This window comes from Salvelinus namaycush, chromosome 36 (assembly GCF_016432855.1).
Source record: "Salvelinus namaycush isolate Seneca chromosome 36, SaNama_1.0, whole genome shotgun sequence".
Classification (NCBI taxonomy): domain Eukaryota; kingdom Metazoa; phylum Chordata; class Actinopteri; order Salmoniformes; family Salmonidae; genus Salvelinus; species Salvelinus namaycush.
This window is the reverse complement of record NC_052342.1, coordinates 17,078,641-17,222,819: the sequence shown is the minus strand read 5'-3', so window position 1 is coordinate 17,222,819 and position 144,179 is coordinate 17,078,641. Positions and strand designations below refer to the sequence as shown.

Genomic DNA, 144,179 nt, shown 5'->3' with positions numbered 1-144,179 from the left:
AAATAAGCACTGGAGTCAGTTTTCTGACATATGTAATTGTTAAATAGCAATCTAACAAATTACAGTAAGACAAGAACTTAACCACAGACACAATCTTATTGGGGTGCCAGATTCAAAAACTGTTACCACTATTCAATAGCATACAAATATACAACAAACGAGACAATGATTTCACAATATTGTCCACAATCTAGAAATAATATCAATAACAGACTTATACCAGAGTTGTCTGACAGGTCGGCTTCAAAATGACTGTTTTCATTGAAGAAGAAATCAGCGTTTTGACTAGATGGGATACAGCTTTGTCAGATTTGGCTTTTCGTGGCAGGTTAGAGAATTTACGCAGCAGGTTAGGAGAATTAGGTTAGGGTTAGGAAAAGGGTTATGCAGGGCATACACTACACAAGTTCTACAATCTTAACAACTTGGACTTGTCCCAAATCTGTCATTCTGTCCATCCTCAAGCCCAGGACATGGGTGCTCACTGTCACGACTTCAACCGAGGCAGGCTCTCCTTCCCGTTCGGGTGGCGCTCGGCGCTCGTCGTCACCGGCCTACTAGCTGCCACTGACTCTTTTTCCTCCCCCTCCTTATGTGTTTATTTGTATCACCTGGTTTGAGGGAATTGGTAATTAGTGTGGCTTTATTAGTCAGCCAGCCTGTCTGCTTCTTTGTGCGGGATTGTTCGTCTGTTGCTTTGGATTTCGGGAGTGGTTAGTGTATTATGTACTGGGTTTGTCTCCCGTGTTTGTAGACAGGTGTTTATGACACCCAGTAAGTCCGTGTTGGACATTTTGGTTTGCCGGTTGGGAATTAAAAATCACCGTATTGAAGCTCTGCTGTTCCTGCGTCTGATTTCACACCCCCCGACACCTAGGTCGTTACAGAATCCCGCACCCAACAAATGGAGTCAGCAGGAGCAGCAGCTAACCCTCTCCCATCGATGGAGGAACGGGTTCTCCACCACACCACCGTCCTCCATCGGATCGGATCAGCCATGGACCAAATGATGGAGAGAATGGAGCGATGGGAGAGGAGTGGGCTCCTCTCTCCACCTTCGGCTCCCCCCCCCCAGGACTCTCCATCCCCCGGCTCCAGCGCGCTCCGTCTTACGCTCCCGAGGGATTATGATGGAACAGCGGCAGGTTGTCAGGGGTTTTTACTCCAACTGGAGCTATACCTGGCCACTGTTCGCCCCACTCCCTCGGGAGCGGAGAGGGTGAGTGTCCTCGTCTCCTGCCTAACGGGTCGTGCTCTGGAGTGGGCCAACGCAGTCTGGAATGGCCCGGACTCCGCGAAGGAGCACTACCCGGAGTTTACCCGTCGTTTTCGTGCCGTGTTTGACCACCCCACAGACGGCCGAGCGGCGGGTGAGAGACTATTTCATCTCAGGCAGGAGAAGAGGAGCGCACAGGATTTCGCGCTGGAGTTCCGGACCTTGGCCGCGGGATCAGGGTGGAACGACAGGGCCCTTATTGACCACTACCGGTGTAGTCTCCGGGAGGACGTCCGCAGGGAGCTAGCGTGTCGGGACATCGCGCTTTCTCTAGATGAGCTTATTGACATGTCCATCCGACTGGATAATCTGCTGGCTGCCCGCGGGCGTTCGGAGAGGGTCCTGTGCGTTCCACCACCCAGCGCCCCGGCTCCCATCCCGATGGAGTTGGGAGGGGCCGCGCCTAGGGGTACCGGAGGAGGAGGCCCCCCCTGCACCAGCTGTGGTCGGAGAGGACACACGGTCGATCGGTGCTGGGGGGGTCTGTCTGGGAGTCGAGATGTCAGGCGGAACGCTTCTCGATCACCCCAGGTGAGTCAGCACCAAACTCACTCAGAACCCCCTGTTGGTCACATGTTTGTCTCAATTTTTTTCCTTTATTTTTTCCCCTCTTCCCAGCATAGGGCACTAGTCGATTCAGGTGCAGCTGGGAACTTTATGGATCGCGGACTCGCCCTTAAGTTGGGCGTTCCGCTTGTGCCGATAGATTCTCCCTTTCCCGTTCACTCCCTAGATAGCCGGCCATTAGGGTCAGGGGTGGTCAGGGAGGCCACAGTTCCCCTGGACATGGTGACGCAGGGGAATCATAGGGAACGTATCAGTCTATACATTATTGATTCGCCTGCGTTTCCAGTGGTGCTGGGTATTCCCTGGTTGGCCCGGCACAATCCCAATATTTCGTGGAGACAGGGGGTTCTCCAGGGGTGGTCAGAGGAGTGTTCTGGAAGGTGTCTGGGAGTTTCCATTGGTGCCACGTCGGTGGAGAGTCCAGACCAGGGTTCCACGGTGCGCATTCCCCCCGAGTATGCCGATTTGGCAATCGCTTTCTGTAAAAAGAAAGCGACGAAATTACCACCACATCGACCGGGTAGGGATTGTGCGATAGATCTCCAGGTTAACGCTGCGCTTCCTAAGAGTCACGTGTACCCTTTGTCCCAAGAGGAGACGTTGGCTATGGAGACATATGTCACGGAATCTCTGGGACAGGGGTACATTCGGCCCTCCATCTCACCCGTCTCCTCGAGTTTCTTTTTTGTGAAGAAAAAGGAGGGAGGTTTGCGTCCGTGTATTGATTATAGAGGTCTAAATGCCATCACGGTGGGGTTTAGTTACCCACTACCTCTCATCGCTTCGGCGGTGGAATCATTTCACGGAGCGCAGTTCTTTACAAAACTGGACCTCAGGAGCGCGTACAGTCTGGTGCGTATTCGGAAAGGAGACGAGTGGAAAACCGCATTTAGTACCACATCGGGCCACTATGAGTACTGCGTCATGCCGTATGGGTTAAAGAATGCTCCAGCCGTGTTCCAATCCTTTGTAGACGATATTCTCAGGGACCTGCACGGGCAGGGGGTAGTTGTGTATATCGATGACATTCTGATCTACTCAACTACTCACGCCGCGCATGTATCTCTGGTACGCAAAGTGCTTGGCAGACTGCTGGAGCATGACTTATACGTCAAGGCTGAGAAGTGTGTGTTTTCCAAACAAGCCGTCTCCTTCCTGGGTTATCGCATTTCCACCTCAGGGGTGGTGGTGGAGAGTGACCGCATAAAGGCCGTGCGTAATTGGCCGACTCCGACCACGGTAAAAGAGGTGCAGCGGTTTTTGGGTTTTGCCAACTACTACCGGAGATTTATCCGGGGTTTTGGCCAGGTAGCGGCTCCCATTACCTCACTGCTGAGGGGGGGTCCGGTGCGGTTGCGGTGGTCAGCGGCGGCGGACGGAGCTTTCAACAGGTTGAAGGCTCTGTTCACGGATGCTCCCGTGTTGGCGCATCCGGATCCCTCTTTAGCATTCATAGTGGAGGTGGACGCGTCCGAGGCTGGGGTGGGTGCCGTGCTATCACAGCGCTCGGGTACGCCACCAAAACTCCGCCCCTGCGCTTTCTTCTCTAGTAAGCTCAGTGCATCGGAGAGTAACTATGATGTGGGGGATCGGGAGTTGTTAGCGGTGGTCAGGGCTCTGAAGGTGTGGAGACACTGGTTTGAGGGGGCTAAGCACCCTTTTCTCATCTGGACCGACCACCAGAATCTGGAGTATATTCGGGCAGCTCGGAGACTGAACCCACGTCAGGCAAGGTGGGCCATGTTTTTTACCCGGTTTCGGTTCACGTTGTCCTATAGACCCGGCTCCCAAAACGTAAAGGCAGACGCACTGTCCCGCCTTTACGACACGGAGGATAGGACCACTGAACCCACTCCCATCATCCCCGCCTCGAGGCTGATCGCGCCAGTGGTATGGGAGGTGGACTCGGACATCGAGCGGGCGCTACGGGCGGAACCCGCGCCTCCTCAGTGTCCGGCGGGCCGTAAGTACGTACCGCTTGGTGTTCGGGACCGACTGATTCGGTGGGCTCATGTCCTACCCTCCTCGGGTCACCCTGGGGTGACGAGGACAGTGGGGAGCCTTCGGGGGAGGTATTGGTGGCCTACCTTAGCTCGAGACGTTAGGGTTTATGTCTCCTCCTGTTCGGTATGCGCTCAGAGTAAGGCTCCTAGGCACCTTCCTCGAGGGAAGTTGCAACCCCTCCCCGTTCCACAACGGCCATGGTCTCATCTGTCTGTAGACTTCCTGACCGATCTTCCCCCCTCTCAGGGAAACACTACGGTTCTGGTAATTGTGGATCGGTTTTCTAAGTCCTGCCGTCTCCTCCCGTTGCCCGGTATCCCTACTGCCCTACAGACTGCGGAGGCCTTATTCACCCACGTCTTCCGGCACTACGGGGTGCCGGAGGACATCGTTTCTGATCGGGGCCCCCAGTTCACGTCCCGAGTGTGGAGGGCGTTCATGGAACGTCTGGGGGTCACGGTCAGCCTGACTTCCGGTTATCACCCCGAGAGTAATGGGCAGGTGGAGAGAGTGAACCAGGAGGTGGGTAGGTTTCTGCGGTCGTATTGCCAGGACCGGCCAGGGGAGTGGGCGAGATACATTCCCTGGGCTGAGATGGCCCAGAACTCACTACGCCACTCCTCTACTAATGTGTCCCCCTTTCAGTGTGTGTTGGGGTACCAGCCGGTCCTGGCACCATGGCATCCGAGCCAGACCGAGGCTCCTGCGGTGGAGGAGTGGGTACAGCGCTCCAAGGAGACCTGGAGGGCCGTCCAGGAGTCCCTTCAACAAGCTACTAGAAGGCAGAAGAGGAGCGCTGACCGCCACCGCAGTGAGGCCCCCGTGTTTGTACCGGGGGAAAGGGTCTGGCTCTCGACCCGAAACCTACCCCTCCGCTTGCCCTGCCGGAAGCTGGGGCCGCAGTGTGTAGGGCCCTTCAAAGTCCTGAGGAGAATAAACGAGGTGTGTTATCGATTAAAACTCCCTTCCTATTATCGTATTAACCCCTCGTTTCATGTGTCTCTCCTCAGGCCGGTGGTAGCTGGTCCCCTGCAGGACGGTGAGGTACCGGAGGTCCCTCCTCCCCCTCTGGACATCGAGGGGTCCCCGGCGTACACGATACGGGCCATTCTGGACTCGAGACGCCGGGTGAGGGGCCTGCAGTACCTCGTGGACTGGGAGGGGTACGGTCCGGAGGAGAGGTGCTGGGTACCGGTGGAGGACATTTTGGATCCATCTATGTTAAGGGATTTCCATCGCCTCCATCCGGATCGCCCTGCGCCTCGTCCTCCGGGTCGACCTCGAGGCCGGTGTCGGCGCGCTGCGGGAGCCGCGCGTCAGAGGGGGGGTACTGTCACGACTTCAACCGAGGCAGGCTCTCCTTCCCGTTCGGGTGGCGCTCGGCGCTCGTCGTCACCGGCCTACTAGCTGCCACTGACTCTTTTTCCTCCCCCTCCTTATGTGTTTATTTGTATCACCTGGTTTGAGGGAATTGGTAATTAGTGTGGCTTTATTAGTCAGCCAGCCTGTCTGCTTCTTTGTGCGGGATTGTTCGTCTGTTGCTTTGGATTTCGGGAGTGGTTAGTGTATTATGTACTGGGTTTGTCTCCCGTGTTTGTAGACAGGTGTTTATGACACCCAGTAAGTCCGTGTTGGACATTTTGGTTTGCCGGTTGGGAATTAAAAATCACCGTATTGAAGCTCTGCTGTTCCTGCGTCTGATTTCACACCCCCCGACACCTAGGTCGTTACACTCACCAGTGGCGGTCAGTGCCGTTTAAGATGAGGGAGGATGTTCTTTTTTTTTTTCATGACCTTATCTCTATTACAGCATATTAGATGACTGTCATTCATATTCCATTCACCCAGTTCAATGTAACATCTGTATGTTTAGGCTACTACATGATACTCATATTTTCTCTATACCCATCATGAGGTTGCTACAACCTAGCCTATGAATGGCTGCGCTTGGGTAAAGCGCACTGGGTAAACCTGCCAGGTAAGTATTCTGAACAAAAATATAAACGCAACATGCAACAAACAATTTCAAAGATTTGACTGAGTTACAGTTCATATAAGGAAATCAGTCAATTGAGGCCCTAATCTATGGATTTTATATGACTGGGTTTCAAGATATGCATCTGTTGGTCATAGATACCTTTAAAAAAGGTAGGGGTGGATCAGAAAACCAGTCAGTATCTGGTGTGACCACACGTCTCCTTCGTTGTTGTACACGTCAATCCAGAGCATCCCAAACGTGCTCAATTGGTGACATGTCTGGTGAGTATGCGGGCCATGGAAGAACTGGGGTATTTTCTGCTTCCAGGAATTGTGCACAGACCCTTGCGATGTGGGGCCGTACATTATCATGCTGAAACATGAGGTGATGGCGAGGGATGAATGGCACGACAATGGGCCTCAGTATCTCATCACGAGATATATCTATATCTCATATCTTTGTGCATTCAAATTGCCATCGATAGAATGCAATTGTATTCATTGTCGGTAGCTTATGCCTGCCCATACCATAACCCCACCATGGGGCACTCTGTTCACAATGTTGACATCTGCCAACCGCCTGCCCACACACCATACACGTGGTCTCCATTTCCATGAAACATGGAACCAACACTTTACATGTTGTGTTTATATTTTTGTTCAGTATGTTTTGGGTTCCATGTAGAACCCTTTCCAAAAAGGATTCTACATGGAACCCAAAACGGTTCTACATGGAACCCAAAATGGTTCTACCTGGAATCAAAAATGGTTGTACCTGGAACCAAAAAGGGTTCTCCAATGGGTACAGTCGAAGAACCATTTTGGAACTATTTTTTTAAGAGGGTAGTGTAAGTAGATCCAATTGAAATATCACCACCTTTAATAATATAAAATTGTAAAGCAAATCAAATCCTATTTTAACTCGCCCTTGTGCCCTGATTCAACAGAACTGATCCCAGCCATGGAAGTTGCCAGAGCGAGGGGGGACATTGCTTACATCCCCTATGACAGGCTCATTATCCACCCTCCCTCCCAGAAGCCTGGAAGGGATGAGAGAGCCAAGCCTATGGGTCCGTAGCTTCAACCCCGCAGCACACACACCAATTGATTAATGGACTGCTGAATGCATATTTGTTTTACTTGCTTTGTTTGCTCTTTTCCATATTATGTCTATCTCTGATAAGCTACCCAGGAAAGGGCTGAAAATAGCCCATATTAATGTAGCCTTAGAAATAAGGTTCATGAAATCAATAACTTGCTAACATCAGATAACATTCATATATTAGCCTTTTCTGAGACTCGCTTAGATAATTCATTTGATGATACATCAGTAGCAATACAAGGATATAACATTTAAAGAAGAGACAGAAATGCTTATGGGGGAGGTGTTGCTGTATATATTCAGAGCCATATCCCTGTAATGCTTAGAGAAGATCTTATGTCAAGTGTTATTGAAGTGTTGTGGTTGCAGGTTCACTTGAGACATTTAAAGCCTTTTCTTTTGGGGTGTTGCAATAGGCCACCAAGTGCCAACAGTCAGTATCTAAATAATATGTGTAAAATGCTTGATAGTGTATGTGATGTAAACACAGAGGTCTACTTTCTTGGGGACTTGAATATTGACTGGTTTTCATCAAGCTGTCTGCTCAAGAGGATGCTTCTCACTGTAACTATTGCCTGTAATCTGGTTCAGGTTATTAATCAACCTACCAGGGTGTTTACAAACACTACAGGAACAAGATCATCCACATGTAGCAATATATTTTTACTAATGCTGTAGAACTTTGTTCTAAAGCTGTATACGTACCCATTGGATGCAGTGATCACAATATAGTGGCTATATCCAGGAAAGCCAAAGTTCCAACAGCTGGGCCTAAAATAATGTATAAGAGATCATACAAAACATTTTGCTGTGACTCGTATGTGGATGATGTTAAAAATATGTGTTGGTCTGATGTGATTAATGAGGAGCATCCAGACGCTGCACTTGATGAATTTATGAAATTGCTTCTTCCAGTTATTGATAAATATGCACCTGTTAAGAAACTGACTGATAGAACTGTTACAGCGCCATGGATTGATGAGGAATTGAAAAACTGTATGGTTGAAAGAGATGGGGCAAAAGGAGTGGCTAATAAGTCTGGCTACACATCTGACTGGCTGACATACTGCAAATTGAGAAATGATGTGACTAAACTCAACAAATAGAAGAAGAAACTGTATTATGAAGCCAAGATTAATGATATAAGGAATGATGGAAAAAAAACTTTGGAGTACTTTAAATGAAATTATGGGCAGAAAGACAAACTGAACATCTTTCATTGAATCAGATGGCTTATTCATCACAAAACCATTTGATGTTGCCAATTATTTTAATGATTACTTCATTGGCAAAGTGGGCAAACTTAGGCAGGAAATGCCAACAACGAACAGCGAGCCATCGTATTCATGCATTAAAAAAAAAAAAATTAAAAAAGCATTGCAAGTTTGAATTTTGTAAAGTTAGTGTGGGAGAGGTGGGAAAATGATTGTTAGCGATCAATAATGACAAACCTCCTGTCATTGACAACTTAGATGGAAAGCTACTGAGGATGGTAGCTGACTCAATAGCCACTCATGTCTGTCATATCTTTAACCTGAGCCTAGAGGAAAGTCTTTGTCCTCAGTCCTGGAGGGAAGCCAAAGTAATTCCGCTACCCAAGAGTGGTAAAGCGGCCTTTACTGGTTCTAACAGCAGACCTATAAGCTTGCTGCAAGCTTTCAGCAAACTGTTGGAAAAAATTGTCTTTGACCAAATATAATGCTATTGCTCTGTAACCAAATTAACAACAGACTTTCAGCATGCTTATAGAGAAGGAGGGCACTCAACATTCTCGGCACTGACACAAATGACTGATGATTGGTTGAAATAAATTGATAAGAAGATTGTGGGAGCTGTACTGTTCGATTTCAGTACAGCCTTTGACATTACTGACCATAACCTGTTGTTGAAGAAACGTACACTACCGTTCAAAAGTTTGGGGTCACTTAGAAATGTACTTGTTGTTGAAAGAAAAGCACATTTTTTATAATGAGTTCTAATATTCAAATATTTTACCTGTAATGGATCATATGGTAGCAATTTGACAGGAGTTTGAGAGGAACATGACAATGACCAAATCAGGACAAAAGGATAGGCCTTCATGATACTTTTTAGGCCAAACCGTTCAGATCGTTTTTTGGGATGTCTCATGGTCTGACAAACACCGCTCTAGCTCTGCCACCTTTCACCCCAGATGCGGAAGGGCGATATCAGCATATGTGGTGGATTGAGACGCAGCCCATACAAAAAAATATATATCTTTAGCTTAAACACGGATTTTAATGGGAATTTCTTTATTATGTTAATTAGATAAATTGTAGGCTTAGGGGTTAAAAGGATAATAAACATTTTTATAAAAACATACACATAGCCTATACAAAGGGAACTCATAATAAACCTCAGTGTATATCAAATATTTACAAAATACAATTGAAAATACAATTATACATATATATAAAAATACATTTACAATGAAAGGCATATCCCTTTCCATATACATTTTACACATATGATGCCCCACTTATCTAATTCGAATTGCATTTTTTTCCTTCCATTTCTTGTTTCATAAATTGAACCAATCTCGTCGGTGACCACTTGATGGTGTCATTGACCGCGCTACATATGGCCTCTCAAAGTTTTGCCTTGATAAGGGATACTAGTTACTAATTGTAATAGTTTTCCAAATGTTTTAGTTCTAATTTGGCTACCTCTTCATAATCTTTTTTTTATTTATATATCACAAATCTCTTTTTATTTTCTTGTTAACTAATGGGCTAAAGAAAATTCCCATAAAACATAGGGCATTGTTTCAATTGCAAAACCATTGTCCCTGGGACAAAATGTATTCAGGGCCAAATTATGATTTTATAATGTTGAACGAACTCAAAGACGTCTGTGTAAAACAAGCGAATTAAAATAGTTCAGTCTGTTGTCTAAACATTTTAATTGTATCAGTAGCAATTTAACATACAGCATTCTGTGGTTGATGACATGTTCTTTTACTATGCAGACAAGCGTTTTCTCTGCCCATTCAACTTTTTTCTTAAAATGTAAAGGGATAATTTCAGTTTTTGGCATACTACTATCCCACTCCACCATGACCCTTAACCGTAAACACATAGGCAAGGTGAAGTAATGAAGGCAGAATGTCCGCTAAGATAGTCGCCTCACTTTATTTCCACAGTCCCAATCTTTTTTTATCATAAAAAAAAAAAAAAACGAAATTGTTCAGAACTCTACATAAAACGAATGGTTTACCTTGTCAAAAGCCTTTTCATGGTCCACATTTACAGTAATAGCTGGCAGGTGCATCTCGGATGTGTGTTCCTAAATTCAATCTGGAGTGCCAGAGTGCGCTCTGGACGTTCGTAAATTCAGAACATTGTCAGATTGTCTGTTCATATATTCAGACAGTTTCGCTCTCGGAGGTTCCGAGCCACACTGGACGCTCTGGCCGAGGAGTAGGGTTGACCCAACGTTCTGACCGCACAACGGCAAACACCCAAGCTAACTGGCTAAATTTGGCTAGCTACTTCCAGACACAAATGAGAGAACACCTCACTCTAACCATTTTACTCGCCCTAGCAGAGCTCGTTAGGCTGTTGTCATGATATCTAGATCCTTGGTGACTGTAACTGTGCTGCTGGTGTAAGAAATTGTAATAGAGACTGGAAACTAGTAATAACAACATTTCAACATAAGCCATATTTTATACAAAATACACATACTCCTCATTTCTCTTGGACATATGCTGGACTTATTAAGACACCAACTACAGACACACACAATTCCCCTCCCCCATGATAACCACAGACACACACAACACAAGGTTGGAGCTCAAGACAAAGAACTACCTCAGGAACCAATGGAACGTTGACACCAGGCCTGTTCAGGACTACCCAAGACCCAGATCGACCAATCGGAAGGCCAGACTTCCAGATCAACCTACTTTGCTTGTTGTCTATATAAAACTGTACAACTGCTTAAACTACGCTCTCTTCCGACGATTCTATACGAATCAGACAGAAGGAGCCGTGCGGCACGATTTGCCAGATATCCTCACACTGAATAAAACTGTCTTACTAAATACTGTTCCACCCTGTCCAGCCTATTGACTTGGTCTCATTTCTCTAGTAACGAATCATCAACAAAACTTGGTAAGCAGAGGATGGATTAGACACCTTTGAATTCGGTCCATAGAAAGTTGATGAGAGAAAAGACAAGTTTAAAACAGATTCCAGAAGGACGGGTGACCTGGCCATAGGAGATATCGGAGATTCAACTCACCCAGGAAACTGATCTAAGAGCTCGAAAACTATAAGGTGAGCAGAGCCGGTTTAATCAAAATCTGTATATTGTATTATAGCCAATATCTAAATTGAGATCAGAAGTACTGGCGTGTGTATGATTTTCTGTTTAAATTTGTAATAATAAAAAATAAAAAAATATACGTTAAAACAAAGGCATGGTGTGAGGATATCTGCGTTAAAAATCCCATTCCAAGTAGTCTGATAACAGTGAGGAATTAAATGGATTTTGTTTGAATGTATTCCAAGTAGTCTGATAACAGTGAGGAATTAAATGAATTTTGTCTGAATGTATTCCAAGTAGTCTGATAACAGTGAGGAATTAAATGGATTTTGTTTGAATGTATTCCAAGTAGTCTGATACCAGTGAGGAATTAAATGAATTTTGTCTGAAATGTATTCCAAGTAGTCTGATATACCAGTGAGGAATTGATGAAATTATGTGAAATGATTTAAGGTGATATTGTGTGATCAAGTTGGTAATAGCGAACCTGAGCCTACTGGAGTTGGCATTCCAGTAGACAGAAGGCTATGCGTGTTATTCTGAATGTATTCCAAATAGTCTGATGTACCAGTGAGGAATTGATGAAATAAGTTGCATGAGCAGAACCGAGACTAGTCGATAACTAATTTTCGATTAGGAGCGTTGGTAAGAAGTTATTGCTTGAACTAGGTGTATAGGAATTAAACCCAAACTCGCCAAATCAATGTGAGTGATTGAACGTTCCACGAGGCCGATTGCTACTAATTACTGATATCCTAAATTGAGGCTGTGTTGGAAGTGACCGCCGAGAAAATAAGTTTAGGTCGTGGTCCAGTCGCCGCGCTGAAAGTTGACCTGATTTTTCCCTCTCGTGCTGTTGGTAAATCCTTAAGGGTTAGAATTAATTTGACAATTATTTTAGAAGCGCTTGAATTCATTAGTATATTGTTCCCAAAGGAAACTTCTGAAATATTTTGCCAAAGTATTTAATTAATTGAATAAGCGAAAAGCAATAATATTTTTTAATATAAGTACCTAAAATTGTCATTCCAATTATATCAGGAGCGCGTGAATATATTCGTATATTGTTTCAAAAAGATATAGCTGAAATATTGTTGGAAAATGAAAATAATTCATCGAATACACGGTAATAAAATTCTTTGTGCACGCGGGTCGGACACGAGATTGGTGTGTGTTAGAGAGAAAAAATACATCGCTGGTTTCGATCAGTGACGGGCTAAAGTATACAAAGATAATAATAGACCCAGACATAGCTTAACGACAAAATGACCACGACTATCGTCCCCAAACACAAATTCAACGAATATTTAGATCAGAGAATGAAAGACAGAGCAGGCGGGAGATTACATTACAAACCCGTTAAAAGAATTTGGCAAGAAGTGAGGCTAAAATGGGCGCAAGCAGGTTTCCTTAGTGGAGTCGCCCCATCAAAAGGGCAACTCCTCACTATGGAGAAAGAATTGGAGGAAGCAGTGAAGCAAGGGATAGAATGTGAAGTTGATAAGAATAAGAGTCACTTATTTAAAAAGGAAGGAACAAAGCAAAGGGAAAAGGCAGAGGCTGAGATGAAAATAGGATTGTGGGCGATTGAAGAGATCAGAAGGGCACTCCCCTACAGAAAACCTGACATGATGGGGGTGGTCACTGGAGCACCAACTGACACCAAAGAGGGCAGGCCCAACAATAATGATGCCCCACCTACCACCACAGCAACCCCATCGGCCCCCACCCATCTATACCCAGAACTGCCACAGGGAGAGAAAATAACACCACCTCCCTATTCTCAAAATCCAGTCACTCACCTCCCTCAAAACCCTTTTTTGACCCCTGCTGTGGTACAGGCACCGGTGTTTGTGGTGCATGAAGGTCACCTAAAAGGAAGCATGACTTTGGGGATCCAAGAAGGGCAACTCGTGTGTGAAGAGAGGCCTGATCATCGAGACAGGGAGGAAAGGGATAGAGCATACACACAGGGACGTGGGGGGGGTTCGAACTCCGCCTCACTACAGGGACACGGTGAGCCTCTACCAACCTACCCACAAGGACGGGGTGGTGGGTCTCAACCAGGCCCTTTGAAGAGAGAAGACAGAGAGCTGATTCAGTTTTCTTCCACTCCAAACCCAGACTGGTTCAGAAACAGAACACGGGGGGATAGTCAAATAGTCTCTGAAGGGTCATGGTCGCCACCAGGACAATGTTCCTCTGGGGCCTCATTAAGAGGGAACCACAGCAAGGACGATGAAGGTGAGAACAGAACAGGACAAGATGAAGAGGAGGAGGAGCGAGACCTCAGGGAATCAGTGACACTGGCCAAATCTATGATAGAAGGTGCTGAACGTGGAGGGAGCTCGTACCATATAGAAGGGGTAATGATGGGGAAGGTGACGGATTTGGTCGAACCTATTAGACAGTCTGTACGTCTCAGGGAACAGAACAGCAGGGGTGTCTCGTCCAGGGCAGACTGGGATCCCCAACATGGAGGACGGGGAGGGTCGGAGATGCAGATGCCGTTGAGGCCCACTCCAGACGGAGGGCATGAAGAATACCAACCCTGGAAAATAACAGACCTTACCATTTTGATGGAACAATTACCCAGCCTGCATGGGGGTGCCTCTGCATGGCTCCTTCAACTGCAAACACTGACGTCAGGCCTACGGCTCTGTCTAGGTGACATGAGGGCCCTTCTGGCTAGAGCAACAGACCATACCACCATGAGTGCTCTGATAAGAGAGGCAGATCTTGCCACAGCCCCGGCTGCACTGGCCCAGGAAGACTTCCGAGCGGAATTGTGGGCAGTGTTGAGAAGGGCATATCCCACAGAACGAAACCATGCAACCCTTTCATCATTCACCATCAATCCAGGGGAACAACCGGCAGCCTACCTTGACAGAGCAAAAACCACATGGAGAACTGTCCACGAAGAACCATATGACCACACAGCCACCACGGTCAGCATGTGGAAGGAGATGGTGGTGAGCGGAGCTCCAAACGAGGTCTGTACTAAACTCAGGGGCACTGTGGGGTTAATGGCACTTCCCCAGGCTCAGTTCAACTCCCATGTACATCACCACATCACCCAATACAACAAGGATAAGGGAGGGGCTGAAACACAAGTCCAGTCCCTACAGGTACAACTTTTGAAACTGCAACTGAAAGAGGCTCAGAAGGGGGAGAAACCCAAGAAACAGATGGTGGCTGTAGACCAACAAGAAATCTCACAAATTATTGAAAAAACTGTTTCCCAAATGATACAGCAACAACAACTACCCATCTTCACCCAGCAGGGACCACCTATACACCCACCCCAGGAGCAGCCATTCCAACTGCCGTATGCCTACCCGCTTCAGCCATACCCTTCGTCGGAACCACCACTACAACCCTACTACCCACTACCACAATCAAACCATTCACCCACATGGGGACAGCCCCAGAGGTACTCTGGATCTTATGGAAGCTGTCATAATTGTAAACAAGCTGGGCACATGGTGCGACAGTGTCCGCACCCAATAACCCCGGCCCAAAGCCAGTTTCTGGCCAATAGGGGACGAGGATACGCCCCTAGACCAAGAGGGGGAGTCAGGCCAATGATGTATCAACCACGTGCGGCCCTTCAACCCGCATACAATCACCCAAACCCAGACCCTAACCAACAGCCGCCTCCTCCTTTCCAGGGCATGTCAGACGCATATGCCCCATGGTCCTGAAGCTGCCCACCACCACAGAACGAGAATGGGGGTCAGCGTTTTCCACTCCACACCGAACCAACTGTCATGTGTGAGGTGGAGGAAGTGACCCACCAAATGGACCACCGAAGCGTCAAAGGCTCTTGCACTCCTGAAAACAGATCTCTCAGTGGCAGCAGCCTTGACATCACCTGACTACAAAAACAAAATTCCATCTGGATGTTTCTGAAAAGGAAGGATTCACATCATCCATTTTTTTCAGAAACAAGAGGGGGAGAGAAGAGTGTTGATGTATCACTCCTCCAAATTGGACCACATTGAAGTAGGACAAATCACATGCTCCAGGTATGTGGCTGCAGTGGAAAAAGTTATTGAAAAAACAGCCCACCTGGTAATGTGCCATCCATTGGAAATCCACACCCACCATGGGGTTGCAGCATATCTGATGAGCAAAGAATTCACGTTCAGCGCTGAAAGGAAAACGAAAATCCAGAATAAATGCACACAATCACACATCACATTTGTCAACACTGACAAAAACATGGCAGACGCACTCAATGCTGAAGGTCTACCCCACTCCTGTGCAGAAAGAGCTGCACAAGAACTGAAACTGAGACCTGACCTGGGGAACGAACCACTCACCAACCCTGACCTATGGTTATACACAGATGGATGCTGCTATAGAGGAGAAGAAGGGAACATAGCAGCATACACAGTGGTGCAGCAGCTTCCGAATGGATCACACGTGACTTTGGAATCTGCTACCATCCCACAACCTGCATCAGCCCAATTAGCTGAAATCATAGGTTTGACACAAGTACTGGAAAGAGCTGAAGGGAAGACTGAACATCTACACCGACTCAGCTTATGCTCATGGAGCAGTCCATACGAATGGATCACAATGGCTGAGACGCAACTTCACCACCACAGGAAACCTTCCAATCAAACACAAGACACAGATGAAAAAACTGATTAAATCGGTCTCACTACCTGAGAAGGTGGCCATCATGAAGTGTAAAGGACACCAACAACTGAAAAACAGAGTCGGCGAGGGAAATGATGCAGCTGATAAAGCAGCCAAGAAAGCTGGCGGATACACCCCGAGACAAATGGTACTACGGACCCAACCAGCTCGGACTGAGCTCACAAAGCAACACATAAAAGAACTCCAGGCCACAGCAGGACCCTATGAACACTCAGTATGGGGACAGAAAGGGGCCACCAAGGGACCTGATGAACTGTGGAGATGCCATGATGACAGACTAGTGGCCCCAGCAAACCTATGTCCAGAACTAATACGAGAAGCTCATGGGCCCACACACGAAGGCAAACTAAAGACTTTACAGAAGGTGTCCCACATCTGGTGGCACCCCCACATGAAAGACATGACAGATTTGTTTTGTGACGAGTGTAGCATTTGTGGTAGCCACAATCCAAAGAAACCATATCAAACGCCCATGGGTTCATACCCAGTCCCAAATGCTTGTTTTCAGGACATCAGCATAGATTACACAAATATGGGGCAAGACAATGTGACAAATGGAATAAGGTACCTGTTGGTTATGGTAGACAGGTTCTCTAAATGGGTTGAGGCAATACCAACAGCAAGGGAGGATGCAAAATCGGTCATTAAGTGGCTGCAAACCGAACTCATACTAAGGTATGGAGTTCCAAGGCAAATTTGATCCGACAAACGGGTCCCGTTTCAGTAACCAACACCTGAGACAGGTGGAGGAAAGATTGGATATTGTGCACAAGTTTGGGTTAGTGTACAGGCCACAATCTCATAAGTCTCGTGGAACGCGCCAATCAAAGGTATGTGCATGCTGGGTTCACCAAGGGAGGGAGGTCATATGCCCGCCCTTGATGTACAACAAATTGTAATGTCTGATAATTGACGGAACTTTCTGCAGCTCTCTCCACACAGATTCACAAGGTCCAACGGGGAAGCTGACGGGAGATCCGGCACCACTGAAGGTAAAAATTGGTGACTGGGTGGGGTTAAAGTCCACAAGAGAAAGTGGCTAGAACCCAGGTGGACTGGACTGTACGAAGTGAGGGAGGTTACTTCACACTCAGTCCAGGTCAAAGGTAAATCAGGCGCACCTTGGCACCACCTCACACATTGCACTCCAGCCCCAATCCCTTCTAGAACACTGACAGAAGTCAGAGCTGATTTAAACAGCTTAAATTCGATTCCAAATGAAGACATTCCTGACTCAGGTGATGCGGCATCAAACTCCGCCTCCCCTGATAAAGGAACCTCGCCCAGTTAGAGGGATATTTCTCCCTCCCTGGGCAAGGCTAGGGATATCTGGCCCCTTATTTGTGATATTCCTACTGATATTTGGGGTGTCCCTGGGCACTTTCACATGGTTAATAGAATAACTAGAAGGTGAATCACTCGACCTGGGGGCATATCGCACTTGGAGGGTGAGACACACTGACACTGCCGAATGATCACAGAGTTAAGGAGAAGAACCGTTGCTAATAGAGCTCGGGGATCAACTCCTTAATGAAGAATCCCTGACCCCGACCTCTCAACACTGTGTACGTTCATAGAAGTGAAAGAGTTGTTTGATCTCTGGCTGATGATGTGTTCTCTGGGAGAGGGTGGGGTTTTACAGGACTGCTTGTAGTCCTGAGCTGTCTGATTAGGATACGATGGGGATGTTACCTTCGCAGTGCTGCCAGAACCACCACCAGTTCCAACGGACCAGGGTTCAGCCGGCCTCCTCCACCACTTCAAGACCAAGTCCCACGCCATCACCTAAGCTCTCCAATCTGGTACAGATAATAAATATAAAAGACATCTCCGGATGGGAGCATTTCAAAAGCTCTGAGTGGGTTGGCAAGGTTATCAGTGGAGATGAAGGGTCTTGCAGGTGTGGAGGAGAGTGGACTGTTCCCCTGGCTGGGTGGTTGTTTTGGTAAGTACACTGCAATGATGATTACTGGATTTCCGACACTAGTTGTTGTTTTTCATTTCTGTGTTGCTTGTATCATACCTTGTTTGAAGAAGTTTGTTACAGATGTGTAAGGGGCCTCTGGTATGATGCCGTTGCTTGATGCTCCAGTTGGAGAGGCTGATACGAAAACAAGCTTCCGCAGGAGAGTGGGCTGACAGAGGAGGACCCTTGGTTTGCTGTAGATGATGTTGTTGAATGAATAAAAAGTGATGTTTGTCCTCCCTGATGTGAAGGTTTGAAGTTCCCGGGTGGCGACGAGCCCACCTGGTACAGGTTGTATAGAGGGATTGACCTGAGGGTTTAACATATACTCGTTTTTTGGTTTACTAATGAGTGGTTGGCCACTCCAGGTGTAGTTATTGGAGTGGTCTCCTTTTTGGTCCTTGCTCATTTACGACTCAACTTACATTGATGCTATTGGTGTCCCTAGGGGGTGCCAGATGAATATAAACTGGTGGACCAAGTGACAGCTGGGTTTGAATCTTCTGTCTGTTGGTGGTGTACAGTTAGTAAAAATGTGGACAGAATTAATTACATTCATTTTAATGTCCAGAAACTGGGCAATTGGACTCAACAAGGCTTCGAGGCGGTCCATGGACAATTGGCAGCTACGTCCCTGATGGCATTTCAAAATAGAATCGCGGTTGATATGTTATTGGCTGAACGGGGGGGGGTCTGTGCAATGTTTGGTGAACAGTGTTGTACTTTCATTCCCAATAACACAGCTACGGATGGGAGTCTGACTGTAGCATTGGAGGGACTTCGTACCCTTAATGGTAAGATGAAACAGCATTCTGGAGTGGACACTTCTATGTGGGACTCATGGATGGATGCTTTTGGTAAATATAAGACGCTGGTTTCCTCCATCCTAGTATCAATTTCCGTTTTTGCGGCCATTCTTGTACTTTGTGGATGCTGTTGCATTCCATGTGCGCGCACGCTTGCAAGCCGTGTTATAACTGCCGCCATAGACCCTAATCAGGAAAGGGCCCAAATGTTCCCATTGCTTGATGATGGGGAAGCTGGACCTGTCTATCTATTTGAGGACTAAGATACTTTTATGTCACGTCTCTTGTGAGACGTGAAGAGAGGGAATTAAAATTTGTCTTCTGACAAATTTTATCCCTTAGCTTTGTCTTTTTTATACTTTTATGTCACGTCTCTTGTGAGACGTGAAGAGAGGGAATTAAAAATTTGTCTTCTGACAAATTTTATCCTTTAGCTTTGTCTTTTTATATACTTTTATGTCACGTCTCTTGTGAGACGTGAAGAGAGGGATTTGTAAGAAATTGTAATAGAGACTGGAAACTAGTAATAACAACATTTCAACATAAGCCATATTTTATACAAAATATACATACTCCTCATTTCTCTTGGACATATGCTGGACTTATTAAGACACCAACTACAGACACACACAATTCCCCTCCCCCATGATAACCACAGACACACACAACACAAGGTTGGAGCTCAAGACAAAGAACTACCTCAGGAACCAATGGAACGTTGACACCAGGCCTGTTCAGGACTACCCAAGACCCAGATCGACCAATCGGAAGGCCAGACTTCCAGATCAACCTACTTTGCTTGTTGTCTATATAAAACTGTACAACTGCTTAAACTACGCTCTCTTCCGACGATTCTATACGAATCAGACAGAAGGAGCCGTGCGGCACGATTTGCCAGATATCCTCACACTGAATAAAACTGTCTTACTAAATACTGTTCCACCCTGTCCAGCCTATTGACTTGGTCTCATTTCTCTAGTAACGAATCATCAACACTGGCAACAATTTCATTACTTTTTTTGCCGACGTTTACTGACGTAAGGCTCTCCAGAGGGTAGTGAGGTCTGCACAACGCATCACTGGGGGCAAACTGCCTGCCCTCCAGGACACCTACACCACCCGATTTCACAGGAAGGCCATAAAGATCATCAAGAACAACAACCACCCGAGCCACTGCCTGTACTGACCCCGCTATCATCCAGAAGGCGAGGTCAGTACAGGTGCATCAAAGCAGGGACCGAGAGACTGAAAAACAGCTTCTATCTCAAGGCCATCAGACTGTTAAACAGCCATCACTAACACAGAGAGGCTGCTGCCTACATGACTCAACTCCAGCCACTTTAATAATGAAAAATTGAATGTGATAAATGTATCACTAGCCACTTTAAACAATGCCATTTTATATAATGTTTACATACCCTACATTACTCATCTCATATGTATATACTGTACTCTATACCATCTTGCCTATGCCTTTCGGCCATCGCTCATCCATATATTTATGTACATATGTTCCCAAAAGTGTAAATACAATTGTACAGAAAGACCATCTGTTCCAGGTGCTTTGCCTTTCTTCATAGATTTAAGAGCATTTCTAATCTAATATCTACTATTAAAAAACGAATCTTCCCATATGGACGTGAAGTCATCAGAAATCATTGGAGCATGAGCATGGACATGTTTCATAAAAAGCTCATATTCAATCCCATTCAAATTAGATTTATACACATTTTCATAGAAAGAATACACAAAGTTAGAGATTAATTCAGGGTCTTTACACAAGGTATTGTTATTATTTAAGGCAGAAAGAGAGACAGGCAACTGTGGTCATTATAGAAGACCGGAGTGACGCGTGCAGAGTCCACACCTGACAAACACAATCTATGCGGCTCCTCTCGCCCCTGCGGTTTCCCCAGGTGAACCCGGGATAATTTGCATGCGCCACTATATAAATATCAACCAAATTGTATTTCCCTCCCAGATTACCCACGGTCATCTCCCCCATAAAAACCTGTCTGTTTATCATAAAAATAGCATTTAGTTGGTAAGCGTTTCCCTCCTTTCTTTGGGTGTCGATGGTGCAAGTACAATAATTATTCGAAGAAATGTACCTCTCCAATCGATATCTACTATTAAAACCCTGCCCCGTACTGCCGAAAGACTTCCCACTATTTTTAAATCCCTATTCCCCTACAGAATACCAATCCCAGTAGAATGCACCCCGCCAACACCACCTTAACTCTCCCATCAAGAGCATCCTGACTGGTTACATCACAGCTTGGTATGGCAACTGCTCTGCATCCGATTGTAAGACCCTACAGAGGGTAGTGCATACCACAGGAGGTTGGTGGAACCTTGGCTGGAGCTGAATAATGTGTTTGATGCCATTCCATTCCATTAGCTCCATTCCAGACAATATTATGAGCCGTCCTCCCCTCAACAGCCTCCACTGGACTGCGTACGTCCCAGTACATCACTGGGGCCAAGCTTCCTGGCATCCAGGATCTCTATACCAGGCGGTGTCAGAGGAAGGCCCTAAAAATTGTCAAAGACTCCAGCCAAGTCATAGACTGTTCTCTCTGCTAGTGCACGGAAAGCAGTATCGGAGTGCCAAGTTTAGGTCCAAAAGGGTCCTTAACAGCTTCTATCCCCAAACCATACACCTGCTAAAAAGTGAATTAATCAAATGGCTACCCGGACTATTTGCATTGACCCCCGTTTTTACACTGCTGCTACTCACTGTTTATTTACTATGCATAGTCACTTTACACCTACCTACAGTTGAAGTCGGAAGTTTACATACACTTTAGCCAAATACATTAAAACTCAGTTTTTCACAATTTCTGACATTTAATCCCGGTAAGATTCCCTGTTTTAGGTCAGTTAGGATCACCACTTTATTTTAAGAATGTGAAATGTCAGAATAATAGAAGAGTGATTATTTATTTCAGTTTTTATTTCTTTCATCACATTCCCAGTGGGTCAGAAGTTTACATACACTCAATTAGTATTTGGTAACATTGCCTTTAAATTGTTTAACTTGGGTCAAACGTTTCGGGTATCCTTCCACAAGCTTCCCACAATAAGTTGGGTGAATTTTGTCCCATTCCTCCTGACAGAGCTTGTGTAACTGAGTCAGGTTTATAGGCCTCCTTGCTCGCACACACTTTTTCAGTTCTCACACATTTTCTATGGGATTGAGGTCAGGGCTTTGTGATGGCCACTCCAATACCTTGACTTTGTTGTCCTTAAGCCATTTTGCCACAACTTTGGAAGTATGCTTGGGGTCATTGTCCATTTGGAAGACCCATTTGCGACTAAGCTTTAACTTCCTGACTGATGTCTTCAGATGTTGCTTCAATATATCCACATAACTTTCCTGCCTCATGTTGCCATCTATTTTGTGAAGTGCACCAGTCCCTCCTGCAGAAAAACACCCCCAAATCATGATGCTGCCACCCCTGTGCTTCACGGTTGGGATGGTGATCTTCGGCTTGCAAGCTTCCCCTTTTTCCTCCAAACATAACAATGGTTGTTATGGCCAAACAGTTCTATTTTTGTTTCATCAGACCAGAGGACATTTCTACAAAAAGTACGATCTTTGTCCCCATGTGCAGTAACAAACCGTAGTCTGGCTTTTTTATGGCGGTTTTGGAGTAGTGACTTCTTCCTTGATGAGCGGCCTTTCAGGTTATGTCGTTTTACTGTGGATATAGCTCATTTTGTACCTGTTTCCTCCAGCATCTTCACAAGGTCCTTTGCTGTTGTTCTGGGATTGATTTGCACTTTTCGCACCAAAGTACGTTCATCTCTAGGAGACAGAACGCGTCTCCTTCCTGAGCGGTATGACAGCTGCGTGGTTCCATGTTGTTTATACTTGCGTACTATTGTTTGTACAGATGAACGTGGTACCTTCAGGCGTTTGGAAATTGCTCCCAAGGATGAACCAGACTTGTGTAGGTCTAGAATCTTTTGATTTTCCCATGATGTTTGAAGGTAGGCCTTGAAATACATCCACAGGTACACCTCCAATTGACTCAAATGATGTCAATTAGCCTATCAGAAGCTTCTAAAGCCATGACATAATTTCTGGAATTTTCCAATCTGTTTAAAGGCACAGTCAACTTAGTGTATGTACACTTCTGACCCACTGAAACTGTGAAACAGTGAATTATAAGTGAAATAATCTGTCTGTAAACAATTGTTGGAAAAATTACTTGTGTCATGCACAAAGTAGATGTCCTAACAGACTTGCCAAAACTAGAGTTTGTTAACAAGACATTTGTGGAGTGGTTGAAAAATGAGTTTTAATGACTCCAACCTAAGTGTATGTAAACTTCCGACTTCAACTGTACATATTACCTCGACTAACCTGTACCCCAGCACATTGTCTCAGTACTGGTACCCCTGTATATAGCTTCGTTGTTGTTATTGTTAGCTAGAGCCAGTGACACCGGTAGATAGTGTCCTTTGCTAACGCCGGGCGAACACCTGCCCTCACCATCGTTAATAGAACTACGGGAAATTAGAAATGCGCACACTCCACTGGCTTCCAGTTGAAGCTCGCATCCACTACAAGACCATGGTGCTTACCTGCAGAGCAGGAAGAGGAACTGTCCTCCCCACCTTCAGGCTATGCTCAAACCCTACATCCCAAGCTGAGCACTCTGTTCTGCCACCTCGGGTCTCTTGGCCCTGCCACCCCTACGGGAGGACACCTCCCGCTCAGCCCAGTCCAAGCTCTTCTCTGTCCTGGCACCCCAATGGTGGAACCAGCTTCCCCCTGAAGCTAGGACAGCAGAATCCCTGCCCATCTTTCGAAAACATCTGAAACCCTACCTCTTCAGTATCTTAAATAATCCTCCTCCTCACCTCGAACCCCCCCCCCCCCCCCCACTTAACCAGCACTTGCACTTTCTATGCCTGTGATATGTGGTTGTCCCACCTAGTTATCTTAAGATGAATGCACTAACTGTAAGTTGCTCTGGATAAGAGCATCTGCTAAATTACTCAAATGTAAATGTACTCAAGTAGTATTTTACTGGGTGACTTTCACTTTTACATTTTCTTTGAAGGTATCTTTACTTTTACTCAAGTATGACAATTGGGTACTTTTCCCACCATTGCTAAAAAGTGACACTACACATACTAAAGAGGTGTACGGTTAAGGAGAACTCAACATCCAAGGTCCTACTACCACTTCACTGCAAACCGGGCCTAGCCCAATGAAACGCAATTGTACAAACATGCAAATTCACTGCTCACAGGGTCATAATACACGGTTGATCACAGTAGGTTTTAGCCTGATTAATTAACACTCCATTTAGTATGATATGTTACATTTCATATGGTATGTATGAATTTGTGCATGTCCATCACCAATTTCATAGGATATGTTACGAATTGCAATTTGTATTATATGTTACCAATTTGCAAAACGTGCAAAATATGTTATGAATTTTAGCTAGGTGGCTAAGTGGCTAACGTTAGCTAGCTGGCAAATGTTAGCTAAGATCTGCCTTGTGTCAGTTTCTTAAGCAATTAGTTCATGATTTGGTGACTTCCTCCCTCAGCTGTCCCACGGCTTCACCACCGTATTCATCCTGTACTGTTTGTGATTTTAACATGCCTGCACTCACACCTGTCTGATGTCCACTGTCATTCACTGTAACATCACTGTAATATACAGTGAATGTCAGAGAAGGTCAGTGTATTGGATATCCCATATAGGGGCCACACTCAAGACAGCCTTTCCAGCTAAAGGAGAGCTCCCTGGTCCAGACCACAGCTGGATGTAAGTAGAAAGAGTCTCAACATGTGAGAAATGGTCGGCGTTATTATTACCCTGCACTATGACACTCAGTAATAAAGCCATACCACTATCACATCACTGAGAACACTAATCAAACACGTCAATTGATACAACAACCATAAAATGAAAATTCTAAAGGTGACTAGTTTCCATTGATGATGTAACCTGTCAGGCAGATTAAGTTAGTTGGATTCTAGTATTTTAATGTGAATTTTGCTATCTTCTCCTCTGTGTCGTCGTTAGTGTGCTTGTGCTTTCCCCTACACATCCCTGTGAGATTAATCAGCCTCCGTTCAGTGAGGGAGAGACAGAATCCCCCGGCCAGTCCACCAACTCCCCTCTCTGTGTTAACAAACCATAAATGTCACTGATACCAACAGCCAGAGTACACACATGGGCAGGTATCAAAGGGCAATTCTAGAATTGACTCCTGATTTAGTTCTGTTCTGTTTAGTTCCATTCCACAGGCCGGCAAGGGACCTGTGTTCCGCTTCCAGTGGTCTACACCAAGAACTGAAGGGCTGAAGAGAAAGAGACGATTTATTGTCCAGCACAGTGGAATATACTGGACACAGTGGCTCCTGAGACCAACAACAGCCCCGTCATCTCAGCCTCTTCTTCCCTTCTTCCTCCTGCTGTGTGTGTCAGTCTGTCTTGATCGTGAAGTCTTTTCCCCTCCTCTTTTCTATCTACCATCTCTTCTTCAGTCTGGGTCTACTTTCCACTGTCTCTGTCATACCCTACCTGCAGTATCACTGAGCTATCTGGTGACGGAGTAAAGACAGTATGTGTTGCACGGGGAAGTGTTCTCGTCTGGTGGGCCTGATCCTGTTGCCCTCGGCGTTCGCCTGCATCATCTCCAACATCCTCCTGTTCTTCCCCGACGGAAAGCAGCAGGACAGCAGTCATGTCTCCCTGCAGGTCTGGCTCATGGGTGGCCTCATCGGAGGGGGAATATTCGTGAGTATATTGACTGAGCATAGATGGACACCTTGTACTACTCATTCACCTGTACGCTCATGGAGTAAAAAAGGTTCTACAGAGGGTTCGTTCTACATGGGACCCAAAAGGGTTTGACCTGGAATCCAAAAGGGTTCTTCAATGGGTTCTCACATTGGGACAGCCGACGAACACGTTTGGAACCCTTTTTTCTGAGAGTGTACAAAGACGACAGGGCTATAGCTGTCGTCTTGGGACAGGTCTCCCTTGTAAAAGACATGGAAACACCTGTGTAATAATGTATACATCTTTGGCTGGATCAAGGCATTTCCAGAATGTTTATATTCAGTAATAGAAGTACAATTTTGGAAGGATTTGGTATGAATAAAGATGAAAGATTATGGCAGAAAAGGAGGAAGAGGTTCCCGTTTCTACTGTATTATCACCAATGGAGAGTAACTGATTAATGGTTGACTAATTACAGTGGGGAACCTATTGTACTTCCCCCACTCTATTTGTCCTCCACTCCCAGGATGCATTCATTGTGATATCAAAAGCATACCTCTCTCAAACACTACACTGAACAGAGCCACACTTGCACCAGTTCGGCAAAGGGAAGTACATGCCAGTAGTGGGAAACAGATAGATAGTCAGTTTCCATCATCACTTTTGATATGCCATGGCCAACAAATCTTTGGTCAGGATACTACCATGTTGCAGCTATCAGAATATCCACTTTGATAGCCTTGTCAGTGGAAACTATGCAATCTGTTTTATGTACCCTGTGATATAATAGTGATGATGTGATGATAAGGACGTTTCGGGGCCGATAACAGGGTGTGTCTTTATTAACAGTGTATTCATTATTACCTGGAGGAAATGTGAACAGCTCTAGTGGTTCAAGCCAACCCACTGCTGTTCTGTACAGTATGTTAGCACTCCCCCTTACTCCCAGTCCCATCCATCCCAGTCAGTTCTGCCCTTTGGAACGAGAGAAGGAAAATGGATACAGGATTGACAAATATTTGCGTAGAAGATAAGAGGACTCGCGTGCACTACATTCACAAACACAAATATGCACGCGCATTCACGACACGCACACGTGCACACACTCACACACATACTGGAACGTGAGCAAAGAGCTCAAGAACTACCCATACAATCAAGTGTTTTTTTTCACAGCAATATTTTCTCTGTGTTTTAGTGCATGTTGTGATAGTTGAAGTATGATGATGATATACAGCTTAGTAGAGTTCAAGTTATTCTGTCTGTCTGTGTTCTTTTCAGATGCTGTGCCCCAGCTGTTCGGCTATCAGGGCCGGGGGTAAGGGTTGCTGCGGAAATGGTTGCTGCGGAAACCGTTGCAGAGTGAGTAGGGTTTCCAATAGATAGCACAGCCACAAAGTCAAATTGGCTATATTGTCAAATTTCATGATTTTTTGGGATTGCTTTTTGGTCTTAATTTAAGGTTAGGGTTACGCATAAGGTTATCAGTGTGGAGCAGCTCGGAAGAAGAAAAAAAAGTGAAACTCAGGAAATTGATGTGAGTGAAGGAGAGGTAGAAAAGGAGGATATTAAGTATGTGTGTGTGTCTCCAACAGATGCTGAACTCTGTCTTCTCGGCTGCTTTTGGTTTGGTCGGAGCGATCTACTGCACCAGTGTCTCTTCAGCGGGACTGGCCATTGGACCTAAATGTCAGGTTGCTAGTGGAAAATGGGAATACCCCTTTGAGGACCTACCAGGGTGAGTCTCTTTCTTTCGCTCTCTCCCTCCCTCCATCCCTCTCTTAAAGTGGGTATTAACTGCAATATTGACAACAGCCAGTTGATAGCAGAATAGACTAGTGGGTAAGTAGCAGACACCTCAACCCTCAACCCAGATCAAAATCAAATCAAATTGTATTGGTCACATACACATGTTTAGCAGATGTTATTGTGGGTGTAGTGACAGCAGTGACGGTTCTAGCCTGTATGGCTCCCTTGGCGAACCCCCCTTTAGCATTTCGTAGTGTGACTGATTTTACTAATTGCATTAGTACTGTACAAAGTTAGAGGTGCGCTATTTGATAGATTCCCCCACTCCCTCTACCTCGGGCTTCCAGTGGGGAGACCTGAAGTCAACCTACCCCTACCCCCCTCCCCATCTCGTACTTCTGAGTGGAAGACGTTCCCAGGCAGTAGCCTGCCTAGCTCACAAACTAGAATCAGGGCGCCCACTCCGACAAGGTTAATTGACCCACAGTTTTGGTGTCGCCTATACCTAAATCCGCCACTGAGTGACAGAGCATTTACCCCAAGACCAATGCAGTGAGATCATTGTAAAGCTTTTGGACATGTTTCAAGTGTTTGCAGAAGGGAGGAGCCGAGATGTCCAAGTTGTGGGAAAGATCATATTATGTGCTATAAAAGTGATGAAAATGTGGCATGTTGCAATTGTGGTGGGAACCATGAAGCCACGTCTTTCGAATGCCCCACATTGGATTTTCTTTTCACCTTGTTTTGGTTTCAACCCGTCCAGTTGGTGGCGGCAATACATCTTTTTGGGATGTAGCCGTCATAAAACCCACAGAAGAAGAAGAACTTCCTGTTTGAGTTTCTGCCTATAGCTAGGGAGGATCAAAATGGAATCGTGGTCAGATTTGCAGAGGGAGTGTAACGGCTTTCCTCCTCCTCTTCATCCGAAGAGGAGGAGCAGGGATTGAACCAAAATGCAGCGTTGTGTGATGACATATTATTTATTAAACAAAACAGAAAACACGACGAACACGAAACACTTGAGAATTTACAAAATAACAAACGCAGTCAACAGACCTGGACACGAACTTACATATAACGTGAAGAACGCAATAACAGGAAAACTGACTACATAAAACGAACGAACAAACAAAACCGAAAACAGTCCCGTGTGGCATAACATACACTTACACAGACACAGGAGACAACCACCCACAACAAACAGTGTGAAAACACCTACCTTAATATGACTCTGAATCAGAGGAAATGAAAACCACCTGCCTCTAATTGAGAGCCATATCAGGTCACCCTTTAAACCAACATAGAAACAGAAAACATAGACTGCCCACCCAAACTCACGTCCTGACCAACTAACACATACAAAAACTAACAGAAAACAGGTCAGGAACGTGACAGGGAGAGAGGAAAAATCTGAGTAGCAGTGGTCTAATGTTTTCGTAGAGCGAATGCTACAGTCAAGGTCTTGGTAGAACTTCGGTAGCGTTTTCCTCAAATTTGCTTTGTTAAAATCCCCAGCTACAATAAATGCAGCCTCAGGATATGTGGTTTCCAGTTTGCATACAGTCCAGTGAAGTTCTTTGAGGGCCGTCGTGGTATTGGCTTGAGGGGGAGTATACACAGCTGTGACTATAACCTAAGAGAATTCTCTTGGGAGGTAATACGGTCGGCATTTGATTGTGAGGTATTCTAGGTCGGGTGAACAAAAGGACATGAGTTCCTGTATGTTATCACAATCACACCATGAGTAGTTAATCATGAAACATACACATCCACCTTGCTTATTCCCGGAGAGTTCTTTATTCGTGTCTGCGCAATGTACTGAGAACCCAGCTGGCTGCATGGACAAAGACAGTATATCCCAGGAAAGCCATGTTTCCGTGAAACAGAGTATGATACAATCCCTGATGTCTCTCAGGAAGGAGATTCTCGCCCTGAGCTTTTCTACTTTATTATCCAGAGACTGAACATTAGTGAGTAATATACTCGGAAGCGGGGGATGATGTGCGCGCCTCCTGAGTCGGACTAGAAGTCCACTCCGAATACTTCTTCTCCGCAGGCATGTTTTGGATCAGCCTCTGGAATCAGTTCAATTGCCCTGGAGGGTACGAACAAAGGATCCATATCAGGAAAGTCATATTCCCGGTCGTAATGCTGGTGAGTTACCGCCGCTTTGATATCCAAAAGTTATTTCTGGCAATATTTAAAAACACAACATTTGCTGGGCTAATAATGTAAGAAATAACACACAAAAAAAACAAAATACTGCAAAGTTGCTTAGGAGCTAGAAGCAGAGCTGCCCTATCTGTCGGCGCCATCTTGCCCTCACCCAGCGTGATGGAGAAGAGGACCAGGTGCCACAGGGCCACATTGACAGGGGTCACACACAGGTCTCACAGGGAGTGGTCAAACAGAGTCAGTCGGGGAGCACTAGGGCTCTGAATGTTTCTTGACCACCTCAACTAAACCAGGCCCAGGCCCGTCGTTTGTCCTGGTCAGGTCACATAGTTAATAACATATCAAACAGCTAAATGGCATCATGACAGAGTTGCAACACGTTTATGGTAGAAATAATAAACAGAAGGATGTTGGCGTTTCTGTGGTGTACATGCACGGTCAGTCAGAGTCAAAGATAATGCTGTGGTTGAAGGGAATCACGTTTGACAGCTGATTACTGAATACATGATAATGACAGATGTCTGCATTGTTTTAATTAACCTGTCCTCCCTTTTGCTACTTACTGAATAATATCTCTCTTCTCTGGCCATCTTTTCAACTTCTCCTCTCTTCACTGAACCTGCCTCTTAATCTTTACTTTCCCTCAATACTTTACTTTCTCCCCTCTGTTCATAATGTATCTATGTAAAACACATTGGACTACATCATTGCTCTAACCTTCCTTTGCATTTCCTCTCTACTCTCCCTCTCTTCCCTCTTATCCCTAAACCACTCTCATCCATCCCTGTCCCTTTTCACCCCTTCCTTCCTCCCTCCCCCCATCCCCCTCTCCCCCTTCCCCCTCCTCTATAGTGGGAACAGCAGTTACCTGTTTGACCACTCCCTGTGGGACCTGTGTGTGATCCCTGCCAATGCGGCCCTGTGGCACCTGGTCCTCTTCTCCATCACGCTGGGCCTGGGGGGCCTGCAACTCATCCTCTGTGGCATCCAGGTCAGAGAATTGAATAGAACACATAGGCTATGTCCCAAATGGTACCCTATTCCCTATATACTAGTGCACTACTTTTGACCAGAACTCTATGGGCCCTGGTCACAAGTAGTGCACTATAAAGGGAATAAGGTGCATTTTGGGGCATAGACATACTGTCATAATGATGCATGTAATTTTTGCTCCTTTGCACCCCAGCATCTCTACTCGTACACTCACCTTCTGCACATCTATCACTCCAGTGTTTAACTGTTATATTTAATTATTTTGCCACTATGGCCTATTTATTGCCTTACCTCCGGTGTTCTACCTCATTTGCACACACTGTATATAGACTTTTTTTCGACTGTATTATTGACTGTATGTTTGTTTATTCCATGTGTAACTCTGTGTTGTTGTTTGTGCATCACTGCTTTGCTTTATCTTGGCCAGGTCGCAGTTGTAAATGAGAACTTGTTCTCAACTAGCCTACCTGGTTAAATAAAGGTGAAATAAATAAAATAAAATAAAAAATGTAATGTATCACTGTGGCGTGGTCAACTCCAGGTGGTCAACGGCTGCATTGGCTGCTTCTGTGGGGACTGCCGTGATGACAAGGAGGTAATTCAACAAATTCATCTGATTATCAATTGATTTGAAATGATTGTTGATTCATTAGAAGTAATTATATTATATGGCTGACCCAGTGTTTCTGCAGAAGTAATAATGCTGCTGTAACATTTGACAGTTAAGTAGAGGAGTGTTGAGTTTTTGTTCTGAAGTAAAATAATGCCATTTATAAGAAATGTAACATTTACAGTATAGCACAACATGTCTGAATAGTTGGGTAAGGGTCATGTGAAAACATTACACAGAAACCACTCTAACAAGCATACATGAAAGGTTACTATTACCTGAGTAGCATCTGATGACCCAACATAGGTAGCCTAGTGGTTAGAGCGTTGGGCCAGTAAATGAAAGGTTGCTAGATCAAATCCCAGAGCTGACAAGGTAAAAATCTATCATTCTGCCTCTGAACAAGGCAGTTAACCCACTGTTCCTAGGCTTTCATTGTAAATAAGAATGTGTTCTTAACTGACTTGCCTAGTTAAATAAAGATAAAAAATAAGCCTAATTTGATTGAAATCCAGGCTAAAATGAATAAATCAATGGGTGGTTCAAGATTAAGCTGAGATGTAGTTGCTGAGTGAACATACAGTAAGAGTAGGCCCTGTACGTGATCGTGTTGTGTACCTTTATTCACTCACCTCCCTCTCCCTTGCATCCCAAATGGCTCCCTATTCCTTATATAGTGCACTATTTTTGACCAGAGTCTATGGCGCCCTAGGGAATAGGATGCCATTTCGGACACTTGCATATATATTCATATCCGTTGACTCGTGTTGAATCACTGTGTCAAATCAGTGATGTATAAAATATCAAACATTAACGATGATAACAAGATCTGAATGACTCTTCTTCCAGAAACCATAAAACCCTGAATCTGAGGTTGCCTTTTTAAGAAGGGATTATGAACACATGCATAATTGTTTCTGTTTTATTTTTGCAGGATGATGGTGGATTGTGAGATGGAGAGAGAGAAGAAGTAGAGAGGACTGCCCTGCAATGCCACAGCCTATGTTCATGACAACTAGTGCTGAGCGATTAGTGCTTTTTCAGGTCGGTTCAGTTTCGGTTCGATTATAAAAAATGATCACGTTTTTTGATTTTGCGTTCGATTATACAATACACTATACGTTATGTGTGTTGAACAACACAGAATCAAACAATGAATAGAAGTCCCATGATGGTAGTGACTGTCCATTACTGCTTATCACTTATTAACTATAATTTATTCACTTTAATAAAATATTTCAGTTGTTGTGTATATTACATTTGTTTTATTGATGACTTTATTATTTCATTCCAAGTCATCGTCTCTGTAGAGCTGCTGCCTGTGCTGTCTGACAAAATCACTATTTGAGTAGTTCTTCAAAGTAAAGAAGGCATACTTTTATGACTGCTGAATACCAACTATCATACTTAGATCATGTATTTTCAGGCTCGCGAAGCAACTGCTTTCTATCCCTCTCGATAGCACGCACGTTCTCTTCTTTGTCTCCCAGTCTTCGTGTCTTGCTCCGCACAGACCGGACAAGTTTAAGCAGGCACGCAATGGATTATGGTCATTGTAATTAATTAAGACGTTTTCTGCGCTAAACTATGTAGAATATTGGCCTGTTGAAAACTACAACTCCCTACTACATCGCACAGTTCAGGCTTGATCTGATTTATCTCTACAGAAACTGCACATTGAGCTCACAGAAAAAACGCGAACTAAATGGAATTCAAATCATTTAACCGACGTCGTACTACTGATGACATACCAGCACCAGGACTGCCAATCACTTACTACACAACTTACTACACAACTACACAACTTTTTTATTTTTTACTTCCTATCTGCCAGAAGCTTTCCCTTTTGTGTTTGAAGCATATTGTCTACTTTTGATATGTTCAAATCAATCCAATGTGCCATATCAATCATAGTCATTGTAGTTCTTTAATCTCAAAACTGCCATGCCATAGTTGTAACTCTTGCTTCTGTTTCATGTGTTGCCCATGGAAACATCATACAGTAGTCAGTTTCTCAAGTTATTTTCCATTCTTTATTTAATTTCTTTTATTAAGCAACAATTTCTTTCACATGATATTTTGTATATTTTTTGTATAATCACATAAGTCAAAACAATACAAATAAGCAATAAAACTTTTGGGAAATTAGACATGTTTTTCTGTTATTGATCAAGTAGTCATTGGTCAAGTAGCCTATGAAGTCTTAATGATCTGGGTTCTGGTAATTCAATACTGGCCAACAGTTAATGAAGAAGGCAGACAACTGAGAAGTTCACATGTATCAAAGCCCTAACCCAACTTAACCCAGAGTTACATAATGGAAAGCAATGAAGAATCCCTTGATTAAGCACAAAAACTGTACATCCGGTAAACTCAATAGGAATGATTCACTTTAATAACTGTGATACGTAAGCAGAATCACTGGTCTGTTAAACCTGTAAATAACTGACATCAAGTTTTTGCAAGGCTGTCAGAAGCATAGGGAGAGGAAGAGACTGATAGATAGAGAGGAGGGATAAAGAGAGGAGATAGCTTTCATTAGTTGTGTTAGACACAGGCAGCCAGCTCAGAACTAACAGAAGTGTGCATCAGGGGCAGGTGAGAGGTCACAGTGAGCCCTGTGGTGACCGTAAGACATACAGATGGAAAACCTGATGTCTGGGGCTGGAGTGGACTGGAGTGAGTTGCTGCTTTCGTGTAGTAGTAGAACAAGATCAGTTTAAGCTCATAATCTTTTGTTGCCACCGAGCAGCTTTGTGGTAATTGTTACCTAACTTTCCAGATAAACACCCTTACTAGCACTAGAAGGGGATAAATATAGATTCTTTCCTCAAGAGGAAAACAAGCTGAAAACAAGCTGAAAGAGAGCGAGAAAAACAGAGAGGCTGTTGTATGACGGAGGAATACTGCACATAAGAAAAGTCCATTGGGATACCTAGTCAGTTGTACAACTGAAATGTGTCTTCCGCATTTAATCCAACCCCTCTGAATCAGAGAGGTGCGGGGGACTGCCATAATCGACATCCACGTCTTCGGCGACCGGGGAACAGTGGGTTAACTGCCTTGCTCAGGGGCAGAAGGACAGATCTTTACCTTGTCAGCTCAGGGATTCGATCCAGCAACCTTTCGGTTACTGGCCCAACGCTCTAAACACTAGGCTACCTGCCAGGCTCCTATGTCAGGTAGCTCTGTTATAAAATAAGACTAGGCAGGACAACGTGTGTGGGGGGGAGAGAATGAAGGGAAATGGAAAAACAGAGAAAGAGTTTACAGAGACAAAAAGGGAAAGAGAGATGGAAAGGGGCATTCTTTGACTGCCACTTCTCATGTGACTTACACACAAACAGAATGAGGCTGAATAAGAGAAAGCCAAGAAAGCTAAAAGAGGACACGAGCTGAAGATGAGAGGGCGAGAGAGGAAGATAGAGAGGAAATGGACAAACAATTAGAAGGCATTGGCCAGTTTGGTAAGTCGATTATGAAGCCAAGACTTCTTGTGATTTATACGCATGCAAGGAGCCCTTATTTACCCATTATTTGGCACTCAACCCCTTATGACCCGAAAACATCTGCCCTACTCCCCTTCTCAATCCCCCCACAGGGCCCTGACCCCGTCTGGCACAAAGAGGCAGACAGAGACATATCAGAACCAATTATTTCAACCAAAAAGGGTTATTCGGCTGTCCCCATAGGAGAACCCTTTGAAGAACCCCTTTTGATTCAAGGAATAACCTTTTTGGGTTCCATGTAGAACCCTCTCCACAGAAGGTTCTACATGGAACCCAAAATAGTTATACCTGGATCGAAAAGAGTTCACCTAGAACCAAAAAGGGTTCTCCTATGGGGACAACTGCAGAACCCTTTTGGAACCTTCTTCTCTAAGAGTGCACTCCCTCTAGACTCTGATTCCCCATCTGGACTGAGGAGACAGAATGGAACAGAGCAAAACAGAACACAACTGGTTTCAACTGGTCACAACAGCTTATACACAACTCAAAAGTTTTACAACACCTACTCATTCAAGGGTTTTTCTTTATTTTTACTATTTTCTACATCGTAGAATAATAGTGAAGACATCAAAACTATGAAATAACACAAGGAATCATGTAGTAACCAATAAAGTGTTAAACAAATGAAAATATATTTTATATTTGAGATTCCTCAAATAGCCACCCTTGCCTTGATGACAGCTTTGCACACTCTTGGCATTCTCTCAACCAGCTTTACCTGGAATGCTTTTCCAACAGTCTTGAAGGAGTTCCCACATGTGCTAAGCACTTGCTGGCTGCTTTTCCTTCACTCTGCGGTCTGACCCATCCCAAACCATCTCAATTTGGACGAGGTCGGGGGATTGTGGAGGCCAGGTCATCTGATGCAGCACTCCATCACTCTCCTTCTTGGTCAAATAGCCCTTACACAACCTGAAGGTGTGTTGGGTCATTGTCCTGTTGAAAAACAAATGATAGTCCCACTAAGCCTAAACCAGATGGGATGACGTATTGCTGCAGAATGCTGTGGTAGCCATGCTGGTTAAGTGGACCTTGAATTCTAAATAAATCACAGACAGTGTCACCAGCAAAGCACCCCACACCATAACACCTCCTCCTCCATGCTTTACGGTGGGAAATACACATGCAGAGATCATCCGTTCACCCACACCGTGTAACACAAAGACACGGCGGTTGGAACCAAAGATCTCAAATTTGGACTCCAGACCAAAGGACAGATTTCCACCGGTCTAATGTCCATTGCTCGTGTTTCTTGGCCCAAGTAAGTCTCTTCTTCTTATTGGTGTCCTTCAGTAGTGGTTTCTTTGCAGCAATTCTACCATGAAGTCCTGATTCACGCAGTCTCCTCTGAACAGTTGATGTTGAGATGTGTCTGTTATTTGAACTCCGTGAAGCATTTATTTGGGCTGCAATTTCTGAGGTCTTCCATTCCTGTGGCGGTCCTCATGAGAGCCAGTTTCATCATAGCGCTTGATGGTTTTTGCGACTGCACTTGAAACTTTCAAAGTTCTTGAAATTTTCCGTACTGACTGTCCTTCATGTCTTAAAGTAATGATGGACTATCGTTTCTCTTTGCTTATTTGAGCTGTTCTTGCTACAATATGGACTTGGTCTTTTACAAATAGGGCTATCTTCTGTATACCAACCCTACCATGTCACAACACAACTGATTGGCTCAAACACATTAAGAAGGAAAGAAATTCCACAAAATAACTTTTAAGAAGGCACACCTGTTAATTGAAATGCATTCCAAGTGACTACCTCATGAAGCTGGTTGAGAGAATGCCAAGAGTGTGCAAAGCTGTCATCAAGGAAAAGGGTGACTATTTGAAGAATCTCAAATATAAAATATATTTGATTTGTTTAACACTTTTTTGGTTACTATATGATTCCATATGTGTTATTTCATAGTTTTGATGTCTTCACTATTATTCTACAATGTAGAAAATAGTAAAAATAAAGAAAAACCCTTGAATGAGTAGGTGTTCTAAAACTTTTGACCGGTAGTGTACATAAATCCTACATAAATCATAGAGTGCATTCGGAAAGTATTCAGACATCTTCCCTTTTTCCACATTTTGTTAAGTTACAGCCTTATTCTAAAATGGATTAAATAAAACATTTTTCTCATCAATCTACACACAATACCCCATAATGACAAAGCAAAAACAGTTTTTTAGATTTTTTCCACATTTATTAAAATTAAAAAACAGAAATAACGTATTTACATAATTATTCAAACCATTTGCGATGAGACTCGAAATTGAGCTCAGGTGCATCCTGTTTCCATTGATCATCCTTGAGATGTTTCTACAACTTGATTGGAGTCCACCTGTGGTAAATTCAATTGGTTGGACATGATTTGGAAAGGCACAAACCTGTCTATATAAGGTCCCACAGTTGACAGTGCATCTCAGAGCAAAAACCAAACCATGAGGTCGAAGGAATTGTCCGTAGAGCTCCGGGACAGGATTGTGTTGAGGCACGGCACTGAGGAAGGGTACCAAAACATTTCTGTAGCATTGAAGGTCCCCAAGAAGAAAATGGAAGAAGTTTGGAACCACCAAGAACCCAATGGTCACTCTGACAGAGCTCCAGAGTTCCTCTGTGGAGATGGGAGAACCTTCCAGAACACAACCATCTCTGCACTCTACCAATCAGGCCTTTAGGGTAGAGTGGCCAGACGAAAGCGACTTCTCAGTAAGGCACATGATAACCCGCTTGGAGTTTGCCAAAAGGCACCTGAAGACTCTCAGACCATGAGAAACAAGATTATCTGGTCTGATGAAACCAAGATTGAACTCTTTGGCCTGAATGCCAAGCGTCACGTCTGGAGGAAACCTAGCACCATCCCTACTTTGAAGCATGGTGGTGGCAACATCATGCTGTGGGGATGTTTTTCAGCAGGAGGGGCTGGGAGACTAGTCAGGATCGAGGAAAGATGAATGGAGCAAAGTAAAGAGAGATCCTTGATGAAAACCTGCTTTAGAGTGCTCTGGACCTCAGAATGGGGCAAAGGTTCACCTTCCAACATGACAATGACCCTGAGCCCACAGCCAAGACAACGCAGGAGTGGCTTTGGGACAAGTCTCTGAATGTGCTTGAGTGGCCCTGCTAAAGCTTGGACTTAAACCCAATCGAACATCTCTGGAGAGACCTGAAAATAGCTGTGCAGCAATGCTCCCCATCCAACCTGACAGAGCTTGAGAGGATCTGTAGAGAAGAATGGGAGTAACTCTCCAAATACAGGTGTGCCAAGCGTGTAGCGTCATACCCAAGATGACTCGATGCTGTAATTACTGCCAAAGGTGCTTCAACTATGTACTGAGTAAAGGGTCTGAATACTTATCTAAATGTGATATTTCTGTTTTTTGTTTTAAATAAATAAACAGTTTTTTCTTTGTCATTATGGGGTATTGTGTGTATATGGATGAGGGAAAAAAATATTGAATCCATTTTAGAATAAGGCTGTAACGTAACATAATGTGGAAAAAGTCAAGGGGTCTGAATACTTTCCAAATGCACTGTGTATAGGCTATTCTTGTTCAGAATAACAGCAAATGACAGAATGTTATTCTGCTATTCTTTCAACTGTCTTCCTTTCCCTCGTTTCCTTTTTCCTTGTCTTCTTTCCTTCCCCAGGGATACTATGATGCCAGCAGTCAGCAGATCAGCCACCAAAGAGCTGGTTTGAAACAACAGACCTGGTGCCCAGACCACGTCTGCTGTGGGCTGCTGTACCCAGACACACTAACTCTGACTAAGCATTGACCACCTCTATAATTACATCCATATGATTACACAAACCAGTCCTGACCCATGCCAACCATAGGGTGCCAACCCACAGAGTAGACAAACAGACGGAGGAGAACATAGACACAATGGAGCGGGACGGGACAGCACAGGACAGACCAGGACAGAACAGGACAGGAAAGAGCAGGGCAGGACTGTGCTAACAGGTATTATAGTGTATTGTTTTGTGTATTTGTATGCCGACTTCACAAAAGGAATTTTCATTTAATGGACAATAAAGTATATCGTATCGTGCAGAGTATGTATTCTAGATGATTCAAATATGACACTTTGGCCAAAGACAACATTCACAGTATGACCATTGTACAGTACACATCTACTCTCTCTAATATGAAAATGTTCCATTACTTATGTATCTGGGTAGATGATCAAATTCATCCATAACAGATCCTAACATCAAGCTGTTTTGAAATAGAGAAGAGTCTAGATTACCTTTCAAAACGTGTCAATGTCCAAACCAACAAGACATTCTGCTTGCTTCTCAAGGATGGGCACCTGTTGTCACATTACTGTTACTATGACGACATCAGCCAAGCCTCCATATTCTAGACATGTTTGTTAGAGTATGTTGATGCACCATAAACAGAGTTTATACAACAGACATCACATTAGTTTCGCCCCCACAGCAGCTTCATCTAAATGGAGCTCTGAGTACAGAGGAATTTGTAAATAATAAGCAAAAAGCAACAAGAGAGAAAAAACATGTACGATATTGATCTTTGATATCATAGCTCTGGGAAGCATTTCAAGGAATAGGTATTTAGTTTTAGTAAATTGTTATTTGGTTTGCTGGTTGGTTTTTATCATCAACATGTATTTGTGGTGGCTGGTAGGATCCTATATGGAATGGTTGTCTAGTTCTTGTTTTCTGTTCTATTTGTTCCCATGCCACAAAGGAAGAGCGGCGAGGATACAAGAAGAGGGGAGAGAGAGTTGGGGACTCCTAAATGGGAAGAAAGAGGGAACAGGAGGGGAGGGAAGGAAGGGGACATCATGTCCTCAAGCTGCTGGACACAAGAACCAGCCGAGGGCGACGTCAACCGGCTTGTCCCCCAGGCCCCCTTATCCCGGCCCCTGCCAAAACCCACAAGAGCCTGGATGTGTGGGAAGTTGGGAACATCTTGAGGTCTGAAGGAGGAGGAGGAGGAGGGGGAGGAGGAGGAGGAGGGGGATGGGGAGAAGCGAGTGAGAAGAGTAAACACTTGTTCGGCACACAGGCCCAGACTTGATCTGACTGGTTTCGTATTTGAATTACTGACTTTGATTCAAATGTTGATAATTTGTTGATCATTGAATATTATTAGTCCCCCCATTGAGTATACTGCATTTGGTATACTGTGTAGATACATGAAAAGGCCCTTATCAGTCATGCAGTGGTGTTAAGTTTGTACAGCAGATGTATTGTAAGACAGCAGGTTGAAGATGCTTAGTTGGGACATCTCTCCATAGGGTGCTAACCCACAGAGTAGACAGACCTACGAGGAAAACAAAGACACTATGGAGCAGGACAGGACAGAACAGGACAGAACAGGACAGAACAGGACAGAACAGGACGGGACAGGACAGAACAGGACGGGACAGAACAGGACGGGACAGAACATGACAGGATGGAACAGGACAGGACAGGACAGAACTGGACGGGACAGAACAGGACAGAACAGGACAGAACAGGACAGAATAGGACGGGACAGGACAGAACAGGACGGGACAGAACAGGACGGGACAGAACATGACAGGATGGAACAGAACAGGACAGGACAGAACTGGACGGGACAGAACAGGACAGGACGGAACAGAACAGGACGGGACAGAACAGGACGGGACAGAACAGAACAGGACAGGACGGAACAGAACAGGACAGGACGGAACAGAACAGGACAGGACGGAACAGGACAGGACAGGACAGAACAGGACGGGACAGAACAGGACGGGACAGAACAGGACAGGACGGAACAGAACAGGACAGGACAGGACAGAACAGGACGGGACAGAACAGGACAGGACGGAACAGGACAGAACGGGACAGAACAGAACAGGACAGGACGGAACAGAACAGGACAGGACAGAACAGAACAGGACAGGACAGGACAGAACAGGACGGGACAGAACAGGACAGGACGGAACAGGACAGAACGGGACAGAACAGAACAGGACAGGACGGAACAGAACAGGACAGGACGGAACAGAACAGGACAGGACAGGACAGAACAGGACGGGACAGAACAGGACGGGACAGAACAGGACAGGACGGAACAGAACAGGACAGGACGGAACAGAACAGGACGGAACAGTACAGAACAGGACGCGACAGAACGGGACAGAACAGAACAGGACGGGACAGAACAGAACAGAACGGGACAGGACGGGACAGAACAGAAGGGACGGGACAGAACAGGACAGAACAGGAGAGGACGGGACAGAACAGAACAGGACAGGACAGAACAGGACAGGACGGGACAGAACAGGACGGAACAGAACAGGACAGGACGGAACAGAACAGGACGGGACAGAACAGGACGGGACAGAACAGGACAGAACAGAACAGGACGGGACAGGACAGGACGGGACAGAACAGGACGGAACAGAACAGGACAGGACGGAACAGAACAGGACGGGACAGAACAGGACGCAACAGAACAGGATGGGACAGAACAGGACGGAACAGAACAGGACGGGACAGAACAGGACGGGACAGAACAGGACGGGACAGAACAGGACAGGACGGAACAGAACAGGACGGGACAGAACAGGACGCGACAGAACAGGACGGGACAGAACAGGACGGGACAGAACAGGCGGGAACAGAACAGGATGGGACAGAACAGGACGGGACAGAACAGGACTGGACGGAACAGAACAGGACGGGACAGAACAGGACGCAACAGAACAGGACGGGACAGAACAGGACGGGACAGAACAGGTCGGGACAGAACAGGACGGGACAGGACAGGACGGAACAGAACAGGACGGGACAGAACAGGACGGGACAGAACAGGACGGGACAGGACAGGACAGGACGGAACAGAACTGGACGGGACAGAACAGGACGGGACAGAACAGGACGGGACAGAACAGGACGGGACAGAACAGGACGGGACAGAACAGGACAGGACAGAACAGGACGGAACAGAACAGGACGGGACAGAACAAGACGGGACAGAACAGGACAGGACGGGACAGAACAGGACGGGACAGAACAGGACAACGGAACAGAACAGGACGGGACAGAACAGAACAGGACAGAACAGAACAGGACAGGACAGAACAGGACAGGACGGAACAGAACAGGACGGAACAGAACAGGACAGAACAGAACAGAACGGGACAAGGACAGGACGGAACAGAACAGGACGGAACAGGACAGAACAGGACGGGACAGAACAGGACAGAACAGAACAGGACGGGACAGAACAGGACAGGACGGAACAGAACAGGACGGAACAGGACAGAACAGGACAGGACGGAACAGAACAGGACAGGACAGAACAGGACAGGACGGAACAGAACAGGACAGGACAGAACAGGACAGGACGGAACAGAACAGGACGGAACAGAACAGGACAGAACAGAACAGAACGGGACAGGACAGGACAGGACGGAACAGAACAGGACGGAACAGAACAGGACGGAACAGAACAGGACAGAACAGAACAGGACAGAACAGAACATTACAGAACGGGACAGAACAGAACAGGACGGGACAGAACAGGACAGGACGGAACAGAACAGGACGGAACAGAACAGAACGGGACAGGACGGAACAGGACAGAACAGGACGGGACAGAACGGGACAGAACAGAACAGGACGGGAGAGAACAGGACAGGACGGAACAGAACAGGACGGAACAGGACAGAACAGGACGGGACAGAACAGGACAGAACAGAACAGAACGGGACAGGACGGAACAGGACAGAACAGGACGGGACAGAACGGGACAGAACAGAACAGGACGGGACAGAACAGAACAGAACGGGACAGGACGGGACAGAACAGAAGGGACGGGACAGAACAGGACAGAACAGGACAGAACAGGAGAGGACGGGACAGAACAGAACAGAACAGGACAGGACAGAACAGGACAGGACGGGACAGAACAGGACGGAACAGGACAGAACAGGACGGAACAGAACAGGACAGGACAGGACGGGAAAGAACAGGACGGGACAGAACAGGACAGGACGGAACAGAACAGGACGGAACAGAACAGGACAGGACGGAACAGAACAGGACAGGACGGAACAGGACAGAACAGGACAGAACAGGACGGAACAGAACAGGACAGGACAGGACGGGACAGAACAGGACGGGACAGAACAGGACAGGACGAAACAGAACAGGACGGAACAGAACAGGACAGGACGGAACAGAACAGGACAGGACGGAACAGGACAGAACAGAACAGAACAGAACAGGACAGGACGGAACAGGACAGGACAGGACAGAACAGGACGGGACAGAACAGGACGGAACAGAACAGGACAGGACGGAACAGGACAGGACAGGACAGAACAGGACGGGACAGAACAGGACGGAACAGAACAGGACGGAACAGAACAGGACGGAACAGAACAGGACAGGACGGAACAGAACAGGACAGGACAGGACGGAACAGAACAGGACGGAACAGAACAGAACAGGACGGAACAGAACAGGACGGAACAGAACAGGACGGGACAGAACAGAACAGGACAGGACGGAACAGAACATGACAGAACGGAACAGAACAGGACAGGACGGAACAGAACAGGACAGGACGGAACAGAACAGGACAGGAAGGAACAGGACAGGACAGGACAGAACAGGACGGGACAGAACAGGACGGGACAGAACAGGACAGGACGGAACAGAACAGGACGGAACAGAACAGGACAGGACGGAACAGAACAGGACAGGACGGAACAGAACAGGACAGGACAGGACGGAACAGAACAGGACAGGACGGAACAGGACAGGACAGGACAGAACAGGACGGGACAGAACAGGACGGGACAGAACAGGACAGGACGGAACAGAACAGAACGGAACAGAACAGGACAGGACAGAACAGGACGGGACAGAACAGGACGGGACAGAACAAGACAGGACAGGACGGAACAGAACAGGACAGGACGGAACAGAACAGGACGGAACAGAACAGGACGGGACAGAACAGGACGGGACAGAACAGGACAGGACAGGACAGAACAGGACAGGACAGGACGGAACAGAACAGGACAGGACAGAACAGGATGGGACAGAACAGGACAGGAAGGAACAGGACAGAACAGGACGGGACAGAACAGAACAGAACAGGACAGGACGGAACAGAACAGGACAGGACGGAACAGAACAGGACAGGACGGAACAGAACAGGACGGGACAGAACAGGACGGGACAGAACAGGACAGGACAGAACAGGACAGGACGGAACAGAACAGGACGGAACAAAACAGGACGGGACGGAACAGAACAGGACGGGACAGAACAGGACGGGACAGAACAGGACGGGACGGAACAGAACAGGACGGAACAGAACAGGACGGAACAGAACAGGACGGAACAGAACAGAACAGGACAGGACGGAACAGAACAGGACGGAACAGAACAGGACGGAACAGAACAGGACGGAACAGAACAGGACGGAACAGAACAGGACAGGACAGGACAGGACAGAACAGGACGGGACAGAACAGGACGGGACAGAACAGGACAGGACGGAACAGAACAGGACGGAACAGAACAGGACAGGACAGAACAGGACAGGACGGAACAGAACAGGACGGAACAGGACAGGACAGAACAGGACAGGACGGAACAGAACAGGACGGAACAGAACAGGACAGGACGGAACAGAACAGGACGGGACAGAACAGGACAGGACGGAACAGAACAGGACGGAACAGAACAGGACAGGACAGAACAGGACAGGACGGAACAGATCAGGACAGGACAGAACAGGACAGGACGGAACAGAACAGGACGGAACAGAACAGGACAGGACGGAACAGAACAGGACGGGACAGAACAGGACAGGACGGAACAGAACAGGACGGAACAGAACAGGACGGAACAGAACAGGACAGGACAGGACGGGACAGAACAGGACGGGACAGAACAGGACAGGACGAAACAGAACAGGACGGAACAGAACAGGACAGGACGGAACAGAACAGGACAGGACGGAACAGGACAGAACAGAACAGAACAGAACAGGACAGGACGGAACAGGACAGGACAGGACAGAACAGGACGGGACAGAACAGGACGGAACAGAACAGGACAGGACGGAACAGGACAGGACAGGACAGAACAGGACGGGACAGAACAGGACGGAACAGAACAGGACGGAACAGAACAGGACAGGACGGAACAGAACAGGACAGGACAGGACGGAACAGAACAGGACGGAACAGAACAGAACAGGACGGAACAGAACAGGACGGAACAGAACAGGACGGGACAGAACAGAACAGGACAGGACGGAACAGAACATGACAGAACGGAACAGAACAGGACAGGACGGAACAGAACAGGACAGGACGGAACAGAACAGGACAGGACGGAACAGGACAGGACAGGACAGAACAGGACGGGACAGAACAGGACGGGACAGAACAGGACAGGACGGAACAGAACAGGACGGAACAGAACAGGACAGGACGGAACAGAACAGGACAGGACGGAACAGAACAGGACAGGACGGAACAGAACAGGACAGGACGGAACAGGACAGGACAGGACAGAACAGGACGGGACAGAACAGGACGGGACAGAACAGGACAGGACGGAAAAGAACAGAACGGAACAGAACAGGACAGGACAGAACAGGACGGGACAGAACAGGACGGGACAGAACAAGACAGGACAGGACGGAACAGAACAGGACAGGACGGAACAGAACAGGACGGAACAGAACAGGACGGGACAGAACAGGACGGGACAGAACAGGACAGGACAGGACAGAACAGGACAGGACAGGACGGAACAGAACAGGACAGGACAGAACAGGATGGGACAGAACAGGACAGGACGGAACAGGACAGAACAGGACGGGACAGAACAGAACAGAACAGGACAGGACGGAACAGAACAGGACAGGACGGAACAGAACAGGACAGGACGGAACAGAACAGAACAGGACGGGACAGAACAGGACAGGACAGAACAGGACAGGACGGAACAGAACAGGACGGAACAAAACAGGACGGGACGGAACAGAACAGGACGGGACAGAACAGGACGGGACAGAACAGGACGGGACGGAACAGAACAGGACGGAACAGAACAGGACGGAACAGAACAGGACGGAACAGAACAGGACGGAACAGAACAGGACGGAACAGGACAGGACGGAACAGAACAGGACGGAACAGAACAGGACGGAACAGAACAGGACGGAACAGAACAGGACGGAACAGAACAGGACAGGACAGGACAGGACAGGACGGAACAGAACAGGACGGGACAGAACAGGACGGGACGGAACAGGACAGGACGGAACAGAACAGGACGGAATAGAACAGGACAGGACAGAACAGGACAGGACGGAACAGAACAGGACGGAACAGGACAGGACAGAACAGGACAGGACGGAACAGAACAGGACGGAACAGAACAGGACAGGACGGAACAGAACAGGACGGGACAGAACAGGACAGGACGGAACAGAACAGGACGGAACAGAACAGGACAGGACAGAACAGGACAGGACGGAACAGATCAGGACAGGACAGAACAGGACAGGACGGAACAGAACAGGACGGAACAGAACAGGACAGGACGGAACAGAACAGGACGGGACAGAACAGGACAGGACGGAACAGAACAGGACGGAACAGAACAGGACAGGACAGAACAGAACAGGACAGGACATGACGGAACAGAACAGGACGGAACAGAACAGGACAGGACAGGACAGGACAGAACAGGACAGGACAGGACTGAACAGGACAGGACAGGACAGAACAGGACGGGACAGAACAGGACGGGACAGAACAGGACAGGACGGGACAGAACAGAACAGAACAGGACAGGACGGAACAGAACAGGACAGGACAGAACAGAACAGGACAGGACGGAACAGAACAGGACGGGACAGAACAGGACGGGACAGAACAGGACAGGACAGAACAGGACAGGACGGAACAGAACAGGACGGAACAAAACAGGACGGGACGGAACAGAACAGGACGGGACAGAACAGGACGGGACAGAACAGGACGGGACGGAACAGAACAGGACGGAACAGAACAGGACGGAACAGAACAGGACGGAACAGAACAGAACAGGACAGGACGGAACAGAACAGGACGGAACAGAACAGGACGGAACAGAACAGGACGGAACAGAACAGGACGGAACAGAACAGGACAGGACAGGACAGGACAGGACAGGACAGGACGGAACAGAACAGGACGGGACAGAACAGGACGGGACAGAACAGGACAGGACGGAACAGAACAGGACGGAACAGAACAGGACAGGGCAGAACAGAACAGGACAGGACAGGACGGAACAGAACAGGACGGAACAGAACAGGACAGGACAGGACAGAACAGGACAGGACAGGACTGAACAGGACAGGACAGGACAGAACAGGACGGGACAGAACAGGACGGGACAGAACAGGACAGGACGGAACAGAACAGGACGGAACAGAACAGGACAGGACGGAACAGAACAGGACGGGACAGAACAGGACGGGACAGAACAGGACAGGACAGAACAGGACAGGACAGGACGGAACAGAACAGGACAGGACAGGACAGAACAGGACGGGACAGAACAGGACAGGACGGAACAGGACAGAACAGGACGGGACAGAACAGAACAGGACAGGACGGAACAGAACAGGACAGGACAGGACAGGACAGAACAGGACAGGACAGGACAGGACAGGAAAGGACAGAACAGAACAGGACAGGACGGAACAGAACAGGACAGGACAGGACAGAACAGGACGGGACAGAACAGGACGGGACAGAACAGGACAGAACAGAACAGGACGAGACACAACAGGACAGAACAGAACAGAACATGACGGAACAGGACAGAACAGGACGGGACAGAACGGGACAGAACAGAACAGGACGGGACAGAACAGAACAGAACGGGACAGGACGGGACAGAACAGAAGGGACGGGACAGAACAGGACAGAACAGGACAGAACAGGAGAGGACGGGACAGAACAGAACAGGACGGGACAGAACAGGACGGAACAGAACAGGACAGGACGGAACAGAACAGGACGGGACGGTACAGAACAGGACGGGACAGAACAGGACGGGACAGGACAGGACGGGACAGAACAGGACGGGACAGAACAGGACGGGACAGAACAGGACAGGACAGAACAGGACGGGACAGAACAGGACGGGACAGAACAGGACGGAACAGAACAGGACGGGACAGAACAGGACAGGACAGAACAGGGCGGGACAGAACAGGACGGGACAGAACAGGACGGGACAGAACAGGACGGGACAGGACAGGACGGGACAGGACAGGACGGAACAGAACAGGACGGGACAGAACAGGACGGAACAGAACTGGACGGGACAGAACAGGACGGGACAGAACAGGACGGGACAGAACAGGACGGGACAGAACAGGACAGGACAGAACAGGACGGAACAGAACAGGATGGGACAGAACAGGACAGGACGGGACAGAACAGGACGGGACAGAACAGGACAACGGAACAGAACAGGACGGGACAGGACAGGACGCAACAGGACGGGACAGGACAGGACGGAACAGAACAGGACGGAACAGAACAGGACGGAACAGAACAGGACGGGACAGAACAGAACGGGACAGGACGGAACAGGACAGAACAGGACGGGACAGAACGGGACAGAACAGAACAGGACGGGACAGAACAGGACAGGACGGTAGAGAGCAGGACGGAACAGGACAGAACAGGACGGGACAGAACGGGACAGAACAGAACAGGACGGGACAGAACAGAACAGAACGGGACAGGACGGGACAGAACAGAAGGGACGGGACAGAACAGGACAGAACAGTACAGAACAGGAGAGGACGGGACAGAACAGAACAGGACAGGACAGAACAGGACAGGACGGGACAGAACAGGACAACGGAACAGAACAGGACGGGACAGGACAGGACGCAACAGGACGGGACAGGACAGGACGGAACAGAACAGGACAGGACAGGACGGAACAGAACAGGACGGGACAGGACGGGATAGAACAGAACAGGACGGGACTGGACAGAACAGGACGGGGACAGAACAGAACAGAACGGGAGGGACAGGATGGGACAGAACAGAACAGAACAGGACGGGACAGAACAGGACACAACAGGGCAGGGCAGGACGGGACAGAACAGAACAGGACAAGACAGAACAGGACGGGACAGGACGGGACAGAACAGAACAGAATGGGGAAGGACAGGACGGGACAGAACAGGACAGAACAAGACAGGACGGGACAGAACAGGACAGGATGGGACAGAACAGGACAGGACGGGACAGAACAGGACAGAACAGGACAGGGGGGGGACAGAACAGAACAGGACAGAACAGGACAGGACGGGACAGAACAGGACGGGACAGAACAGGACGGGACAGAACAGGACATGGCAGAACAGGACAGGACAGGACGGGACAGAACAGGACAGGATGGGACAGGACAGGACGGGACAGGACGGGACAGAACAGGACAGAATAGGACAGGATGGGACAGAACAGAACAGGACGGGACAGGACGGGACAGAACAGGACAGAATGGGTAATGGCCAGAACAGTATGGGACAGGACGGGACAGAACAGGACGGGACAGAACGGGACGGGACAGAACAGAACAGGACAGAACAGGACAGGATGGGAGAGAACAGGACAGAACAGGACGAGGCAGAACAGGACAGAACAGAACAGGACAGGACAGGACAGGACAGGACGGGACAGAACAGGACAGAACAGAACAGGACAGGACGGGACAGAACAGGACAGAACAGGACAGGACAGGACAGAACAGGACGGGACAGAACGGGACAGGACAGAACAAGACAGGACAGGATGGGACAGAACAGGACAGAACGGGGCAGGACAGAACAGGACAGAACAGGACAGGATGGGACAGACCAGGACAGACCAGGACAGAACAGGACAGGAAAGAGCAGGGCAGGACTGTGCTAACAGGTATTATAGTGTATTGTTTTGTGTATTTGTATGCCGACTTCACAAAAGGAATTTTCATTTAATGGACAATAAAGTATATCGTATCGTGCAGAGAGTACGTATTCTAGATTATTCAAATATGACACTTTGGCCACAGACAACATTCACAGTATGACCATTGTACAGTACACATCTACTCTCTCTAATATGAAAATGTTCCATTACTTATGTATCTGGGTAGATGATCAAATTCATCCATAACAGATCCTAACATCAAGCTGTTTTGAAATAGAGAAGAGTCTAGATTACCTTTCAAAACGTGTCAATGTCCAAACCAACAAGACATTCTGCTTGCTTCTCAAGGATGGGCACCTGTTTTCACCATTACTGTTACTATGACGACATCATGAGAGCTTGAGACTAAATGGTTCTATCTGCATTTTTATCAACATGTAGTTATTGACATTTAGTCTTGTTCTGTTCAATGTTCTCTACCTATATAGTACTCTAAATACCCCAATTCATGTTGTTAAGTTCAAAAGAATATTAGATGAAAATTGCTGACACCATTTAAACCAATGAGGGTTTGGAAATGTAAAGCCAATTATCCCAGAATCATCTTTTTTTCAGCTAGAACCTTAGAGTCCCAAGCTCTGGATTCAGCCGAGCCTCCACATTCTAGACATGTTTGTTAGAGTATGTTCATGCACCATAAATAGAGTTCATACAACAGACATCACATTAGCGTTGCCGCCACCACAGCTTCATCATTTAAATGGAGCTCTGAGTACAGAGGAATTTGAGCTATGTTGTAAATAATAAGCGAAAAGCGACAAGAGAGAAAAAACATGTACGATATTGATCTTTGACATCATAGTTCTAGGAAACAGTTCAAGGAATATGTACTTAGTTTTAGCAAATAGTTATTTGGTTTGCTGGTTGCTTAAAAAATAAAATACAATTGTATTGGTCACATGCACTGAATACAACAGGTGTAGAATGTACAGTGTAATGGCTACTAACGAGCAGAGTTAAAGAAATGAGAAATAGTAACAGAATAAAAACAATAACACGATTATCATCAACATGTATTTGTGGTGGCTGGTAGGATCCCATATGGAATGGTTGTCTAGTTCTTGTTTTCTGTTCTATTTGTTCCCATGCCACAAAGGAAGAGCGGCGAGGATACAAGAAGAGGTTAGAGAGAGTTGGGGACTCCTAAATGGGAAGAAAGAGGGAACAGGAGGGGAGGGAAGGAAGGGGGCATCATGTCCTCAAGCTGCTGGACACAAGAACCAGCCGAGGGCGACGTCAACCGGCTTGTCCCCCAGGCCCCCTTATCCCGGCCCCTGCCAAAACCCACAAGAGCCTGGATGTGTGGGAAGTTGGGAACATCTTGAGGTCTGAAGGAGGAGGAGGAGGAGGAGGAGGCGTGGAGAGGAAGAGCAGCAGGTGAGAAGAGTAAACACTTGTTAGACACACAGGCCCAGACTTGATCTGACTGGTTTCGTATTTGAATTACTGACTTTGATTCAAATGTTGATAATTTGTTGATCATTGAATAGTATTAGTCCCCCCATTTAGTATACTGCATTTGGTATACTGTGTAGATACATGAAAAAGCCCTTATCAAATCAAATTTTTCAAATCAAATTTATTCATATAGCCCTTCTTACATCAGCTGATATCTCAAAGTGCTGTACAGAAACCCAGCCTAAAACCCCAAACAGCAAGCAATGCAGGTGTAGAAGCACGGTGGCTAGGAAAAACTCCCTAGAAAGGCCAAAACCTAGGAAGAAACCTAGAGAGGAACCAGGCTATGAGGGGTGGCCAGTCCTCTTCTGGCTGTGCCGGGTGGAGATTATAACAGAACATGGCCAAGATGTTCAAATGTTCATAAATGACCAGCATGGTCAAATAATAATAATCACAGTAGTTGTCGAGGGTGCAGCAAGTCAGCACCTCAGGAGTAAATGTCAGTTGGCTTTTCATAGCCGATCATTAAGAGTATCTCTACCGCTCCTTATCAGTCATGCAGTGGTGTTGGGTATAAACAGCAGATGTATTGTAAGACAGCAGGTTGAAGTTGCTTAGTTGGGACATCTCTCTATTCCTTATATAGTGCACTACAGAATGAAGGGAATAGGGTGCCATTTGAGACAAGAACACACACACACACACACACACGCACGCACGCACGCACGCACGCACGCACGCACGCACGCACGCACGCACGCACGCACACACACACACACACACACACACACACACACACACACACACACACACACACACACATACACACACACACACACACACACACACACACACACACACACACACACACACACACACACACACAGAGTCTCACCTCATAAAGTCACTGTGTAAACCATTATAAAACTGTCCATAGCTTAGGTTCATAACCTCTCTATGGAAATGAATCCTGTGTCAAGTAGCACTGCCTTTGTCATTGGCTTGTAACATGTTACCCTCCCTTGTTGCTTTCTGTGCCACATATTTATGTTACAACAGTGCTATTCTTATCCTGACTGAGCGTAGTGGAATTATGATGCCAGTGCTGGCAGACGTGAAATAAATAGCTGAGGGGTCGAAGATTCACAGTGGATGATGTAAGTATTTTTATATCCGTTTTTCTTTTCTCCATCTGGCATCCGATATCTGATTGGTCGCCCAGCTGAGTGTATCTGATGTCACAATGAGACTCTGAGCCAATCGCGGTGTGGTTTGAGTGGAGTCCTCTTATCTCAGTTGTTGATATCTTGGATGTCATACACTAACTATAATGACTGCAGTTTGCCCGATACAGAACCTATTCTATTTCATAGATAGTGCACTAGTGTTGACCAGACTCTGTACAAAAGTAGTGCACTATATAGGGAATATGGTGTCATTTCGGACACTGCCGCTGTGATAACTTCAGATCAATGAAACTACCAATTTAAACAAAAAATAATCTTCTCCTTACAAGGAGAGGAACCTGCAGGGCCAAGGACTCAGTTTACATTTTACAAACGAAAGAGGAGGGGCTTTATTCCTGCACAGAACAATGTAATTCCGGGGAAACATTGCTTGGGGGTGTTTGGAGTTGAAGAGTCTTCAGCTACTGCTTGACTGCCAACTGCCACTCCCTTGTTTGCTTCCATGTGTTATGGTCTGTGTCTCAAATGGCACCCTACTGTATTCCCTACATTGATGCCATAGGGCTCTGGTAAAAAAGTAGTGCACTGTGTAGGGACTTGGGTACCGTTTGGGATGCAGTCCAAACACCATAAAGAGTCCATTTAATTTAGAATAAGAGCATTTTTACCTCATTCTATGATCAGCAAACAGAGTCTGACTTACTTAGGTGAGCTAATGATTGACTAGGAGCTGGCACTACCTGGAGACGATGGTCCACTTCACTGACGGCCGACTGCATCACACATACAGAGATAAAGAGGGAGGGAGGGAGGGAGGGAGGGAGGGAGGGAGAGAGAGAGAGAGAGAGAGAGAGAGAGAGAGAGAGAGAGAGAGAGAGAGAGAGAGAGAGAGAGAGAGAGAGAGAGAGAGAGAGAGAGAGCGAGAGAGAGAGACAGACAGATAGAGAGATAGAGATAGAGAGAAAGAGAGAGGGGGGAGGGGAGGGGAGGGGGAGGGGACTTGGAGTTGGTTATCTCTCTTTTGCTCCCTCATTCCACTCTTCTCTTTCATTCCCACTTTCTTTAATGTATCTCTCCAGTCATTCATTCACATGCAGATCACCAATTCACTCAATGCACTCATGATTATCTTCTCATCCTTATTTGTTAATTGCTTCAAATATATATAGATTTTTTTTAAATTACCTTTATTTAACTAGCCAAGTCAGTTAAGAACAAATTCTTATTTTCAATGATGGCCTAGGAACAGTGGGTTAACTACCTTGTTCAGAGGCAGAACGACAGATATCCACTTTGTAATCCCCAATTATCCCCTACTCCCCTAACCACTGCTCTGATTAGTCTAAGGGAGACAGAGAGAGAGAGAGAGAGAGAGAGAGAGAGAGAGAGAGAGAGAGAGAGAGAGAGAGAGAGAGAGAGAGAGAGAGAGAGAGAGAGAGACAGACAGACACAAAGAGAGACGGGGGGGGTGGCAGAGAGAGAGACAGAGAAAGAGAGAGAGATGAATGATGCTAAGGGTGTGCCATATACGGTAACGCTTCGAACACACCGACTGCGTCATTGCGTTTCGATACACCAGAAGTACATTCATTTCCAATGGAACGCTGCATTTGCCTTGCAGCATTGCGTTGCAGAGGCAGTTGCAGTGCGTTCTGTGTGGTGCATACGTTCGATAAATCGAACGTATGCATCAAATTGTATGAGGGGACTTGACAGAAAGTAGCAAAATATGAATGTAGATTTTTTTTGCACACATTCAGTAAAAATTTGGGATTACATAAAAACAGTTTGATTGCATAATTTCTTTACATTTTTTATTTATTTATTTGCCAAGTATATTATTTATTCGATGACATCCTCAAATTAATTGAGAGCCTATAATATAATTTCCCTCCAAAATGCAGTTTTGGAGCGAAATGCAATAATAAATAGTCAAGATAGGCAGAGTAGGCTCTTTCAACAATGAGACCAACCTTGAGGAAGGTGGTATGACTATTTCTTTCACACACACCTCATTGGCTAGGTTAGCTAGCTAACGCTAACTAGCCACATCTAGCACAAGCTCACTACTAAACTGACCTGGCAATCCTACTATCGTGGACACTTGTCTCCAAGCAGCATTTTTTGTGTTTATGTCCCTGTAGCTGTCAGCAGTTGTGTCAAAAAGACACGGTTTTGAGGATACTGCGAAAATGATTCTCTCCTCCATGTGTCCAACCGCATGCGACCATTTGCAAAAGGTACCTGCATCAGTATAGTTGCCTAGCTGCGCAAAATGTTATGCAGCAGTGATGCAATGACGCAGTCGGTGTGTTCGAAGCGTAAAGCCACTGTAAAATGTGCAACAGGTATAGATATTACCTCAATAGACAGTGTATTGCTGATCTCAATGTAACCCTGTCTTCCGCTCTATCTGTTGCCATATAAAATAGTCATAGAACTATAGTGTCACTCTGCATGTTGCCCAGGCTACTGCTGGTCACTCTGAATTCTAATCACTCTCCCTCCCTCTGTAGTTTGTCCCAGTAACTTTCCACCAGACGGGGTAAGTCCTTTGGCCATGTCCTCACACAATGAGACAGAAGCCCTGGCTGGATAAACTATAAGCCTGTTAAAGGTTTGCATGCAAAGCTAATAAACAAGCAATAACATAGAAATATCATCAGGTCACACATAGCTGAACAAAGACCATCTCAATGCATCAATACACTAGAGGTGATGTGGCGCCGTTCCTTTAAAGGTGCGTTTGGTTGAGCGTGACAACCCTTGGAAGATTGGCAACCATGCATCATCACATGTATGTTTTAAACTTTAGCAGCCTTTTAAGTCCCTGTTAGATAGCTGTGTGAGGGTCACGGTGAAAATACACAGCCTCCACTTCTGCATTCCTCCTCTCCTCCTCTCCACCACTCCTCCTCTTCTCCTTTGTTCCCCCTCTCCTCCACTCACTCATGCGCTCCAGAAAATGGAGTGTTTATACAATTCGTTCAGTTAGGTTTTGTTTTGACTTGATGTCCAAGTTTGTTTCCAAATAAACACTGTCACATCACGACAGGACGCCGCGGATCCAAAGGTACCGAGCTGGCTGAGAGAGAGAGATAGAGAGAAAGAGAGAGGGGGAGGGGAGGGGGGAGGGGACTTGGAGTTGGTTATCTCTCTTTTGCTCCCTCATTCCACTCTTCTCTTTCATTCCCACTTTCTTTAATGTATCTCTCCAGTCATTCATTCACATGCAGATCACCAATTCACTCAATGCACTCATGATTATCTTCTCATCCTTATTTGTTAATTGCTTCAAATATATATTGATTTTTTTTAAATTACCTTTATTTAACTAGCCACGTCAGTTAAGAACAAATTCTTATTGTCAATGATGGCCTAGGAACAGTGGGTTAACTACCTTGTTCAGAGGCAGAACGACAGATATCCACTTTGTAATCCCCAATTATTCCCTACTCCCCTAACCACTGCTCTGATTAGTCTATGTGAGTGGGACTTCATAAGTGCCATTTGAAAACCACCAATTATTTTTTCTTTCACTACATTTTGATATCATTTCATGGTCATACTCCATACCATGTCAATATATAGGCAGGCCTTATCAAAGACCTATGAAAGGGGAGGTGTGAAAGGAGAGGTGTGTTTGTTTACCTTCTGTTTACCTTCTGGGCTCTCTATAGGCTGTGGAAGACAGAGGAAAGGAGGTAGAAGGAGGGAGAGGGAGATTGGGGGAGCAAGGGAGTGAGGGAGGCGTGTCTCGTGGACGTGCTCCGGGGATTAGCTATTTAAAGTTCAGGCGCTCCATGCGCTCCACAAACCTTTCCATGTTGCCATCCAGTGCACGGACCAACAGCGCATTTGGAACAGAACGCTCGCTCCGCACAGAGTCTTGGGCAGTTCGCGACAGCTGGCCTTTGAACTGACATCAGATAGTCCACCAATCAAAGTTGCAAATGGTGAATTCACCATTGAATTGGAACCAGTAGTCCGATACGATTGTACAGGTAGCCTACTTGAAAATTGCACAGTGTTCTTCAAGATCTACAAAGTTGCAGCTACATCAGGTAGGTTATTGTGCTTCTCTTTCCGTTAAAAAGTGCGTTTTTCCAGACGTTCCTACTTTTATCATAAGCAACAATTTAAATCAACGAGAACAGTGTTATTACATTGTTATTTACTTCACTTTAGTGCACTGTTGAGGAGACATTTAATGAATTTACAGCAGAATATACAACACATAGTTAAAGACCAAAAACCAAATGTTGTTGAAAACGAACTTGCCTCTGAGAGAGAGGTAGCTGAGCTGCGGGCTGTGGGGCTATTTACTCTGCTGTAGTCGGTGTGTCTGGGTGGAAGCGTCCCATGAGAGCCGCAATAACGAGTCTGTGCGTTTGTCTGTATATAGCCTGTCTCTAATTGAGAACGGCAAGCATAAACCTTACTCAAGCTTCGGCATAGACTTACCAGTGCACATTGTTGTTCAGTGTTTTTGTTGACTTCAATATTTGTCTGCATCATTTGGCATTTAGACCCGGGTCCGTATTCATAAAGCTCTCAGAGGAGGATAATCTAAAAATACTGACCGTAGATAAGAACTCCTTCTCTGAGATGATTCATGAATACATGGAGTCTGCATGGATATCAGAAAATGCAATCTTAGTTAAAACTGACCCTTTCTACCCAACTCCAGATGACTCCGAACAATGTATTTTATGTACGACATGTTATTATTGAGACAGAGAATGATTTATGAATGAATAGACTTCCTGTCAGTAGTCTACTGCTTCTTCCACGGTGAAGTAAACACACCTACATTTATTATTTACATCCACACGCTCTCCTCTAGGCTTTCAGACAATCAAATTCTGGTACTGCCAGACCTGGGTTCAAATAATGTTTGAAGTATCTCAATCAATCAACCAATAAAATGTAATTATAAAGCTCTTCTTACATCAGCTGATGTCACAAAGTGCTGTACAGAAACCCAGCCTAAAACCCCAAACAGCAAGCATCTCATTAATTTCACATACATTTCGAAGTAACTATTCAGATATGTTTTATTTGAAAAGACAAGTAGTTAAATATTGGAATGTATTTGGAAATACAATTGGAAAGTATTGGCATGTACTTGAAAATACTCAAATACACAGATTAAAATACACTCCCATGCATTTAACCCAGGTATTTGAAAATAGTATTTGAAATAATTATTTGAAAATACTTTCAAATAGGCTATTTATAGGAAATTATTTGAAAATACTTTTAAATACTTCCAACAGAAGCAGCTGACTGAAAATAAGTATTTAAATAACACATAATCACATACACATGGTTACTGCTCAGTGCTCAGCAATCCAGTTGGGCATCTCGTTTTCCATCATGAGAGAGCGAAGTGGGGGGAGAGAGAGAGGTGGGGGGATAGAGAGAGGTGGTGGTAGAGAGAGAGGTGGGGGAGAGAGCGAGTTGAAGGGAGAGAGAGAAGTGGGGGGAGAGAGAGGGGTGGGGGAGAGAGAGAGGTGGGGGGAGAGAGAGGGGTGAGAGAGAGAGGGGGGAGAGAGGTGGGGGGAAGTTGGTGGGGAGAGAGAGAGGTGGGGGGAGAGAGAGAGAGTGGGTGAGAGAGAGGTGGGGGAGGAGAGAGAGGGGTGAGAGAGAGAGGGGGGAGAGAGGTGGGGGGAAGTTGGTGGGGAGAGAGAGAGGTGGGGGGAGAGAGAGAGAGTGGGGGGAGAGAGAGGTGGGGGAGAGAGAGAGGTGGGGGGAGAGAGAGGTGGGGGGAGAGAGAGAGAGAGGTGGGGGAAGAGAGAGAGGTGGGGGGAAGTTGGTGGGGAGAGAGAGAGGTGGGGGGAGAGAGAGTGGTGGGGGAGAGAGAGAGGTGGGGGGAGAGAGAGAGAGAGGTGGGGGGAGAGAGAGAGGTGGGGGGAGAGAGAGAGAGTGGGGGGAGAGAGAGAGAGTGGGGGGAGAGAGAGAGAGTGGGGGGAAGTTGGTGGGGAGAGAGAGAGGTGGGGGGAGAGAGAGTGGTGGGGGAGAGAGAGAGGTGGGGGGAGAGAGAGAGAGAGGTGGGGGGAGAGAGAGAGGTGGGGGGAAATTGGTGGGGAGAGAGAGGTGATGCACTGTTTAATTGAAAGCTTGGATTAGCCCGTCTGGTTCTGTTGTTCTGTCACTTCATTCAACCCTGTCACGTGCACGCGCATGGAGGCCCCCTCTCTATGGCATGCAAATAACGGGGCCCCTCTTCAAGGGTAAATTGCCATTGGCCTCCTGTTATTCAACATTGTGAATTGGCCAGAGGGACATTTTATAAAAAGATCTGACACAACTACAAGACGAGTTGTATTTTGAGTGAGATTGAGAAATGTAATTAGATTTGAAGAGTTGTTGTTATTTCTTTCCAATTTCCATTGCTGTTTTGGAGATGGGCAAGGGTTCTAATGTGAGTGGACAGGCTGGGCACCAATAGGCCTATATGTGCGTCATAGTCCATGGCAGGGAGGGACTGTATATGGGCTGGGGCCTGCTTCTTTCAGGGGCATTACAGACCCAGGCTCACTGCCACACATTCTAAGAATACGTCCCAAATAGCACCCTCTTCCCTACATAGTGCACTACTTTTGACCAGAGCCATATGGGCCCTGGTCAAAAGTAGTGCACTGCGTAGGGAATATGGTGTCATTTTGGACGGGCCTTAGTCTCCCATGGGGCTGAATACTTGGAATGGAGGTAGGAAAGGTTGGAAAACAGATCACCAGATTTCTGTAGAGTTTGCTCACATACTCCTTGACTTTCCTGGCTCTGTTAAATGCTGCTAACCATCAAACAAAACATTCCAGGCAGGAACACACATGAATAACCTGTTGTAAAAATGGTTTTGTTGTATACATTTCAGTTGTATGTAATCTGTCATATGTACAATATACATAATTAACTGTGGATGTGTTGAGAGTAAACTGTGGATAATCACATTGAACACACACACACACACTATGAAGAATCAGTGCACGATAAGACAAACCTATGTGTATTTGATTAACATTGAGAAATCACTCAGTAGCAGCCTGAACAAGTCACTGACCAGGCAGTGTGTGAGTAAAACTATGGTTCAGGGCTGCACGTCCCTCACGTCAACACAGTACTCTTCCTTGCCCTGGCCTGGCAGGATCCTGCACTTAGAGGGAACATACACAGGAAAAGGGGACCAAAAGCTAGCTCCAGCTTCCCCCTCTCTCTGTGGTTTAGGTGGCCACTGTTCTCCTTTCTCCCCTGCTCTCTCTCTCCCCCTCTCTCTTTCTCCATTTCTACCTTTCTCTCTCCCCATCTCCCTCTCTCCCTCCCCCACTGGACTGGGCTGGTTGTTTTCTGTTCTAGGCTCTGTGATTGCTGTTCTCTGCCAGAGACTTGCTGTACTATAGACAGTAATGACCAGGGCCCCAAATTCCTCACCACTGACCAGGCCATCTAGTCTCTGTGTGTGTGTGTGTGTGTGTGTGTGTGTGTGTGTGTGTGTGTGTGTGTGTGTGTGTGTGTGTGTGTGTGTGTGTGTGTGTGTGTGTGTGTGTGTGTGTGTGTGTGCATCTGTGTGAATGTATGTGTGTGTGAATGTGTATGTGTGCGTGTGTGCATGCGTTTGTGACCCAGAGAGAAAAGAAAGTGTGTTTGAGTGGTTTATTAATACACAAAGAATGTATTATCGCTGTGTGACTTTGGCTACACTGCAGGATTGTTATCTTTCCTGCCCAGCCTGCTCTCTTTCCCCCACTCTCCAATGTACACTACTACCCATACAATAACAAGCAAGGTTATGTTCCGTAGTCAGAGCCTCACCAATTACAGTGGTGCCCTAAACACCCATAGGAATTCCTAAGTGACTAAATTGATCAGTGACTGTCGATATGAAGAGCTGAGATTTAGGTGGGCATGGTCCAACTTCCTAAAGTTAGTGCTTGGCCAAGCAACGTGTGACTTAGTATAATGGATTCACTGTGTCTGTCTATGGGATAGGATTGCAGCCACACCTGAGAGAGAGGGAGAGATGAGAGAGAGAAGAAGAGAGAGAGAGATGAAAGAGAGAGGGGGGGGGGGTTGGGGAAAGGGAGAGAGAAAGAGAATAGAGAGAGTTGTTTTAAGAAAGCTATTTTCGCACATTGTGACTGACTCTTAACAGAGTGGAATGGGTGTCACACTGAAATGAGTCCTCCTTTGGCCTGACCCCTATGTGTCAAAGGGGCTAACAGAGTGTGTGAGAGAGGTATCACATCTTTATGAAATGACCTCATCCCTGTGAGTTTAGAGAAAGCTGTAGCAGCCAGGAAAACACACACACACACACACACACACACACACACACACACACACACACACACACACACACACACACACACACACACACACACACACACACACACACACACACACACACACACACACACACACACACACACACACACACTCCCTAACCAACAATAAGTGATAACCAGGTCAGAGGGTTTTAGCTACAGATTGCACGTCAGCACAGTACGGTGACAGGCTTCTGTGTGGGCAAGGGTTTGCAAGGAACGCATCAGTTTGTCAGCAGCCCCGTCACCCTCTCTTGATGTTACCTCAGATCACAGCTAAATGGAGCTCTGTGATGATGGAAGACCTTGTGAGAGGTTTTATAATAGAAAGTAATTTGCTTGTTTCCACAGAGAGTCATTACATTTCTCTGTTCTATTCGAGGGGCTCCTAACAGTAGGTCAGTGGAACACAGGGTAAATAGCAGGATAAAAGTGTCAGTCAAACAGGGTATTTATTTTGAGATCTCCTGAATGAATAGACAGCTATACACACGACACTCTGCTGAAAGGTTTTTACCAGACAGCTCTTCAGTCTCAGTTGAGTACCACCATTCTCTTTTATTTCTTTAACATTGTAATCAATTGCATATTTGTTCATTGCTGTGGACAGAGGGGCTCCCCGTTTATCTTATCTCCAAGGGCCACACAGGTAGAGTACTGACAAGACCTGAGGTTAGAATTTAATAGATGAACCATTGACCCAACAAACATTAATCTAATCAGACACACACACACACACAGTGATCAAAGAGCAGAGCTGTAGGCCAGAGCCGATCAAAGTAGGGTGTGCGTGCGTGCGTGCGTGCGTGTTTGACTTCAATGAGAGGTATAGTAGGGTGGGTAGTGTGCGCCAAGCCAAGATAGTCTGTCTATACATGCTAACCCTAAATATACATTGAATCTAAATACATTCAGAGTCATTGACAGACAGACTGCCAGGAGCATAGCCTCGACACATCCAAGGCATAGTCAATCTACTGCATTCAGTGGGCCTGCATACATCAATTGATGTTTGCATTTACTATGCAAATATAATTTATTGCATGAAATCCTTTCAGCGTCACTATAACTGCCTGGCTACATGACGAGAGGATGAGATCCATGGAGCTAAAGTTCTCTGACTTTCACATAGTATGCATCTTAATGCCAATTAGACATGACTTGGGTAACAGACTTGACATGACATGAGCATTATATCTCTCTATGCACATATAATCTCTCTAAGCACCTACGATGCTATATGGTATGATGGGCCAGGCATGTCTTATCCTGCCTGAGTTGTATGTGTCGTGTGACCTCTGTGTAATTCAAGCCAAGGCTTTTAATCAGCTACTCTATCCGTCTCCCATAGCCCATTGACTGGATTATGTGTGTGAATGCTCGCCTGCGTCTACTGACAAGCGACACAACAGAGATTAGCTAAGCCTCATCAGTCATCATCGTGTCATGTCATTGAACACTTTGTCCCCTCATAGACTGGACCAATTCCATTATTAATTCCACTAGCCTAGTGGACTGGACGGGACTAATTCCATTATGGTTTGACCCTGTGAGTGATGATGAGGTAAAGACCCATCAGACTCATCATCTCAGTAACATCTGGTTGATAGAGGTTCATTCAGTCGGTGGCCATATACGCTTTGTGGGAGTTAATGTGTGTTTGTTTTGTTGGGTAGTTGTTGTGTTAACTGTTATCAAGGCCAGGTTAAACAGTTGGTAGTCTCTCGAGACAACCTTAACAATCGACTAGCTGATTTGGCTCTTGTGATGAGGTTTTAATCAATTAGCTATGAATTTGCGGTTGTGGTTTAATATGTTGTGGTTTGATATGATATGCAGAAGTCAATCCAATCCACACAAACGTCTAGGGCTTGGCATTTGAGACAAATGATGTGTAAAAGCAATGGAACTACAAGTCAAGATAACAGAAACAGATAAACACACAAAAATCTACAGGAGAAGACTGTTTTCAATTTTTTTCTCCCCTCACATATTTCTCTGTCTCTCTCTCTCTCTCTCTCTCCCCCCCCCCCCCCCCCCCCCCCCCCCCCTCCTCAGTGGTCCTCAGCTCCAGACATGGGTGTGAAGGTGCTCCAGTGCTTCCCCTGGTACAGACGCTGTAAAGAGCGATGCAAGGCTAAACAGTGCCCCCCACCTGCAGGTGAGAGAACTACAGGCTGCCAGTTACATTACATAGTAGTGCATTACATATTAGAGTTGTACATGACATTACGTAGTTAGTTACATGCAATATCATTATCACTGTCAGCCGTTACGTAGTGAAAAGGGCAGACAGTGTCCCCTACCTGCAGGTGAGAGAACTACAACCTTCCACATATAGTACTTACAGTATTTTACACATTAGCATTCTCAATATGTCAGAACTCCCCAGCTCTTACATAGTTAATTACATACAGTATCATTATGTCAAAACCCCCCAGCCATTACATAGTTAATTACATACAGTATCATTATGTCAGAACCCCCCAGCCATTACATAGTTAATTACATACAGTATCATTATGTCAGAACCCCCCAGCCATTACAGTTAATTACATACAGTATCATTATGTCAGAACTCCCCAGCCATTACATAGTTAATTACATACAGTATCATTATGTCAGAACTCCCCAGCCATTACATAGTTAATTACATACAGTATCATTATGTCAGAACTCCCCAGCCATTACATAGTTAATTACATACAGTATCATTATGTCAGAACTCCCCAGCCATTACATAGTTAATTACATACAGTATCATTATGTCAGAACTCCCCAGCCATTACATAGTTAATTACATACAGTATCATTATGTCAGAACCCCCCAGCCATTACATAGTTAATTACATACAGTATCATTATGTCAGAACTCCTCGGGGCTGTCTGTGCAGTAATAATATGCTGCACACATAATCTATGATTATCAAAAACACACATATTTGGAAGACATGTTGAAACAAGTGCTATGATATAACCAGGTATGTCAGAGTTAGCTACAGTTAAGGTCTTGCTCCAGGCTCCGCTTATGAAAGTCAATAATGAGTTTTATGTCACTCTGTTCTTCTTTTCCTGTCCACTTCCCAGTATTATAACTGTCCGTCAATCATTTAGTCATTCTTTATTCGTTCATTCCACCTACACCTTTGTAATGAAGATCCTGCTCTATTAGATTTACATCATTCGAATGTCAACGAACTTGATATCATGTCACATTTAAGTTAGGAAAAGACACGAGGGATGACGCATACCATTATGTATTTTAAATAGCATGATCAAATCATCCCTCACTATGTAGACACGTAGAGACATGGCAACAACAACAACAACATCATGAAGAAAGATGCTACATTGTTGCGTGCTACTGGTTCAATAACTCCTCTCTCCCTCCATTCCTCCGTTCCTCCTCCCTTCCTCCCTCCAGTCCCCAGTGAGGAGATGAAGCCCCGCCTGTCATCCACAGTGTCGTGTGGTAGCGAGGGCGAGAGCAGCAGCAGTCTGAGTGGCTCTCAGATCTACTTCTCCACCAAGGCTCGCCTCTCCTTCAGACACCAGATGGACAGCAACTTCAACGCAGTGGACGCCACCTGCTGAATAGATCAGCCCCGACGTGCCAAGTAGTGTTCATTAGGCATCAAACGGAAGAAAAAGGACTGAAATAGGGAGGGAATACCTGGGCTTGTCTGATAAGAAACGCTCATTTTTGGTTTCCGTTGTGAAACATTTTTGCTACGGTGTACCCCAATGAATACGACCCTGGCTTACAGTGCTGGGAATGACACTTTAGTATCTACTGAGGCATCCCTCCTGTCATCATCACCATCGCCCAAAAATGAACTCTCGCCCCTCCACTATGACATCCATTATTATAGATCAACAGAACATAGAATGTAAAGGACTGAGACTTGATCTACTCAGTGGTACCTATATACTCGACGTTCGTTCTCAACTCCCCCTTCAGAAGTGACTGTGAAAGGATGAATATATCACAGTAGATTAAGTTCTTCACTAGAGAAATGCTGAATGCACTGCTGGTGTGGCTAGTAGAGATGGAAAAATGTTTACTCCATTACCAACCAAGTGCATCATTTTCCTTTTCTTTTTTGGGGGTGGGGGGGGGCAGGTAAAAGACAACTGCAAATTCAAGTCTTTAAAATACTAGCTGTTGAATACAACAAGTAAATGATGCACTCCCAACTTTAAATACAGGCTTTTTTGTTTTTATCCTAACACTATCCTAACTTGCTGAGAAAAACATGGTAACTCGATTTTGATTGGTTTGGCTGATGAAGATACTAATGAGTTTGTGCCTTTTTACCTTTTTTGAACATTTCCTCAATTAAATTCAGTTTGGTGCTGGCTGTCTTCTTCTAGTGCCCTTTTCAACTGACTGCTTGGAACACTTCTACACTGTATTCATATCTAGAAATGTTACCTGCAGCTCCTCCAGCTTACGTGCAGCTCTTACCTTTACTTCTGATGGCATCTTATGGGGAACAACAGTGAATGGAGGAGAAAGTCAACAGATTGTTCTGGAAGACATTTCAACAGTATTTTGGTGCTTTAGTTGGGTTCTACAACCCACCCTCTCTAACATTGAAATATTTTTCCTGCTTCACCTACTAGTTTAAGGATAATAAATACTCATGTTATTCCACTTCTTACTCTGTTTAATATATTTTTGTACAAATTGTGAAAATTATTGTACGAGAACGTAGTAGCATACATCTGGTGCTACTGTGGTAAGTTTGGAATGATGAGAAAAATGTATGTGATTCCTAATTACTGTGAAGAAAATATTGATACATTTCCAATGTTTTTCTTTTAATCAAAGTAAATGTAAATCAATCAAGATCCCCAAACTAGCCAGTCCTCGCTTTGTATACTGTAGTGCTGTTGTCATGGAAATGGACAAAATGTACTAACAAAGTAATACAAAAAAAAGTATATACTGAAATGTTTTTGGTGGATTCATTGTGCAGTATGTCTGATCCGCATCATAGAGATCCATAAATATTCCTTCAACCATATTTATTACAAAATGTTGTAATTGGTACAAAAAAAGACATAAAAAACAGAAGGCAGTCCATCAGACACTTACTGAGCATTGATCAGTGTTTTCCCTCGGCGTCGAAGTTCATAACGTGACATAACATGACATAACATGTTTATAACAGGACAAGGAGTTGACAACGATGACCCCATGGAAGGTTTTTACGACCACTCTCTACATGTTCTTGGGTTTGGAGATGACTCCATCTGGGTAACGTTTCTTGAAGCGAGCCACGACATCAGGGTCCAAGAGGTGAATGCCATCTAACTGATTACCAAGAGTTACCCTGAGAGAGAAAAAAGGCTTTAGAAAAAGAAAGAATATCCACATACCTCATTTACAAATTCAATGAATACACACACACACACACACACACACACACACACACACACACACACACACACACACACACACACACACACACACACACACACACACACACACACACACACACACACACCAGTTGGGTTGGACATTGTGAGGTCTGCCAAAGAGCTCAATCTTCCTGGTACCAGGTGAGAGCCTCTCAATCATTCCATAAATCTCATCTGGCTTGTGGCTGGTGGAACGCACCTGGAGAGAGAGAGGTGGTGAGGAGAGAAAGAGGTAGAGACAAAAGACAAGAATGAGAGAGAGCAGGAGAGGGAGAGAGAACAGATAGGGTTGAGTTAAAACATTCTAGGCTCTCATAGGATTGGAACATCAAATGGATTAATTGTGTTTGACCCCTGACCTCTGCCACGATGACATCACAGTCCAGCCCTCTGTTGAATCCCTGGGGCTGTCCCTTCACGCCCACCTGAGAAGCACATACACATCAATACAACTGTACACACACACACAACTATACCACAATAACAGTAAATATACACAACTGACCGCACTACACTGCCCAGAGCCCAGAGTCAGATAAGAGGTATGAGGACACACAACATCACACTCACCAAGCAGTGCTCCTTCCCATGATTGAGCCAGTGACCAGTCCTCCCGGTACGGATGATTCTCTGTAACTGGTTGGTCTTCACCCAAATGATCTCATCAACACGCTCATAGCTACGAGGGGGAAAAAGCATGGGTAAGACAGATTACGACAGTTGACTTACTTACTTATTGGTCCCAAAGGTTGATGAATAAAGACTTACCCCCAAAGACTCAGACATTCTCTACCCAACTCCATAGCCCTAAAAGAAATAGAGATAGAAATGAAGACTGAACAGCCTACTGAAAAAAGTGAAATATGTCAATCACAGCAACAATTAACGTAAACAAAAATCAAGAGTTTATGGCTTGTTATCATATAATTAACCTCTGTCAGACCCTGCATGTTCATTAGCATGCACTGTTCTTCTGGCAGCTGATTGGTCGAGTAGAAACACACTATTCCACTCATATCTGATTGGTGGAGGTACCTGCCAGTCACCCAGAGGAAGAGGAAGCCGTCGTCCTGGAGGACGGGGATGTGGAGCTTCCTCATCTCATCGTCCGTCAGAGTTCCGTAGGGCAGCTCCATGTGGATGTCCCAGGGAGGGTCGGCCATCACCACAGAGAACTTCCCCAGAATCGACACGTCCAGGACCCGGATGTCACAACAGATCCACTGTGACGGGGGACAAAATCAGATCAGACTGGATTGAACTGCAGCGTCAGTCTGACCACTTCTGGAGGTAACTGACATAACCTATGTAGACAGATTCATTTACCTAATTTCTCCCTTTGGGGAATTACACCATTAGAGACATGTACCAAAATAAAAGCCTAGTCTTCCTCCTCCTCCTTCCTTTTCATAGGCCTCCCCCTTTTCCCTTCATGTCCCTCTCCCTCCTCTCTCACTTTATTCCTTCTCTTCCTCACCTGAGAGGGGAACAGTTTCCCCACGTTGCTGTCTTCCTCCCCCTGGTGTAGTCCCACCTCCATGCCCCCAGCCTGGAGCCCCATCAGGCCCCCCTCTGCCTCTGGAGGGGCGTCGATCTCATAGTGCACGTATTTACAGGTGTCCATGTGGAAACAGGTGTTGAGGAAGGAGCAGTCTCCAAGACTCTCGTCTGTGTGCTTGTTGATGATGCGTCTGAGGGAGAGACGACAGGGCTCAGCCAAAACAGCGGGACCAGATAAGATGCTTCAGCCAATTAAAATAGACTGTAAGTGATTAAATGGAGACATACAGCCAATCACAAGGCTGCGGGGCCAGACGGATTACCAGGACGTGTACTCCGGGCATGTGCTGACCAACTGGCAGGTGTCTTCACTGACATTTTCAACATGTCCCTGATTGAGTCTGTAATACCAACATATTTCAAGCAGACCCCCATAGTCCCTGTGCCCAAGAACACAAAGGTAACCTACCTAAATGACTACAGACCCGTAACACTCACGTACGTAGATATGAAGTGCTTTGAAAGGCTGGTAATGGCTCACATCAACACCATTATCCCAGAAACCCTAGACCCACTCCAATTTGCATACCACCCAAACAGATCCACAGATGATGCAATCTCTATTGCACTCCACACTGCCCTTTCCCACCTGGACAAAACGAACATCTACGTGAGAATGCTATTCATTGACTACAGCTCAGCGTTCAACACCATAGTGCCCTCAAAGCTCATCACTAAGCTAAGGAACCTGGGACTAAACACCTCCCTCTGCAACTGGATCCTGGACTTCCTGACGGGCCGCCCCCAGGTGATGAGGGTAGTAGCAACACATCTGCCACGCTGATCCTCAACACTGGAGCCCCTCAGGGGTGCATGCTCAGTCCCCTCCTGTACTCCCTGTTCACCCACGACTGCATGGCCAGGCACAACTCCAACACCATCATTAAGTTTGCAGACGACACAACAGTGGTAGGCCTGATCACCGACGACGACGAGACAGCCTATAGGGAGGTCAGAAACCTGGCCGGGTGGTACCAGAATAACAACTTATCCCTCAACCTAACCAAGACTAAGGAGATGATTGTGGACTACAGGAAAAGGAGGACCGAGCACGCCCCCATTCTCATCGATGGGGCTGTAGTGGAGCAGGTTGAGAGCTTCAAGTTCCTTGGTGTCCACATCACCAACAAACTAGAATGGTCCAAACACACCAAGACAGTCGTGAAGAGGGCACGACAAGCCTATTCCCCCTCAGGAGACTGAAAAGATTTGGCATGGGTCCTGAGATCCTCAAAAGGTTCTATAGCTGCAACATCGAGAGAATCCTGACTGGTTGCATCACTGCCTGGAACGGCAACTGCTCATAGTGCGTACGGCCCAGTACATCATCGGGGCTAAGCTGCCTGCCATCCAGGACCTCAACACCAGGCGGTGTCAGAGGAAGGCCCTAAAAATGGTCAAAGACCCTAGCCAGACTGTTCTCTCTAATACCGCATGGCAAGAAATGGTTTTTATTTCTTTACTTATCGATTGTCACCTAATAACTTTTTTTTTACTTAAAAATTGCACTGTTGGTTAGAGCCTGTAAGTAAGCATTTCACTGTAAGGTTGTATTGGGAACATGTGACAAACTTTGATTTGATAAGGGATGTGATCAGCACAACAACAAAATCAGGAAAAAGGCGATTTGGGGTTAAATTAAATGATGCAAAAAAGTCAGCAGGAATACGCCTCCCAAGTGGCGCAGCGGTCTATGACACTGCATCACAGTGCTAGAGGCGTCACCACAGACCCGGGTTTGTTCCCGGGCTGTGTCACAACCGGCCGTGATCGGGAGTCTCATAGGGCGGCGCACAATTGGCTAAGCGCCGTCCGTGTTAGGGCAGGGTTTGGCCGGATGGGCTTTACACATCTCATCGCGCACTAGGGATTCAGGCGGAACGGACACCAGCAGGCTGACCTCGGTGGTCAGTTGAACAGTGTTTCCTCCGACACATTGGTGCGGCTGGCTTCCGGGTTAATCGGGCAGGTGTTAAGTGCGGTTTTGCTGGTCATGTTTCGGAAGACTCATGACTCGACCTTCGCCTCGTGAGCCCGTTGGGGAGTTGCAGCGATGAGACAAGATTGAAATTGGGAAGAAAAAGGGTGTAAAAAATAGTTATCAAGAATAAAACATATTTGGGAGTGTACTCTTATGGTTGTGTGTGGCAGTAGTACTGACCGGAAGTGCAGCTTGGTGCAGGGCTGGGGTGTGAACCCAGACCGCGTACACTCCTCTTTGGTCCCGTGGTCACAGAACTCCTGGACCTGAGCACGACCACGTGAGCGGAACTTCTCAACGATGGACTGCTCTTTAGCTGTGCTGGTGTTCAGAAGCTCCAGGATTTCTCTGCTCATCTATAACACACACACACACACACACACACCACACACACACACACACACACACACACACACACACACACACACACACACACACACACACACACACACACACACACACACACACACACACACTTTGATTTCGCCATTGACAGTGTGGTTGAAAAATGGTTTGAACATTGGGCAGTATAATAAGGTTTGTACTGATATGGTTCAAACTACCCCCAGGGTATCTCCATCTCTATCCCCTCCCTCTACCAAGGTGTGAATGTACCTTCTTGCTCTGCTGCTCCTTGGTGGACTGCTGGTTCAGGAGGCTCTCTATCTCCATGTCCAGGTGAGACGTCTGCCCTTTACTGGTCCTGCCCTGTTTATCTGCCCCGCCCCTTCCTCCTCCAGCCTTCCAATCAGAGGGCCCGGTCAGCTGGGAGGAGGAAGCCGGTGCCAGGGAGATGGAGGAAGTGGGCGGAGGGGAGGGCGGGCTCTGGAGAGCAGGGGAGGAACCTGGCGGACGTTTATGGTGGGCTTGGTCCTCTGCTTTCCTCTTCCTCTGGCCTAAGGCCCCGCCCCCAATCATGGCCCAGAGTTTTGTGTGGTCCACGGAGATGACGAGCGTTGAGGAAGAAGAGGGGGAGGTGGCCACGGATGGCTGCCGGACTTCGATGAGCTCCTGGGCAGAGAACTTGAGCAGCAGACTCTGGATGCAGCCATGGGTGACAGGCACTTCAGACTGTGGAGGAGAAAATAGAAGTGGAATGAGAGAGGAAGGTGAGGAAAGAGAAAGGATAGGAAAATGAATGTGATGCAGTTATGGGAACAGCGGCTTATGAGTGACAAAGTGATTATTCATATCCATAGTCTTCATAAAATTTGCAATAGCGGTCAGCACACACACATACACTATCCAGACTAGGTTCATATACTATTTTAGGCATTTCAATTACTTTTCAAAACAAGTATTCAGATAATGTTTTTTCAAATAAAGGTTTAGTTGAATATTGGAATGTAGCCTATTTGAAAATACTCAAATACACTCCCATGCATTTCACCCAGGTGTGAACCCAGACCGCGTACACTCCTCTTTGGTCCAGTGGCCCTAGGATTTTAACTAACTAGATGAAAATACTTTCAAATACTATTTGTTTTTTTACAAATAAACATTCAAATACTCAAATAAAAGTAGTTGTTTTGGGCTGTGTATTTGAAAAAACTCAAATAAATAAATAACAAATACTCAACTCAAATACACATGTATTTGAACCCTGGTCTGATTTTTTTTTTAGCAAATATTAGATCTTGGTCACAAGGATACACACTCACAGTATTGAGCTCATCAGTGATGGTCAAGGAGTCAGTGGGCAGTGAGAGGCTCAGGTCCGACAGATAACCCAGGAGTCTCTTCTCTAGTTCAGGGTCCGGGGGACGTTCAGCCTCCTCCTGTGGGGGACTCTGGAGGGCTGGTCCGGGACTCTCACTCCGCGCTGCAGCCCCTTCAGTACTGCTGCCTCCCACCTCTGCGATAAAAGAAAACCACCAGTTGTAAATCCCATTAGCAGTAACAGTGCTTATGCAGATTAAGAACTTTGGTCACTAGTTAACGTTATTCGTTAGTATCTGGACCATATAGCTAGGTGTCCACAGACAATGCACAAGCATTGACATTTGCTGAACTTTTTCAACTTTAACCATCAGCATAGAATCAAATACATCTGTGTGTTGAAATCCCTATTGTCTAATCTTATTTTCCCCATCCCGCCTTTCTAGCTAGCTAACGCGTTAGCATAAAGACACACCTGCAGCGAGTTGCGTGGGGTCTTTCCGTCGCCTCTGCAGTCTCTCTCGCAGCGAGTCCAGCTGCTTCTTGTGTGCCTGGATGTTGCTCCATGTATCCGACATTTAGAGTAGGAGCTACCGCGAAAATGAATCGAAAACGGGGCATGCAAGATCACTTAGTTTAGCGGGATAATGTGACTCCGCTCGCACTGTGTCGGACTAACAACAACAACGAATGACTGGTTCCCCCTTGTTGTTGGAGGAAACCACCAAGACAGACAAATCCAAAATCTAACAGCTAACTTTTCTATTACAAGTAGAATTTGTCAACTCTCAGAACTCGTTCAAATAAATGTTTTACATAATGTTAGGTCGTGACAACTTTAAAGCAATCGATATGTTAAAATGAGCACAAGACGGATGTTTTTTGAAAACGGACACATTTCCGGTTGAAAAAGATCTACTTCCGGTTCAGTCTGTTCAACAACAATATGACATTTGTTGTTAGTTCATTAGCTAGCAATATGCGGTAAAAAAAAATAAAAAAAATAAACTTGAGTTTATTACTTTAAGTAAATAAGAATGGTTTAGCAAATAATAGTTTAATATTATCTAGCTACTGCATACCCCTCCAGGCCAGCAGGTGCCGTGTTGTCAATGTACTCTTCTCGAATCTCTTCTCGAATTCTTCTTCCAACAACCACTGGAAAAGATGGCGGAAGTGGAGAAGGATGGTGATCCTGCGACTGACAAAGATGATTTACAGATTTTAAAAGTATTGCAAAATATTATATTATTATCACTGCATGGAATATATTGCCATAATTAAACTCGCAATTGTAATGGACGTCTTATTTAAACAGTTACATCCCACCTGTCCTTTGTTGCTAGCTAGCGCTCCAGACTCGTTACTATAACAACTGATACCAACTGTCATATTAATCGACCAAAATCTTGTGGTTGATTGTACTATCTTCTATCCGAGTTGGTTGTCTCTAAATCTGACGAGCCGTCAGCTGATTGTCGGTTAGTTAACTGTCTAACGTTAGCTTGGCTTGACTGACAGTGTCTCTCAATCTTGGCTAGCCAGCTAAATTGGCGCCTGAGACGTCTAGCCATATGCAGCGAAAGCTAGCTATCTTGCTGTGTCATCATCCCTCAATGCCAGTGAGCATGCATGCACTTATGCAAGGAAACCAACAGCATCAAGTGTATTTGCTGCATAGCAACACATTTCAAAATTACATTATTGTAACCTGATCTGGCTCATCATGATTGCATGCCACGCACCTAGCTAATGTCCTTAACAGGTATCAACAATGTATCTCTTTCTGGATCAGGAACGAGTGGATGAGTTGTATCATTTTCGGGATCATTACTTTGAGACTCACTGTGTGGAGGATGCAAAGAGGAAACCGAGTGATGTGGCACAGGAGATGGAGAAGACACTAAAGAAGCTGGAGGAGAAAGAAGGTGAGATAACAGAAAAGAAAGGTGTGTTCTGATTTGGTAACCACACATGTAAAAAATAATATACTGAGATTTTGCATGATAGCTTTGTATCCATTTGGAATGTTTTGTGTAGTTACAAATCTTTTACCACACGATTCAGTGCTCACAAAGCCTGCCTGACTAGAGAGTGATCTTTTTATGCATTATTTAATCATCAAAGACTTACATAACTAAGACTTATGGTGTCCCTCCATCTCTTCCAATCCAGAGTCATATAAGCACAGTTGTCGTCCACCAGCCTGCTGTCTCATGCGGTAGCAATTGAGCCTGGGGACGAGGTAACATAAGCACAGTGCTGACTGAGCTTAGCTTGGCATCTAACATGTGGGGTTACATCTTTAAACAAACAGCAAAAGTCAGTTGACCAAAGCAGTGGTTCCCGCTCCCTCCCAGGGGGCAGGGGTCACCCCCTCCCCCCAAAAACGACAGAAGTAACTCAATTTCTAAATTGGGTAGTGCATCATCTGTTTTTCTCTTGTCATGTTAGTCATTGCATACCTTACAGTGCTACTTATAACTTGTCAGAAATGTACAGATCAACTAGCCCATGTCAGATAATGTTTTTCAGCTCGGTTTTTTAGCCAATAGATTTTGTTGGAGTATTCGAGTCACTCAAATATCACATGAATACACATTAGACATGGGAAAATGTATGTTAAGCTTTAAAACTGCGACATTTTCTCTATGCCAACAAGAGGGATGTGAACCGTGCTTGTGCCCATAGAAATAGATGTTCTCCAATGCTGGAAGGGGGGCCTGAGTGAAAAAGTTTGGGAACCCCTAGACTAGAGAATCATCTTTGTCGTCCCTTCGTCTCCTCCAGAGTCGTATAAGCACAGTGCTGAGTTCCTGCTGCTGCGGGGCCGCTCCCTGGGGGTGGCTCCGGAGTTTAGCACCACCGCTGGGGAGTGCCTGTCCCGGGCCGTGAAGCTGGAGCCTGGACTAGTGGAGGGCTGGAACACACTGGGGGAGCAGTACTGGAAGAAAGGAGACCTGACCACCGCTAAGACCTGCTTCACTGGAGCCCTGCAGCAGGTTAGCAATAAGAACACAGTAATCGTGTGTTTTATTTGCATAGCTGGGCTTTTAATTCACAGACAGCATGAGTCACAAAGCTCTTCAGGTTAACTGGAGAGTGGTGCCGTGCTACTGTTGTTGTGTTGAGATCAAGGTATGCAGTAGAACCTTACTGATCAAGAACAGAATGCATGTAAAGTGTTCATCACTGGTTATAGCCCTAGTTATAGGCCTACATAAACAACAGCTGTTTATCACAACCTTTCAAGCCATAACTCTACCTCCCATTGTGTGCACCTTCATTTGTCTCTTTCTACCTTTATTTCTGTTTACTCTGGTCTGTTTTATTCTTTATTGCTACATCATTGAAATTGAACTACCCCCAAACCAATTTCCAATTATTATTATTTTTAATGAGTGGGGCATTCTCTGGCATACATGGTTGCTTTTCTCTCTCTGTCCCAGAGTAAGAACAAAGTATCTCTGCGTAGTCTGTCCATGGTGCTGAGGCAGCTGCCAGGAGGGGGCGGTGATGAGCAGGGGAAGAGGGTGCTGGAGAGCGTGGCCATGGCCAGGCAGGCTGTACAGCTAGACGTCACCGACGGCACCTCCTGGTGTGAGTATGATGGATAGTCTCATAACAGATTCATATTTTACAGTGGTTAGGAGTTCAGAGAATTAAAGTGTGGGGGACACGTCCGGGGTTAGTGGGGGTGCATATGCATACATATGTTGTGTGAATAGGTTTGGCTGTAATTCAGGATCTCCAAAGAGAGGATAAAAGAACGTACATGTTGGTATTAGAAAACGTCCTCTAGTACTGAATATGAGTGGATAGTGGATGATGTATTGATGTATGTTGACAGACATCCTGGGGAATGCCTACATCTCCCTGTTCTTCACCTGCAGACAGAATCCACAGATGTCTCAGCAGGCTCTGAGTGCCTATGCACAGGCTGTGAGTACACACACAAACCAAACTCAGTTGTATTTACAAAGCCTGACAGAATAGTATGAGTGGGTCAATTAGAACGTTGTGCAATAATCATTGTTAAGCACTATATAATTCCTTCCCTCCTCTGTTCTCTCTCTCAGGAGAAAGTGGACCGAACAGCAACCTCCAACCCCGATCTGCACTTCAATAGAGCCACGGTAAAACATTATTGTTGGCATGTTCTGATATGATTCTTATAATATGCGTGTGGTAAATTACTTCAATAATTCCATTACACAGAAAAATGCATATAAAAGTTAACTGAAGCTAATGATCCATGCCTGTGTCTAACCCCTCCAGCTGTTTCAGTATGAGGAGATGTTTGGGTCTGCCCTGGGCGGGTACAGTCGCGCTGCGGCCCTGGACCCTGCGTGGGAGGAGCCTCCAGAGAGGGAGAGGCAGCTACTGGAATACTTGGAGAAACTCACAGCACTCACAGAGAACAAGGTAGAAACAGGAGAACCCCACACATACACACACATACATTTACACACATTCATATAGATTAACTGGACAGGGCACATTAGTCTCCAATCTACATCTATCAGCAGTTCATGTGATCTGTATAGGATATAAACTTAATAAAATATACAAACACATTTCTTGTCAACTCCAGCACTAATGCAAATGTGTATCAGATATAATTATAAATCACCAGTAGGTGGCAGCAGAGTCCTATGCTTTTCCACTGATAAGTGTCCTACTCTTTTTCTTTCACCCCTTCAGGGGAAGGTGAAGGCCCGGCGCCTGCGAACGATGCTCTCCAACCTCAGCCCGTTGGCCCTGGGGCCGTGCTCCTCCCCTCAGTTCCGCTCCCCCGCAGGCCGCGTTGGGAGCCTGGAGCCCCGGACCCTGTCTGCCCTGACACACGGCCACAACGCTGGGGTGGCTGCCCTGGGAAAGGTGGTGTTCAGCCTGGCCTCAGAGGGACGCATGGCCTTGTGAGTTCCCCTTCCTCTAGTGTTAGACTACTATCTGTAATATGGAGTCTGCTGTGTACTTTATGCGTGTGGATCTCTGTGTGTGAGATGTACAGTTGAAGTCAGAAGTTTACATACACCTTTGCCAATTACATTTAAACTCAGTTTTTCACAATTACTGACATTTAATCCTAGTAAAAATTCCCTGTCTTAGGTCAGTAACTTTATTTTAAGAACGTGAAATGTCAGAATAATAGTAGAGAGAATTATTTATTTCAGCTTTTATTTCTTTCATCACATTCCCAGTGGGTCAGAAGTTTACATACACTCAATTAGTATTTGGTAGCATTGCCTTTAAATTGTTTAATTTGGGTCAAACGTTTCGGGTATCCTTCCACAAGCTTCCCACAATAAGTTGGGTGAATTTCGGCCCATTCCTCCTGACAGAGCTGGTGTAACTGAGTCGGGTTTGTAGGTCTCCTTGCTCGCACACGCTTTTTCAGTTCTGCCCACACATTTTCTACAGGATTGTGGTCAGGGCTTTGTGATGGCCACTCCAATACCTTGACTTTGTTGTCCTTAAGCCATTTTGCCACAAATTTGGAAGTATGCTTGGGGTCATTGTCCATTTGGAAGACCCATTTGCGACCAAGCTTTATCTTCCTGACTGATGTCTTGAGATGTTGCTTCAATATATCCACATCATTTTCCTGCCTCATGATGCCATCTGTTTTGTGAAGTGCACCAGTCCCTCCCGTAGCAAAGCACCCCCACAACATGATGCTGCCACCCCCGTGCTTCACGGTTGGGATGGTGTTCTTCGGCTTGCAAGCCTCCCCCTTTTTCCTCCAAACATAACGATGGTCATTATGGCCAAACTGTTCTATTTTTGTTTCATCAGACCAGAGGACATTTCTCCAAAAAGTACGATCTTTGTCCCCATGTGCAGTTGCAAACCGTAGTCTGGCTTTTTTATGGCGGTTTTGGAGCAGTGGCTTCTTCCTTGCTGAGCGGCCTTTCAGGTTATGTTGATATAGTACTCATTTTACTATGGATGTAGATACTTTTGTACCAGTTTCCTCCAGCATCTTCACAAGGTCCTTTGCTGTTCTGGGATTGATTTGCACTTTTCGCACCAAAGTACGTTCATCTCTAGGAGACAGAACGCGTCTCCTTCCTGAGCAGTATTTATTTATTTATTTCACCTTTATTTAACCAGGTAGGCTAGTTGAGAACAAGTTCTCATTTACAACTGCGACCTGGCCAAGATAAAGCAAAGCAGTGCGACATGAACAAGAACACAGAGTTACACTTGGAATAAACAAACATACAGTCAATAACACAATAGAAAAAAGTCTATATACTGTGCAAATGAGGTAAGATAAGGGAGTTAAGGCAATAAATAGGTCATAGTGGAGAAATAATTACAATTTAGCAATTAAACACTGGAGTGATAGATGTGCAGAAGTTGAATGTGCAAGTAGAGATACTGGGGTGCAAAGGAGCAAAAACATAAATAAGGGTATGGGGATGAGGTAGTAGGATGGGCTATGTGCAGTGGTCTGTGAGCTGCTTAAAGTTAGTGAGGGAAATATGAGTCTCCAGCTTCAGTGATTTTTGCAATTCGTTCCAGTCATTGGCAGCAGAGAACTTGAAGGAAAGCCGGCCAAAGGAGGAATTGGCTTTGGGGGTGACCAGTGAAATATACCTGCTGGAGCGCATGCTACGGGTGGGTGCTGCTATGGTGACCAGTGAGCTGAGATAAGGTGAGGCTTTACCTAGCAAAGACTTATGGATGACCTGGAGCCAGTGGGTTTGGCGACGAGTATGAAGCAAGGGCCAGCCAACGAGAGCATACAGGTCGCAATGGTGGGTAGTAAATGGGGCTTTGGTGACAAAACGGGTGGCACTGTGATAGACTGCATCCAATTTGCCAAGTAGAGTGTTGGAGTCTATTTTGTAAATGACATCGCCGAAGTCAAGGATCGGTTGGATAGGCAGTTTTACGAGGATATGTTTGGCAGCATGAGTGAAGGATGCTTTGTTGCGAAATAGGAAGCTGATTCTAGATTTAATTTTGGATTGGATATGCTTAATGTGAGTCTGGAAGGAGAGTTTACAGTCTAACGAGACACCTAGGAATTTGTAGATGTCCACATATTCTAAGTCGGAACCGTCCAGAGTAGTGATGCTGGACGGGCGGGCAGGTGCTGGTAGCGATCGGTTGAAGAGCATGCACTTAGTTTTACTTGCATTTAAGAGCAGTTGGAGGCCACGGAAGGAGAGTTGTATGGCATTGAAGCTCATCTGGAGGTTAGTTAACACAGTGTCCAAAGAAGGGCCAGAAGTATACAGAATGGTGTCGTCTGCGTAGAGGTGGATCAGCGAATCACCAGCAGCAAGAGCGACATCATTGATGTATACAGAGAAGAGAGTCGGTCCAAGAATTAAACCCTGTGGCACCCCCATAGAGACTGCCAGAGGTCCGGACAACAGGCCCTCCGATTTGACACACTAAACTCTGTCTGAGAAGTAGTTGGTGAACCAGGCGAGGCAATCATTTGAGAAACCAAGGCTGTTGAGTCTGCCGATAAGAATGTGGTGATTGACAGAGTCGAAAGCCGGTATGACGGATGCATGGTCCCATGGTGTTTATACTTGCGTACTGTTGTTTGTGCAGATGAACGTGGTACCTTCAGGAGTTTGGAAATTGCTCCTAAGGATGAACCAGACTTGTGGAGGTCAATTTTATTTCTGAGGTCTTGGCTGATTTCTTTTGATTTTCCCATGATGTCATGCAAAGAGGCACTGAGTTTGAAAGCAGGCCTTGAAATACATCCACAGGTACACCTCCAATTGACTCATGATGTCAATTAGCCTATCAGAAGCTTCTAAAGCCATGACATAATTTTCTGGAATTTTCCAAGCTGTTTAAAGGCACAGTCAACTTAGTGTATGTAAACTTCTGCCCACTGGAATTGTGATACAGTGAATTATAAGTGAAATAATCTGTCTGTAAACAATTGTTGGAAAATGTACTTGTGTCATGCACAAAGTAGATTTTCTAACTGACTTGCCAAAACTATAGTTTGTTAACAAGAAATTTGTGGAGTGGTTGAAAAACAAGTTTTAATGACTCCAACCTAAGTGTATGTACACTTCCGACTTCAACTGTACCTTTTTCTGCATGTTTGGGGTGATGGAAGTAAGTTGCTGTCTACATGCCCCTTTGTTTGAAGGTGTATGAACTGAAGGGCTATAATACTGTATGTTTTGCCTTGCTGGGGTACATTTGCTATGGTGGATAGACAGTGATATGATACTGTGTCTCTCTCTGTCTCCCAGTACGTTCGGCATGGTGGACAGTGAGGAAACATGCTGCGTGGTCATGGTCTATAACACAGCAGACAACTGGGGAGTTCTGATTGGAGACTCTGTGGTCATCCCGGAGCCACAGGTCAAACGCCACAGTGTAGCACACAACGACCAGGTTAGTGTGTCTTTCTCTACAGCTTACATGGATCTTTACACACTTTTTACTTACAGTGATTGTGATGTAATTCTATCTACTTTAGCTGAATGCACTGATTTTAGGTGTCTCTGAATCTGTTTGGCCTCCTTCCTCATAACTCGAATTAGATTTTTTTTAAATGGCATACAATGAGCTCTACTGTGATTTTGGCAGTGCATGGCCTGACGGTCTAAGTCTCAGGCCCTGGGAAGGAACATTTTAAAGGCCCATCTCCTGGCTTCGGAGGGGAAATGGGGAAGTTTAAGCTAATATCCTGTAATTCTACATATTTTGCCATGAGGCAGAGAGAAAACTTTGCAGTTTTAAAGCTTAAATGACTGTGCATTTAATTAATTTTTATTTTGGGGGGGCAATTCAAGAAGTACTGAGTTGAAAAATGTATAATTGGGGGAGTACTGTAGATACCAATATCCCTGTGAGCCTTCCAAGCCCGTGTTGGCCAGGGTTAAGAACGAAAATTGGAGATGAATAATATTACTTAATCTAAACTTATTCCAAGGATCCCTTGGCCAAAATGTTTAAACTGTTGTTTTTCATCATATTCATATTCATAAAATTAAAAAATAAATATATATATATAATGTGTGCATACATAGCCAAAGACAGACTCCCTCTGTTAGACTTAATTATCAAAACTGACATCACTTGAACTCCACCAAGGCTACTACAGATCTAGGTGGTCTCTTAATTTCTGATTTTCCAATCTCTCCTGGCCCTGCTGTAGACGTTTGACTTCCGCAGTATACGAGTGGACTCCCCTCTGCTCCTCATCGTCAACGGCAAGAGACAGAACGTCCAGGCTCAGACTGCAGCCTCAGTCAGCTACAAGCCCCAGAGTGAATGAGAGAAGGGGGGATGATAGAGGGGGGGGGGGGGGGGGTGCCTCTATCTAAAAAAAGGCCTGTGTGCCTTTTTTTTTTATCTTAGTTTTGTAAATAGTAGATCCTTGTTTGTTAAATAGTCTTTAGGAATACACTGTTTGTACATATTTATAAATATTTTTGTTTGTATTTTGTTAAAGTGGGAGGGAGGCTGGGGGATTTTGTAAATTACTGACTACTAATATGATAATTAATTGTGGTGAAGATGGTGTCAGACATGGGTTCAAGACATTAAAACAAACATGTCTCCAATGTGGACATGATTGAAACTTTTGCTTTATCATTAGCTTATGTAGTTGATCACCTTTCATTGTGATGTGCAAACATTAAGTTGTGAATCAAAGTAACTTCTGGTAACAAAAATGCAACCACTAAACTACAATATCAAACTGTTTTGTTGGATGCTGATTGGCCGTCACAGACACACCTATGCCTGCTAACATGATCACCTAATCTCCATAAGAATATCATGTTTATGTTGTTTTCCGAATCATCTCGTATTTATATCAACCCCCACACTATTTCCCCTTACTTCCAGCCTACTATTTAGAATGGTACAGCGGGGGTTAATATAAGCCTCGATGTCTGCCTATCTGAACTCGGAAACAACGTTTCACTTTTGAATGTCGATCTCTGTAGCTTGCCAGTACCATACGTAGTGAACGGTGCCCAGACGGGGCAACTTTTTCTGAGCCAGTCGAAATCACGAATCAACGTCATTATTATTATTTTTTATTTTATTTAACTGGACATACTGTATCATATCCAAGTAAATGCCAATAGAAAAAAGCTCAAACAAAGGAAAATGCAGCTATTGTACTGTCATTCCCGGTTTAATGTTTGACGTGACTGAGGTAGTTGAAGTTGGCTAGCTAGCTAGCAAGTGACAACAACGTTATCTAGCCTGCATAGCAACCATTTTCTTAAAAAATTAAGACCAGTCCTTTTGCATAGCAAATTTGCAAAAATAATTACATTTAAACGACTGGTTTGTGTCTGTCGCAATATGACCAACATAACTAACAACCACATTTTTGTCCGGACTATATCTCTTCTGCTGGAAGAATTACATTCTATGAATTGATTTACACCATTTACCTGTGACTGTATTCATGATACAGCACTGCTTCTTGTGCCTTATTGCTTAAATGCAGACAGGTACCAAACCAGCATTGTCTCAGTATTAGAATAAGAATGAGTCTATTCTATTAATTATAATCCTGGAATTCTAATTCAAGTCCCAGTAATTTTTGAGGAAGGTCCCTGTCTCTGACAGGAGAGCTTAACTGGAAGGTCAAACTTCCAGTTAAGAAACTTCCACTTCTCCCTGGAGCCAAGACTGGAAGGTCTTGGCTCCAGGGAGAAGAGGTGCATGTCTCCCTCGGGCTCATGCCCAAGAATGGAGGACTCCTCCGGGGAGAGGGCTTTCTGATCACCCCTGGGAAACAGGTGGGAGGTGGTGAACTGAAGCTATTTTTGTAAAGTTGATTTCCCCCTTTCATAGACAGTACACCAATTATGCCCTGTTTTGTCTCAAATACCTCCCAAAATGCTTTCTCTGTCTCTTACTCTTTGTATTGTGTACCCACTCTTCTCTATACATCCTCCACTATGTCTTCATTACAAATCCTAACTTGAGATCCGCTTGCACAAGTTTGGTCAACTCTTATAAGGACATCAGTGCCTGAATTCATGTGAAAGCCAGAGTATTTGTACATACTGGTTTCTAGTTATGTTTCAGGCCTATAGTATATCACTAGATCTCCCTCTTGATTCCCCCCCTCTCTAACCTGTGTTGAACTCTGTGGGTCTCTGTCCCCCACCACCATGTTACGCAGTCTCAGCGAGTCATTGAGCCCCTGTAGCTTCTGGTACAGCCTGTTCCTCTCCATCAGATGCTCTGACACCTCACTGTTCTTCCTCTTGTACTCCTCCATCACCTGGAAAAGACAAGGGAACTGAGGGATGCCAGGGAGGTGGAGGGAGGAGACTGCGTGAATCAGGCATTCGTGTTTGAATTGCTGCAAAGAAACCACTACTAAAAGGACACCAATAATAAGAGGAGACTTGCTTGGGCCAAGAAACACGAGCAATGGACATTAGAGCGGTGGAAATCTGTCATTTGGTCTGATGAGTCCAAATGTGAGATTTTTGGTTTCAACCGCTGTGGCTTTGTGAGACGCAGAGTAGGTGAACGGATGATCTCCAACGTGGAGGAGGAGGTGGGATGAGGTGCTTTGCTGGTGACACTGTGATTTGTTTAGAATTCAAGGCACACTTAACCAGCATGACTACCACAGCATTCTGCAGCGATGCGCCATCCCATCTGGTTTGCACTTAATTGGGACTATCATTTGTTTATCAACAGGACAATGACCCAAAACACACCTCCAGGCTGGGCCTCTCGAGTTGCGCAGCGGTCTAAGGCACTGCATCGCAGTGTTGGCGGCGTCACTACAGACCCGGGTTGTATCACAACCGGCCGTGATCGGGAGTCCCATAGGGCGGCGCACAATTGGCCCAGTGGCGTCTGGGTTAGGGAAGGGTTTGGCCGAGGTAGGTCATCATTGTAAATAAGAATTTGTTCTTAATTGACTGCAAATGTATTTATAAAGCCCTTCTTACATCAGCTGATATCTCAAAGTGCTGTACAGAAACCCAGCCTAAAACCCCAAACAGCAAGCAATGCAGGTGTAGAAGCACGGTGGCTAGGAAAAACTCCCTAGAAAGGCCAAAACCTAGGAAGAAACCTAGAGAGGAACCAGGCTATGAGGGGTGGCCAGTCCTCTTCTGGCTGTTCTGGGTGGAGATTATAACAGAACATGGCCAAGATGTTCAAATGTTCATAGATGACCAACAGGGTCAAATAATAATAATAATCACAGTGGTTGACGAGGGTGCAACAGGTCAGCACCTCAGGAGTAAATGTCTGTTGGCTTTTCGTAGCCGATCACGTTCAGAGTATCTCTACCGTTCCTGCTGTCTCTAGAGAGTTGAAAACAGCAGGTCTGGGACAGGTAGCACGTCCGGTGAACAGGTCAGTGTTCCATAGCCGCAGGCAGAACAGTTGAAACTGGAGCAGCAGCACGGCCACGTGGACTGGGGACAGAAGGGGTCACCAGGCCAGGTAGTCCTGAGGCATGGTCCTAGGGCTCAGGTCGAGAGAGTGAGAGAGAGAATACTTAAATTCACCCAGGACACCGGATAAGACAGGAGAAATACTCCAGATATAACAGACTGACCCTAGCCCCCCGACACATAAACTACTGCAGCATAAATACTGGAGGCTGAGACAGGAGGGGGTCGGGAGATACTGTGGCCCCATCCGACGATACCCCCGGACATGGCCAAACCGGCAGGATATAACCACACCCACTTTGCCAAAGCACAGCCCCCACACCACTAGAGGGATACCTCCAACCACCAACTTACCATCCTGAGATAAGGCCGAGCATAGCCCACAATGATCTCCACCACGGCTCAATCCAAGGGGGGGGGCACCAACCCAGACAGGAAGATCACGTCAGTGACTTGCCTAGTTTTACAAAAATAAAGGCTGTGTAAGGGCTATTTGAACAAGGAGAGTGATGGAGGGCTGCATCAGATGATCTGAACTCCACAATCACCCGACCTCAACCCATTTGAGATGGTTTGGGATGATTTTGACTGCAGAGTGAAGGAAAAGCAGCCAACAAGTGCTCAGCATATGTGGGAACTCCTTCAAGACTATTGGAAAAGCATTCCTCATGAAGCTGGTTGAGAGAATGCAAAGCTGTCATCAAGGCAAGGGTGGCTGCTTTGAAGAAAATATATTTTGGTTTGTTTTAACACTTTTTGGTTACTACATGATTCCGTATGCATTATTTCAAAGTTTTTATGTCTTCACTAGAAAAACCCTTGAATGAGTAAGTGTGTCCAAACTTTTGACTGGTACTGTATATACAGGGCCTAAGGAAAGTATTCAGACCCATTGACTTTTTCCACATTTTGTTATGTTACAGCCTCTGAAATGGATTAAATAGTTTTTTCCCCTCATCAATCTACACACAATAACCCCATAACGACAAACAAAAACAGGTTTCCAGACATGGGACATTACATAAGTATTCAAACCCTTTGCTCTGTACTTTGTTGAAGCACATTTGGCGGTGATTAAAGCATCGAGTATTCTTGGGTATGACGCTACAAGCTTGGCACACCTGTATTTGGGGAGTTTCTCCCTTTTTTCTCTGCATATCCTCTCAAGCTCTGTCTGGTTGGATGGGGAGCATCGCTGTACAGCTATTTTCAGGTCTCTCCAGAGATGTTCGTTCGAAGTTCAAGTCCACGTGTCCCGAAGCCACTCCTGCGTTGTCTTGGCTGTGTGCTCAGGGTCGTTGTTCTGTTGGAAGTTGAACCATCGCCACAGTCTGAGGTCCTGAGCACTCTGGAGCAGGTTTTCATCAATGATCTCTCTGTACTTTGATCCGTTCATCTTTCCCTCGATCCTGACGAGTCTCCTAGTCCCTGCCGCTAAAAACATCCCCACAGCATGATGCTGCCACCACCATGCTTCACTGTAGGGATGGTGCCAGGTCTCTTCCAGGCATTCATGCCAAAGAGATCAATCTTGGTTTCATCAAACCAGAGAATCTTGTTTCTCTTAGTCTGAGAGTCTTTCGGTGCTTTTTGGCAAACTCCAAGCAGGCTGTCATGTGCATTTTTACTGAGGAGTGGCTTCTGTCCGGCCACTCTATCATAAAGTCCTGATTGGTGGAGTGCTGAAGAGATGGGAGAAATTTCCAGAAGGACAACCATCTCCAAAGAGGAACTCTGGAGCTCAGTCAGAGTGACCATCGACCTTCTCCCCCGATTACTCAGTTTGACCGGGCGGCCAGCTCTAGGAAGAATCTTGGTGGTTCCAAACTTCTTCCATTTAAGAATGATTGAGGCCACTGTGTTCTGGGGGACCTTCAATTCTGCAGAAATGTTTTGGTACCCTTTCCCAGATCTGTGCCTCAACACAATTCTGTCTCTGAACTCTACGGACAATTCCTTTGAATTCATGGCTTGGTTTTTGCTCTGACATGCACTGTCAACTGTGGGACCTTTATATAGACAGGTGTGTGCCTTTCCAAATCATGTCCAATCAATTGAATTTACCACAGGTGGACTCCAATCAAGTTGTAGAAACATCTCAAGTATGATCAATGGAAACAGGATGCACCTGAGCTCAATTTCGAATCTCATAACAAAGCTTCTGAATGCTAATGTAAATAAGGTATTTCTGTGGGTTATTTTTATACATTTGCAAAAATTGATTTGTCATTATGTGGTATTGTGTATAGATTGATGATCATTTTTATTTTATTTAATCCATTTTAGAATAATGCTGTAATTTAACAAAATGTGGATTAAGTCAAGGGGGTCTGAATACTTTCTGAATGCACTGTATATATGGGGGATTGGAAATGATGCAGACAATTACATTTTTTTATTTTGTATTTTATTTAACCTTTATTTAACTAGGCAAGTCAGTTAAGAACCAATTCTTATTTACAATGACGGCCTACCAAAAGGCAAAAGGCCTTCTGTGGGACGGGGGCCTGGGGTTAAAAAATACTATATAAATATAGGACAAAACACACATCACAACAAGAGAGTCAACACAACACTACATAAAGAGAGACATAAGACAACAACATAGCAAGGCAGCAACACATAACAACACAGCATGGTAGCAACACAACATGATCAACAACATGGTAGCAGCACAAAACATGGTACAAACATTATTGGGCACAGTCAACAGCAAAACGGGCAACAAGGGAGAGACAACAATACATCACACAAAGCAGCCACAACTGTCAGTAAGAGTGTCCATGATTGAGTCTTTGAACGAAGAGATTGAGATAAAACTGTCCAGTTTGAGAGTTTGTTGCAGCTCGTTCAGGTCGCTAGCTGCAGCGAACTGAGAAGAGGAGCGACCCAGGGATGTGTGTGCTTTGGGGACCTTTAACAGAATGTTACTGGCAGAACGGGTGTTGTATGTGGAGGATGAGGGCTGCAGTAGATATATCAGATAAGGGGGAGTGAGGCCTAAGAGGGTTTTTATAAATAAACAACATTGATGGAAGCTACAAGCTATCTGCAGGATTAAAGCTGATCTACCCCGTAAAAAATAAATAAATAAAAAGCTACAACTCTATAAAACTCTCGTTGTGCACGGCAGTCAATGGGTTTAGCTATCTTACCTGTTTCAATGGCTGAAAGTCGGACCTTTGAGAAATGTTTTGTTGCTGAAAGTTTACTAGCTAGTTAGCTACATATCTTGCAATGGGCTTAATGAAAATTCTGATTGGCTAGCTAGTCATTTTAAGGGACCAGTCAAATAGGCCCTTTATATAAGAAAATACATATTTCTTTCATACAAAAGTTTTTTGACTTTTATGTAGTAGTACTAAATGAACAAAAAGCAATACCATTGTATTAATAATAAAAAGGATTAGCTTTGTGAAGGAACATGTTATGTTTGTGCTCTTCTAATAACCAATTCGACTGGGTTCATGCAAGTGACTGATTGATTGTGCTTCGGAGGAATCCTCACTCTCAGTATAAGCAATTTGGCAGTATGCCCAGAACATTGCTTTGAGAATAAATAGGGATATCTCAGTTTCAAGGTCTCAGCTTGGAGAGAACAAGCCTCATGAGGTATTGGTCGATCACATGCAGGAACCAAATGTTAATGATGAATTAATGATGAATAATGAATCATGTAAATCATGCTAATATAACTTGTCTGTGTAAGCAGTATATCAGAGAACTAATGGGACTGCCCCGGCAGAGCTCCCGACTGACATGTACTATGGTGCATTTAAGTTTGTTGGAACCTGTCCAGCTTGCTGATAATAAAGAATGATTAATTTAATATTGACTTCAGGTGTCCCTGGTGGTAATTTCCACGACAGTGTATTACAAGTTCAATGGTGTTATTGTTTTTTTTTGCATTCATTTTTACTAGTTGTATTTTTTTGGTAGATTTTTACACACTTAATTTATTTAATCGACAGGTGATACTACCCTTTTGGTGCATTGGTTTAATGCAGGCAAATCTTTGTGCACTCATTGTTTTAATGCAATTAATACAGGCAATCATTTTCTTTCCATTTAATTAACCATTTGCCTTTCTTTCCTGTCCTCATGCATTGAATAGGACATGTCATGTACAGTATGGGAGACACCTCCTTAATTGTTTTTCCTTTTCTCCCTCTCTGTCTCTTTTTGTATCCCTCCTCCACGTGTTACGGGACTAACATCAGGGGGTGGAAGAGGGGCATTGTGCCGGAGCAGCACTGGATCCAGGAGTTCAAATTGAGAGAGAAGAGATGCTCACTCAACTGTGTCCAGTGCGCCATTGTCGCAGATTCCCATCTCTGCTTTTTAAGTAGAGCTCTGCCTGCGCACAAGAACACTGGCAGAAGGATGGGTCAGTGTGTAGGATCACATGTAATGGAACACATGCATGTTCTGATGCGGAATGGATGGAAACGCCTCAACATTCTCACACCACCTCTTTGTTGATATTTAGCCATATGTAAATCAGTGTGCAAATGGGTCCCATTCATTCGGCAATGGTGGACATATAGACAGTCATGAACCCCCTTGCCCTCCATGTGAATATTTAGCATATAATGATCATATATATTGCAAGCAATGATAAGGCTATTATTATTTCCTTGTCTCTTGACCACTTGTTGAGTATTAAAGGATAAATTACCCAAAATAAAAATAGCAATTCATGTATGTAGGCCTATTTGTTTAATATTCAGAATTTGTTATTTATTAATTTATGCTAAACTTTTTTTCTATCACTTAATTCCCCAAATGGTATGCTTAAAATAATTCATTATCGGCAAAATCTCAGAAAGCTCGTCAACAAATTCTAGTTGAATGGGTTCAAACAGCATGTACCAAGTAAAGTCATATGCTACTTTGATTTATTCATGTGGATTTTAACACCCAGGATGATCTTTGATTGAGAGTTTAGTGATGGCGTGGAGAAAATACGCAAAACACAGAGAAAAGGGAGAACCAGGGAGTCTGTGTTCCGCGCCATTGAAATGCAAATATCAGTGAGGAACAAGAAGAGGTTGTGTGTCTGTGTGTCTCTGTTTGTGTGTGCCTGCGTAGGGGAGCGGGGGAGGTGTGGCGCAAGTTTTGGACAGCGAGAGAGACTACTTTAGGAAAACAGCCACACACGCACTCTCCGCAGCTCATATGACGGCGCATTTATAGGGATTTCTGCCCCTCTTTGATTTCTTCCATGCAAGGGACCAACGAGCTATACCGTTGTCTAGATGCCATTTAGAAATTCTAAATTTCCTGAAATGTGAGTTTGGATTCTGGAACGTGAAGCCTACAAGTGCGTAAAGTGGCCAGTGTTATTTATTCGGCGAATGCCCCCCTTCTCTCAGTCTCCTCGTGAATCATGTCACGCCGGAAGCAGAAACGACCGCAGCAGCTCGTTAACTCGTACCAGGGGGGCACGCGGATACTATCGCACGGTGAGAAAAGTTTATTATGCTTATTCTAAGGCATGCGTCTGTTTTTTTCCCATAGGATATTTCCCATAGTTCTATGAATGAATCAACAAGCAAAGTTACAGGTCGGAATTTACAACTATGATGGCGTTCAATAGGGTTATCAAGGTAACGTTATAAGATGGCTTTGTTTGCAGTAACTGCAGTTAAAATCCTGCTAGGTAGTAGGCCTTAAGTCAAAGTTAGTTTATTTTGTTACATTTTATATGTAAATACCTCAAATGTTTCCTTTCACATCTAAAAAGTAATTTTACTCAGGTGACCAATCATCAGCATATATTGATATGTGTATCTCTGTGCTTTGTTTGCATATTTTTTTTAATTGCAAAAAGTAATTTGCTCTTGCAATAAGTTCGTTTAGTGGACTGCAATCTGGTGTAGCTCTGCAATGGGCCCCGTAGTGGAGTCCCAGGTACTTGAGGGCTGGCCCTGTAAACTTTTCCCTGTGGCCTGGATGATAATATCCATCTGTGACCATTTTCCTGTGATGTTTAGTCCTCTAGGAAACTAACAGGCTGCTCAGGGCTGACAACTGGAGGTCTTTCATTACTTAGACGACAGTCTCCCTATTCATCAACAATAAGGCTGGATCAGTGGGGGGGGGGGGGGGGGGGGGGTACTTTTGGTAAAGATCTCTCATTCTCTCTGCTTCTATTCTCTTCTCTCTATGCTTTTCTCCCTCATGTTTCCTTTCCTCCTTGTTCTCCCCACTTTTCTACACTCTCAATGCTCACTGAATGCTTCCCCCTCTACCCCTCCTACTCTATTGACTTGATGTGTTAAATGCATTTTAGAGGGGGGATGCAGAATGTTTGCACCTTCACTTGCATATAACATTTTCCACACCTTAAATACAAATGACTTCTTAGAAGTTCTACAGGTACATTTCCATAGAGGTGAACTTGTTTTAAATAAACTTGTTTTGCACACTTTGATGTCTGTGAAGAGAACCAAGCTAGACTATTTAGCAGCAGCTACTAGTACAGTCATCGATTCCATCACCATGTCCCTCTGGGAGGGAACAGTTAGTCTTCCATTGTCCATACTCCCCTCCCCCTTCTTTTCTCTCGCTCACTCTGTGCTCAAGATTCTGAAAGAATTTGACCCCAGAGCTCTAAAGGTCAGATGAGTAGACCAATCACAAGCCTCTGGACAGTGCCCAGTACCCTTAGCATGTCCTGACCTCTGACCCCTGATGTGACGTCAGGGGGGGGAAGGGAGAATAGGTAGATGAAAGAAGTGAACTGCTGCAGTGAGGGGCGGGTTAAGAGGGGTTATGGGTTGTCTCGAAAATGGCCATTGTCCGTTTAAACATGTCATAGCAGCAAGGTGGTCTGCAAGCTTTTGTGTGGTAAGAATACATTTGGAGAGTTATGCTCAGGGAAGAGGATGTGGACAGAAGACAAGATAATATCATAAAGAGGGAAAGTATGTTTCTAGACTATTAATCAATATCTGCTAATGCATTGCTTTACAAGAGAAGACTGCAACTTTAAGCTTGGGATTTAAATATGAAACAATTGTTGTAATCAATGATTACAGTTAAAGGTTTGGACTTTGGGACTTACTTTGACCCACACTTCAATCCAATAGAGCATGTAGCCTTGCACCAAGCCTTTCATGGTTCTTATGGGGATTTAACATCAATGAATTTGATCATGAAACTGAACTTTCCATTTGGTGGAATAGAGTGATGAAGGGGCACTAGTCTTAATTCTTCTTTTTCTCTCTCTGTCCATAGATGACCAGCTGTTAGCCAAGTCACCTTCCACGTCTCTGGGCTCCGAACTGACCTTCTCTGGGTCCTCATCGTCGTCCCCCACCTCCCTCGAAGATCACCAGCCCCCCCTGGCCCCTCGGTCGTCACCTGGGGGTCTCCACGGACCCTCCCTCCCCAGTGAGAGCTCTTCGCCCCCCCACTGGCCCAGCCACATCGCCCCCTATACCACCACCTCCCTCCCCAACACCCATTCATCCCTCTCTCCAGACTTCCCTCACCCCTCCTTATCCTCGCAGACGCAATCCCTGCCACTCAACCTCAATCAGACATCGGGCCACTGCCTCTCCCATCAGGCCCACTCCCACGCCACTATGACCTCACCACAGATGGGCAGCTCTGCCACCACCACCACCACCACCACTACTTCCTCCTTGTCTTCCTCCCTCCCTCCCCGCCAGGAGAGCACCAGTCCTGGGCATCAGAATGGCTCCAGCCCACCGGTGCCGGGGCTAGGCCAGATCCAGGTGCCCCTGACCCTGGCTGTGGTCCTGGAGGAGCTGAGGGTGCTGCAGCAGAGGCAGATCCACCAGATGCAGATGACTGAGGAGATCTGTAGGCATGTTCTCCGGCTAGGAGGTGCCATCTATACCCAAGACACCTCCCAGGCTGGTAGTGGAGAGAACCACCAAAGATCCACAGCAGGATCCCCCTCCCCAACACACCATTCCTATTCAGTACCTGTCCCATCCTCGGCCTCCCCTCTCCTGGCCTGCCTCCCCTCCCTCCTCCCTCAGCCCACTGTCTCCAAGCCCAGCCTCTCCTCTCACAGTAATGGGACCAGAGCATCACAATCTACCTCGCCCTCCACCACTTGGAGCTCCTCGATAGCATCCTCCGTGCATCCTCTGTCCCTGGGTCTGCCCCCGCGCTACCTCCATGAGAAATCCTCCAACACCTCCCCGTTCGGCCACAGTAACGGGGTCAGCTTCCCCACCCCGCCCCTCCCCACCACCAGCCACTCCCAAGACCACCTGCTGCTGTCCAGCTCCTCCTCGGCTGGGTCCTCATCTGCAGTGCGTCCACAGCATGCTTGTAAGTTTTGTGGTAAGGTCCTGAGCAGTGATTCCTCGCTACAAATCCACCTACGCTCCCACACGGGGGAGAGGCCCTACCTTTGTCCCGTCTGCCTCAGCCGTTTTACCACCCGCGGGAACCTCAAGGCCCACTTCCTCCGCCACCGTGAACAGAACCCGGAACTGTCGCTCTCGCTGCTCCCTCCGGCTCTGGAGCAGCCCGCCCCCGTTGCCACCACCGCAGGCCAGAGACGCAGGAAGCGCCGGGCGGAAGACGAGGAACCGCCATTCGGTGGCGTGAAAGGAATGACAGAAGGAATGGCGCTCAGTTTCCTGTCCGGGGCGTCTCCTCGGCTTTCCCCTTCATCTATGCCTATGCCACCCAGTATGGACATGGCGCTGTTGTCCACGGCTCACTCCCTGCTACAGCTGAACAGGGCCTCCGCTGCAGCAGCCAGTGCCTCGAGTAGTGTGTTACCTTCATCATCATCCTCATCCTCCATGGGTGGCCAGTTCAAAGGGGTGAAGCAGCAGAGGTTTGATGAGAACACCCCTCCACACTCCACCATACATCCAGGCTCTCCCTACTCTCAGCTGGCCCACTTCCCCAAGATTCTCTTCCCCGGAGGACCCTCACCCCACCACCTCGCCCTCCTCTGTCCCCCAGGGTCCCACACCACTGCCTCTCATCTCACCTCCCCCCACACCCAGCTCCCCTACCCTCCCTACTCCAAACCCCAGACGTCCTCGTCCTCCACAACCTCCTTCACCCAAACCTCCGACACCTCAAAGTTGCAGCGGCTGGTCATGAAACTGGAGAAGCAGCACCAGGGAGGGGGCCAGTCGTCCTCCTTTGGCCCAGCAGACGGCTTTTTCTCAAACAGGGACACCCACGGCCACGACCTGACCACCAACTCCTACCGCAGGGAGATGATGGCAGCCCTGGGCCTCAACCCCAACCCTGGGGCCATGGTGAGCAGCAACAGCCAGGCACAGGATCTCCCTGGATCCACCAATCCCGCCCTGTCTCCTAATCAGTGTGGGGTGTGCCTGAGGGTGCTCTCCTGCCCCAGGGCCCTGAGTCTCCACCAGGCCACCCACCTGGGTGAACGCCCCTTCCCCTGTAAGCTGTGTGGACGCTCCTTCTCCACTAAGGGAAGCCTGAGGGCCCACCTCGCCACCCACCGCGCCCGCCCGGCCAACTCCCGCACCCAGAACTCCTGCCCTCTGTGCCCGCGCAAGTTCACCAACGCCCTGGTGCTGCAGCAACACATCCGCATGCACCTGGGGGGTCAGATACCCCCGGGGGGAGAGGGGGAGGAAGGTACAAATATGGCCCAAGAAGATCCTACCGATCTGAGCCAGATGACCACAGACTCTCGATCCAAACCCTGCCTCCACCCCCTGGCCTTAACAATGACCAGCTCCATCTCTAACCCACTGGTCAGCAACATGGACTCAGGAGGTCCAGCGACCAAGGAACCCCATGCAGCTGACCCGAGCCCCCATATAGAGGGGGAGTCTGAACCCTCCCCCTTCACAGCCAGCATTAGCCCACCTCTGACCCATAATCCCTCCCCAGAAGACCCCATGCTCCTGGGGGAAAGATCTGAGTCTGACGACGGCCCTGCTGGAGCCTCCATAGAAAACTCGCAAGACTCCCCAGCTGACCTCTCTAACACCAGCCCAAGTAGGCGACCATCCTTGACCAGCTCCCAGCCCGCCTCAGCGGTGGAGGGTGATGTAGAGGTGAAGGAAAACGTCCCTCTCGCCCTCTGTGTCCACAGACCGGGTGTGGATACTGATAGTAGTAGGTCAGGAAGGCTCACTAACAGCTCTAGGTCGACCACAGAGAACCAGACCAACTCTCCAGATGGACTCCTCCTCAGCCTTGAATCTGAATCCAGCCCGAACTCCCCTGCCACCCTCAACCCCTCCCCCACACTCACCCTCCCTGCCAGCCATAAAGCAGCCCAAGAGCCAGCCGCAGCCCAAGAGCCAGCCCCCCAGGCCTCCAGTATTACCCCACAGGAGCCCAATCCTGAAGGGGAAATGGCCCCATCTGAAGGGGAGAGCGAGGGCACAGCACCCAGTGATACCTCATCAGTAATGGTGCCTGAGAGTGAGAAAGTGACCCCTAGCTCCACAGAGGAGAGTGATAGGGAACCAGAGGCCTCCCAGCTAGCCACCCCAGCATCAACGCCCTCCAAACCCTACTCCTGCACTCTGTGTGGGAAGGCATACGCCAGCCGCAGTGGATTAAAGGTAATCATAAGAATAAGGATGGATCGTAATTAGAACCATACGTTCCAATGGATATACAGAACACTTGACGGAAGCTAAATTGTGATTCTTGAGCTTTGTCTATCCCTCATGTTTTACTGTGTTTTCATGCTAGCAAATGTATTCTAGTTAAAGTAATTGATCACTTAACCAATACCATTTTTCTGTGTTTCCATCAACAGGGACACATGAAGACACACCCTGTGTTGACCAACGTCCCCGCCGAGACTTCTCCTTCCGCCACCCTGACCAATGACACTGTGGAGGATCAGAGTTCTTTCTCAGCCAATGGGAACAGTGGGGAGCAGGATGAAAAGGAACAGCTGGCCAAATCTCCTGAGAAACTCGTTACCTTAGAAGATCAGCCAATCACTGCTGGTTCTGGGGAGGAAGCAGAGCAACCTGCGGACACTACTGAGTAAAACGGCATATGATTGGCTGCTGAATGGTGTCAGCCGATTTTTTTTTTTTAATTAAAGGCCCTGACAAGGGAATGTATTTTCATCACAGAATTAGAATTGATTCCATAAAGATTGATTCTTATTCTGTGTAATTTTGCTACTAGTCAGTTGGGTCTATTTTGTCTATAATAAAATGTTAGATTGTTGTGAAGTACTAATTCAGTCAGCATCTCGGCATGGTTACGATACCACCATCTCAAAGAACACGAAGAGGCCTTATTTGACGATACGATGTCACAGAATTCTCTTGTAGTGTAACGGCACACAATGAAGTTTGTGTGTTGGATCACAATAGAATAGATAAGCAGGGATGTATGTTTTAGAGAGCAGCTAGTTCTAGTCAAACATATGAATGAAATGTCTATTTGGAATGGGAAGGAAGTGAAGGAGAAATAGGTGAAATATCACTCTAGGATATATGGTACGAACGCCATACCAAGACAGGCTAGTGTAGTAGTGGCAGTTTTCTTGTATACTGAACAGAAATATAAATGCAACGTGTAAAGTGTTGGTCCCATCTTTCATGAGCTGAAATAAAATATCGCAGAAATGTTTCATATGCACAAAAAGCCTATTTCCCCAATTTTGTGCACAAATTCGTTTACATCCCTGTTAGTGAGCATTTCTCCTTTGCCAAGATAATTCATCCACTTGACAGGTGTGACATATCAAGAAGCTGATTAAACAGAATGATCATTACACAGGTGCACCTTGTGCTGGGGACAAAAGTCCACTTCAAAATGTGCAGTTTAGTCACAACACAATGCCACAGATATCTGAAGTTTTGAGGGAGCGTGCAATTGGTGTGCTGACTGCAGGAATGTCCACCAGATCTGTTGCCAGATAATTTAATGTTCATTTCTCTACCATACGTTGTTTTAGAGAATTTGGCAGTATGTCTAACCGCAGAACACGTGTAACCATGCCAGCCCAGGACCTCCACATCTGTCTTATTCACCTGTGGCATTGTCTGAGAACAGCCATCCGGGCAGCTGATTTAACAGGAGTATTTCTGTCTGTAACAAGCCCTTTTGTGGGGAAAAATAAATTCAAATTTGCTGGGCCTGGCTCCCAAGTGGGTGGGCCTATGCCCAGTCATGTGAAATCCATAGATTAGGGCCTAATTTATTTCAATTGACTGATTTCCTTATATGAACTGTAACTCCGTAAAATTGTTAGATGTTGTGTTTATATTTTTGTTCAGTATATATATTAACTGTGGTTGCTATGTGTATGTTTATTTACATTAATTTTTTTTTACAGACTTTTCACTTTTTAAACTGTCTTGCTGCTGGACTGTTTCAATGGAGTTGCACTGGCTTTGTACATTGCTGTCCATACATCCATTGAAACAGTGATGATGAAAATGTGGATGATACTGACGATGATTGTTACACTGACCAGTCTGTATATACAATGTATGTTGGCAATCCTGGTTCCTGCTGTTATGATTGACCATACAGCAGCAACTTTTAGACATGAACAACAATGCGCTATATTGGTGATTGTAATCGGTTTATCCATAATTGATTGGATGTCTCTGCACAGGGACGTATTGAAGTAGCCTGGAATTCAAACAGATGGTGCTATGCTTCACTGTTGTGAAGTTTGGGTACCAGGCTATAATAAACCAACTGAACCTCCCAAGGACCAGAATGAATTATGTCTGATAGATTTACATCCTCCCTCCATGTCTTTTGTCTCTTTCTACCTCTAACATCTTTTTCTCCCTCGCTCTCCTCCTTTTCCCTTTCTCCTTGTCTCTGTCCTCCACTTCCCTTTCTCTCCTCCTACCATCTCTCTCCCTCCCCTCTCTCCCTCTCTCAAAGCACTTGAGAGTTCAAGTTTTTGGCTGCGTCCTACATTAGATTGGTTTAGTTTTTGTACTTTTTTTTAGCCTTTGTATGGTTTTTCCCAACCATTGTTTTTGTAGTTATGATAACACGTGCTTCCCATTTTTTGATGTAAAAAATAATAAAATGATGGTGATGGTGGAAAGAATTGCTTTTTGGTTGTCAGTGTGTCTGGCTTTGTGTATTGTTTGTCACAGTCTGTCTGGTCTCAGTCCATTCATTGGTCTGTTTATGTATTCTGCTTCCATGTCAACATGTTCTGTATGTCTGAGTGTACTCTCGCTGTTTGCCTTGGTGCTCTGTGTCTGACTGTCTACCTCACAGATCCTTTGTCTGGGCGCTATAGCCGTCTACTTATTCTGCCTTTTTTTTGGCTTCACTTTCTTTTTATATGTACCAGTTCCTTGGTTCTGTGGTGTGTGTCTGTTTGCTTGCATGCATGCATGTGTGTGATATGGATAATCAGTGCTTGTGTGATTGAGAGTGCAGCTGTAGAGCCCCCACCCCACCCCACATCTTACTCTGTCATACTCGCTCTCTTTCATTTTCTCTTTCATTTTCCCTCTCTCTGTCCTCCCCCTCCTAGTGTAATAGTCCGACACACAGGAAGCTCTAATCCTCACACAATGATAGCCCTCATCCCCCCTATGCGACTGCGAGCGGGACAGGGGACAGCACACACAGAGACCTGGGCCAGCTGTCTCCAAAATGGCCGCCCTAATCCTCCAACCACCCTTCTCACTAGCTAGGGCTCCCAAAACCATGACAACCGGTAACCAAGGAGAAGAATTTGGGAGCAGAAAGGGGAAAGAGACAAAGGGCTGAAAAGCCATGCCATGTGTGAGAAGTTCATCCATGTGTTGGAGTGAGACAGAGACATCAAAAAAGGGTAGTTAGAAAGTGATGCAGGGATGATTGTTGGGTGGCTGGATTTGAGAGGGAAGGATGGGGGTGTATGGAGTGATTACAGGTGTGGATTGGGGTAGTGTACTTGATCATCAAGCTGTCGATGGCATACCTAAAGATATTCATCAGGTGCTTCATTAGTATCTTCACAGGAACGTCACAGTGTGTTAATGGAAGCCTTTAATATAATCCATTTACGATCAATGATCCTGAACAATGTGAAGTGTCAAAATTAAATGTTCCAAAACGAATGTTAATTGATTGATTGTCTAGATGCTGAAATTGGTAATTTAATTGTACGTTTAGAACAAACTCTGCCAATCAGGAACACTGAACACAAAAGCAAAATACCACAATAAGCATAATGACGTAATGAAGCGCTCAAACCGTTCATTTGCCAACGTTGGAGGCGTGAAGCAAATAATGACCACAGGAGGGGGCTGTGTAACCGATTTTGGGATTCCTCATCAATTCCAACTATTCAATGCAGAGATCTCCTTAAGTGTCGTAACTCATGAGGTACTCATACGTCAAGATTATTGACCATAACATGATATCATCGGTGTTTAAAAACAACTATATTATCAATAATAATACAACAATAACTTAGGATAGTGGTGCAATTCTAAGTGACTTCGAGTCCTCAAGATCCTTTAAATCATTTCTCAGTGATTAATCATGCATTCGAATCCCACTGTTTCCTTCCGCGCCAGATGATTAAACGAGGAGGAAGAAACATCATCAACAACAATGCCTAACATAATAGCCCAAAACTAAAGCAATCACCACCAACAACAGGTAGGCTAAAACAACAACCAAAGGACCATGTTGATTTGAATTGCCACAAAAGAAAGAATGTGTGAACTTGTGAATAGCCCAGCGTAAACGTGATCAGGCCTGTTAATGCATTCATCAAAGTGATAGGAAGCAATTCATTTGACAGCGAAACCCATTGTCAGAGCCCAGACAGTGGTATAAAGTCAGTCCACCCCTCTCTCCCTCTCTATCCCTCCTCCTCTTCCACCTGTCTCCTTGGTAGCTGCTGGGTCAAAAAGCAGAAGTTCATCAGCTGATCGGCCTGTGCACCTTCAGACTCCGACAGGAAGGCGAGCCATATCAGAGCAGAGAACGCGGCGTGACGGGCAGAGAGGGAAGGTCATCAGTGGAGAGCGACAACGCGCACAGAAAGCAATAGTGAGTAAAACAATGAGGGATGCGCAATTGACATGAACGTTCTATAAAAACCTGCGACTCAAAGGCTTTAGAGAAGAAGTGCAAGAAGACCCCCAAGGGAAGGAAGCTAAGTTCACCTATAGCGCATCTGGAGAAGGTAAGACCCCTGAATTAAATTGGCGTCTATCCTAACATACAGTAACAATGTGAGGTTTTACATTTGTATTATATATTTCAAATATAGAGACTGTCGTTTGGCTGTAGTAACTGTACATTTGACTCTCTGTTCAACATGTGTTTTTCTCTGAGGAGATAGGTCTTTACACTACAGATTAACTTCTAATGGCATTCCTGTGTACCCTTACTAGCCCCTAGTCATCAATAAAATGTGCTGTGTCAACTCTGCAGCTTTGCCAGCTTTGCAATGAATAAGCTCCGAGTTGGCCAAACGATTGCTGCCAGCTTGTCATATTCTGAGAGAGATAAAAACAGAGGGAGAAACAAAGAGGAAGGGATTTCAAATATGATACAGCAACCTTGAGTGGTATATGATAGTCAATTTGAGTAGCCTACCTATCTTACCATTCTTGGACCTTGTATCTGACTCCAACGCCTACTGCCCTGCCCTTTGTAATCACTTGCAGAAGGCTGTCCTTCGTAATCACTTCTTTTGAACAGAACTCACATGCCAGGGGTATCAATCTATCTGCACTACTTCTCCATCTCTCCCCTTCTCCCCCACCCGGCGTCTCACCCCTACTTTTGCAGCAACAATACTGGTCCTACATCTGTAGCCTACCTCTCTACTGTGTTCATCAGATCTCCCTCTTCCTGATCTTTCTGATATATCGTTGGTTGATTTGACTGGACCTGTGTTCACTTTCTGTGTCAGGATAGTGCTTTTCTCTCCCTGTGATATGACTGCCTATGATTGACTTGTTGATGCATTCTCATTGTATTGTGATGGATTTTCTCCAGAGTCACACAGATCTTGTGATAAACTGTAGACCCCTGCGCGGCCCTGTCCCCTCACTTAGTGCGATGTGTGTGTTGTTTTGTTCAGGTCCTGACTGAGCATGTGTGTGATATTCAGTATGGGCACTAAGACATCATGTGTCTAGTCATTCAAACTATTCTATATATGCTGCTGAAGGCAATGAAAAAAATCTGACGGTTCCGTTCAGCATGCTGCTGACTCCTAGCGAAGTGTCTCTGTGTGTCTGTGTGTCTGTGTTTCTGTGTCTCTGTGTGTCTCTGTGTGTCTGTGTTTCTGTGTTTCTGTGTCTCTCTGTGTCTGTGTCTCTGTGTGTCTGTGTTTCTGTGTCTCTCTGTGTCTGTGTCTCTGTGTGTCTGTGCCTCTGTGTCTGTGTGTCTGTCTCTTTGTGTGTCTCTGTGTGTCTGTGTCTGTGTGTCTGTCTCTTTGTGTGTCTGTCTCTCTGTGTGTATGTGTTTCTTTGTTTCTGTGTGTCTGACTGTCTCTGTGTTTCTGTGTGTCTGTGTGTCTGTCTCTGTGTGTCTCTGTGTGTCTGTCTCTGTGTGTCTCTGTGTGTCTGTGTGTCTGTGTCTCTGTGTGTCTGTCTGTCTATATGTGTCTCTGTGTGTCTGTCTCTCTATGTGTCTGTGTTTCTTTGTTTCTGTGTGTCTGTGTGTCTGTGTGTCTGTGTCTCTGTGTGTCTGTCTGTCTATATGTGTCTCTGTGTCTCTGTGTGTCTGTCTCTCTATGTGTCTGTGTTTCTTTGTTTCTGTGTGTCTGTGTGTCTGTCACACTGTAGAATACTTACAGTAAATGATAGACTAAATATCACAGTGACAGCCAGTAATGAACGTTACAGTGATGTCAGGCTGTTTGTCTTTCTCTCGCACTCTGTCAATACACTCAAGCTTAAAAGGCTATTTACCGAAACCCCTAATGGCTCCCAAATTGCCATCTGTGAAATCCAATCCAATAACCAGCAGCAGTGTGTGTGTGTTATAACATTTGTGTTATTTTGCAATGAGTTAAGTTTAGCCTCATGTTTTACAAATGTAGCATACAGACCAACATTTATGTAAAAAACTGTACTGTTTTTTATGTCCCAGTTGATGACTAGGCCCATATAGACAGCAGCTTGGTTTCCATGGCAACACATACACACTCTCTGATAACACTTTTTACGTCTCTTTCCTCCACAGATGTCACCAGAGGGACCCTCATAGCTGGAAAACAACGTTAACTCAGCTCTTACAACCAATCCTCTCCTCTGACTGATTGACAGCCGCCTGGTCCAATCACTACTCACTTCCCCACATCCCCTCCAATCACCAACCTCCACCGCACACCTCCGGCGCAATGGCATCCTACAGCCCCGCCCCCACACAAGATCCCGCCACCAACGGCGGGTCGACCTCGCTCAAGTCGGGCGGCTCAGGGGGCGACAACGATTCCATGAAGCTGAAGAAGGAGATCTCTCTCCTGAACGGCGTGTGTCTCATCGTGGGCAACATGATCGGCTCGGGCATCTTCGTCTCGCCTAAAGGAGTCTTAATCTACAGCGCCTCCTACGGGCTGTCGCTGGTAGTGTGGACCATCGGGGGTATCTTCTCTGTGTTCGGGGCCCTGTGCTACGCCGAGCTGGGGACCACCATCACCAAGTCAGGGGCCAGTTATGCTTACATCCTGGAGGCCTTCGGAGGGTTCCTGGCCTTCATCAGGCTGTGGACTTCCCTGTTGATCATAGAGCCCACCAGCCAGGCAGTCATAGCCATCACCTTCTCTAACTACATGGTGCAGCCCGTCTTCCCCACCTGCATCGCCCCCTATCTGGCTAACCGCATGCTGGCTGCAGCCTGTATATGTGAGTATTTTATAGTCATTGTGTATGGAGAGGTTTTGTTTGTGTTGGTGCAATACTGTTCCACTGTAGGCCTCTACCATGGTTAGGGCCCTGAGTTTTTCCTTACCGATGGAAGTGATCAGGTATGTGTGTGCAAGGACTTTGCATGCAGACAATGATGTGTGTGTGTGTGTGTTCATACTCCCATGAGTAGCGAACAGTGATGTGTGTGTGTGTGTTCATACTCCCGTGAGTAGCGAACAGTGATGTATGTGTGTGTGTTCATACTCCCGTGAGTAGCGAACAGTGATGTGTGTGTGTGTGTGTTCATACTCCCGTGAGTAGCGAACAGTGATGTGTGTGTGTGTGTTCATACTCCCGTGAGTAGCGAACAGTGATGTGTGTGTGTGCTCCTCTCTTTGTGGAAAATGTGGGAAACGAAACTAAATGACTCACAGCATACCCAAGTCAGCACCTTAGCAACAGAAGGGAACACGAGAAAGGTTGAAAAAGGAACAGAGAGGGGAGAACAGAGACTACAGACACCAACAAGTGTTTCCTGTATAAGACAGAGAATAGGGGAAAGGAGAATTGACTAAATTTCAGGATAATTTAGCAACATTACAAAGCGTCAGTGTGACCAGATTAAACTGCTGGCAATGCTCATTACTCATGACAATAGAGTACAATAATGTAGTGTAAATTGATCATTTATAAACCACCAAAGGAAGCAATGAAGAATAGAGATGAGCAAGGAATGTAGAGAGAGGGAAGGAGGGAGTGTTGTCATGGATATTGTTCTAACAGATTAGAAGAAACCTGGACCTCTCAGCACAACCACTAATAGTCATATTATTACTGTGGGTTTGATAGTCATATTAGTACTGTGGGTTGATAGTCATATTATTACTGTGGGTTGATAGTCATATTATTACTGTGGGTTTGATAGTCATATTATTACTGTGGGTTTGATAGTCATATTATTACTGTGGGTTAATAGTCATATTATTACTATGGGTTGATAGTCATATTATTACTGTGGGTTAATAGTCATATTATTACTGTGGGTTAATAGTCATATTATTACTGTGGTTTGATAGTCATATTATTACTGTGGGTTTGATAGTCATATTATTACTGTGGGTTTGATAGTCATATTATTACTGTGGGTTAATAGTCATATTATTACTGTGGGTTAATAGTCATATTATTACTGTGGGTTTGATAGTCATATTATTACTGTGGGTTTGATAGTCATATTATTACTGTGGGTTTGATAGTCATATTATTACTGTGGGTTAATAGTCATATTATTACTGTGGGTTGATAGTCATATTATTACTGTGGGTTGATAGTCATATTATTACTGTGGGTTAATAGTCATATTATTACTGTGGGTTTGATAGTCATATTATTACTGTGGGTTAATAGTCATATTATTACTGTGGGTTGATAGTCATATTATTACTGTGGGTTAATAGTCATATTATTACTGTGGGTTAATAGTCATATTATTACTGTGGGTTGATAGTCATATTATTACTGTGGGTTAATAGTCATATTATTACTGTGGGTTAATAGTCATATTATTACTGTGGGTTGATAGTCATATTATTACTGTGGGTTGATAGTCATATTATTACTGTGGGTTGATAGTCATATTATTACTGTGGGTTAATAGTCATATTATTACTGTGGGTTGATAGTCATATTATTACTGTGGGTTGATAGTCATATTATTACTGTGGGTTTGATAGTCATATTATTACTGTGGGTTAATAGTCATATTATTACTGTGGGCTAATAGTCATATTATTACTGTGGGTTTGATAGTCATATTATTACTATGGGTTTGATAGTCATATTATTACTATGGGTTTGATAGTCATATTATTACTGTGGGTTTGATAGTCATATTATTACTATGGGTTTGATAGTCATATTATTACTGTGGGTTTGATAGTCATATTATTACTGTGGGTTTGATAGTCATGAGTAAGTACAGTATAAGCCACTACTGGAACAGATTGATGGAACACATAGAACATGAGAACAACCAGATGGAAACCTGGGTCAAAGAGACGGAAGTCATGGACATAAACAGAATACCACTGCTACTACAGCAACAAGATAGAACACTGTTACGAGTCTTACTAAAAATCAAATCAAATCAAATTTTATTTGTCACATACACATGGTTAGCAGATGTTAATGCGAGTGTAGCGAAATGCTTGTGCTTCTAGTTCCGACAATGCAGTAATAACCAACGAGTAATCTAACCTATCAATTCCACAACTACTACCTTATACACACAAGTGTAAAGGGATAAAGAATATGTACATAAAGATATATGAATGAGTGATGGTACAGAACGGCATTGTAAGATGCAGTAGATGGTATCAAGTACAGTATATACATATGAGATGAGTAATGTAGGAAATGTAAACATAAAAGTGGCATAGTTTAAAGTGGCTAGTGATACATGTATTACATAAAGATGGCAAGATGCAGTAGATGATATAGAGTACAGTATATACATATACATTATATTAAGTGGCATTGTTTAAAGTGGCTAGTGATACATTTTTGATCAATTTCCATCAATTTCCATTATTAAAGTGGGCTGGAGTTGAGTCAGTATGTTGGCAGCAGCCACTCAATGTTAGTGGTGGCTGTTTAACAGTCTGATGGCCTTGAGATAGAAGCTGTTTTTCAGTCTCTCGGTCCCTGCTTTGATGCACCTGTACTGACATTGCCTTCTGGATGATAGCGGGGTGAACAGGCAGTGGCTCGGGTGGTTGTTGTCCTTGATGAACGTTTTGACCTTCCTGTGACATCAGGTGGTGTAGGTGTCCTGGAGGGCAGGTAGTTTGCCCCCAGTGATGCGTTGTGCAGACCTCACTACCCTCTGGAGAGCCTTACGGTTGTGGGCGGAGCAGTTGCCGTACCAGGCGGTGATACAGCCCGACAGGATGCTCTCGATTGTGCATCTGTAGAAGTTTGTGAGTGCTTTTGGTGACAAGCCGAATTTCTTCAGCCTCCTGAGGTTGAAGAGGCGCTGCTGCGCCTTCTTCACAACGCTGTCTGTGTGGGTGGACCAATTCAGTTTGTCCGTGATGTGTACGGCGAGGAACTTAAAACTTACTACCCTCTCCACTACTGTCCCGTCGATGTGGATAGGGAGGTGCTCCCTCTGCTGTTTCCTGAAGTCCACAATCATCTCCTTTGTTTTGTTGACGTTGAGTGTGAGGTTATTTTCCTGACACCACACTCCGAGGGCCCTCACCTCCTCCCTGTAGGCCGTCTCGTCGTTGTTGGTAATCAAGCCTACCACTGTAGTGTCGTCCGCAAACTTGATGATTGAGTTGGAGGCGTGCATGGCCACGCAGTTGTGGGTGAACAGGGAGTACAGGAGAGGGCTCAGAACGCACCCTTGTAGGGCCCCAGTGTTGATGATCAGCGGGGGGAAGATGTTGTTACCTACCCTCACCACCTGGGGGCGGCCCGTCAGGAAGTCCAGTACCCAGTTGCACAAGGCGGGGTTGAGACCCAGGGTCTCGAGCTTGATGACGAGTTTGGAGGGTACTATGGTGTTAAATGCTGAGCTGTAGTCGATGAACAGCATTCTCACATAGGTATTCCTCTTGTCCAGATGGGTTAGGGCAGTGTGCAGTGTGGTTGCGATTGCGTCGTCTGTGGACCTATTGGGGCGGTAAGCAAATTGGAGTTGGTCTAGGGTGTCAGGTAGGGTGGAGGTGATATGGTCCTTGACTAGTCTCTCAAAACTTCATGATGACGGAAGTGAGTGCTACGGGGCGGTAGTCGGGACAGTTCTGAGATAAGCTTTCTCCTTCAGGTTCTAAAACATCTCTCAAGTAATAAATATCACTCATTCATCTAATTACAATCCTGACACACCCACATCCACACACACACACACTCTCTTAGATAAGCAGTGCTTTAAGGAATGTGAATGTGCTGATAGCTGCTTGGTAAAAAGGTAAAAGTCCTTTTTACTTCAAGACTCTGACCCCAGGCTAATGGCTAATGACAGCTCAGTCAGCATGGCACAGAAGTGAACTATAACCACAGCTCTAGGATCAGATTAGCCTACACCCCATCCTAACATTAACCATCAACCGGATGGAAAAACACCTGATCTAGTATCAGTGTTTAGAGGCGTTAGAGGCAACTTCAACATACTTCACAGCCATGAGAAGACCGGAAACACCTCCAGGTAGAAATTAACTATAACTACAGATCTAGGATCAGATTACCCTACCGTCAACCCTAACCGTGATCCTGTATAAATCGGTAGGAGTTCTGCGTACACCACAGGACAGAGCCCAAACATGGCAGCCGGCAATCTTACCCCTATTTTGAAACAGTCTATGGAGTGCGTCCCAAATGGCACTCTATTCCCTATGTAGTGCACTACAGTTGACCAGGGCCCATAGGGTAGTGCACTACATAGGGAATAGGGTGCCATTTGGGATATAGTATATGGTCTCACCACACATCTGGACCAGATCTAGAGTAGCCTAGAGAACCGACCTGATCCACACCCTCCCACCCTTCTAGCCTTTCACTGTCAATACAACCACGCCTAGGACATCTGTGTGGCCCGCTACACTGTCAGTTCTCTATTAGTCCGGATCACTCACTGTCTCTGTCTGGACCGGTCTGAATGGAGAGATATGTTATGTTTAAGGAGACCTCCTATTGATAAGAGACTGTTATGATCCATGGCCTCATAACTGGGGTAAAGGGTTATGATCTTTAAGGCTTTGTCCTCCGTTTGGGGGAGGAAGGGAAACGGTATTCTGGTAGATAAGTATTATCCTCATTTCAGGGGAGATTGGTGGACACAGTGTCATGGCCCGCTCTTCATTTGGGAGAAGAAGGGAGAGATGGTGACTGTTATGATGATCAATGATGTACATAGGCCTTCATCCATCTCTGATTATGATTAGGATCTTGATATTTGGCCTGACCATGTGACCGCACCAGGAAAACCACAGGGCCCTAGTTATGAACCTCTTTTTATGTGGGGAAGGGTGATGTGTGTATGTACTGTGTGTGTGTCAATGTATATATTTGTTTTAACATGAACATTCACTTGAGTTGTAGATGTGAACTTGAGTGTTAATCATTTAGGTAAACACTGTATGGTAGATATCATTACGGCTACTTAGCATTACAGTAATGCAGGAAAATATTGTTGAGGAAAATGTTGGGTATACCAGAGGCTTATCAAACATTATGCAGTGTGAGGGATATACTCTATATATAGGCGCTATGTCCAAAATGGCACCATATTCCCTATTTAGCGCACTACTTTTGACCAGAGCCCTATAGGCCCTTGTCAAAAAGTAATGTACTAAAATAGGGAATAGGGTGCCATTTGAGATGCTAACATAGTGAAGAGAAGATACATATTATTATATTATTAAATCCCAGTGAGTGGGAGGACAGTGGGAGGACAGTGGGAGAACAGTGAGGATTCAGACCTCCATGCTGTGACTATCTGAACTGAAGTTTATGAACTTAAAGGAACAAACACTGATAAAGACATAGAGAGAGAAAATATGATCTGGAAAACATGCTGGACTGGGGAGCAGTGGAGTACAAGGACACAGTTAGAAACTCAGTCTGTATCTGTCAGCCAGTCAGTCAGCCAGCCAGCCAGTCAGTGTGTCATTCACCCAACCAGTCAGCCTGCCTGCCTGCCAGCCAGTCAGCAATTCAGTCAGTCAGTCAGCCAGACAGTCAGTTTGTAATTCAGCCAGTCAGTGTGTCAGTCAGCCAGTAAGGCAGTCAGTCAGCCAGCCAGTCAGCCAGCTAGTCAGTGTGGCAGTCAGCCAGTAAGTCAGTCAGCCAGTCAGTAAGTCAGTCAGTCAGCCAGTCAGTGTGTCAGACAGCTAGTCAGTCTATCAGTCAGTCAGCCAGACAGTCAGTTTGTCATTCAGCCAGTCAGCCAGTAAGTCAGTCAGCCAGCCAGTCAATTTGTCATTCAGCCTTGTCAGTCAGACAGTCAGTCAGTCAGCCAGCCAGCAAGCCAGCTAGTCAGTGAGTCAGTCAGTCAGTAAGTCAGTCAGCCAGACATTGTGTCAGCCAGCTAGTCAGTCTATCAGTCAGTCAGTCAGTTAGTGAGCTAGACAGTCAGCCAGTCAGTCAGACAGTTAGTCAGTCAGTTAGTCAACTAGACAGTCAGTTAGTCAGCTAGACAGTCAGGCAGTAATTCAGTCAGCTAGACAGTCAGCTAGACAGTCAGTCAGTCAGCTAGACAGTCAGTCAGTCAGCTAGACAGTCAGTTAGTCAGCTAGACAGTCAGGCAGTAATTCAGTCAGCTAGACAGTCAGTTAGTCAGCTAGACAGTCAGTCAGTAATTCAGTCAGCTAGACAGTCAGTTAGTCAGCTAGACAGTCAGGCAGTAATTCAGTCAGCTAGACAGTCAGTTAGTCAGCTAGACAGTCAGTCAGTAATTCAGTCAGCTAGACAGTGAGTTAGTCAGCTAGACAGTCAGGCAGTAATTCAGTCAGCTAGACAGTCAGTTAGTCAGCTAGACAGTCAGTCAGTCAGCTAGACAGTCAGTTAGTCAGCTAGACAGTCAGGCAGTAATTCAGTCAGCTAGACAGTCAGTCAGTAATTCAGTCAGCTAGACAGTCAGTTAGTCAGCTAGACAGTCAGGCAGTAATTCAGTCAGCTAGACAGTCAGTTAGTCAGCTAGACAGTCAGTTAGTCAGCTAGACAGTCAGTCAGTCAGACAGTCAGCTAGACAGTCAGCCAGTCAGTCAGTCATTCAGCTAGACAGTCAGTCAGTAATTCAGTCAGCTAGACAGTCAGTTAGTCAGCTAGACAGTCAGGCAGTAATTCAGTCAGCTAGACAGTCAGTTAGTCAGCTAGACAGTCAGTCAGTCAGACAGTCAGCTAGACAGCCAGCCAGTCAGTCAGACAGTCAGCTAGACAGTCAGGCAGTCAGACAGTCAGCTAGACAGTCAGCCAGTCAGTCAGTCAGTCATTCAGCTAGACAGTGTTAGTCATTTTACTCATCTTTTATAGAGGTCTTTTAATAACCCTTATCTGGGTACTCCTTTACCCCCTCTTCTGTGTCTGACCCTATTTCTCTTCCTCCTTTCCTCCTCCTCCTCTCTGCCTATGTCTCTATGTGCTGTGCTCAGCTCTTGAACCTCTGTGGAAAACAACCTCATCGACTGCTGTAGTCAGCAGCCTCATTTCCTCCAGCTACATAGACTCTTAAATTAGAACACACACACAAGTCAGCGTGTGTCTGAGCGTGCGTGTGTGTGTGTGTGTGTGTGCGTGTGTGTGCGTGTGTGTCTGTGTGTGTGTAGTAACATGTAGATCTGAATGTCTAAATGTTTGTATCTCCCCTCCAGGTTTGCTGACCTTTGTGAACTGTGCCTATGTGAAGTGGGGGACGCGTGTCCAGGATTTCTTCACCTACGCTAAGGTCATCGCCCTCATCGCTGTCATCATCACCGGCCTGGTCAAGATAGGACAAGGTACTGATGCTGCCAGGATGGCCCAAATATTCAACCATCCACTCACTGTACTGTACTGTACTGCACTGTACTGTACTGTACTGTACTGTACTGTACTGTACTGTACATTCACAGAAACAGATATGCCCACTGTGAACACTGACACAGTCCTATAGTTATTGTACATACAAACATATTTATCTGTAGTATTTACATACATTCATTTACGTATGTGTAATAATACAGGATATTGTGTGTGTGTGTGTGTGTTCCTCAGGTCAGACGCAGAACTTTGAGGGTATGTTTGAGGGCTCGTCCACGGATCCAGGAGACTTGGCTCTGGCCCTGTACTCTGCTCTGTTCTCCTACTCCGGCTGGGACACACTCAACTTCGTCACCGAGGAGATCAAAAACCCAGAGAGGTGAAGGGTGGGAAGAGAGGGAGGGCAGGGAGGGAGGGGAAGAGTCACTAGTACTAGTGGACAAAAGGCTATACTCTGTAGTATACATGAGAATGAGGAGTAGTGAAGGAGTAGAGGACGAGTAATAATTTGTGTAGTAAATGTAGGTTAAGGGATATAGAAGGAGTAAAAGGATGAGAGAAGATCACAAATGGCGCCGGAGGGGATGGCTGCCGTTTTACAGGCTCCAATCCAACTGTGCTATTTAAAAAAAAAAAATCACATTGTTTGTAACTTATTTTGTACATAATGTTGCTGCTAGTGTTACTTTTTAGTTTATTTTTTACTTTAGTTTATTTAGTAAATATTTTCTTAACAATTTATTGAACTGCATAGTTGGTTAAGGGCTTGGAAGTAAGCATTTCACGGTTTGTTGTATTCGGGCGCATGTGACAAATACAATTGGATTTGATTTGAAGAAGGAAGAAGGAGAGGGGTAGATGTAGGAATGATGGAGTGGTTGTGATTAAGCAGAGAAAGTGGAGTAATAGTGATTGATGAGGCAAGGATGGGAAGTATGGAGAGGGATGACACACTGACTGAATGGGTAGTCAGGTGTTTTAGGCGGGGGAGGGCGGGGCAGGGCTGGAGGCTCCTCATCTCCTGGGGAAGTATTTAACTGAGCCCCTTCGCTCTGATTCACACAGCCAAACATGGAGCAGGACAGACATGTGATTGGATCACAAGCTACTTCCAGGAGTTCTCAGGCAGATTATGTGACAAACAACCCCACCTCCCCGTCCTCCTTCCTCTGCTCCTCCACCTCCCTGTTCACCTTCCTCTGCTCCTCCACCTCCCCGTCCTCCTTCCTTTGCTCCTCCACCTCCCAGTCCACCTTCCTCTGCTCCTCCACCTCCCCGTGCTCCTTCCTCTGCTCCTCCACCTCCCCGTCCACCTTCCTCTGCTCCTCCACCTCCCCGTCCACCTTCCTCTGCTCCTCCACCTCCCAGTCCTCCTTCCTCTGCTCCTCCACCTCCCTGTTCACCTTCCTCTGCGCCTCCACCTCCCCGTCCTCCTTCCTCTGCTCCTCCACCTCCCCGTCCACCTTCCTCTGCTCCTCCACCTCCCCGTCCACCTTCCTCTGCTCCTCCACCTCCCTGTGCTCCTTCCTCTGCTCCTCCACCTCCCCGTCCACCTTCCTCTGCTCCTCCACCTCCCCGTCCACCTTCCTCTGCTCCTCCACCTCCCAGTCCTCCTTCCTCTGCTCCTCCACCTCCCCGTCCACCTTCCTCTGCTCCTCCACCTCCCCGTCCACCTTCCTCTGCTCCTCCACCTCCCCGTCCTCCTTCCTCTGCTCCTCCACCTCCCCGTCCTCCTTCCTCTGCTCCTCCACCTCCCCGTCCACCTTCCTCTGCTCCTCCACCTCCCCCTCCTCCTTCCTCTGCTCCTCCACCTCCCCGTCCTCCTTCCTCTGCTCCTCCACCTCCCAGTCCTCCTTCCTCTGCTCCTCCACCTCCCCGTCCACCTTCCTCTGCTCCTCCACCTCCCCGTCCACCTTCCTCTGCTCCTCCACCTCCCCGTCCTCCTTCCTCTGCTCCTCCACCTCCCCGTCCTCCTTCCTCTGCTCCTCCACCTCCCCGTCCACCTTCCTCTGCTCCTCCACCTCCCCCTCCTCCTTCCTCTGCTCCTCCACCTCCCCGTCCTCCTTCCTCTGCTCCTCCACCTCCCCGTCCTCCTTCCTCTGCTCCTCCACCTCCCCGTCCACCTTCCTATGCTCCTCCACCTCCCCCTCCTCCTTCCTCTGCTCCTCCACCTCCCCCTCCTCCTTCCTCTGCTCCTCCACCTCCCCGTCCTCCTTCCTCTGCTCCTCTACCTCCCCGTCCACCTTCCTCTGCTCCTCCACCTCCCCCTCCTCCTTCCTCTGCTCCTCCACCTCCCCCTCCTCCTTCCTCTGCTCCTCCACCTCCCCGTCCTCCTTCCTCTGCTCCTCCACCTCCCCGTCCTCCTTCCTCTGCTCCTCTACCTCCCCGTCCACCTTCCTCTGCTCCTCCACCTCCCCCTCCTCCTTCCTCTGCTCCTCCACCTCCCCCTCCTCCTTCCTCTGCTCCTCCACCTCCCCGTCCACCTTCCTCTGCTCCTCCACCTCCCCGTTCACCTTCCTCTGCTCCTCCACCTCCCCCTCCTCCTTCCTCTGCTCCTCCACCTCCCCATCCACCTTCCTCTGCTCCTCTTACTTCACCCCATCCTTGCCCAAGAGGGTCAACTCTTGACCCGTTCACTCAAACCCCTGGATGTATCACAGCCACTTCACTCTCTTCTTTCTTGGTGTTTTTCTTCTTCTTCTTCTAAATCGAAGTGTCTCTCTGTCTCCCCCTGGTGTTTGTTTGTGTGACTTACAGGAACCTGCCCCTGGCCATCGCCATCTCCATGCCCATCGTCACGGTGATCTATATTCTGACCAACGTTGCCTACTACACCGTGCTGCCCATTCCTGCCATCCTGAACAGTGACGCTGTGGCTGTGGTGAGTTCCCTTCGCATAGAAATATACTGGAAATAGAACAGACATTATCCTATACCATGTAGATTAGGATAGTCATCACGTCAGATGTATACATTTCTATCTGCGTATCCTCTCATTGAGCCCTAAGTGACTTTGTTATATGATGTACTTTAAGTGTTCTGATTGGTCTAATTTGAGGCCTGTTGTTGTCCCTCAGACGTTTGCAGACCAGGTGTTTGGCGTGATGAACTGGACCATCCCTCTAGCGGTGGCTCTGTCCTGCTTCGGAGGACTCAACGCTTCTATCCTGGCTGCCTCCAGGTGAGTTAGAATGACACCGTTCTGATGCCGGTCTTCATCATCATCGCTATCACGGATAATCTCCTCATTATTGACCATGTGATCTGACCGGAAAAAAACAATGGGCCCTATAGTCTTTAAACTAATTGCCCTACACACGATAACCTGTGTGTGTGTGTGGTTCCTCCATTATCAGTGCTCCAGTGAGGTGTGTTTGTGTGTTTCTACAGGCTGTTCTTCGTGGGCTCCAGGGAGGGCCATCTCCCAGACTACCTGTGCATGATCCACATCACCCGTTACACCCCTATCCCCGCGCTGCTCTTCAACGTCAGTCATCCCGCTAAGCCATTGTCTTTGTGTGTCTTTGTGTGTGCGCGTGAACGTCTGTCTGTCTGTCGGGAACAATGTACATTTCCATTTTTTTTTTATGAGTGGTTTTCCTTGTTCGGTGTTTGGTCTCAGTTCTGTGTCAACGTTCTGTTTCTGCGTCTACCCAACATTCTGACCCATTGTTTTGTCTGCCCCAGAAATCTGTTCTCAGCATTCTATTATTTTAACCCAGTGTTCGGTCTGCCGCAGAGTTCCGTCTGTCTGCAATCTCAGCATTCTCTTTGTCCGTTCGTCCACATAGTGTTCCGCTATATCTACACTTTCTATGAAATAGAGTTTTTGTATAAGGCATGTTGTCCATTGTGCCCTGTACGATGGATATTGACATAGTGCTGTTGCTCTGAATACGTCTCTGCTCTATAGGGTGCCATGGCGTTGGTCTACCTGTGTGTTGAGGACATCTTTAAACTGATCAACTACTACAGCTTCAGCTACTGGTTCTTTGTGGGCCTGTCTATCCTGGGACAGCTGTACCTGCGCTGGAAACAGCCAGACAGAGTCAGACCCCTCAAGGTAAGACAAAGGGGAATTCCACAGTAACAGAATGATAGTGCTAATCAGATTTTTCTCTTTAAAATATATGTTAAATAAATACCATGGATTGCAAAGTTAAACAAACCATACAAACGCACAAGGACGACTTTTAACAATTCCCACTGAAAATGTTACAAAAACACACTTACTTGAAGAACAGTGCAGATGCAAAGTTTGGTTACAGAATGACGACACAAATAGTCATGGAATTGCCCCAAACATCCAACACAAAACACTGAGGCCTATAAACACATTCAAAGGCAAAGCTCCGTTAGTGTTTTCATGTATGAAGCATTTATACTGTAACTCACAATGCGGTTTTGTATGTGTGATCTCTTTCACTGTTTGACATCAATACCAGATCCTGTTTCATATAGTTGTGTAATAACTCTTCTTCCCCATTTCTCTCTCCCTCCCTTCCTTCTCTCTCAGCTCAGTCTGTTCTTCCCGATCATCTTCTGTTTCTGCACCCTGTTCCTAGTGGTGGTTCCCATCTACAGTGACACCATGAACTCTCTGATTGGCATTGGCATCGCCCTATCAGGAGTGCCAGTCTACTTCCTGTGTATCTATACTCCCGCCACCAAAAGGCCCATGTGGCTCCGCAAGTTCTTTGGTAAGAATCAGATGAATGTATAGTATAGTTTAGTATAGAGTTGGAAAAATCTGGTGACTTTCCCAAAATCGCCAGGTTTTCAGGAAATCCTGGGGGATCTTCCAAGCAGGATTTCTGGAAAACTGAGAATTTGGGGGAAATTGCTGGAATTTTTCAACCATAGTTTGGTATGACATGAGTGGCGAGACGAGTAGGTACATTATTTTGTAGGCCTAGAAAACAATACTTATTTTCTACATTCTTCGAACAAAATACTTTCTCATGCTATCGCTAGTGTCACATTGATGTATTTGAAGGGTAGGTCACTCATCCTCTCTCATCTTCTCCCTCCCTAGCCAACTTTGGTCTGTTGATTCAGAAGGTGTGCTATTCTGTTGTGACCGAGTTAGACGTCATAGACAAGTTGGAGTGAAGATATTAAAACCAACCATCACACTGCTGCCGCCGCTATCTGAAGACGCACAAAACTAGAGGCTCAACGACACCACCTACTGGCCAGTATCGCCCCCTGCTACCAATCAGAGGTCTGAGTCAAACAGCAGCCATTCATTGGACCAAATCTCTGACCAACCAATCATTGTCGTATGTTCATTGGACTATGGGGTCGTTCTACGGCCAGGATGACACTCCAGTTGCCTCTGACAGAGGACATTCCACACACTACAGAAGAATTAAAAATAAAATATTCCTGTTCTCAAATATGTTTATACTCAAATACGGATATTTATGATCTCTGATGGGCTTCCTGTGTAAACGCAGCCTAATACTGATCTTTTACTGATGTAGAAAGATCTGTGATTGGTCAAAAGACCAATTAGTGGAGAAAAAAATATATCTGAATTGGGCTGCCTGTGTAAACAGCCATAGTGGCATAAGTCACTACTGATACCTCTGAAGTCATATCAATAAGGAAACAAGAGACACTGAAGACATATGTAGGAAAGTAATAATTACTGAGGGTTAGTTTGTTGTATGTGGTTAGGCGAGAATAGTGGTAGCTCTAGCCACAATTATTTTTGGAAAATGTGTTATATTTGTCCTATGTAAATGTCCATCCCACCTGCAGCTTTTAAGATTTTTTTTGAAGCAAAGGGCTATATTTTTTAATCAACCTATTAAGAATAATCTGTACTCAACATGTGAATTTAAACAAAGGTGCGGTAAGGGGAGGGGGTTGGTTGAGTTGATAAATGGTAAATTGTTTAGAATGTATTTATAATAAATTACTAATGGACATTTTAAATGACTTGATTCTGTCAATTCCCACCATGGATATGTACAATACAAACTCCAGTTGTAACAATTCCCACCATGGATATGTACAATACAAACTCCAGTTGTAACAATTCCCTTGCCGTCATGCCAACGGATATAATGAACAATACCGATTTCAGGTTTTCAAATAAGAATCCAGGTTATCATAATGTAAACAGACGTTATAAGGCAACAGAAGTTAGCTCTTTATTTATAATATTACATTTATAAACGATAAACCCTCCGTGCGCACGTCCTCTACCAATCCCCCTCAATGAATATGTACACATGATTCATTGGGCTTTCAAACTGTCTGTCACTCTTCTTCAATAGTCTCCTCCCATGGTCTCTCTCTTCTTACCACCGGTTGCCGGGGCCGTTTGTTTTGCTTTGGCTGCCTCGGTTGCTGTTGTTGTTGCTGTAATGGAAGGTGTTGACTGCTGTAGAGGGTTGTGGGTGAAGGTCTGCCTCAGTGGACCTGGTTGGAGAGGACAGCACAAAGAGAGAGAAAGGCATGAGGTGAAAGGAAAACCATAAACCCACTCCAATATTCACAGATTGAATTAATCAGTGAGGTACATGTTAAAATGCAGGTCAGCGTTTTTCGTCATGAATCCTGTTCTGGAGGCAGCTCTGCAGAGTGGTCACTAGCTGGCACAGCCACAAAGTTATAAAATCTGATTTGAAACCTAGCCACACTATTAATTTAGGGTTAGGCATTAAGGTTAAGACCAAAAATATACATTTTTACTTTATATTCAATTTTGTGGGAAAAATCGCTCAGTTCTGCCTCCAAGACAAGACTCATGACAATAAACGTCAACCTGCTGTTAAAATATTCAATTTAGGAACTAAATAAAATAGAGTAAATGTAGGAAATGGCATTGATCTGAAGAAAGGGGTGGCAGTAAAGAATAAAAAAGGCACCGGTGTCTTACCTTTAGAAGCGATGTCCAGGTGGCTCTTCATCCTCCTCTCCCTCTCCTCTAACTGCTGGGCCAGTTGAGCGTTCTTCCAGCCTATAGGAGGGACAGCCTCTCCCTCTCCTCTAACTGCTGGGCCAGTTGAGCGTTCTTCCAGCCTATAGGAGGGACAGCCTCTCCCTCTCCTCTAACTGCTGGGCCAGTTGAGCGTTCTTCCAGCCTATAGGAGGGACAGCCTCTCCCTCTCCTCTAACTGCTGGGCCAGTTGAGCATTCTTCCAGCCTATAGGAGGGACAGCCTCTCCCTCTCCTCTAACTCCTGGGCCAGTTGAGCGTTCTTCCAGCCTATAGGAGGGACAGCCTCTCCCTCTCCTCTAACTGCTGGGCCAGTTGAGCGTTCTTCCAGCCTATAGGAGGGACAGCCTCTCCCTCTCCTCTAACTGCTGGGCCAGTTGAGCGTTCTTCCAGCCTATAGGAGGGACAGCCTCTCCCTCTCCTCTAACTGCTGGGCCAGTTGAGCGTTCTTCCAGCCTATAGGAGGGACAGCCTCTCCCTCTCCTCTAACTGCTGGGCCAGTTGAGCGTTCCTCCAGCCTATAGGAGGGACAGCCTCTCCCTCTCCTCTAACTGCTGGGCCAGTTGAGCGTTCCTCCAGCCTATAGGAGGGACAGCCTCTCCCTCTCCTCTAACTGCTGGGCCAGTTGAGCGTTCCTCCAGCCTATAGGAGGGACAGCCTCTCCCTCTCCTCTAACTGCTGAGCCAGTTGAGTGTTCTTCCAGCCTATAGGAGACAGAAAACCATGTTTTAATAGGGAGCAAGACACTATGTCCGAGAGTGAAAAGGAACAAAAGAAAGAGGAAGAGACAGGGAGGCAAATAAGAGAAAGCAAGTTAGAAAGACAAATAACCAGAATATGTCCAACCAAGAAAGAGAGGAGACTATTTTCACAGGTGACTCCATGACACACCCCCACCCCTTTCCATCCGTGACACCACACCCACCCTTCTTGATTGTGTCGATGAAGCCTTCGTTCTGGGGCAGGGCGGAGACCGGGTGTTTGATCCTCTCGGGGATCCTCAGGTTCTGTCTGACCAGTGGGTGTTTGAGCAGGGCCACCTGGGCCAGGGAGAAGCAGTTGGATGTCATCCAGTATGTAAACACCGCCTGGGAGAGAGAGACACACACATGGGAGATTAACAGACCAGCCCTTTGATGCTCAGACAGGGTCATACTGCTACAAGCGTGTCTGCTGTTTAAAAATATATACTTTTTAAATGTCCAATTGGATGGTTTGAAACAGAGGGGGAGAAGAGTAGGAAGTGTGGACATGGGGATAAAACCCAGGTATCTGGTTGGGAGGAGGAGCTACAGAGCCTTCAGAAAGTATCCACACCCCTTGACTTAGTCCACATGGTTGTGTACAGCCTGAAGTCACATTGATTAAATATCAACAATTCTCACCCATCTACACACAATACCCCATAATGACAAAGTTCAAATGTTTTAAGATATTCCTGCTAATGTATTGAAAATACAGAAATATCTCATTTACATAAGTATTCACACTCCTGACTCAATACTTGGCAGCGATTACAGCTGTGAGTCTATCTGGGTCTCTAAGAGCTTTCCACACCTGGATTATGCAACATTTGCACATTATTCTTCAAGCTCTGTCAAGTTGGTTGTTCATTATTGCTAGACAACCATTTTCACGTCTTGCCATAGATTTTCAAGTAGATTGAAGTTAACTTTAAACTCAGCCACTCAAGAACATTCACTGTCTTCTTGGTAAGCAACTCCTCAGTGTAGATTTGGCCTGGTGTTTTAGGTTATTGTCCTGCTGAAAGGTGAATTCATCTCCCAGTGTATGTTGGACAGCAGACTGAACCAGGTTCTCCTCAAGGATTTTGCCTGTGGATAGCTCCATTCCATTTATTTTTTAATCCTGAAATATTTGTTTTATTCTGTACAGGCTTCCATTTCACTCTGTCAAGGTTAGTATTGTGGAGTAACTACAATGTTGTTGATCCATCCTCAGTTCTATTACAGCCATTAAACTCTAACTGTTTTAAAGTCACCATTGGCCTCATGGTAAAATCCCTGAGTCGTTTCCTTCCTCTCCAGCAACTGAGTTAGGAAGGACGCCTGTATCTTTGTAGTGACTGGGTGCATTGATACACCATCCAAAGTGTAACTAATAACTTCACCATGCTCAAAGGGGTATTCAATGTCAGATTATTTTTGTGCCATTTACCAAAATCTAAATGCTTCTTTGCGAAGCATTGGAAAACCTCCCTGGTCTTTGGGGTTCAATCTGTGTTTGAAGTTCACTGCTGGACTAAGGGACCTTACAGATAATTGAATGTGTGGGGTACAGAGATGAGGTAGTCATCAAAAAATCATGTTAAACACTATTATTTCACACAGAGGGAGTCCATGCAACTTATTATCAAATTTAAGCACATTTTTACTCCTGAATTCATCTAGGCTTGTCATAACAAAGGGGTTGAATACTTGACTCAAGACATTTTAGCTTTTCATTTTTAATTCATTTAGAACAATTTAAAAAAAAAACATAATTCCACTGAGACATTATGGGGTATTGTGTTTAGGCTAGTGACAAAACATCTCAATTTAATCCATTTTAAACATAACAAAATGTGGATAAAGTAAAGGGGTGTGAATTCTTTCTAAAAGGCCCTGTATGTGACCAGCCAGGATGGTTACGGCTAGAACACAGGCTCTGCATGACCCTGCTGTTCTTATCTCAATGAGACTAACCTTGAGAAATAAAGGTTGAATAACAAGGAAATAAACAAAGTATCCCCATACTGCTGAAAGCCTTGTCAACCACACTTCCTCGTTATTCTTTTGAGAAAAACAGGTTAGCATACTGGCTCCATAATGCCAAGCCAGACAGATACACTTGTGACACTGCAGTTTTTAATCTCAACACGCCTAACCTGGAAAAATATTAAAGATGAAATCCCAACGAAATGAACAGAACAGAGCTACTGCATAGTTGTTGTTTGCGGAAGACGCATGTCATAACATGATATTGCCACAGGGGGGTGCAAGAAATAAGAGAGCGACCGACCGTGGGGAAGTTGATGGTGAGGGGGAGGTTGACGAAGGGCATGATTCTGAACACTGTCTTCATGGCTTTCAGGTTAGGGTTATCCACACCAGACTCTGCCCCCAACTGAGAAGACAGAGACAGACAGGTGGCTGTTATTCAGGCTCAATACTGTTAATACTATGCAAATATTATTCATACTCTTATATTCAAATATTTCAATATAACATTTATAAAACAAATGTATTGTCTGATAAAAAAAAGCTATTCTTCCAGGCTCAACACAGGTGAATAATATTTTCCCCAGACACGTCTTCTTCCCAATAGCCTGGGGACAGGGTTATGACCTGACTAAACTTAGATAAACTTACCTCCAGGATGGCAAACATTGTTCCGGTCCCAGCGATGGGGAGGATGTAGAAATGGTCTGCTGCTGTGAGGTCTAAGAACCACAAGCACCCTCCTGTCTGCATACTGGGGACAGGGAGGTAGGACATCTGAGAGCAATGAAGAACGAGATGAACACTGGAGTCTGGAAATAGAGAGGTGGGATTAGTCTTGGGTCCTAAATACTAGGTCCCATTAATAATCTTCTTTCTCCTTGTTCATTACATCCCCTAAATCAAAAAGCATTGTATTATGAGGAGGTATGGGCTATAGTGGGAGTTTATGATATTACTTATATAGCAGTTATTTTCCTTCCAATCAGTGGAGAGAAACAGAGAGTGGGAGCTTTAACTGACCTGCACCAGAGGGACCAGGAAGCCACGGAGAGGGTTTACGTCATGCTGGTCAGGTCAGGTCAGAGTACGCCTTAGCAACTAGGAGAAACACAGAAATATTACCTCACATGAGAAACTGAGGGAGACGTCACACACTACAGCAGGGATAATCAACTAGATATTTTATTGAGCGGGAAGTCAGCGGGCCAAAACAAAATTACAAATCATTTGTAGACTGCAAATTGACCGCAAGAAGCCCAAACAGATATAAACTAAAAACAATCCTTTCAAACCTTGCTTACATTTGTATACAATCACATCTCTCTCTATATTATGCGTGGGAATATTTTGGAACAGGTATCCAAAATAAATAAAAAAATCACTTGGAGCTGATTTGTTGGGATTTTGTCTTTTATGTAACAGATCAAGCCTAGCCCCGGACTAAAAAGCACTTTCAAAGGAGATTCTCCATTGTTTTTTCTAGTATAGGACCAGGCTTCATCTCTATCTGGGTAACCAGCCCTAAAAGTAGAATAATGAAATGAGAAGAGTAGAGCAGCAAAAGAAGGGAACAGTTACAATGGGAGATGAAAGGGGGGATAAATACAGAGGGATGATACAGATGAGTCATGAAATGGAAGTTAGTTGAGGAGGAAAGAAGACGAACAGTCAAACTTGTTTCCGCTCCGTTTGGCCTCGTTCATCTTGTTGGTGAATTTGGTCATCTCTGGCATAACGTTGTTCAGCTTGGCTGCCTCCCTCTGACTCTTCACGATGACTGGGAACACCATGATGCGGGCCAGCACTGTGCCTGGGTGTGTAAGAGAGAAACATCACTACATTTCAAGCTTCTGCCTCTAACCCTGGGAAACTCTTCTCCACCTCCTTCCTGCGGATGACTGTCAACCACTTTGGAAAAAAATGGATGACGACATCCCCTACTCATTCACTCAGCCCACTCATTCACTCAGCCCACTGAGCCTACTCATTCACTCAGCCCACTCATTCACTCAGCCCACTGAGCCCACTCATTCACTCAGCCCACTGAGCCCACTCATTCACTCAGCCCACTCATTCACTCAGCCCACTCATTCACTCAGCCTACTCATTCACTCAACCTACTCATTCACTCAGCCCACTGAGCCTACTCATTCACTCAGCCCACTGAGCCTACTCATTCACTCAGCTCACTGAGCCTACTCATTCACTCAATCCACTGAGCCCACTCATTCACTCAGCCCACTGAGTCTACTCATTCACTCAGCCTATTCATTCACTCAGCCTACTCATTCACGCAGCCTACTCATTCACTCAGCCCACTGAGCCTACTCATTCACTCAGCCCACTGAGCCTACTCATTCACTCAATCCACTGAGCCTACTCATTCACTCAGCCTACTCATTCACTCAGCCCACTCAGCCTACTCATTCACTCAGCCCACTCAGCCTACTCATTCACTCAGCCCACTGAGCCTACTCATTCACTCAGCCCACTCAGCCTACTCATTCACTCAGCCCACTCAGCCTACTCATTCACTCAGCCCACTCAGCCTACTCATTCACTCAGCCCACTCAGCCTACTCATTCACTCAGCCCACTGAGCCTACTCATTCACTCAGCCCACTGAGCCTACTCATTCACTCAGGTTGTTGGGTGGCCGGACATCACTAGTCACAGGATTTGATCTGGAGAAAGAGGTGAAGGCTTAAGGTAGTTCTGTGTGAGTGGGCTCAGTAGGCTGACCACTTGACCCCATCCCCTCCTCCAGACCATCTCTGGAGACCTCCCATTCCTCACTTCCCTCATCCCTGACCACTAGCTGCATCCCCTCTGACTTCAAGATGGCCAGAGTTGCTCCCCTCCTCAAGAAACCAACACTCGACCCCTCTGACATGGAACTATAGACCGGTATCCCTGTTCTCTTTCCAACACACTGTGCTGTCTCTGACCAACTCTCTGGTTCTCTCTTCCAGAACGATCTTCTTGACCCTAACCAGTCGTGCTTCAAAAAGCTCACTCAACTGAAACTGCAGGTAGCCTAGTGGTTAAGAGCGTTGAGCCAGTCACCGAAAAGTTGCTGGTTCAAATCCCTGAGCTGGCAAAGTGGAAAAACCTTTTCTCTTTACACCAAGTCAACTCTATCATTTAACCTTTATTTAACTAGGCAAGTCAGTTAAGAACAAATTCTTATTTTCAATAACAGCCTAGAAACAGTGGGTTAACTGCTTTATTCAGGGGCAGAACGACAGATTTTTACCTTGTCAGCTCGGGGATTCGATCTTGCAACCTTTCGGTTACTAGTCCAACGCTCTAACCACTAGGCTACGCCGCCCCTGATCACATCCTATCATACCTGCCGCCCCTGATCACATCATACCTGCCGCCCCTGATCACATCATACCCGCCGCCCCTGATCACATCATACCTGCCGCCCCTGATCACATCCTATCATACCTGCCGCCCCTGATCACATCCTATCATACCTGCCGCCCCTGATCACATCATACCTGCCGCCCCTGATCACATCCTATCATACCTGCCGCCCCTGATCACATCCTATCATACCTGCCGCCCCTGATCACATCCTATCATACCTGCCGCCCCTGATCACATCCTATCATACCTGCCGCCCCTGATCACATCATACCTGCCGTCCCTGATCACATCATACCTGCCGCCCCTGATCACATCCTATCATACCAGCCGCCCCTGATCACATCATACCTGCCGCCCCTGATCACATCCTATCATACCTGCCGCCCCTGATCACATCCTATCATACCTGCCGCCCCTGATCACATCATACCTGCCGCCCCTGATCACATCCTATCATACCTGCCGCCCCTGATCACATCCTATCATACCTGCCGCCCCTGATCACATCATACCTGCCGCCCCTGATCACATCATACCTGCCGCCCCTGATCACATCATACCAGCCGCCCCTGATCACATCATACCTGCCGCCCCTGATCACATCCTATCATACCTGCCGCCCCTGATCACATCATACCTGCCGCCCCTGATCACATCCTATCATACCTGCCGCCCCTGATCACATCATACCTGCCGCCCCTGATCACATCATACCTGCCGCCCCTGATCACATCATACCAGCCGCCCCTGATCACATCATACCTGCCGCCCCTGATCACATCCTATCATACCTGCCGCCCCTGATCACATCCTATCATACCTGCCGCCCCTGATCACATCCTATCATACCTGCCGCCCCTGATCACATCCTATCATACCTGCCGCCCCTGATCACATCCTATCATACCTGCCGCCCCTGATCACATCCTATCATACCTGCCGCCCCTGATCACATCATACCTGCCGCCCCTGATCACATCATACCTGCCGCCCCTGATCACATCATACCTGCCGCCCCTGATCACATCATACCTGCCGCCCCTGATCACATCCTATCATACCTGCCGCCCCTGATCACATCATACCTGCCGCCCCTGATCACATCATACCCGCCGCCCCTGATCACATCATACCTGCCGCCCCTGATCACATCCTCACATGGTCTCTCCTATCATTGCTATGCGGATGACACACAACTACTTTTCTCCTCCCCGCCCCCTTCTGACACCTAGGTGGCGACACATCTTTGCGTGCCTGGCAGACATCTCAGCTTGGATGTTGTGCTTGGACCCGTGATCCTGGACAACACCCGGTTGTTCTCTGTAAACAAAGCAGTGACTCGCTCCTGCAGGTTCATGCTCTACAACATTCGTAGAGTACTACCTTTCCTCACACAGGAAGCCGCGCAGGTCCTAATCCAGGCACTTGTCATCTCCCATCTGGACTACAGCAACTCTGTTGGTTGGGCTCCTCGCTTGTGCCATCAAACCCCTGCTACTTAACTGGAATGCTGCATCCTGCCTGGTGTTCAACCTTTTTAAGTTCTTGCATGTCACCCCGCTCCTCCGCACACGCCACTGGCTTCCAGGTGAAGCTCGCATCCACTACAAGACCTTGGTGCTTGCCTATGGAGCAGCAAAGGGAACTGCCCCTGCCTACCGTCAGGCTATGCTCAAACCGTACATCCCAACCAGAGCACTCCGTTCCGCCACCTCTGGTCTCTTGGCCCTCCCACTCCATGGGCAGCTCCCACTCAGCCCAGTCAAAGTTATTCTCTGTCCTTCCCCAATAGTGGAACAAACTTCCCCCTAACGTCAGGACAGCGGAGTCCCTTCCCATCTTACAAAAATATCTGAAACCCTACCTGTTTGAAGAGTAAAGTAAATAAGTCACGGCGCCCCCGACGACTCCCTCAAAAAAGAATAAGGCACTCGTCTTTTCCTACTTGCACTGACTTTGTTGATAAATACTTTGTTGAGGGAAAATGTACTTGATACGATTGTGATGTATTGTCTCACCTAGCTATCTAAAGATGAATGCACTAATTGCAAGTAGCTCTGGATAAAAGCGTCTGCTTAACGACTAAAATGTCTCACCTACAACAATAGCTCCCCACCACGGCATCCCCATGTCCACATGCATGAATTCCAGTAGGTTTTGGACCAGGCCCACGGGGGTGGCGCTCCCCAGGCCCAGCTCTGATAGGCTCAGCTCTACTCCCACCCCCTGCAGAACATCCACTATGGTTGGTGCAGCCTCAAACACTTGCTCAGTGATTGGCTGTGTGTTTATAGAAGCGGGATCCATGACTATGGTGCTGAGGATGGATGCTTCCAGCACTGGAGATGCCGTGGGAAGGGTTTCACTTGGGATCTGAAAATATAATACCTCTTTCACAAACCAGGTGGAAGGATTTCCAAAGGGACAAACTATTATGACACAGGAAGTGTCTTGGATTTTGACCACATTTTTCAAGGTGTAAACACCAGAGCATGGTTTAACGTAAAATAATTTGAGAGAGGATCAGACTAGTTGCTGTATTTCACATTGACACCGACTCACCTGTGAGCTGTTGTGCCTGACGGCCACGGCACTGACCAATAAGAACCTCCCATTGTGACGTCGACCAAGAACAGCTCTAGTCGATGGACTCCTACATTCTACTGCTGTGTGAAGATGGGACCTCTGTAGAAACCTCTGTAGAAGGGACACACAATAACAAGTTAAAATCAGGTGAAGATGCACTACAACTTTCTGATCCACTTTACTTTGTGGCTTATTGTAGGATAGGATGACTTAGACAATGCAGCAGTAAATGCAGCATGATGACACACATGCAAAAGTCTGTTTCTAGCCAAGTTAGCTGTATTGTGGTTTGGTTTCAAATGGTCAGACCACCATAATTGTATCACAAATCTCAAGAAATATTGACTTCGGGGCAGATGGATGCGCACACAAAGTTATTGCTTACTTGTCATGATCATGTTTAGGCCAAGGTTTTCTATCATAGATCTAAAACTACATGCCACACACAGGATATAATATTGTAGCTACACATGTATGCATAACATTGTTGATGTTATCAAGGCTGTACCTAGTTAATGTTAGTTAGCTAGTTACTGGCTGATATGGGATCAGAGTGTCTGGTGTGACCACCATTTGAAGAGATACAAACAGGCACAGACATGCATACACACGTACACATGGATTTTGTGTTGTAGATATGTGGTAGTAGTGGTGGCCTGAGGTGTTGTGAATGTATCGTTTTTAAAATGTTTTAACTGCCTTAAATTTTGCTGTACCCCAGGAGTATCTGCAGCCTTGGCAGCAGTTAAAGTTAGCCTTGGCAGCAGTTAACACGCAGGTTGAAATATCAAAACAAACTGAACCAATTATATTAATTCGGGGACAGGTCAAAAAGCATGTAACATTTATGGCAATTTAGCTAGCTTGCTGTTGCTAGCTCATTTGTCCTGGGATATAAACATTGGGTTGTTATTTTACCTGAAATGCACAAGGTCCTCTACTTCAACAATTAATCAACAGATAAAACAGTAAACTGAATTAGTTTCTAGTCATCTCTCCTCCAGGCTTCTTCTTATGTTTGACTTTATATGGCGAGCAGTGTGGTCAGTATGTAAAGATCTCATCACGGTACCTGAGCATTCAAATTGCCATCGATAAAATGCAATGGTGTTCATTGTCCGTAGCTTATGCCTGACAATACCATAACCCCACCATAGGGCACTCTGTTCACAATGTTGACATCAGCAAACCGCTCGCCCACACAACGCCACACATGTGGTCTGCGGTTGTGAGGCAGGTTGGACTTACTGCCAAATTCTCTAAAATGGATGTTGGAGGCAGCTTATGGTAGAGAAATTAACATTCAATTATCTGGCAACAGCTCTGGTGGACATTCCTGCAGTCAGCATGGCAGTTGCACACTCCCTCAACTTGAGACACTTGTGGCATTGTGTTGTGACAAAACTGCATATTTTAAGGTGGCCTTTTATTGTCCCCAGCACAAGGTGCACCTGTGTAATGATCATCGTGTTTAATAATCAGCTTTTTGATATGCCACCATGTCAGTTGGATGGATTATCTTGGCAAAATCAGAAATGCTCACCAACAGGGATGTAAACAGTTTTTCACAACATTTGAGACAAATAAGCTCTTTATGCATATGGAAAATGTATGGGTTCTTTAATTCAGCTTATGAAACATGGGACCAACAGTTTACATTTTTGTTCAGTGTAACTAACATGTCATACATAACTGTCTGAACATGACAACTTGTGTATGCAGACAGTTGGACCCGGACTGCTACCAACAATGTTATAGCTTTGCAAACATACGTAACTGCAATCTTATATCCTGTGTTTGGCATGTAGATATTTGATATAAAAGGTGTAGGCTAATTCACTTAACGTTAGCTCAACATTGACTCAAAGTCACAGAGCCGTGCACGAAGTCGGGCGTGCTGTTTAGAATCGCTGTTAACGCTTGCTGTCAGACTAACACATGAATTCAACAGCACAAAGACATGAACAAGTCAAACCTGGTTCCATCTCTCTGTAAATGAATGGTTCCCCGGACTTGGTCTTCCAGCTTGTCTTAAAAAACATATAGTTAGCGAAACCGGAGTGACCCAACTCCTGATCGCAGCCATGTTGGAATGGTTAGTGAAACAACTGCTGGACAAACCACGTGATCCCAAAAATGTATGATCAAATAGTTTAAAAATGTATGTAAACTAGCTAAATAATTGGTATATTTTACTCACATAAAATATATGTAGGCCGATATGGATCTTACGTGTTAAATAATTCAAATGTATTGAAACGTTCAAAGAGAAAGACAGTAGGTATAACGTTATATGTTCAAGAGGCTAATTTAGTTTGTTTTCTCTCTTATCTGTCAATTTTTTTGTCAAGACTGTTTTTAATCTGTAACTTCCCTGTGTTGTAGTATGAAGATATTATGATGGAAGTCCTCTATTAAAACGAACTACACTAAACAAAAATATAAACGCAACATGCAACAATTTCAAAGATTTTACCACAGAACAATGAGACAGATATTTCACCAGATGTATAAATGTGAAGCATCCACTTGGCGTTTCCATTCACTACCAAATATGGTAGCGAGAGGAAGCCCAATGGCCGGTAATGGGAGAAGATGGAAAGAGATGGATTTTGGCAGATATTCTGCACATTTTCTCATCGATAAAAAATTTGATCTCAGTAAAATTTTCTATTTCCAAAACTATAATCTGTTACGAACAGAGTGCACTAAGTCTTGTAGACTTTACCCTTTACCAAAGTTTCAGAAAATTGCGTTGTTTAGGACAGCAAAGGCGAATTTAGTTATTGCGCACTTCAAAGTGGGCGTTCCCTAATGGAAATATGCAAATACACTCTAGAACGTATCAATAGGATTTCGCAAGCTCAGGCTTGGCTATGCCCACCCCCGTGCCTGTTCTGTCCACTCTGACTCATTTGTTGCCATTGGAAACAACAGGCTATCTTTGGTTATTTATACAAATCTTTGATTTTACTGAGTTACAGTTTATATAAGGAAATCAGTCAATTGAAATAAATAAATTAGGCCCTAATATATGGATTTCACATGACTGGGAATTAAAAAAGGTAGAGGAGTGGATCAGAAAACAAGTCAGGATCTGGTGTGACAACCATTTGCTTCATGCAGCGTAAAACATCTTCTTTGCATAGAATTGATCAGGCTGTTGATTGTGGCCTGTGGAATGTTGTCCCACTCATCTTGGCTGTGTGAAGTTGCTGGATATTGGTGGGAACTGAAACACGTTGTCGTACACGTCGATCCAGAGCATCCCAAGTATCTCCCAAGTGTGCATTCTAATTGCCATCGATAAAATGTGATTGTGTTCATTGCCGTAGCTTATGCCTGCCCATACCATAACCCCACCACCACCATGGGGCACTCTGTTCACAACGTTGATTTTGTATTATTCAACATTTTCAGCGGCTATGGACATACTGCCAAATTCTCTAAAGCGATATTGGAGGCAGCTTATGGTAGAGAAATGAACATTAAATTATCTGGCACCAGCTCTGGTGGATATTCCTGCAGTCAGCATGCCAATTGCACGCTCCCTCAACTTGAGACATCTGTGGCACTGTGTGGCAAAAGGGCACATTTTAGAATGGCCTGTTATTTCAGTTCATGAAACATGGAACCAACACTTTACATGTTGCGATCATTTTTTTTGTTCAGTGTACATTGAAAAATAGCTCTGGTAACTTGTTATTACTATGAGCCTGTCAAATGAAGGCCTCGGAGGAATCAAAATAGATTTTAGAATCATTAGGCCTATATTTGTTTAACAAGTCCAATACAGCAAATGAAAGATAAACATATTGTTAATCTACCCACGGTGTCCGATTTCAAAAATGATTTACAGCAAAAGCACAACATATGATTATGTTAGCTCACAGCAGAGTCAAAAAAACACACAGCCATTTTTCCAGCCAAAGATAGGAGTCACAAAAAGCAGAAATATAGATACAATTAATCACTAGCCTTTGATGATCTTCATCAGATGACACTCATAGGACAACATGTTACACTATACATGTATGTTTTGTTCGGTAATGTGCATATTTATATCCAAAAATCTCAGTTTACATTGGCGCGTTATGTGCAGTAATGTTTTGATTCCAAAACATCCGGTGATTTTGCAGAAATACTCAGAATAAACATTGATAGAAGATGCAAGTGTTATTCACAGAATTAAAGATAGACTTATGCAACCCCTGTGTCATATTTCAAAAAAACTTTACGGAAAAAGCATAATCTGAGAACGGCGCTCAGAACCTAAAAGAGGCAGAGGAATATCCTCCATTTTGGCATCAACAGAAGCTAGAAAAAGCACTATAAATATTCACTTACCTTTGATGATCTTCATCAGAAGGCACTCCCAGGAATCCCAGTTCGACAATAAATGGCTGATTTGTTCCATAAAGTTCCATAAGCCCATCATTTAGCCACTTGTTGTTAGCGTGTTCAGCCCAGTAATCCATCTTCATGAGGCGCGAGCACTTCCTCCAGACAAAAACTTGAAAAGTTATGTTACAGTCCCTAGAAACAAGTCAAATGATGTATGCAATCAATCTGTAGGATGTTTTAGACATAGATCATCAATAAGGTTCCAACCGGAGAATTTCATTGTCTGAAGAAAAGCATTGGAACGAGAGCAACTCTGTCGGGAGCGCGCGTCATGAGACCGAGGCTCTCTGCCAGACCACTCACTCAAAGAGCTATTATGAGCCCCTCCTTTATAGTAGAATCCTAAAACCAGTTTCTAAAGACGGCGACATCTAGTGGAAGCCCTAGGAAGTGCAACCACATCCATATCTCACAGTGATTTCAATAGGCACTGTTTTGAAAATCGATTTCTCACTTCCTGTTTGGATTTCTTCTCAGGTTTTTGCCTGCCATTGAGTTCTGTTATACTTACAGACATCATTCAAACAGTTTTAGAAACTTCAGAGTGTTTTGTATTTAATACTAATAATAATATGCATATATTAGCATCTGGGACAGAGTAGGAGGCAGTTCAGTTTGGGCACGCAATTCATCCAAAATTGAAAATGCTGCCCCCTATCCCAAAAAAGATAACCCATGTCTCTTCACAGGGGCGGGCCACTGATTGAGAAGAGCCCTAACCTTATGAAAACCCAAAACTCTCATTTGGAAGCTAAAATTATATTTAATCTCTTCACCAATAATTTTATATTCAAACATTTAAATTGAACAACAACTCCATGTGAATCCGATAACTACAATGTGCAGACTTTCCACTGTAGAGTTTATGTTATCCTATCATTGATGAGAATGTCTCAGATGACAACCGACCTGACATCATATTCATTAAGTACTAACGCATATGTTCAAGTGGTCGGATTACCAGAATATGGTTCATTTCCCCCCACCTTCTGATGTTCCTAGAACCTCTATGTTAACCAAAGGATTTTCAAATGTCACATCAGTAGGGTAGAGAGAGGAAAAAAGGGGGGGGAGAGGTATTTATGTCATAAACCTACCCCCAGGACAACATCATGACAGTGGGATTTGAAATGGTCGGTGATCTGTTTGTTCACTTTGCCTTCGAAGACTTTATAAAGGCAGTGCAGGATGGATATACTGTAGGTCTGTAACCATTTGGTTCTAGAGTGTTTCTTCGGCGAGATCCATGAATGACATTACAGTGTAGGGTAGGTTTTGAATAGGATAGGTCTCTAGTGGGGGTATTCCCCTGCGAGATCTGTAAGAGGGACGAAAATCCCAGCCACAGTGGTATTGAGGCAGTAATAGTGGATAGTGATAAAAGGTTGTCTAAAAGTTCTGGAGGAGAGCTTCATCCATGGTTAGAAAATGTAAAAACACGTATTCAAATGTTGTTAGAACATGATTTGAGTGTATTAGCAGTAGCAATAAGGAGATGAGTTGGTTTATGCCCTATTGGGGCCGGGAACCGTGACAGATTATGTGGAAATAGGAAGACAACTGTGAATAATGTTGATAATGTGTGTTATCAACAGCAGTGATATTTGAGGCACTGGAATAGGACATTAGGTTCTCCAGTAATACATTTGCAGACGCTATAGAATTGGTTCTAAACCGTAACCAATTAATAGGCACAAATACCATAACTATTCTCCGTGGAAGTAGGTAATGGATAGGCGTGTATTAGAGCCAGGAGTGAGGAAATCTAAACACTCATCAAGAGAAGCGTCAAAATAATAACTATTGGAATGGCGATGGGTGGACGCGAGGCTCCCTGTAAAGAGGAAGAGAAATGTAATAAATCGAAAGAGGCGCACGAGCATTCTACCAATTTGGCTCAAATATGAAAAAATGTTTGCAAACTGGATAAAATTTGTCAGCATTACACAGCTAATGGAAATTTCCAATCTATAAGAGAATTCAGGGAGGCAATTGTGACTTGGCACAATGACATAAAACCAGAATCAAAAGCTCAATATACCAGCATTTTGATGTAAGCATTCTATCAACAAAAAATACAAACCGATAAACCCGGAATTATAGATGTACTCAGCTGCAGAAAGACTGGGTACGTGAGTACATTGATAGAATTTGTACATCGGCTTTGATGGCAGGTTTGAAACCTATGATCGAAACGGCAATTGCGGGGTTAATGGACCAGCATTCTCATTGGGATGAAATAGTATAAGCAGCGTTGAGAGTGGAATCTAATGCTGCTTATTCCGCAGCTGTACGGGTGAATAATGCAGCCACAGTGAAAGTCACTAACAGTGGTTTCAATGTCCCAAGGAAGACAAGGAAACAGGGCGGAAAGGGAAAGGAAACAGGGCGGAAAGGGAAAATCAACAGAGTCCTGTTTTAGGTGAGGGGCTGTTGGTCATTGGAAAAGGGAGTGTATGGTGGGAATGGAGCCTGCTGCATTCGGAGGAAATGCTGCCATGTAAGTGTTTGCATCTTTGTCAAAACAACAGCAGCAAACACTCCTGAAAGTTTTGGGACAGGAAACTTTCACATAGTGGTGTATGGCCTCGGTTAGATCATTCGTGGTTCATAGAGATCACACAAAAAATGTAAAGGGAGACGTAGGAGACCACGTCTTACATAACTTTCAAATATCGCGGATTCTTTATGATGAGAAATTGGCAAAATTTGCCACAGAAAAAAGTATTTTAGGTTGAAGAATCTGTGTGAAATGCCAGGGGAATGGATTCTAAAAAGGTAACAAATTAACATTATCAGGCAAAACACTCCTTGCAAAATCAGTAAACCTTCGGGGGGTTTAATCTCGTGAGACATTTCTTCTTATTATGAAATAGCCTGACATTTATGTAGTTTTATTATGAAATAGATTTACATAGATATGTTATTGTTAGCCATCAGGGGTCCTGATGGCTATCGGTATAGAAAACAGTCGGCCGCAACCTGGACCTACAAGTCGTGGTGAAAACATCGAAAACATTTGCACACAAAAATGCAAGGCGACTCAGTCACATTGTGTAGCTACTCTCGGCCTCTACGTAGAAAAAAGAGAGAGAAACAGATACATAGAGACTTTTTTCTAAGAAAAAGAAAGAGAAAAGACAGACAGAGAAGCAGCAATGAGGACTTCAGGAAACCAGACTGTCAAGTAAAAATCTTCACAGTGTGAAATAGTTCCCAATGGTTCTGATTGGGTTGTGGTTGTGAGGTCATGTTGTAATATTTCTCACAGCGTGAAAATGTTCCCGGTTAAGTAACTGCATGTTCATCTCTTTATGTTGATGGCTGAGCTCGTGTGGATGTTTCTCTCACACCCTCCCTTGCTTTTGCTGTCTAACTAACTGATTAACAAATATATGCACTGTCAATCAAAAAAGTAGCGCCCAAATCTTTGCAATCGCATCAACCCTCAGCACTTTGAAGTGCGAGTCCAGGTATTTATATGCTGACCTCACGCCTCAACAAGCTTCTGATTGGTCAGTATCAATACACCTGGTCGACATTGATTGGCAGATGTGTGAAGCATTTTTGCGTGCCCACAGAATAGTTTTTAGGTTGAGGGAGGGTGTGAGAGGGAGGCATCCGCACGAGATCAGCCATCCACATAAAGAGATGCACGTGCAATTATTGAACTGGGAACATTTTCACGCTGGGAGAAATTTTACAGCATGACGTCACAATCAGAACACGATAAGAACGATTGGGAACTATATCACGCCGGGAAAATTTTTACATGACACAGGGGAGTCTCTAAAGTTGGATTTCATTTAATGTGATTTAATTTACCTTGAATATTCCAGACAATTTGTATAAACTATTAGCCAGAGAAAACCTGCCGAGTTCAACAATAAATAGTGGCTGAAATTATCCTCAAGACTACTTTTTCCTCATTGTTAGGCTATTTGATGTGACATTTTTATAAAAAGTGTATAAATAGCAGCTAGATACGGTATATAGCTATAGATTGTAGTCTACACTGCATAATGAAACAATCTCTAACCTGGTGTTTTGAGGGTGGGCTGACTGCATTTTTCAAACGGTCTCTGACTATTATTCAACCTGGTCTCAGAGCATTTCATATAATTATGTACGTAAATCCACAACACTCCATTCAGTGTAATATGTTGTGCTTCGTATGGTATGTATTAATTTGTGGCTGTCCATCACCCATTTTGTATGATAAGTTACGAATTGCAATTTGTATTATATGTTACAAATTGGCAAAACGTATGATATGTTATGAATTCCAGCTAGTTGGCTAATGTTATTTGGCTTGCTAATGTTAGCTAGGCTAGGGGTTAGAGTTAGGGGTTAGGGTCAAGGTTAGGGATAAGTTTAGGAGTTAGGTTAAAGGGCTAAGGTTAGGATTAGGTAAAAGTGTTAAGGTTAGGGTTAAGTGAAGGGTTAGCTAAAAGGTTTAAGGTTAGGGTTAGGAAGCTCACTGCGCTGCATCAGTGGCTGGCTGTAAAATGAGATGGGGTAGGAAGCGGGCCCGCCAGAGGGGGGATGGGTGCAGAGGGGAGGTACAGCACTCACTCTGCGTAATGGAAGATGCAGTACCAAAATGCACTGTGCAAGTTATACACTGCACCACACAAACATACACACTAGCACAGATAAAGTGAAAACATGCAGATACAGACTTGCACTCAGGGCTCACACACACACACGCACACTCCAAAGACTGTGCATTGCTCTGCCTAGCAAATGGATTCAAGCATTTATCGGAGTGTGAGTGAGTGCATGGCAGTTAATTTATGTCTAGGCTATTCCTATCAATAAAACTGAAAAATAAATACAAAATATTGTATTTTTTTAATAATTATGATAGTTTTTAAACTCTCCTGTACCAGTGTCCTTTTTTTCATCTTTTTTTTATATATATTTTTTTAGCTTACGGCACCTGGTATTCTCAGGCAGTCTCCAATCCCAGTAGTAACCAGGCGTTTTCAGGGTAGTATGGATACAAACATATATATTTTTTTACACCTATACCATTTTTCTCCCACAATATGTCCCTTGGCTCATCTCCACAACTTCTCAATGAGCTCGGGAGAGGTGAAGAGGAACAATGCTTCCTCCGAAATATGACCCGCCTGGCAGCATTGAACCCCAGGCCATAGTGGCACCTCAGCACTGCGGTGCATTTGACTGCTGCGCCACCCAGGACCATAGTGTTTCTCCCCAATTTCGTGGTATCCAATTGGTAGTTACAGTCCTTTCCCATCGCCTCCCGTACGGACTTGGGAGAGGCGAAGGTTTAGAGCCGTGCATCCTCCGTAACACAACCCAACCAAGCCGAACTGCTTCTTGACACAATGCCCACTTAACCCGGAAGCCACTCACACCAATGAGTCAGAGGAAACAAGTAAGAATAACTTTTTTGACCCATTGTGTCACGAACGTCTGTTGAGTTCCACATATTTTAATACAAAGTGAAACTACAGAAAACAACAAACATACAACGACCGTGAAGTGCAGAGCGCACATAGGCACTAACTGAAACAGGAAAATCAATATCCCATCACACACAGGTGGAAAACTTAACAACTTAAGTATGATCCCCAATTAGAGACAACGATAGCCAGCTGCCTCTAATTGGGAATCATACCAAAACACCAACATAGAAAAAACAAACTAGAACCCCACATAGAAAATATAAACTAGACTAAACCTCTAGTCACGCCCTGACCTACTTTACCATAGAAAATAAAGGCTTTCTATGGTCAGGACGTAACACATGGACACCCAAAACCTGTGGTACAGAACTTGCGACTGCACATGAACACACCCGAATATGCGAGCACAATCGCTGCACAAATGTAGTCTGTCATTACAGTCATAAATGGTTCTGCATTTTTTCCAAAGGCAGTAGACTACATAAATACTGCATTTTATACATGCATTTGGAGCTGAAAGTCATTCATGTTAGCAGCCAATATCAACTTGGGATATAGGCGATCATGTCACTTCTCTTGGTCCAGAGCAAGAAAAATCACACGGCCTACTTGTAGCTGAGGTTGCAGGATCGGATGGAAAGCATATTCTGTCTGCACCACCCCATCACTTTGGACGCCAGCCTGCCTGCAGAGAGCTCATGCGTGCGTGCGTGTGTGTGTGTGTGAGTGCGGGCGTGCGTGTGTGCCTGCGTGCGTGCGTGTAGAGAGAGCTAGTATATGTATAACGTACCACTCATTGGCCCCAACGAGCCGGTAATGACGGCAATCTCTTCTCCCCTTGCCAAAGGCCGCTGTCCTTTCCGTCAGTAAATCTCCAGCAAGCCGGCGAAATACGGCATCAAGTCGCGGGTGGCCTGCGACGCAAAGTCCAGCTACGCTTGGAAGATACGAGAGTACACGGGCAAGGCGGCCGGCGGAGAAAGAACCAGGGGATACGTGTCGTCCTCGATCTGACAACGGGACTGAGCGGTTGCAACGTCACGTGTGACAATTTCTTCACCTCCTACGAACTGGGACAGCGGCTCCTCGAGAGGAACCTCACCGTGGTGGGCACCGTGAGAAAGAACAAGGCCGAGCTCCCGTCGGCACTGCTCGAGTCAAAGGGCAGACAGGTCCTGTCCTCCAGGTTTGCCTTCACGCCATCCGCCACTCTAGTGTCCTACCTGGCAAAGAAAAACAAGAACGTGCTGCTTCTGAGCACGCTGCACACAGAGGCCCAAGTCAGCGATCGCCGTGACAGGAAGCCGGCCCTCGTCCTAGACTACAACAAGGGCGGCGTGGACAACCTGGACAAGGTCGTCGGCACGTACAGCTGCAGACGGATGACTGCCCGCTGGCCCCTGGTCGTCTTCCGCAACATCCTCGACGTGTCCTCCTACAACGCCTTTGTCATATGGCGAGAGATCAAGCCTGACTGGATGCCTCGCAAGCGGAACAAGAGGAGGGTGTTCCTGGAGCAGCTGGGAAAGGCACTTGTCAAGCCGCTGATCCAAAGAAGGCAGCATCTCCCCTGCACCGAAGCGGCGTCAGCGCTTGTCAAAGTCCTACAGAGTGCTATGGCGGCTCGTGATCAACATCCCGAGGAGCCCGCCGCTGCCCCGCGCACGCCCCGGCCACCGGGGCAGGAAGAGGGAGAGGTGTCAGCTCTGCCCACCGAAGAAGGACTCCAAGACACACACAGTGTGCTGCAGGTGTAAGAAATACATCTGCAAAAAGGCTGTTCACACGCATACTGTCACACTTGCGCCCATTGGGCCTTTAGCCAATACGGGACAGGGTGACCCGGAGGACGGGGGGTCTAGACACAATACGAGGATGACGGGAGGGATAACAACCATATCCAACGGCACAATGTCCACAACACAGGGAAGGTAGTGTAGTGTAGGAGGGGGGCGTTTTTAAAATCGATACCCAAACTCACAGGGGGCCCAAGGGCACACGGGGGGCAGACTGCGTGAAATCACACAGTGTCCTGTCTGTGAAATGTTCAGGATGTGAGTTTTGAGGCAGGACCTCCCACTAGTGTCCACCCGGGGAACGGTCAGTCCGTGCACACTCACACAGTCTCCTGTCCTTGGAATGTGGATACTGTGACAATCCACAGAGGACTGGCACCAGACTACACACCCTGGGTCTCAGTGTACTGAAGAATGAAGGTGTGAGGATGATGGACCCGGCCTCTGTCTCACTGAATCTGTCACTGCTTCGAGAAAGTATGGGGGAGATGTAATTATCCTAACAGTTGAAATGTTATATTCTATTAATTTGTTACGATGGTGTTGTGGACCTCCTGTGTCAACAAAATAAATTGGTTACAGTTGACATTTGCTTTTCTGACTATAATTTCCTTTTAATGTCATTCAACAGCATTATAAACCATAAGAAAGTGGAGCTGTACATTTCACTTTCCATCTCAGTCATTATAGAGAGCATAGCGGTTAATATGTAGCTAACAGCCTCACTGATAAAGGAATTTGATTCCTATGGGTTCGTTAACCAATTTAATTATAACAAAGCAAACATTCTGTCCGTTTATAAGAATTTGTAAGGTTCTTATTTGCATAAAATAGACAAAGACCAGCCACCAAATTAATCAATAGCTTTATTATCGAAAGAGCTCTACTCAAAATACCATGTACATTAGTTTATAAATCACACATAGCGTCATAGAGTCATAAATGTCCCTCCTCCTCTCCGACAAGGACAAAGCTGCTTCAAAAGTCCATTCCAACACACTAACGCACATACATTTGTCATGACGTTGGGTTGGGGGTAGGTTTATGACAGTCATAAATAACTCTTTCCCCCCTTTTCCCTCTCCCTACTATAACTGATGGGACATAAGAAAACCCCTTGGTTAACATAGAGATTCTGGGAACATCAGAAGTGGGGGGAAATGAACTATATTCTGGTAATCCGACCAACTGAACATATGCGGTGGTACTTAAGGTATATTATGTCAGTTCGGTTGCCCTCTGACACATTCTCATCAATGATAGAATGACAAACTCTACTGTGGAAAGTCTAAACATCAGAGGTATCGGATTCACATGGAATTGTTGTTTAATTGAAATGTTTGAATATGACATTATTTGTGAAGAGGTGAAATGTAATTTTAGCTTCCAAATGAGAGATCTGTGCTTTCATAAGTTTTCCTCTGCTTACAGTGGCCCGCCCCTGTGAAGAGGCATGGGTTATAAACTTTTCAGACACACCCCTCTCCCTCCACTATAAAAGCCATTGACAAGAATATAACTTTCTGTTCCGGGCACCCAGGATGACGATCCGGTGTCAGAATGGTTCAGATAATAACTACAGAACTAAGCCAACATCAGCATGGACTTTGATTGTGAATAGTATGAACTTTGAACTCGTATTCACTACAGAAGTGATATCTCCTAGCCGTTGAGTTAGCAACAGCTAAACGCAGGTTAGGAAGGACAGTCCGAGTATCCCGTCTACTACACACAACGTTCCTCCAACGTATCCAGTGACTACCAGAGACATTCTCCAAAGGACAGAGGACTCGGGTTGGCGATACGGTCTTTCATCTACCACCAACCTACTGAAGCGCAGCTCAGAGTAAATATTTATTGCATTTTCCTTTTCAAATGGGCGGTAATTTAGAATGCATAAGATACTGTATTTACGATAGCACAGCTCGCCTATGTTCCAGTCTCCCGCTCTTTCACTAAGACTCAGCCCCTTCCCTTTCTGTAACAAGCTGTCATATCTATTCCGCCCGCTAGGGACGTTTTTCTGTATGACGTAATTTGTGATCAAGTTATGATTTAATTGTATATGTGTGATTCTGTGTGATTAGTTAGGTATTTAGTAAATAAATAATTAAACCCAATTTTGTATTGCTGATTCAACTTGTTAGCCAGGATTCTTGCAGATAATCAAGGATTTACAACTTTCAGATGAGACTGAATAAAATGACGATTAATGTGACTGTTATGGATGTAAAATCTTACAAAATCTTTAAGAGTTTATTCGAAAGATAACAGCTCTATAAATATTCTTTCGTGGTGTCCCTCTCTAGTTAATTAACATTTACATGATTAGTTCAATCAGGTAATATTAATTACGGAGAAATTATTTTATAGAATAGCATGTCATAGCAATTAATCTGGCATAGTCAAAGACACGACACATTACACACTATATCTGGATTATCTCCTGAAGTCTCACCACAGTTTATTACCACTTAGCTGACAGTTCCAGTCCCCCCCAGATACGGAAAACCTGGAGGGGCTTTTCGCTGTCTTATTTTATCTCCACAGAGTTATAGCTGGGTCGGTTCAAACATAGGTTAACACTTTTGGGCTCTAAATTTAAATTGCTTTTGGGAGACAGAGAGAGAACCGTTAAGGTTAGCAGCACAATTTGACCTCAGGAACGTTCCTGAGGTCCTCCCGATCTGTGCAAGCCTAACCTTGACCGTGTGGCATTAACCCTTAACAGTTAAAAGAAGGTGTTTACATCAAACAGTTTACAATGACTTCTCTCCCCATAGGAATACATTGCCTGCACCCCTAAATTCAACGTGAAGCATATGTGGGTTATGAATGTCTTATGAACCTGTCTTTGATGACAATCCTTCAGGCCACTATGAGGTCTACCTGTGTCGATTCTAAGCTTCCTGAAGCAACCGAAAGTGATTAAATTCACCCTAAAAGTGTTTTGATATACATAACCTGCAATTGTGAAAATCACTGCATTCAACCCTGTGTAGATCAGACAAATTTTAACATACAGACTTAAAACTCAGGATTCTGTAACAACATACCGCAATCAAGATATGTGTTTACATATAGCTTCCTGTGACAACCGGAAGTGCCTTAAAATGGTGTCATAGATGCTGTTTCGAAGGGTTAAAAAAGTCAGATCTTTCCAAAACTTTAAATGTGTGATTAGGCAACCCTCATGAACTTAAATCAGTCATGTCTCCCATACAATTTCCAAGAAAAACTCACACACACACACAGCTCACACACACAGCCAGTACAGAGGGACACAGTGTGGGGTGTAGAGAAAGAGAGAGCCTGCAATATTTACCTTTGTTCCAACTTTTAACCTCTTGAGAATACAGGGGGTGCTGTTTCAACGTTGACATTTTGCGTCTCCAAATTAAACTGCCTCCTACTCAATTCTTGATCGTACAATATGCATATTATTATTACTATTGGAAAGAAAACAATCTCTAGTTTCTAAAACCGTTTGAATTATGTCTGTGGGTGAACCAGAACTCTTTCTACAGCGAAACTCATGACAGGACATGCGAAGCTCTGAAAAATAGTCTCTGATCTCGGATCAGTTTAAAACTCTGTGTGTGCCCTATGGCTTGACATGAACTGCACCCGCCTTCCCCTGGATGTCAGTAACCAATGAGAAGTGGAATGGTCTCTCTACGTGTTTCTCAGAGTTTATAAAACGGAATGGAGTGAGATGACCCTTCTTTTCGACGCTGGCCAGGACGCAAGGGAGGACATCAGAATCGCATGCGCAAAAGCTCTCGTTATTGATCAAAGATATATCCGTCTGTGATTTAATTCGATACAGGTGTTAGAAACATCATAACGAAGTTATTTGAAACCGATTTATATCAGTTTATGCGAGTATATTGCTATTTTTCTGAATTTCCTTAGTATTGCGTTTGAGGATTTGGGCATGTGTGTGCCGTGTAGCTATCGTTAGCTGCTAGTTCCGAAGTTGAGGAGGTCGTTTTACAACAAAGCAACGATTCTTTTGGACAAAGGACACATTGCCCAAGATACTGATGGAAGCTCGTCCAAAAGTAAGAGTTATTTATGATTTTATTCCGTATTTATGTGGAAAAATGTAAACGCAGTTGTCAGCCATTTTTTGCGGCACTAGTCTGGCTGTAACTCACAATGTATGTCTAGTAACGTAAATTTTAAAAATCTAAATCAGCGGTTGCATTAATAACCAATGCATCTTTCATTAGCTGTCCAACCTGTATTTTTTTAGTCAATCTAATCGATAAATAATCGTAAACTTAGGTGCCCTTCCAAGATGGCGCCGGCCAGAATGCATGCCATGTTTTGACTGATTACATAGCATAACCACGATTTGTGATGCTAAATATGCACATTTTCGAACAAACTCTATATGCATTGTGTAATATGATGTTACAGGACTGTCATCTGAAGAATTCTGAGAAGGTTAGTGAAAAAATTTATATATTTTGGTGGCGATAACGTTATCGCCCCTTTTGCCTTGATTTAATGCTGGGGTGATGTTAGCTCATGTGGTATGCTAATATAACGATATATTGTGTTTTCGCTGTAAAACACTTAGAAAATCTGAAATATTGTCTGGATTCACAAGATCTGTGTCTTTCGATTGCTGTAGGCTGTGTATTTTTCAGAAATGTTTTAGGATGAGTATTTTGGTAATTGACGTCGGTCTCTGTAATTATTCCGGCTGCTTCCAACGCTATTTCAGATTGCAGCTGCAATGTAGAACTGTGATTTATACCTGAAATATGCACATTTTTCTAAAAAAACATATCCTATACCATAAATATGTTATCAGACTGTCATCTTATGAAGTTGTTTCTTGGTTAGTGGCTATATATATCTTTATTTAGTCGAATTAGTGATAGCTACTGATGCAGGAAAAAAATGGTGGAGAAAAAAAGTGGTGTCTTTTGCTATCGTGGTTAGCTAATAGATTTACATATTGTGTCTTCCCTGTAAAACACTTAGAAAATCTGAAATATTGTCTGGATTCACAAGATCTTTGTCTTTCAATTGCTGTAGGCTGTGTATTTTTCAGAAATGTTTTAGGATGAGTATTTTGGTAATTGACGTCGGTCTCTGTAATTATTCCGGCTGCTTCCAACGCTATTTCAGATTGCAGCTGCAATGTAGAACTTTGATTTATACCTGAAAAATGCACATTTTTCTAAAAAAACATATCCTATACCATAAATATGTTATCAGACTGTCATCTTATGAAGTTGTTTCTTGGTTAGTGGCTATATATATCTTTATTTAGTCGAATTAGTGATAGCTACTGATGGAGTAAAAAACTGGTGGAGTAAAAAAAGTGGTGTCTTTTGCTAACGTGGTTAGCTAATAGATTTACATATTGTGTCTTCCCTGTAAAACATTTTAAAAATCAGAAATGATGGCTGGATTCACAAGATCTGTATCTTTCATCTGGTGTCTTGGACTTGTGATTTAATGATATTTAGATGCTTGTATTTACTTGTGACGCTATGCTAGGCTATGCTAGTCAGCTTTTTTACTGTGGGGGGTGCTCACGGATCCGGGATGAGTAGGCAGTAGAAGTTAAAGAAGCGTCAGACCTAGAGTTCAGAAACTTTAGAAACCTGTTATAGAGCTCACGTCGATAGTGCACGGTGAGTTATGTGGCTCTAGAAGGTTCTCGGACCGAGAAACAGCCTCGTACATTTGCAATAACCTCAATTCATTTTGACCATTACGAAAATGATGACATTTAGAAAAGTCCCAGAGTCGCAAGACTAGTTGCATTGAAACCGGCTCGGCCCATAGAGACGGACCCCAACGTTTCTGTCTGATAGCTCATTCAAGGACCCCGTAGCAAGGCATGGAAAAAAAGTGGAATTTCAGCACCAATTAAGGTCTTGCTCGGGCACCGAATAACCTATCAAGCCGAAACTTGGGATTCGGGGTTGCCTCACATAGGTCTACACATAATGTCAGAACTGGACCCGCAGCTAGAACGTAACTATGTGTTTTATGTTTTTACTTTGTTTTAAACTGAAGGTGCTTTGAATTATGGGTCTGCTCTGAAATATGTGATAGTTGGCTTCTAAATGAGTTGGAAAAAGTGGGTTAGGTGTCTGATGGTATCAGTTTGGTGTCTGAAAATATCTAATTGACTGATGGACACTGACTTGCTAGTTGACTTTTGTGCATTTGCAATATGTTTAAACAGTGATGTACCATCACCAAAATGACATTCTGAAATCAACACTAAAAATGGCATCACCATAGTCTCCAGGCCGTGCCGAGTTCAACGAGATGCCCCACTTGACCGTAGCTCGCTCTGAGCTCAGCAACCGTGAAAGTAAGCAGGCCCAAAATGAAGCCTGGCCCTAAATTTCAGGTGCTTTTGGGGGACATGGGCGGAACCGTTAGGTTTAGAAGGACAATTCGGGCCAGACGGCATCCCTAGCCGCGTCCTCAGAGCATGCACAGACCAGCTGGCTGGTGTGTTTACGGACATATTCAATCAGTCCCTATCCCAGTCTGCTGTTCCCACATGCTTCAAGAGGGCCACCATTGTTCCTGTTCCCAAGAAAGCTAAGGTAACTGAGCTAAATGACTATCGCCATGTAGCACTCACTTCCGTCATCATGAAGTGCTCTGAGAGACTAGTCAAGGACCATATCACCTCCACCCTACATGATACCCTAGACCCACTCCAATTTGCTTACCGCCCCAATAGGTCCACAGACGACGCAATCGCAATCACACTGCACACTGCCCTAACCCATCTGGACAAGAGGAATACCGATGTTAGAATGCTGTTCATCGACTACAGCTCAGCATTTAACACCATAGTACCCTCCAAACTCGTTATTAAGCTCGAGACCCTGGGTCTCGACCCCGACCTGTGCAACTGGGTCCTGGACTTCCTGATGGGCCGACCCCAGGTGGTGAGGGTAAGAAACAACATCTCCACCCCGCTGATCCTCAACACTGGGACCCCACAAGGGTGCGTTCTCAGCCCTCTCCTGTACTCCCTGTTTACCCACGACTGCGTGGCCATGCACGTCTCCATCATTAAGTTGGCAGACGACACTACAGTGGGAGGCTTGATTACCAACAACGATGAGATGGCCTACAGGGAGGAGGTGAGGGCCCTCAGAGTGTGGTGTCAGGAAAATAACCTCACACACAACGTCAACAAAACAAAGGAGATGATTGTGGACTTCAGGAAACAGCAGAGGGAGCACCCCCCTATCCACATCGACGGGACAGTAGTGGAGAAGGTGGAAGGTTTTAAGTTCCTCGGCGTACACATCATGGACAAACTGAAATGGCCCACCCACACAGACAGCGTGGTGAAGAAGGCGCAACTGCGTCTCTTCAACCTCAGGAGGCTGAAGAAATTTGGCTTGTCACCAAAAACACTCACAAACTTTTACAGATGCACAATCGAGAACATCCTGTCGAGCTGTATCACCGCCGGGTACGGCAACTGCTCCGCCCACAACCGCAAGGCTCTCCAGAGGGTAGTGAGGTCTGCACAACGCATCACCGGGGGCAAACTACCTGCCTTCCAAGACACCTACACCACCTGATGTCACAGGACGGCCAAAAAGATCGTCAAGGACAACAACCACCCGAGCCACTGCCTGTTCACCCCACTATAATCCAGAAGGCGAGGTCAGTACAGGTGCATCAAAGCTGGGACCAAGAGACTGAAAAACAGCTTCTATCTCAAGGCCATCAGACTGTTAAACAGCCATCATTAACATTGAGTGGCTGCTGCCAGAATACTGACTTAAATCGCATGCCACTTTAATAATTAAAAATTGGATGTAATAAATGTATCACTAGTCACTTTAAACAATGCCATTTTATGTAATGTTTACATACCCTACATTACTCATCTCATATGTATATACTGTACTCTATACCATCTACTGCATCTTGCCTATGCCGTTCATCCATCGCTCATCCATATATTTATATGATAATATTCTTATTCATTCCTTTACACTTGTGTGTGTAAGGTAGTTGTTGTGAAATTGTTAGATTACTTGTTAAATATTACTGCATTGTCAGAACTAGAAGCACAAGCATTTCGCTACACTCGCATTAACATCTGCTAACCATGTGTATGTGACCAATACAATTTTATTTTATTTTATTTTATTCTTAACTGACTTG

General features: G+C 45.4%; 6 protein-coding genes and 1 pseudogene across 6 annotated transcripts; 4 read left to right on the top strand and 3 right to left on the bottom strand.

Annotated features, from left to right (window-relative positions):
• Positions 1-24,883: 24,883 nt before the first annotated feature.
• tm4sf5 (transmembrane 4 L six family member 5) lies at positions 24,884-32,197 on the top strand. Its single transcript, XM_038975692.1, has 6 exons — positions 24,884-25,428; positions 26,695-26,775; positions 27,009-27,151; positions 30,190-30,328; positions 30,872-30,925; positions 31,875-32,197. Exons 1-6 carry the CDS (start codon positions 25,255-25,257, stop codon positions 31,890-31,892), a joined length of 609 nt encoding a protein of 202 aa, XP_038831620.1. The 5' UTR covers positions 24,884-25,254; the 3' UTR covers positions 31,893-32,197.
• Positions 32,198-55,881: 23,684 nt separating this feature from the next.
• On the top strand, positions 55,882-64,744 carry si:ch211-237l4.6 (uncharacterized protein LOC446130 homolog). The gene is made up of 3 exons (XM_038975962.1): positions 55,882-56,116; positions 62,438-62,540; positions 63,804-64,744. Exons 2-3 carry the CDS (start codon positions 62,456-62,458, stop codon positions 63,971-63,973), a joined length of 255 nt encoding a protein of 84 aa, XP_038831890.1. The 5' UTR covers positions 55,882-56,116; positions 62,438-62,455; the 3' UTR covers positions 63,974-64,744.
• Positions 64,745-64,997: 253 nt separating this feature from the next.
• mettl3 (methyltransferase like 3) lies at positions 64,998-71,793 on the bottom strand. The gene is made up of 11 exons (XM_038975961.1): positions 71,482-71,793; positions 71,009-71,202; positions 69,963-70,418; positions 69,528-69,703; positions 67,284-67,497; positions 66,842-67,029; positions 66,575-66,613; positions 66,377-66,485; positions 66,166-66,231; positions 65,893-66,005; positions 64,998-65,718 (listed from the first exon to the last, which is right to left on the bottom strand). Exons 1-11 carry the CDS (start codon positions 71,582-71,584, stop codon positions 65,607-65,609), a joined length of 1,770 nt encoding a protein of 589 aa, XP_038831889.1. The 5' UTR covers positions 71,585-71,793; the 3' UTR covers positions 64,998-65,606.
• A 372-nt stretch (positions 71,794-72,165) lies between these two features.
• Positions 72,166-80,296, top strand: LOC120030378 (tetratricopeptide repeat protein 5-like). The gene is made up of 10 exons (XM_038975765.1): positions 72,166-72,236; positions 72,802-72,934; positions 73,797-74,008; positions 74,456-74,606; positions 74,857-74,948; positions 75,086-75,142; positions 75,285-75,431; positions 75,711-75,925; positions 79,250-79,394; positions 80,161-80,296. Exons 1-10 carry the CDS (start codon positions 72,174-72,176, stop codon positions 80,278-80,280), a joined length of 1,335 nt encoding a protein of 444 aa, XP_038831693.1. The 5' UTR covers positions 72,166-72,173; the 3' UTR covers positions 80,281-80,296.
• Positions 80,297-98,321: 18,025 nt separating this feature from the next.
• Positions 98,322-114,562, top strand: LOC120030444 (Y+L amino acid transporter 2-like). The gene is made up of 10 exons (XM_038975847.1): positions 98,322-98,522; positions 100,538-101,199; positions 108,579-108,704; positions 108,961-109,105; positions 111,484-111,607; positions 111,804-111,907; positions 112,117-112,213; positions 112,640-112,789; positions 113,243-113,426; positions 113,762-114,562. Exons 2-10 carry the CDS (start codon positions 100,695-100,697, stop codon positions 113,836-113,838), a joined length of 1,512 nt encoding a protein of 503 aa, XP_038831775.1. The 5' UTR covers positions 98,322-98,522; positions 100,538-100,694; the 3' UTR covers positions 113,839-114,562.
• A 308-nt stretch (positions 114,563-114,870) lies between these two features.
• LOC120030285 (mitochondrial inner membrane protein OXA1L-like) lies at positions 114,871-115,787 on the bottom strand (the record flags this gene model as incomplete). The annotated part of the gene is made up of 2 exons (XM_038975622.1): positions 114,871-115,158; positions 115,619-115,787. Coding segments are annotated over 2 exons (321 nt in total), but the record flags the coding sequence as incomplete, so codon positions are not given.
• A 149-nt stretch (positions 115,788-115,936) lies between these two features.
• LOC120030284 lies at positions 115,937-126,446 on the bottom strand (annotated as a pseudogene).
• Between the last annotated feature and the right edge of the window lie 17,733 nt (positions 126,447-144,179).

Bases quoted from the DNA above. Each gene is read 5' to 3' on its own strand.
- LOC120030378 (XM_038975765.1), top strand. From the start codon at position 72,174: ATGGCGGAAGTGGAGAAGGATGGTGATCCTGCGACTGACAAAGATGAT. The intron at 72,237-72,801 runs GTATTGCAAAAT...TTTCTGGATCAG, and splicing joins ATGATTTACAGATTTTAAAA to GAACGAGTGGATGAGTTGTA. The intron at 75,143-75,284 runs GTAAAACATTAT...TAACCCCTCCAG, and splicing joins TGCACTTCAATAGAGCCACG to CTGTTTCAGTATGAGGAGAT.
- si:ch211-237l4.6 (XM_038975962.1), top strand. From the start codon at position 62,456: ATGGGTGTGAAGGTGCTCCAGTGCTTCCCCTGGTACAGACGCTGTAAA. The intron at 62,541-63,803 runs GTGAGAGAACTA...TCCTCCCTCCAG, and splicing joins ACAGTGCCCCCCACCTGCAG to TCCCCAGTGAGGAGATGAAG.
- mettl3 (XM_038975961.1), bottom strand. From the start codon at position 71,584: ATGTCGGATACATGGAGCAACATCCAGGCACACAAGAAGCAGCTGGAC. The intron at 67,498-69,527 runs GTCAGTACTACT...TCTCTCCCTCAG, and splicing joins TGCACCAAGCTGCACTTCCG to ACGCATCATCAACAAGCACA. The intron at 66,006-66,165 runs GTCAGGGGTCAA...CTCTCTCTCCAG, and splicing joins GTGATGTCATCGTGGCAGAG to GTGCGTTCCACCAGCCACAA.
- LOC120030444 (XM_038975847.1), top strand. From the start codon at position 100,695: ATGGCATCCTACAGCCCCGCCCCCACACAAGATCCCGCCACCAACGGC. The intron at 109,106-111,483 runs GTGAAGGGTGGG...TGTGACTTACAG, and splicing joins GAGATCAAAAACCCAGAGAG to GAACCTGCCCCTGGCCATCG. The intron at 111,608-111,803 runs GTGAGTTCCCTT...GTTGTCCCTCAG, and splicing joins ACAGTGACGCTGTGGCTGTG to ACGTTTGCAGACCAGGTGTT.
- tm4sf5 (XM_038975692.1), top strand. From the start codon at position 25,255: ATGTGTTGCACGGGGAAGTGTTCTCGTCTGGTGGGCCTGATCCTGTTG. The intron at 26,776-27,008 runs GTGAGTAGGGTT...TGTCTCCAACAG, and splicing joins GCTGCGGAAACCGTTGCAGA to ATGCTGAACTCTGTCTTCTC. The intron at 27,152-30,189 runs GTGAGTCTCTTT...CCTCCTCTATAG, and splicing joins CCCTTTGAGGACCTACCAGG to TGGGAACAGCAGTTACCTGT.